Source organism: Schistocerca piceifrons, chromosome 5 (genome assembly GCF_021461385.2).
Source record: "Schistocerca piceifrons isolate TAMUIC-IGC-003096 chromosome 5, iqSchPice1.1, whole genome shotgun sequence".
Taxonomy (NCBI): Eukaryota; Metazoa; Arthropoda; class Insecta; order Orthoptera; family Acrididae; genus Schistocerca; species Schistocerca piceifrons.
This window is the reverse complement of record NC_060142.1, coordinates 347288239-347432417: the sequence shown is the minus strand read 5'-3', so window position 1 is coordinate 347432417 and position 144179 is coordinate 347288239.

The window sequence follows — 144179 nt, the reverse complement described above, 5'->3', positions numbered from 1 at the left end:
CGTCGAATACTGACAGATAAATTTCTTAAGGGAAAATCAAATACATACTTCCATGGTTTCACTTATTTCTAGTAATACATTATAATAAGAGAAAGATTTACGTCGTACAAATAATAATACTAAAAGGAAATATGATGTGGGACTAACTGTGTGTGGTATCAGAGGCCGATATTCCCAACTACGCCATCTGCTAGCCCAACTGGGCCAAACTGATACCAGTCTGACAAGCCAGTAGCCTACACATCACCGCTGCAGCGTTAGTGCCTTGACTATGAATTTAAAAAAAAAAGAACGTGCTGTTCCTCCGACGTCGTCGGCGTAGGCACGAACCACGAAGGACGTCCCGGCGATCGAAAGGCCTCTAAGTTTGTCATGAATAGAGCGGCTCGAGCGATAAAACAAATAACATCATGGAGAGAGGGCTCCCCTGCTGCAATCCTCTTTGGACATCGATGGGCTGAGTAAGCTGTCCATTTACGCTGACGTTGGTTGTAATTCCCGTGACGAAATGTTGCACCGACATTAATAACCCGTTGATCAAAACCACACCCTGCAGTAGCTGTAGGAGGTACTCGTGGCGGACGCGATCAAATACCTTGCAAAAGTCGATAAACAGCAATGCGAGATTCACGTTAGTGACTGACGCTATGGCGATTACATCTCTATATTCCGAAAGCGGCGTCATAATAATGCGACCAGGGAAGCATGATTGATGGTTGTGAATCACGTGCTTCATTAATGGAGACAATCTGCTGTTGAGTGCTCTGGCAAAGGTTTTGTAATCAAAATTGAGTAAAGTAATCGGTCGGAAGTTATCTAAGGTTTCTCGGTGTTTGCTTTTTGGTATCAATACAAATCGGCCTTCCTTCACTTCGACCGGCACGTAGTAAATAGTAGCGACCCTGTAACAATCCTTTGGGGCACTCTTGAAATTGCGTTTTGGCCACAAATCTGGCCCAACACTCGGTAAGCTTCTATTTTGCTCATTAACTGGCAAGGTACAGTTGTATCTAATCCCTTCCGGAAATCAAGGAATATTGCATCAGCCTGAGCGTCTTTGTCTACAACATTCTGGATCTCATGGACGACCAGAGCCAGGTGAGTTTCGCAAGATTTCTGTTTGCGGAATCCATGTTGATATTTATAGATGTTCCATAACAGAATAAAATTTTCTCGGTTTCCAAGCCGAGTCGTTCCGAATAAAACGCTCGAGCTTTCCATGGCTATCTTCATCATTCTCGTCAGAGCAAAAGACGATTAAATGCCGGGTCCGGCAATGTTTCCCGCTTCGCAGCACCTAGCACAAATCAGAGAGGGCCGTAATGAAGCCTGGGAAGAAGGCAAACTGCACAGCTCGCAGCAGCGCCACTCCGCCGCGGGAACAGTGACGTCAGATGGCTCGAGGCGAGGCTCACGAGAAAGACAGATCGTGACGCGTACGTCACAGCGCTTGACACTATAGGCCTTACGAGTGCCAGCAGCCGTTCCGGCGAGGAGTGGGTAACAAGACACATTAAAAAAAGTTTTGCATCATCCCAGTTCCCAGAACTCCTGGGGATAGACGTTGACTGTGGATATTGTATCACAGACACAGTCCCTTTGACTGTTCAGAGATGTCACTAAACCCGCCCAACTATGTAAACGACCATGTTTGAGCAGCGATTATTAGACAGAGGGAGTCCGACAACCCATCAGTTCCAGTCATTCAACCAGGAAGGAGGTACACGGCTCGTGTTGCTGTGGTTCAACCGTGCCTAGACGGTCAATACTGGGGTTATATCGCGTCCGCATTGTTACTTTGTGCCAGGAGGGCTCTCAATAAGGGAAGTGTCCAGGCGTCTCTGAGTGAATCAAAGCGATGTTGCTCGGACATGGAAAAGATACAGAGAGACAGGAACTGTTGATGACATGCCTCATTCAGGCCACTCAAGGGCTACTACTGCGGATTATGGCTCGGAGGAACCCTGACAGCAACAAAACCATGTTGAAAAATGCTTTTCCTGCACCCACAGGACGTCGTGTTACTACTCAAACTGTGCGCAATAGGCTGCATGATGCGCAACTTCACTCCCGACGTCCATGGCGAGGTCCACCTTTGCAACCACGACGCCATGCAACGCGATACAGATGGGCCCAACAGCATGACGAATGGACCTCTCAGAATTGGCATCACGTTCTCTTCACCGATGAGTATCGCGTCTGCCTTCAACCAGACAATCGCCTGAGACATGTTTGGAGGCAACCCCGACAGGCTCAACGTCTCAGTCACACTGTCCAGCGAGTGCGGCAAGGTGGAGGTTCCCTGATGTTTCCATCATGTGGGGACGACGTACGCCGCTGGTGGTCATGGAAGGTGCTGTAACGGCTGCACGATACGTGAATACCATCCTCCGACCGCTAGTGCAACCATATCAGCAGCACATTGGCGAGGCATTCGTCTTCATGGACGATAATTCGCGCCACCTTCGTGCACATTTTGTGAATGACTTCCTTCAGGATAACGACATCGTTCGACTAGAGGGGCCATCACGTTCTCCAGACATGAAACCTATCGAACATGCCTGGGATAGATTGAAAAGGGCTGTTTATGGACGACGTGACCCACTAATCACTCTAAGGGATCTATGCCGAATCGCCGTTGAAGAGTGGGGCAAACTGGACCAACAGTGCAGTGATGAACTCGTGGATAGTATGCCACGACGAATACAGACATGCATCAATGCAATTGGATGTGCTACTGGGTATTAGAGGTACCGGTGTGTACAGCAATCTGGGTCACCATATCTGAGGGTCTCTCCGTATGGTGGTACAGCATGCAATGTATGGTTTTCATGAGCAATAAAAAGGGCGGAAATGATGTTTATGTTGATCTCTACTCCAATTTTCTGTACAGGTTCCGGAACTCTCGGAACCGAGGTGATGGAAAACTTTTTTGGATGTGTATTTCAGACGAATTTCATGGTTCTTGGCTGCACGTTTAAATGCATTCAAGCTCTCAATAACACACGACAAAGTTAAGAGCTTTAATGCGTATCTTTTCAATTAAATATTGCTTTCTCGTGGGCCTTTCACGGAGCCGAGCGTTCGAGAAGTGTGGCGCAGAGCTCATAGGAAAGCAATATTTTATTGAAAAGGTACGCAATGTAGACCTTAATTTTGTGGTGTGCTATCGAGAACTTGCATGTATTTTAACACGAGGTTACGAATTATTAAACTTATTTGAAATAGTTACTTTCTCCCCGCCGGAGACAGCTGCTGGAACGCGTGAGACCTGCAGTGTCACGCGCTGCGACGTACGCGCCAAGGCCTGTCTTTCCCGTGGGCCTCGACGCGATGAGCTGGCGCCACATTTGAAACCACTCACTACAGGCGCCAAGCATCCGTCTTTGCATCCTTTCGATATACGCAGGCAGGCTTTGGATATCGAAAGAAAACGAAGACAGACGCTTGGCGCTTGTAGTGAGCTCACTGATACCACGGCCGACTCGAGCTTCTGTGGTCTGCGCAACTCACTTTCCGTGCATGCATCGTTTCTGCCCCTTCTAATCGGAGCCAGATACTGCAGTGCCTATATAAGCGGAAAACCTTGCTAGCCCCAGCAGTCAGTGATTTCCTACTACTAACGACGATGGCGAAGATAGCCATCGAAAGTTCGAGTCATTTTATTCAGTCATACCACCGCAAAAGACTCTGAGGACTGATGTTCCATAATTCTACAACAGACCTATGTCAGCGATATAGACCTATAATTATATAAAGGTGTGTATCTGTCTTTCTTGAAAAAGGAATGACCTGCGCTTTTCTTCAATTGCTAGATACCATTCGTTGCTGCAGTGATGTACGACAAGCTGCTACTAAAAGGTGAGCTAGTTCTTTCACATAATGTCTGTAGAGCCTCACAGGTATTTCGTGCAGTCTAGATGCCTCTCTACTGTTGAGCAGTTTCAATTGATTTTCTATATCACGAACGCTTATCTCTATAACTTTCATTTCGGTATTTGTGCACTGATTGAAAGGAGGAACAATATTACCGCCCTACGTGGTGGAAGCAGATTGGAAGACCGACTTCAGCATTTCGGCCTTATTTCTGTCATTTGTCATGGTACGTATTGATGCTATCTGTTACGCTAAAAACGCGATGTCATCAAGAGGTGTACTGTATTGGACCCTTTTCTCCCCACCGTCAGCTACGTCCCCGAGCCCACAAGATATTTTTATTTTCTCTATGTACCACATAGGACAAGAGAAAGTCATCTGATTCTAATGTATAAAGGTGCTGGTATGTCATAGACGCGATGAGCACCCTCCCATCAGGTGCTATTAATCAATTCTTAATACTTCGGTTGGCTGTATAAACATACACTACTGGCCACCATTTCTGCTACAACAAAAAGAAATGCACGTGATCAACGGGTATTCATTGGACAAATACAGGGTGTTACAAAAAGGTACACCGGCCGAAGTGGCCGCGCGGTTCTGGCGCTGCAGTCTGGAACCGCGAGACCGCTACGGTCGCAGGTTCGAATCCTGCCTCGGGCATGGATGTGTATGATGTCCTTAGGTTAGTTAGGTTTACTAGTTCTATGTTCTAGGGGACTAATGACCTCAGCAGTTGAGTCCCATAGTGCTCAGAGCCATTTGAACCACAAAAAGGTACGGCCAAACTTTCAGGAAACATTCCTCACACACAAAGAAAGAAAATATGTTATGTGGACATGTGTCCGGAAACGCTTACTTTCCATGTTAGAGCTCATTTTATTACCTCTCTTCAAATCACAATAATCATGGAATGGAAACACACAGCAACAGAACGTACCAGCGTGACTTCAAACACTTTGTTACAGGAAATGTTCAAAATGTCCTCCGTTAGCGAGGATACATGCATCCACCCTCCGTCGCATGGAATCCCTGATGCGCTGATGCAGCCCTGGAGAATGGCGTATTGTATCACAGCAGTCCACAATACGAGCACGAAGAGTCTCTACATTTGGTACCGGGGTCGCGTAGACAAGAGCTTTCAAACGCCACCATAAATGAAAGTCAAGAGGGTTGAGGTCAGGAGAGCGTGGAGGACATGGAATTGGTCCGCCTCTACCAATCCATCGGTCATCGAATCTGTTGTTGAGAAGCGTACGAACACTTTGACTGAAATATGCAGGAGCTCCATCGTGCATGAACCACATGTTGTGACGTACTTGTAAAGGCACATGTTCTAGCAGCACAGGTAGAGTATCCCGTATGAAATCATGATAACGTGCTCCATTGAGCGTAGGTGGAAGAAACTAAAATGAGCTCTAACAAGGAAATTAAGCGTTTCCGGACACATGTCCACATAACATATTTTCTTTATTTGTGTGTGGGGAATGTTTCCTGAAAGTTTGGCCGTACATTTTTGTAACACCCTGTGTATTATACTAGAACTGACATGTGATTACATTTTCACGCAGTTTGGGTGCATAGATCCTGAGAAATCAGTACCCAGAACAATCATCTCTGGGCGTAATAACGGCCTTCATACGCCTGGGCATTGAGTCAGACAGAGCTTGGATGGCGTGTTCAGGTACAGCTGCTCATGCAGCTTTAACACGATACCACAGTTCATCAACAGCAGTGACTGGAGTATTGTGACGAGCCAGTTGCTCGGCCACCATTGAGCAGACATTTTCAATTGGTGAGAGATCTGGAGAATGTGCTGGCCACGGCAGCAGTCGAACATTTTCTGTATCCAGAAAGGCCCATACAGGACCTGCAACATGCAGTCATACATTATCCTGCTGAAATGTTGGGTTTCGCAGGGATCGAATGAATTATACGGCTCTGAGCACTATGGGACTTAACATCTGTGGTCATAAGTCCCCTAGAACTTAGAACTACTTAAACCTAACTAACCTAAGGACATCACACACATCCATCCCCGAGGCAGGATTCGAACCTGGGACCGTAGCAGTCGCGCGGTTCCGGACTGAGCGCCTAGAACCGCTAGACCACCGCGGCCGGCCGAATGAAGGATAGAGCCACGGGTCGTAACACATCTGAAATGTAACGTCCACTGTTCAAAGTGCCGTCAATGCGAACGAGAGGTGACCGAGACGCGTAACCAGTGGCACCCCATACCATCACGCCGGGTGTTACGCCAGTATGGCGATTACGAATACACGCTTCCAAAGTGCGTTCACTGTGATGTCGCCAAACACGGATGCGACCATCATGATGCTGTAAGCAGAACCTGAATTCGTCCGAAAAAATGACGTTTTGCCATTCGTGCACCCAGGTTCGTCGTTGAATACACCATAGCAGGCGCTCCTCTCTTGTGATGCAGCGTCAAGGGTAACCGCAGCCATGGTCTCCGAGCTGATAGTCCATGCTGTTGCAAACGTCGTCGAACTGTTCGTGCAGATGGTTGTTGTCTTGCAAACGTCCCCATGTGTTGACTCAGGAACCGAGACGTCGCTGCACGATCCGTTACAGCCATACGGATAAGATGCCTGTCATCTCGACTGCTAGTGATACGAGGCCGTTAGGATCCAGCATGGCGTTCTGTATTACCCTCCTGAACCCACCGATTCCATATTCTGCTAACAGTCGTTGGATCTCGACCAGCGAGAGCAGCAATGTTGCGATACAGTGAACCGCAATCGCTATAGGCTACAATCCGACGTTTATCAAAGTCGAAAACGTGATGGTACGCATTTCTCCTCTTTACACGAGGCATCACAACAACGTTTCACCAGGAAACGCCGGTCAACTGCTGTTTCTGTATGAGCAATCGATTGGAAGCTTTCCTAGTGTCAGCACGTTGTAGGTGTCACCACCGGCGCGAACCTTGTGTGAATGCTCTGAAAAGCTAACCATTTGCATATCATAGCATCTTCTTCCTGTCGGTTAAATTTCGCATCTGTAGCACGTTATATTCGTGGTGTATCTATTTTAATGGCCGGTAGTGTACCATCAATAGTGGATTCGAAATTGTAAGGCTGTGGAAGTAATTTATATCCCTCATTCTTAATAACGAGACTATTATCAAGGAGAGTCTTTTTATAGAGCTTATTAATATTTCTTATGTTTTGTAAACGTACTAACTTGTTATGTTAGTCCGCCTCGGTAGCTATGCTGTCAGCGTGGGGGACTGCTTGTGGAACGAATTCGGTTTTGAGTTCCAAGCTGAGTCGGAGATTTTCTTCGACTGCGGACAGGATGTTGCGTTGACGCTACATTCGTATCGTCGTAACTGACATCCCACACTTGAGATGGCAGTAAGGGCAGGCCGCCAAAGCCAATAAATTAAAGAAAAATAAACTTCTTATGTTTTTACATGTTTTTAAGAAATGATATGGGATGTGCCAGTGGAGACAGCACATTGGTAGCCAATCTTCAGCTGCTTGGTACTGACCTGGCCTTTCAGGTGCCTTATCCGCATCCTGTATGTATCAAAACCGATTATTATGGATATTGTTTAGGTTTTGAATTTTGAAAATAAAACCTAAAAATTTACGAAACAGTTTTAATTGTTCATTTGATTTTAATTTCCTGGTTTCAGTAGTACGATCAAACTTTCACAATACATTTCTCTAAATTTACAGCTGATAAATTTCACCTTGCTTCAGACAAATACTACAAGTTTATCGAAGAGTGACAAACCAGAGTTCCTGCATAAAAACATTCTCCTCTTCAAACTGTAATCTTGTTTAACTGATGTAAACGTTTACTTCCGTGCTACAACATTCATTCACTCTGTTATTTTTAACGCCACAATGTATGCAGTGGACTCTCAGTCTCTGTTAACATAAAATGAAAGTGGAATCCGTATCCGATAATTCAGTAGCTGTCGCATTCTGAATCTGAATTTGCGAGAGCACGCGAACACATGTTTAACTGAAAAAAAAACACTCCAATAATAAATTAAATAGCATGTTGCTTGGGTGGTGGGAACGAGAAAACAATGAGATAGAAGCTAATTTAAATTTTACGGTATACCTTTACTGAAAAATGTGTGTAGCTTCGATACCTGTTAAGTGGTTGGAATTAATAGTAGTGTGGCAGTGTTACTTCAACATAATTTCTGAGCTCTGTATAGAGAATTCTGGGGACATATACCTCTGGATGTTATACAGTTGTTAACTTGCCTAAGATTTAGCCAAGATTTTACTCAGAACTCTAGAAGTAGCAAACGTAAACACAAGAAGATAATATTTTGTAAGCAGTATTCTTCCGTTACCAACAACAGTGCATTTCGAAAGTAACACTTTTAAAGTGAGATTATTCATCTGAGAACCTTGGAAGATTCTCTGCACATGTCAGGAGGTGCATAAATAACACAACCACATGAATTTTTTTGTAAAATGAAACCATTATTATGTGCAATATGTCGACATATTTTGCAGATTAATTGATATCACTAGTCTAAACAACAAACGATTTTGACTCAGTGACTAGCGTGCTTAAAATTAGGTAACTCAAATGTGGTCGCCAAGATCCACTATATTACTCCTGTACTACAAAACCAACGTTTAAAGACTTGGAATGAGTGGGGGACAGATGTCTATTTTGAATTGATATGTCATTTGGTATTCTTTGGCTTTAGTGAACGGTGTCAATGGCAGCGGAAGATGTTTAATTGTATGCTGTCAGATATTAACTGCAGGGCGACGTTTGTTGTTTTTACAACGGTAAATTAGTATTCTCGAAGGAATTTTTTTTATTTAAGTCACTTACTGCAGTAGTTGATGCGAATCACATTTCCTGAGATTTACTGCTTGAGATTGAATAATATTTAATGAAATTCAAACCTTTATTTTTAAGAAATGAAGCCACCACACTGGTGACCTGTTGTGCCAGAATAGAAGATGAATGAAACCAGAATCTCCTAATCTAAGAAAAGTGATTTTTAGTTGGAGACAGCTTAAGTCTTGGAGATGGCACTCCAAGTACAAGCTACATGAGAGGCGTAGGACTACCTCTCAACACTCACTGCATCTACTGCAGTTCTTGGCCATTTTTGTGAACTATACGATGGTTGCACAGGTGGAGGTCTGGTTATCGACACCATATGCCTTGAGATAGATAGATGCCTCACAGTCATTATGTGCGCAGAGTGCCTGTGAGCTTACTGGCGTGCTCGCAATGATGCGGCGACATTAGAGTTTTAGTGTTGTCACAATGCTCTTCAGTAACACCCAATCAAATTTCCCATCAGCTCCTACTAAATGGAAAACCCAACAAGAAATGTCAGAAAATAAAAATCAGCAGAATTCAGAGTCAAGAGTCAAGCATGTTCGAAATACCATTTACCATGAAAGGTCTTAATCATGAAATGAACTCAATGAAAAACGGGAAAGCAGCGGGAGTCGACGATATATGCGTGGAACAGATCAAACAGCTCGGACCTAGTGCCAAGCAATGGATCCTGCAGCTCTTTAATCATTGCTTAAAAACGTGTAAGATCCCGAAGATGTGGAGGAAATCATAGGTAGTGGCGCTACTAAAACCTGGGCAAGACGCAGGTCAACCGAAGAACTACCGCCCAATAACACTCCTGTGCCATCTGTACAAACTGTACGAACGAATAATCCTAAACCGCAAAGCAAATATCGCAGACCAAAAGCTCATTCCCCAACAGGCTGGATTCAGACCCGGGGAATCATGAACCAGTCAAATCCTAGCATTCACAGAACACATAGAGGAAGGGTTTGAAAACAAACAAGTAACAGGTAGCATTGGTGGACTTAAGTCTTCCATACGACACCGTTAACCACAGAAACCTCATGGAAAAACTGTACTGTACATTTAAGGATGATCAGTTCACAAAAATCATTGAATCTCTGCTGCAAAACAGACAGTTCTATGTAATGCTGGACGGAAAAAAAGCCGATGGCGCCGACAAAAGAACGGTCTCGCCCAGGGCAGTGTGCTGGCCCCCCTACTATTTAACCTATACACCAATGATCAACCAACACCGGAACGTACTACCCATTTCTTGTATGCCGATGATCTGGCCATTACAGCGCAAGGAAATAGCTACGAGGAAGTTGAAGGGAAATTAGAAAGCTCGCTATACGTAATGTCTGAATACTATAAAGAGAACTCCCTCAAACCAAATCCATCTCAGACACAGGTTAGCGCTTTCCACCTCCGCACAAAACAGGCAAACAGGAAGCTGAACGTCACCTGGAATGGCAACAAACTGGACCATACGGACAAACCAGCATACACTGGTGTCGTGCTGGATAGATCACTGACGTACAGATATCACTGTGAAAAAACCTGCCAAAAAGATGCTGCCAGGTACAATATTTTAAGAAAACTGACGAATAGTAAATGGGGAGCTAGTCCGACCGTATTACGAACAACTGCTCAAGCACTTTGCTTCTCCACGGCAGAATATGCATGCCCTGTATGGTCTCGATCCACACATACCAAAAAAGTCACTACAGTCCTTAATGAAACATGCAGGCTAACAACAGGATGCATGAAACCCACTCCACTTGGAAAAATATACAAAGCAGCTGGATTCTCATCTCCTGAATCCCGAAGAATTGCGCACGAACATACAGAAAAATTTAAACAGATTTTCAACGAGCGCCACCCGCTGCATGGTTCTTCATGTGGACGTAGCAGACTTAAATCCCGCAAGAGATTTCTCACTAGTGAATTGAACGAGCCTCCGAAGGACTACCCTGCCTCACGAGAAATACCCAGCGGCAGTATATCAAGCTGGAAGATTTGGAGAAAACTGAACCGCATCATAACAGGCGTAGCACCAGTTAAAGCAAACCTAGTCAAATTTGGCTTCAAGGACGAAGGAGACAACCAATGCGACTGTGGTGAAGTTCAGGATATGGAACACCGTCTACAGCGTTCCATCTGCCCCACAAGGTGTACCCTTGACGAACTATGGCTTGAGAAGAGAGAAACATTGGACTTGGCCCGACATTGGGCTGATTGGCTTTGAAACAAATCTCCGGACACGAAAAAGTAAAAGTAAAGTAAGTCACGAGGGCTACCACTGTCTGGTGGGCCTATAGCCGACCAGGAGACCTAGAAGTGGTGTTTTGTTGTCATCCCACTCAAGGAGGCGAGTCACTGACAACTCAGCGCAGACACCAGCGTAGTGGCCACTGGACTTCAGTCTCAGTCGCACACGAGATCGTCCACCATCTTGGTGGCTTCGCAGCCAAGGTTGAAGCTTCTTCCTCGCAATCTTGTGGGTCTTTATGGTGGCGTTTAAATTCTTCTCCATGGCTGATCTACGTGGTGGGTGCACCACAGCGGTGTGTCAGACTATCAGAAGTTACGTTGAGAGACATTTATTTGGTTGGTAACCAGTAAATAACGTGTTCAAAGGAGAAAAGTTTGGACGTGAATATCTCAGACTGCCTCGTTATTATTGTTATCAGTGTGAAAGGAAGGTAATAATTATGAATTTAGGGATGACCAAACATCAGTAGAAAATAAGGAGGTAGGCTATAGCAGAAGTGGTTTTAGTGTTACAGAGATGAGACAGCTCGACGTTGGTTGCGGAAAATCTTCAGCGAACTAACTAACCAACCAACTAACCAACAGCAGTTGATTATAAAGAGACCTGACTGCCCAACGTAAGTCTAAAAGCGAAGAGATTCGTCAGGTAAGAACTGAATTTCAAAGAACTAGGCTGAAGCTATTTGTTCGGTAAGGAAAGAAATATCTGAGTTAAGAGGCACTTGTGAGACAGTGTGTAAAAGTCAATGTACAGCTGTTGAGAACAAAACTAATAGTTTAAGCTAAGGAAAGTCAGAAATGAATGAGGAGGTATAAACGGTGGAAGATTGTTCAGGGATATGAGCTATTGAAGCGAGAACCTGTTTAGAGATTTACATGTGTAAGTCCAAACATTTTCAGTCTCTTTCTCTCAGGAGTGCTAGTTCTGCAAGGTTCGCAGGAGAGCTTCTGTAAAGTTTGGAAGGTAGGAGACGAGGTACTGGCAGAAGTAAAACTCTGAGGACGGGGCGTGAGTCGTGCTTGGGTAGCTCAGTTGGTAGAGCACTTGCCCGCGAAAGGCAAAGGTCCCGAGTTCGAGTCTCGGTCTGGCACACAGTTTTAATCTGCCAGGAAGTTTCATATCAGCGCACACTCCGCTGCAGAGTGAAAAATTCATTCTCGTTTTCAGTCTACACTGAACGCGAGAGTAAATGTAGTGGATAACAGTGTAGTAACTTCAGACAGTGTTATGTGCCAGACCAAGCAATGTGTAATCAAACAATTAAATGAAGTAAAGGAGCAAGGGTTTAATGGAACTTCTGTGGTTAAGTGAGTTATGACAGAAGACGATTTAAAATTATATAATTGTATTCCATATGATCCGGCTTGCTTACTTACATCCAATTAGGTTTTCGAAATAGTTTCACGGTGTTCAAACAAAAAGAAAATTTGATTTATTGTGGGATTTCTAAGAGGAGATAGTGAACAATAGGGATTAATGCACAACTTAATTGCGTGTATGATGAATATCTGTTAAGTTTTAAAAAGCAGTTCTGGTCAGAACGAGTTCCTAGGAATTCTGACACCTGGCAAATATACTGAACTGTATGGTGGTCTTGCCCATTATTTTGAAAAAATATTTGAATATTAATGTGCTCTTGGACAATCCTTTTAGTTCTGAACATCTTGCACCTAATTTAGAATGCTGACTGCTACTCTCAGTAAGCGAGAGGGTAATTGTCAGAGACCTAAGTGAGTGCAAGTTGGGTAAGTGTAATGGAGAAAAGTAGATTATTTGGTGAAAACTGTGGAAGGACTGTCAGTAAATGTTTCTGTTTCCCAGATTCTGGCACAGAAAGTAATATTTGTAAAAAGGATATAAAAACTCATTAAGTGTGCGATCTTCCTAATAGTATCAGTGATGAGGCTGGAAATGATATTTTTGTGTTTAAAATCCGTTTGATAGTATTTTATGTACGAATTCATTAAGTAAGGTGAACTGATTACACAGTTGTTTACTTTTAAATGAGAACAATGGTAAAACTGTATATTTCATGTATATTACACTTTAGTTAACGTTAGGAGAGTTCATTTGTTACATTAGAAATAGCAGCTTGAGCTAGTTCCAGTATTATGGACGGTTAAGCGCCACAGAGAAATATTAAAGATCTAAATCATTGTGTGTGGGTAACCATAAGACTAAACAAGTTTCTCGCAAACACTTTTAGTAAGAGTGTCTAAATTTTGAAAGACTAAAAATCCTGAAAAGGAGTTTTTTCCAGATATGCTGGCTAATTAATAAAACACAGAGCGGGAAGTGTTTATTTACACTAATGGCATTTATTCTTAACGAATCAAGGTTGTGACTGAGAAAGATGTAATTTAGTAATAAAATATATTATAATTTAATGCTGTAGGGACCCAATGGATTGCGATTATTATATAATTACCATCTACATACCTACAGAAGGCTTTCACTTTGTAACTGACTGTAAGGACGTGAACTGATCAGATCAATAATATTTCTCTTGTAAACTAATGGAACGTACTAAGATGTTTAGTACTGAAGACAGTGACACAGAAGGAGAGATAGAGTCATATCCGAGTACACGTGGCTGTTATAGGGTCTTGCACCCGTGTCGCTCTTTTTTTACCATCTTCGAATATCACTCAACAAATTTGGCTCAGTTTCCTTCTTCCAGGTGGGGATGGAGTCAATGGTCCAATTACATACGTTTTCTTTATTCCTCACTAAGATATTAATTTCAGATATAAATTTAGGAAAATGAATATCCAACTGTCGCTGACAGATGGGAGAAGGGTGACAAGTGGGAAAAATTCTTTTATTAATAATTTTGGAAAAAGGTTGTTTCACGTTCATTTCTAAAAAGTCAGAGCCGTCACCGAACTTCATGTTGCAACGAATCCAGTACCCGAGGATTCGATGGGAATGTGGTGGAGGCGCTTAACAATTGTGTAAGAGGCATGGCGTCCACAACCCGACTTCGGCACACAAAATGAGGAAGACATTTTTGAAACAGATATAGGCAGTCACTGCATTGTATTCGTTCTAGACTCGTATGTTTATAATTGCGCCAGGCTAGGCCTATTGAAATTATCATGAATATTTTAAAGACTGTTAGGAAAGACAACGACTGAAGCAATTATTTATTTTTACTGATGTAGTTTCGGCCTTATTATATATAAACTGGTATACAACAAAAGAGTTTCCTTCAGCACTTAACAAACTTGAAAAATCTTCTTACATGCACGTATGTCGTCATCATGCCTTAGCCGTTTAATAGTGTTACCAACTTTAACATAAATTCCAACAAACCACTGTTCTGTTTACTGCTTAAGTTCTCATGTGTTTTTGTGTTTTCGAGTCAGTGAAAAAAGGTTTAATTTTTACATAGTGAAGTGAAATGAAAGTATTCTCATTTTAATTTGAGTAATTGAGTGTAGCGTGCAGTTTTTGTAATTACTGCGTGACGCGGAGGGAAATGTTTGCCCTTTGAGTCGTCATATGGTTTTCTTTGGTTTTGTTAGCAGCGTTCTTAATGGAGGAAGATTATGGAATGCAGGCAGATGCGAGTTCTAGGGCCACAAAATGATAACTTGATTTTTTTTAGGCCGATACGAATCATAAGAATTTAAATACGTAGAAAATTGTGTAGAACCAAATAACGCTCGTTGACAATACATACATGAAGACTGTGGGATGGTATAGAAAGGTAACGGAAACACGAAAGAATTTTGACGATAAGTTTAGTAATGAAAGGACGACTGGCGAAAAATCAGAATCTGTCCAATTAAAAAAAAGTTGAGAACGTATGGCGAAATTAAGAATTTTTAAACTCGTATCTAAATTCGGATGACGTACCAATATAGACCACTAATTGGCAATATTTAATACATGAAGAGTGAATAAAAGTTATGGATAAAGAAAAAATAAATGTTTTTGTTAAGAATGATACAAGGTGTTAAGACAGGGTTGTGCTTTATCACCACTGTTGTTTACCTAGTACGTAGAAGAAGCAAATGAAGAAAACGGAAACAAAAATTACAGATGTGGATTACAGTGCAGTGCACAGTGCACAAAGCTGTTCTGGCCGAAGCAAGAAGTGTTGAAAAACCAGATGAATAAATGCCACCACTTTCACAAAACGTGGTATAAAGACAACAAAGTTAAGATAAAATTACGAAGAGTACTGAAATAGAGAAGGTTCCTAAAATGAAAAATTAGGAGGTACAGAATAATGGAAGAATGGAAAAAAAGTCCTATCTACGAAGTAAGATGGCAAAGTGTGGGCAAATCAAGGACGATATGGGTTTTCGTATTTGACACAATGGACAAAGGTTCTAATCAGGAAGAGAGCTCTGCCAGTATCAATTATTCACTATTTACAAGAGGATGTTGAAACTTAGAAATGAGAACATGAAGAATAAATGAAAGGGAACCAGAAAAAAATAAGCGAGAAAAAATGGTTCAAATGGCTCTGAGCACTATGGGACTTAACTGCTAAGGTCATCAGTCCCCTAGAACTTAAAACTACTTAAACCTAACTAACCCAAGGACATCACACACATCCATGCCCGAGGCAGGATTCGAACCTGCGACCGTAGCGGTCACGCGGTCCCAAACTGTAGCGCCTAGAACCGCACGACCACACCGGCTGGCTAAGCGAGAAAAGAAGGGACAGTTGTCTGCTACGACAACTAGAAGTAGTCGACTGAGGTCTTGAAGACTAAAAAGATGGAAAAAAAGTCAAAATTTAGAATATACTACATTATTTTGATAATGGATATTAGGTGTTTTGGATACATAGAGATGAGTACACAAGTAACGAAATAAAAGAAAGGAGCAACTGAGAGGGTGGAGCAATAGCAGTAGCACCAGCCTTCCCTCGTATTAGCTCCTCTGACAGTGAACCTCCGCACTGTGAACTCCACGGATGGCGGTCTCTCACAGCGAGCGAGCATTTATACTTTTTTTCAAAGAGTGGTTATGGCGGTCTGACTACAAATGGCACTACGGACGTTTCCATCGGAAATTCAAAAACAACGCTTCGGCGCACCTTTGACATCACACAAAACACGGTCCAACCGCCCGCTATCCGCATGCCGGACACCCCGTGAGTGTGCGTGTGCGTGTGCGTGTGGAAGCGCGAGTGACGGGGGTGATAGGTGCGTATGTGGTGGAGCCTGTATGCGCGTGGGACGGGAGGCTGGGCACAGCGACCGTGTGCCTGATCACGCTGTTGTTTTCGCGCCGTTACGCACAGGGAATGGCCGGAGGTGTTTTAGGGGAAATGTCGGCCTGCACCGCAGGGGCGCAGAGGACGCACCACGCCCCCGGCTCAGGGCGCTGACAGCTGAGGCCTCTGCAGACCGCCCACAGAGCCAAAGGGCGCAGCAGCAGGGTCAGGTACAGCTCTGTGACCTCGAGGGGCCCGGCTGTTTTAACCGTACACTGCCGGTTTCTTTTTATTTAAGATATGCAGGCTACGTGCTGATAGGTTGAGGGCCGAATGTATAAACGACACTTAATGGAGATAAATTTTCCGTCTGTAATGCCAGTCATGCCGACGGGACACTAAATCCTAATCTTCATTTCTTCCTTCAATCGAGATAAATTTTGACAGTAGCTCATAAAATGAACATGGTTTACAATTTTTCAAGGTTGTATAACACTAATCTGAGCCAAGTTCATCGTTGATCTAAATTAGGTTCAGAAACACATGGCAACATCAGTTATCAGTACGATTATGGGAGATACACAGTATTTACTACAGAAAGTTTCGTGGTGTAAAAAAGAGAAAAAATAATAACAAGAAATCTCTTGGATTTCTTCAAGAAACTTACCTACAGCCGAAAAACTTTCAAGTACTCGCACATCCGTGAAGTAAACGAAAGTATCTAGAATGAATATTTCACTCAACAGCGGAGTGTGCCCTGATATGAAACTTCCTGGCAGATTAAAACTGTGTGCCGCACCGAGACTCGAACTCGGGACCATTGCCTTTCGCGGGCTAGTGCTGTACCAACTGAGCTACGACTCACGCCATGTCCTCACAGCTTTAATTCCGCCAGTACCGCGTCTCCTACCTTCCAAACTTCACAGAAGCTCTCCTGCGAACCTTGCAGAACTAGCACTCCTGGAAGAAAGGATATTGAGGGGACATGGCTTAGCCACAGCCTGGGGGATGTTTCTGGAATGAAATTTTCACTCTAGAGCGGAGTGTGCGCTGTTATGAAACTTCCTGGAAGATTAAAGCTGTGTGCCGCACCGAGACTCGAACTCGGGACCATTGCCTTTCGCCGGCAAGTGCTCTACCATCTGAGCTACCCAAACACAATTCCCGCCATGTCCTCACAGCTTTAATTCCACCAGTACCTCGTCTCCTACCTTCCAAACTTCACAGAAGCTGTCCTGCGAACCTTGCAGAACTAGCACTCCTGGAGGAAAGGATATTGTGGAGACATGGCTTAGCCACAGCCTGGGGGATGTTTCTAGAATGAAATTTTCACTCTAGAGCGGAGTGTGCGCTGTTATGAAACTTCCTGGCAGATTAAAACTGTGTGCCGGACCGAGACTCGAACTCGGGAGCTTTGCCTTTCGCGGGCAAGTGCTCTACCAACGAAAGTAAACAATACACTAGGGTGTGATGGGAAGCAATACCTCCGATTTTTTTATGTGAAAACTCTTACAGCTTTTAACATTCTACATCTTTATTCTTCATGTCTACATATTTATTTCTCAACGTAGTCACTCTGGCAACGAACGCATTTCTGCTACCGGGAGACCAATTTCTTGAACCGTCGGTGTACAAAGTTTTTCATGGTGTCAGAACTCACATCTGCCTGCACCGCTTCATCATTAAGAAAGTGAAGTGATAGGAGTGTTCTTTAAGTCATGGAAACAGTTAAAAGTCGGATTGGTCAATACAGGACAATATGGAGGAAGATCGACCATGGTCAACCCAAGCAGTCGGATTGTTGTAGATGTCGCGGCGCTCGTGTGTGGTCTGGCAATGTCATTTTGAAGGAGACACCGTTCCATGTGGGGAAAAACTCTTGTATGGTTACAAATTCGATTACAGCACGCTGTTTCTCACGCGCCGACATAGTTATGTTACAGGCTACGGTTTGGAGCCCTCTAGTGACGGAGGGTTGCAAATACGCTGCTGGCCATTAAAATTGGTACACCACGAAGATGACCTGCTACAGATGCGAAATTTAACCGACAGGAAAAAGATGCTGTGATATGCAAATGATTAGCTTTTCAGAGCATTCACACAAGGTTGGCGCTGGTGGCGACGCCTACAACGTGTTGACATGAGGAAAGTTTCCAACCGATTACTCATACACAAACAGCAGTTGACCGGCGTTGCCTGGTGAAACGTTGTTGTGATGCCTCGTGTAAGGAGGAGAAACGCGTACCATCAAGTTTCCGACTTTGATTAAGGTCGGATTGTAGCCTATCGCGATTGCGGTTTATCGTATCGCGACATTGCTGCTCACGTTGGTCGAGATCCATTGACTGTTATCAGATTGTGGAATCGGTGGGTTCAGGAGGGTAATACGGAACTCCGTGCTGGATCCCAACGGCCTCGTGTCACTAGCAGTCGAGATGACAGGCATCTTATCAGCATGGCAGTAACGGATCGTGCAGCGACGTCTCGGTTCCTGAGTCAACAGATGGGGACGTTTGCAAGACAACAACCATCTGCACGAACAGTTCGACGACGTTTGCAGCAGCATGGACTATCAGCTCGGAGACCATGGCTACGGTTACACTTGACAGGACGGTTACACAGACAGGAGCGCCTGCGATGGTGTACTGAACGACGAACCTGGGTGCACCAATGGCAAAACGTCATTTTTTTCGGATGATTTCTGAAGAAGAAAAATTTGATAACATCGAGTATAGATTTAAATGTCCGGAGGTCGTTTCTGAAAGTATTTTTATGGAGTGTGGCCATGTATGGAAGTGAAACGTGGACGATAAATACTTTAGACAAGAGAAGAATAGAAGCTTTCGAAATGTGGTGCTACAGAAGAATGCTGAAGATTAGATGGGTAGATCACAAAACTAATGAGAGGTATTGAATAGAATTGGGGAGAAGAGGAGCTTGTGGCGCAATTTGACTAGAAGAAGGGATCAGTTGGTAGGATATGTTCTGAGACATTGAGGCCTCACCAGTTTAGTATTGGAGGGCAGCGTGGAGGGTAAAAATCGTAGAGGGAGACCAAGAGATGAATACACTAAGCAGATTCAGAAGGATGTAGGCTGCGGTAGGTACTTGGAGATGAAGAAGCTTGCATAGGATAGAGTAGGAAGGAGAGCTGCATCAAACCAGTCTCAGGACTGAAGACCACAACAACAACAACGTCTCGGTCATCTCTTGTTCGCATTGACGGCACTTTGAACAATGGTCGTTACATTTCAGATGTGTTCCGACCCGTGGCTCTACCTTTCATTCGATCCCTGAGAAACCCTACATTTCAGCAGGATAATGCATGACCGCATGTTGCAGGTCCTGTACGGGCCTTTCTGGATACAGTAAATGTTCGACTGCTGCCCTGACCAGCACATTCTCCAGATCTCTCACCAATAGAAAAAGGCTGGTTAATGGTGGCCAAGCAACTGGTTCGTCACAATACGCCAGTCACTACTCTTGATGAACTGTGGTATCGTGTTGAAGCTGTATGAGCAGCTGTATCTGTAGACGCCATCCAAGCTCTGTTTGACTCAATGCCCAGGCGTATCAAGGCCGTTATTACTGCCAGAGGTGATTGTTCTGGGTACTGATTTCTCTGGATCTATGCACCCAAATTGCGTGAAAATGTAATCACATGTCAGTTCTAATATAATATATTTGTCCAATGAATACCCATTTATCATCTGCATTTCTTCTTGGTGTAACAATTTTAATGGCCAGTAGTGTTTGTAGACATGATGTAAAAAAATGTAGAATATTCGTAACGTTTGCATTATTTTTAAAAAGTTAAATGTTTTCACATAAAAAAGGTCAGAATCATTACTTTTGAGCATGCTTTCGTAATTCTCAGCAATTAACGATCTAGAGCACAGAATGCAGCTTACGCAACGGGCCAGAGAGCTTGGGGAGAAACAAGTGGTGTACTTAGGCAGTTTGATATCAAAACTAAGACGTTACACAGGTTGGTCGTTATAATTTACGGCCATCTGGTTTTGGCTGTTAGGTGTCGCGGCGGATTCGGCTGCTAACATACAGACTACAGTGGCTTCATGGTTTCAAACGTTCCCTGAAAATTACGGAAAGATATATAATATCGATTACCATAGAAGTAGGTGGCTTTCTGCGTGATGATAGTTTCAATAAAGTGCAGACATTCTTAGGCAAGAAAATGTCGACAGTGAACGTGGCTATAATATACATACTCATCGTCTGTTTAAGTAGAGCTGTCATCAACCTGCAGATTGGTTTGACCGCTTACTGGAGTTGGCACTAATGGCTGCGATGTATCCTTGCCTCCCTCAGACCTTTGTACAGGCATGACCACATATATCAGGATCTATAAAGTTCACTCCGAGCTACGCTGTAACTCAGTATTTTACATTAACAAAAAAATGTTCAAATGTGTGTGAAATCTGATGGGATTTAACTGCTGATGTCATCAGTCCCTAAACTTACACACTACTTAACCTAAATTAACCTAAGGACAAACACACACACCCATGCCCGAGGGAGGACTCGAACCTCCGCCGGGACCAGCCGCTCAGTCCATGACTCCAGCGTCCTAGACCGATCGGCTAATCCCGTGCGGCTTACATTAACAGGAATTGTCAAAGACGAAAGAAATGATCAATGCAAAAAATGAAAACAAGGACCGGGGATTGGTGAGGAATCGAATTCCAGGCATTTGCTGCTGTTGCTCCGTTAGTTATCACTTTTTTTAACAAACACATTGTTTACAATACAGTTTACAAAATAATTCTGATATAACGATTTTCATTCTTTATAAAAATTATTCATTATAAAATGAAACCAAGAGATATTTAAATGTAATAAGTCAAGGAGAAGCACACACCAGATCGTATTATTATATTCTAAGTACTCAGGAATAAAACGTTATTCTCTCATGTACGTAATATCGTAAATGAATATCTGATGTAACATTTTCTGCCATTATTGCGTACATGCTGCTCGTAAAAATTTATTGTAATTCACATGGTCAGGATGAATAGGGTACTGAAATGAAATATTGCTCTTTTCAGGCTTAGTTTATTATAAATCCACAATGAGAATCCCCAGGAGTAGCACAGAGATAAAAAAATAAAATGAAACGAAATACACGGAGACAAATGATGTTAAGGGCTGGCGATATTATAAAAGGGGAGACGGGTCAAGCTAAAACGATGCCTCTCTTAAAGTGATATTGACAACGCTTTCTGACTGTATGTGAGGTACTGACCGAGAATTTGAACCGCTAGTTGAACGTCCATACGACACAGGTTCGTAGAATACAGGGTGCAGGTCAGATGGACTCGCTGCAGTGAAGAATACTAATGAGCCTGGGTTGCCGATATGATCACCACCGAACTGTCCAACTAGTGATATGGAGACTCGCCGAGATGTGCAGAAAATCAATGCTCGCGCGCCGAAAAAGCCAAGACTGTCCCCAGTGGCGACTCTCCACCAATTTGCCGAGCGTACAGCTTACCTCGGCTGAACTGCCCAGACCATCCTCTAAGGTGGACACTCACAGAAAGCCACAAAAATCTCTCCTCTCTTCCCTCCTTGACACCAAATCCATGGGGAGTCACCAAAAATTGTCCCCTCCAACGGCCAAGCTGCCCGCGAAAATTTAGACAATGGTGTACTTAATTCGCCACGCCAGAACTCCTTCTTGGACACGGCATAGCGGTATTCCTCAAATGAGAAAGTTTGGCGCCAAAACCTATGCTCTTCCCCGCTAAACTTGGCGCCAGAGAAACGCGTGTTGATTCCACGCCTGCTGCGGACAATGCTCTCTTCCCAGAGCAAATCATAAAGCTCAGCGCCCATCTATCGATTGCACTCTCAAGGTGAGCAATACGCCTCCGGAATTCAGGTCACTGGCCACTGTCCTACTGAAGATTGGGTTGTCCTCGTGGGCCAACTTTATGGCGAGATGCTATTGCCTGTGTTGACAAGCGAGGTGGTCACGCATTGGTAGAAGCCCAAATGCTTTTCTGGAAGAGTCTGCGGCTGCTTCTTTGACTTCTGCAGCCATGGCAACGCCTCCCTGCAGTCCTTGCTGACACAGAAAAATTTAGTGTCACAATTACTATTGATAGCGGCAAACAAACTCTGTCATTCTGTGTGATACCTGCAACTACTCGTTTGCATAGCTCACTACTTAACTGAGATGGCTGCAGTACCTCTGCAGCGATTATGTAAGTAACAGGGGGGGGGGGGGAGGGCGGGAGGTGTCGTGCCCAAAGGGTGCCGCCTTTCAACACCTCTCACAGAAATTTTTTCGCTTAGGAAGTGTCACACTTACGTTACAGTAATGGGACACGGAAAAAGGAAAAAAATAAATTGCATAAAACCATTCTTGTTCCTTTCAACTAAAAGGGGAAAAGGTGGTGAATTCTTTGCCAATCATCTGATTCTGCTAATGTCTAAAAATCACCCAACACAGATACAAACGCAAGGAGATCAATCCACTCGTTACTTTCACACTTATTCTCTGAACACTTGGGCTGAAGGCCACGTAGGATTCTGCAATTCACAGTAAGCACTTCTAGCAAATGTTTTTTACAGCTGTGAGTCGTGCTTGCGTAGTTTAGTGGTTGCCGGCACGGTAGCTCAGTGTGTTCGGCCAGGGGGTTAGTCGCCCTCTGTAACAAAAAACTGAGTAAATGAATCAACGATAAACAGGGGACGTCCGCCACGAACAAATGGAACGAACAATAACGAACAAAAAATAAATAAATAAAAAGAAGCCAGCGCGGTAGCTCAGCGTGTTCGGTCAGAGGGTTGGCAGCAATCTGTAATAAAAAAACTAAGTTAATGGATCGACAACGAACTTTAACAAGCGTCATGGGACGTACGCACTGAACAAATGCAACGAAAAAACCGAGACTCAAAAAAAAAAAAAAAAAAAAAAAAAGAGCACTTTCGCGCGAAAAGCAAAGGTTCCGGGTCGAATCTCGGTACGGCACACAGTTTTAATCTGCCAGGAAGTTTCGTATCAGCGCACTCTCCGCTGCAGGGTGAAAATCTCATTCTAGATTATTTTTTTTTTTGTTCACAAACAAAGTTAACAAGGGCACACAAACGTGTCTAGCAAGATAACACTAACTCACTTGTTGAGGTCACTGTTATAGTTATTCCAGTACAATAGGACAACGTACGTTTACAAAAGCACTGAACCCCTTTGACAACGATTACCTGAAAAATCCAAATCAGTACAAAGTTTATCCATGAATGAAGGTTCTTTCATAGCAAATACTTTACACGAAGGCACCATTGAACTCCATTCACCCCAGATTGACACACATACAAATATAATCCAATAGAATAACGAAGATTAGGTTACCAAACAATGCAAAGAATAGTGAATATTACATGTGAACCTCATCTGTCACTGTGTCGCATGTGAGAAAGAAAGCGTAGACGTGACAGGTAGGAACAAGATTTGCATAAAAGATAGCATGGTTAGATAGTAATTAATACAGACTATTCGAAAAATTGACACTCGTCGATCGCTGTGCTCTAGGCATGGAGATAATTGCTTCTGACACACGAGGTTTACGCCACTCGCGTCACACCCAACAATTTTTTTGTGTCTCACTCCCAGCTGTCGAAGAAAATTACCCCTGGATGCGTTATCGAAGAGTGGGTGCTGATCTCACAGACCGAGGCAGGTTCAAAATGGCTCTGAGCACTATGGGACTTAACGTCTATGGTCATCAGTCCCCTAGAACTTAGAACTACTTAAACCTAACTAACCTAAGGACAGTACACAACACCCAGTCATCACGAGGCAGAGAAAATCCCTGACCCCGCCGGGAATCGGACCCGGGAACCCGGGCGTGGGAAGCGAGAACGCTACCGCACGACCATGAGCTGCGGACCGACCGAGGCAGGGTTATCTGCGTTTGTACCACAGAACGTGATACATTCGTAAACGGTGCCGGACATCCTTCCTTCAGATGTGGAAGAAGGCGGGCCGCACATGACGTCAGCAAGCAGCGATGCTGACGATTTGCGAGGCAACACGGAAAGCTCAGCTTAGGGGCTCTTTCCAGCGGTACGACTGAGGGCTTGTTATTTGATGATGTCATTGGTCTTATCTGAAAGATTGGCGTTACTTTCAACTGTCAGATGACAATGAGAAGGAATATCTTTTGTACGAGCAGATAGGCAGTGGATAGCTGAACTAGTTCTTGAGGTACAAGGATACTGCCATACCTTTTGATAGGTAAGTTGAAAGTGGTGATCAAAAAGAATATCATTATGGACGATAGTAACAAGCCGCTCTCCCAAGAAGAAAATTAGGTACAGTCGCAGACAGGCCGAATGAATACTTGCATACAGTCTCGGTGTAAGGATGTAGTGCAGTTCCTCTTCACGTTAGTCTAGCTAATATTCCTGCAGTGGGCCTTTAGTGGAGAAACTGGACTACATTAGGGTCCTGCCTGGTCACTGCTCCCCTCTCGTTCTCGTGGTGAAAGGGGATGAGGCCTTTCCCGCCATCCTGGCACGCGCTAGTGTCTTAGCCGCAGGTTAGGATTTGCCGGTGAGCCGTTTTCGCACGTGGCTATGGATGTCCCTTAATAGGCTGGCCACACAGCCCTGTAACCACGCTCTCTAGGAGAGCCGCTTGTTGCAGAGGCCTTTGCGTATCGTCGCGCCCGCACCCTGTGAGATGTCTGCCTAACTCCAGTCTCCAGAAAACCGGTCACGCATTGACTTCTCATGACGACAATCTACTGGGCGCCACCTAGACAAATCTTTTGCATGTCGCATAAGCGATCGGTTTCTTAAAACCCCGTAGACATAACGTAGATTATCGCACGTCGAATACTGACAGATAAATTTCTTAAGGGAAAATCAGATACATACTTCCATGGTTTCACTTATTTCTAGTAATACATTATAATAAGAGAAAGATTTACGTCGTACAAATAATAATACTAAAAGGAAATATGATGTGGGACTAACTGTGTGTGGTATCAGAGGCCGATAGTACCAACTACGCCATCTGCTAGCTCAACTGGGCCAAACTGATACCAGTCTGACAAGCCAGTAGCCTACACATCACCGCTGCAGCGTTAGTGCCTTCACTATGAATTAAAAAAAAAAAAAGAACGTGCTGTTCCTCTGACCATTAAGCATGGCAACTTAGCCTAACATGCGTAAAATCAACTAAACGTAATACTAGCTGGGATCTCAATTACGCACGTTTCCCCTCTGTTCACCGACTCATCGTTGTCTTTCTCCCTTGGGCAAGCCCATATGCTTGCCTTGGACCCACTGCAAACAAGATAGGGCACAAAAAAAGAATCAAATCTGTGGTGTCACCGCCAGACACCACACTTGCTAGGTGGTAGCTTAAATCGGCCGCGGTCCATTTAGTACATGTCGGACCCGCGTGTCGCCACTGTGAGATCGCAGACCTAGCGCCACCACAAGGCAGGTCTCGATATACGAACGAGAACTCGCCCCAGTTGTACGGACGACATTGCTAGCGACAATACGGACGAAGCTTTCCTCTCATTTGCCGAGAGACAGTTAGAATAGCCTTCTGCTAATTCCATGGCTACGACCTAGCAAGGCGCCAATTGTAACAGTGCATGTATCTTACGAGTCGCATTTGTATAGTCAAGAGAGATGTATCACAAGGATCATTAAAGTTAAGTATAAAGCAGCTACGTACTTTTCTTGCTACCATTCAATAGTTATCCTGTTCCAGACTTGACGCCAGTCGGCGTGTGTGTACGCGTGCCTTTCTTTCGGCTACCTCAAGTGGCGTAACAGTCTTGTTGCGTCACTACAAAATCTACACGTCATAACTCGCCTCGAAGGGTCTGGTCTAGATTCTATTCTTTCAGTGCTAGTTATCGACTTAGGTGGATGTATCATGTGACTTGGCTTGACTATCACGTGGCAACGTCACTGAAGTGCCCATTTGTATGTACCATGGCTTCACCCCATTTTTTTTGTTTCTGAAACTCACAAAGTTTCGTTAACCAAATGCTTCACATTTCTAATTCAGTAAGCTAAAATACAGCGATCAGACATTACATGCATAAATGTGTTCAATTGCGCAGTACGAGTACAGTGAATGCTGCTCCTTCCATGGGAAACTAACAATCTTGGTCGACATGATTTTCGTCCTCATTTCATGGAGTCAGAACTAATGGACCCTGCACTCTGTGTGCGACGAAAGACGTCTATAACGAGAGAAAGAGCGACAGTGCGATCACTCAGTACACATAGTGAGACCTGGGGCGTTCACAGATCTCTCCCACATCAGCAAAAACGGGCTCGAAACACTACCTTTGCGGAGACCAATATCTTTAGACTCACCTTGGGTAATACGCGCTCCCACGGAGCGGATACATCACACCCACGAGAAAAGAAACAGAAGAACAGCGCCTCAGTGGGGTGGCCAAAAACATAGCGACAAAACGGAATACCAACCATACGAAGTCTAGCCCTTTGGGCTCATCTCTAATAACACATCCCTGGCGCAAACACAACCAAAGACACCAACGAAAATCTATAGCACAACGCCTCAGTGGCGTGACCAAACGCAACCACACAAAAGGAACACAACACTTTCTCTGCGGAAGGATGACCAAGTCACGGAACTTAAGTAGTTTGGAACACGGAACGTGGATCAGTGCAACAAACTGCCTAATGTAACACTTATGTGAGTAGATTGTAGTGTCCCAGCTCACTTTCCCGAATCATCTCCCCAGAAAAAGTAACCGCAATGACATCTGATTCCGATTTCTGCAGCCTGTTTCTTTGCTCTGCATTCAATGGACATCCTCGTTAGCCAAAATTCATAAATATCGTGCAGAGTTTAGTGCACTGGACAAATACACAATTTATTAATGACTCAGTTACTCAGTGTCATTTATCATGCTCTAAGGAGAAACTTAAAAAAAATTGACTCCATACAAGCTTGTTGAACAATAATTTACGCTACAACACACCTTAAAACTGTTGAATCTACCATACTCACAAATAATCCCATCTTTCATCGTCGCTCTTATTGTAAGAAACGTTTTATATGGCTGCCATGGTGGAAGGCGATCAACTTCCTATATTTTAATGTTTCACGTTCAACGGCATTGTTGCGTTCTGGTCCACTGTAGAGAATTTGTAAAACAGCTGCTTCTGTTTCTTGGAGAGGTGAAACGCTTTAAGCAAAACTTTTTGTCCAATGAAAAGTTCTCGCTTTTGGGATTTCCTGTCAGAGCGTTCTTTCCTTCTTCTTCCTGCAATCTGTATCTTGTGCAGTGTAACCTCTACTATCTTCTTCCGTTATTCTCAGGATCTCGGGGGGGAAGTAAACGATTTCTCACACCAGGTCCTCACGCTGACGGTTCTTAAGTACTGTAACAGGGGACATCATTGTTATTCCATTGGGTACCTCGTTCATAACATCTTGAAAATCTTTTAGGAAGATATCCCACACAGTGTGCTGTTTTGCGCTCTGGGTTGAGTTCGGATGATGTGGTGATATATAGATCAGTTCGATATGATGTCTCTTAAGCATCACCTGCAACGTCTTGGATTGATATTGCTGCTTGTTGTCGGAAATTATGCTCTCCACATGGCATATCTGAGTCATGAATTTTTTTTCAAAGTCCTTGCGCCGTTAGTTCTGTTGACCTTTTTAGCCGGCCGCGGTGGATTCGCGGTTAATTCGCTCAGTCCGGAACCGCGCGACTGCTACGGTCGCAGGTTCGAATCCTGCCTCGGGCATGGATGTGTGTGATGTCCTTAGGTTAGTTAGGTTTAAGTAGTTCTAAGTTCTAGGGGACTGATGACCACAGACGCTAAGTCCCATAGTGCTCAGAGCCATTTGACCTTTTTAGAGCAGTCAGTATGACATTCTTTGATGCCAGCTTGACGACTACCATGAGGTAGCAGAATCCCTGTCAGGTCTTATGGAGGAATTACATCAAGTCCGTCGTGGCTAACTGTTTCAATTTTTTGGCGTTATCGGATACAATGGGGACTGCAACCTCACTGTGGTGTGCTTTACCTTCTGGAAAGACTTACATATCGACAATGACTTTCTCATCATTCTTCAAAAAATGGCTCAAATGGGTCGCGGTGGGCAGCGGCCATAATGTTTTGGTTGTTCAGTGTATAAGGAAGTCTGGATGGTTCAAATGGCTCTGAGCACTATGGGACTTACCATCTGAGGTCATCAGTTCCCTAGAACTTAGAACTACTTAAACCTAACTAACCTAAGGACATCACACACATCCATGCCCGAGGCAGGATTCGAACCTGCGACCGTAGCGGTCGCGCGGTTCCAGACTGTAGCGCCTAGAACCGCTCGGCCCATCCTTCTTCCAACATTGTTAAAATAAGATAGAGTCCGCAGCTTTAGGTAGCACTTTCTTGATCTGAAATGGCAATAAATGAGCTGCGTACGCCAAATAACTTTGTTTATCGGTTTCTTTGATATGCATAGTTGCCAAACCGACTCTTCAACATTGCTCCTCTGAGACAAAACTCCCTTACTCAAAAGCAAAAACTGCCGGATGCGGCTTGAGTCTTGTCCTTCCACTTCCGCTTCAATGCGAACAACGTAGGGTCTATGCCATGCTCCTTCTTAATATCCTTCATGCTGTTGATAACCCACAGTTCTCAAATGCACCTTTCTACAAATAGTATAATCTAAAATGGTTTACTTTTGCGTCATTACTGTGTTTTTCAACAAAGCCAACAGTCGAACGAGACAGTGCATCTGCAATTAAACGTCTTATGCCCTGTACATGTGTGATACTAAAGTCGAATTCTTGGAAGACGTGAATCCATATAGCCAACCTTACATGGGTTAGTTTCACAGTGAGAAGAAACTCCAAGCCCTTGTGGACGGTATACAGTTTTGTTTTTCTCCGGAATAAAAAGAGTTGGATTTTCTGAAATACTCACATGATTGCCAGTGCTTCCAGTTCGGTTACTGAGTAGTTCTTCTCTGCTTCTGAATGCGCGATCTTTTTCTGTGTGATGGTCCCTTCTTTTTATTATTGGAACAATATAATTCCAGGTTCTAAATAGGCGTTATCCAAGGCCATACAAGATTCTCAGGAAATGTTGGGGTGGGCAAGAATCGCTGCATTAACTAGTGCAGTGTTGTGAGACAGAAACTCTTGGTCTACGTCGTTATCCCAGATCCAAGAGGCTTTCTTCCCTGTGATGAACTGCTGAGGTGTCAAATTTTTCATAGATATTTATGATTCCAAAAAAAAAAACCGCTTAGCTGCTTTTTGGTAGAAGGATGTGCAAACTGAGCAATGGCCTCAATTTTTTTCTGATTTGGTGCTACACCTTCAGCAGAAATGATGTACCTGAAGAACTTTACCTTCCTGGATCCAGAACTTGATTTCTCTGTTTTAGCTGCCACTCCACGATCTTGGAATGTTAGCAAAACATCCCTCAAGATTCTGTAGTGTTCCTCCCAATTCCTTACAGTTATCATATGGTCATCCATGTAATAGGTGATTATTTATTTCATTGCTTCACTTAGAATACTGTCTAAATAATGAATGAATGAAGACGAATTTAACGCAAACAGCAAAACATTTAAACTTGTAACAACGTCTGAATGCTAGAAAGGTGGTGTATTGTCAGCACTCAGGCTGAAGTTCGATCTGCCAGAAACTGTGGTGTAAGTCTATCGATGAGAAAACTGACACCCCATGGAAAATTTTCTGTAATGCCTCTAATTTCTTGGGCTTATCTCTTTCTGGGTCAATAATTCTATTGAGTTGATGGGAGTCCAGCATCAGTCAAATGGAACCATCTTCCTTTTCCACCACATATAGAGGGCTGCTGTGCATCTACATTGCAGGCTCTGTAACCTTATCTTATATTCTCTGAATTTCTAAGAATACCAGATGTCTTTATGCAAGTGGGACACTGTACAGAGGCAAGAAAAATCGATGGCGTTCTCTCACTCGAAATCGATACTGAAAGTTCTTTATTGTGCTAGGCTCTGGTAAGAATACGTCGGCGTTGTCTAATAAAATATCACGCAATTCTTCTCATCCATGTTCTGAGTAGACTAATTATCTGCTCTACTGCAATGTAACTTCTCATCTCAACAATTCTGTGCCTGCTAGATGGACATCCAGATCATGTCGCGTCTGTCTCGCTTACCCTTCTTCTGTTCTGTCAGAAAACTAAGTTTCAAACAATTCTCTGGAATTTGTGCCTTGATTGCTTGCTCCTCAAACCGAATTCGAATTAAGGGTCTTTTCTGTAGAATGACCTCACCTCTACCAACGTCTATGGCCTTCTGCTCATTCAATCACCAAATGTGGCACCACCAAGATATTGTCTTCTAATGTATGTCCTTGACATATAAATTCGAATCGCGATTGTAGTGTGACTTCAGTGCGTTAACCAATTAAAGCTCCGTTAATCCTCGTTTTCTTGAGAGCATCTTCCAAATTCTGATTTCGATATGGTGGTAACGTATCTACCACTGTCCACAATGCCTTTCAGCAGTAAGCCTCCTACTGTAGTTTCAATCAGGGGGTGTAAATCCTTCAGTATGATTTCCTCTTTTTTTCTAACAACAGTCTTCCTATATCTCCATACTCTAACTAGTTAACCTGGCTCACTCCGACGTTTTCTGTGGGTAAATTTCGATCCAAACCTGCTCCATTATTTAGTCAGCTGTGTCGTGGGTGGTCGTTATGATCCTTGTTCCTTGGATTTTGGGGCCTAATCTCAACTGTCTCTGCTGGTGGGTCGCTCCCGTTCACTTCTCGCCAATTTCTATCATCACGTCAGTTACTGTTTTTATGCCCACCGTTAAAATCGTTTCGGTTTTCTTGTCTTTCTGGTGGTGGTCCGAAGTAACACTGTTGAACTGATGGCCCATTCCGACAGACTCTCCTAGACAGCCGACCATTATTATTTGCCATGCTGCACCTTTTCTCATTTGAATTTTGGTATTCGTAGGCGTACTCCAGCTCCTCTCTATGCCGTTTCCGCATCTGCCTGCTAGAACTTGCTGGTACCGTATGGGGAGCTTCATATAACAAAAACGTATAGTTCCACTTGAGCTCCATGGTGAATCTAGAAGTCTTCTTTATCACTGACTCAAAAAATTTTCACTGGACTCCAGGTCGTTGCACATCGTTATATCCTACTTGATCTTATCCAGCATCTGTTTCGAACAGCATATCCAAGGAAAGCCCCTTTGAATTCCTCATCCGACTGACTGATGATCACAATACTCTCACAGTAACTGCCACCAAACCCTCCATGTGTCCACAAATTGTTTCAAGCGTTTAGCGTAATGGTTCAAATGGCTCTGAGCACTATGGGACCTAACTTCTAGGGTCATCAGTCACCTAGAACTTAGAACTACTTAAACCTAACTAACCTAAGGACATCACACACATCCATGCCCGAGGCAGGATTCGAACCAGTGACCATAGCGGTCGCGCGGTTCCAGACTGTAGCGCCTAGAACCGCTCGGCCACCACGTCCGGTGTTCAGCGCAATGGCCAAGCAGGAGACACAGATTTTTCATATTGAGTTATCCAGGGTTTGAGATGTAGAGTGTTTCCACTATCCTCATGGTTTTGAAAATTTTGCACTGATTTAAAATGTTTGTGGTCGAAACCCAGGTCTTCAGTTGCGTGTGCACTCATCCTCTCTCTGTGACTCACAGGTGTACAATATTCCTCGTAACATCGTCCCTTCGACTAGTATGGACATGCACTCCACTGCACTCACCATAGATTTGCACATCAAAACTTCTAATCAGCACGCAATTATGCGACTGCTCCCCTGCTGTGGTGTGGTCCACTCACTGTGGGCAAACATAAGTAAATCTCTGCTCTGAGATTTACCAGTTCAGTAATATCAGAGTGAGTGGCAGTCCTACAAGTATCCGGTTCGGTTTGTCTCTGATGTTCCGCGTCCCCTTCTGTCTATTAGCGCTCTGTATTTCCAACTGTTTTATATGGCCGCATGTGACTGTCGTATCCTTCATGATCTCAACTTGTCGCTCTCCGATGCTCATGGTCTTGCTCCAGTTGTGACAGTTTTGCCTGCTGGTCTTCCAGTGTCTTAATTTTCTTAGAGTGCTGTGAAATCTGTTCCTGAGTTTCCCAAATTATCTCGAGTCCCTATTGTTGCATTGCGGTAAGAACTTCCCATGTTAGATGGGAAACATTTTGGCTGGCCTAGCATACTTCTTGGCCACCAGAGTGGCCTTCCATGCACCAGTTTCCTCCATTCCTTATTGCTTCCGTTGCGACCTCTTTAGCTTCACTTGCTTGCCCCATGCTCGTAGCTACTTCTCCTAACACAGCCCTGATACTTTGTGTTAACCTACCTTCGAATTCTGCAACCGCTCTTTTTGTTTCTTCTGCTACTTTGCGCGTTTCTTCCGCTCCTCTTCTCAAAAAGTCGAGGATGCTGTCTGTCGCAAAGTTACTTTTGGTATTTGCTCTTAGAGATGGGACCACCCTTCCATCGTCCGCCACTGATGGGATCCTACTGTGATCTACTACAGCGTCATGACATGCGTCTTCCGTATCTTCACCCTCGCTTATTTCACTGTCGACTTCAGAATCCTCTAAACGTGACACTGAATCAAGTCTATTAGCTGCCTCTGAATTTGATTGTCCCGTGAAAAAAAAAAAAAAAAAAAAAGCTGCCTCGCCTCTTGATTCATCCTGATCTACACTCTGATAGTTCTCCATGGTAAGAGAGACAGGTACTTCGCTTTGCATTAACGACTCTCGCCTTGCTCCTGGTTATCATTCTGACGTCAAACAAGCATCTCAAAACACGAACCTACAGTGCATACAAGTTATCTAAATACCTTTGCTATTCAAACGCCCAAACACACCAGGAAAATAACCCTGCGAAGATTCACAATGCCGATATCAAATGCAATAATGAAAGAATGCACGTGGTGCAGAAATCACAAAACAAGAAGTGCAAAACATACAATAAATTAAACATCTGAAAAGAGGATACATATCTTGGAACATATCGCACCAGCAAGTTAACATTATCACAAATCCAGTTTGCTCAAAATCTCTTTCCGACATGAAGTATTAAAAAGCATGAACGATCAAAAAGCATATCACTAGATTCTAAAGGTAGGATTCTAACAGGCGTCACCAGTTTGTAAAGGTTTCCTGCCATTATTACGTAATTCAAATGATGAGGATGAATGTAGTACTGAAATGAAATATTGCTCTTTCAGAGTCAGTTGATTACAAATCCAACATGTGCCTTCTCAGAATTAGCACACATATCAAATTAAAAAGAAAAAAAGACAAACGGGAAACAAAATAAATAGTGACAGATGATGTTGATGGCTGGAAAAGTTATTAAAGGGGAATGTGGTCAAGCCAAAACGATGCCCCCCTCAAGGTAATAGTAACAACGGTTTCTGATTGTATGTGAGATACTGAGCGTGATTGTGAACCACTAGCTGAACATCAACACGATTTAGGTTCTTTGAAATACGGGGCTGCAGGTCCGATGGACTCAGTGGAGTGTAGAGTAAGTTCTCGGACAAAAATTGCTAACAGTCCACGGCAGCCGATATGCTAACCACTGAAATGTGGAGACTGGTTGTAGGTGGGCAACTGTAAAAATTGCGGCCGGTGTACCCTCGCGCCGAGAGCAGGATGGTGCGCCGAAAAAACCAAGACTGTCCTCTATATCGACTCTGCACCACTTTACCAAGCGTACAGCATATCGCAGTCGAACTTCACAGACTGTGTACCGAAAGCCACGAAAGTCTCTCTTCTCTTCCCTCCTTGACACCAAATCCAAGTGGAATCACCAAAATTTCCCCCTCCAATGGCCAAGCTGCCCGCGAAAATTGAGCCAATGTCGTACTTATAACACAATGCCTTACTCCTGCCTAGTCACGGCATAGCGGTATTCCTCCAACGAGATAGTTTACCATCTAAATCTACGCTGTTCCCCACTAAACTTGGTGCCAGAGATACGCGTGTGCATTCCACGCCTGCTGTGGACAATGCGCTCTTCCCAGTGCTCCTAGTGCTCATCGGCTATCTGTAGATCGCACGCTCAAGGTGGACAATATGCCTCTTGAATGCAGGCTGCTGGCCATTGTCGTGCTGAAGATTTTGCTGCCCTCGTGGGCCGACTTTATGGCGAGATGCCACTGCCTGTGTTCAGCAAAGTGATCACGCATTGGTAGAAGCTTTCCTGGAAAAGCCTGCGGCTTTTTCTTTGACTTCTGCCGCCATGGCCACGCCTCCTGCCGTCCTTGCTGTCACAGAAAAAAAATTAGTGCCACAATTATTACTAATGGCAAACAAACTCTGGCATTCTCTGTGATTCCTACAATTACTCGTCCGGATGGCTCACTGCATAACTAAGATGGTTGCAATGCCTCTGCAGGGGCTACGTGATAATGAAGTGGTGAAAGATGGCGTGCCTGGAGGGTCGCCATCTTTCATGACCATCCACTGCAGAGGGATAGTTTCAGTTAGCAATAGGCCAAGAGAAGACGACTTTGCTTATTTACTTACATGTGCTTAGTACTTTTATTCATCAATTTAAGAACACATTAGATATTTAAAAACTTAATACAAATTGTGTAATTATTCCTATTTAGCCTAGACAATATTTTTGTAATAGGTATTCAGTCATTATTGGCTGCTGTCGAACTCCATATATGTAACTGTCAACCACAAGTAGTTTGAAGTTCTGTTTCTTACTCTGTTATGACAGTCACACCTTCGTTTAGACTTTTTAAAATAGGAGTCATCTCCAATAATTCTTTTGGGAACAATTATTATCTGCTTTCATTACTTACATCGCTGATACTATCCTTAACAAAACGTTACAGACCAAACAAATTATTTTGAACTTACGCAATATGGGAGCATTAACAACAATTTTATCATTTAATTCTTGTCAACTTGTACTAGCACAAGACAAACTCCATTATTTTATAGTGTTACTAGGTTGTGAACTTACAAATGAATTTGAACTTGACTTGAGCCACGAAGTTTTACTACTCAGAGTTGATCCTAGTTGACTGCAAATTAACCTGAGATTATTACTTAAGCAACACAGATTTTCGAGTTCAGCTTAATCTGAATTCATATTTTGTACTAGTCTAAGATCAACAGCTAGTCTGCCAAAAATTATGTGTATGCAGACTAAATTGACAAATGAAAATTTGTACCAAGGCCGGGATTCATCCTGGGTCTCCTCCTCGCTAGGCAGGTGCTCTAACCACTACAGAACACTGGCACAGTGGCTTTGCACAACTGCACGAACTACCCTAGCATGCTTCCCTTCTCAATCCAAAATCCCATTTATGTCTCAGGCCACTCGCTATTCCCATTAAACCCAAACAGCATGGCAGATGCTCTCCATCTGTACTGGAATAGCACCTCAGCGTCGAGGAAATGGGGGATCCTACCCGAAAACTAGGCATAGGTGCTGTAATCAAATGAAACTATATAGTTAAGCAGGAGACCCAGGCTCGAATTCTGGCCTTGAAACAAATATTCATTCGTCACTTCAGACTCTATATTTTCGGAACTACGAAGGTACTAGTGGGGCGAGGTTCAAGAGTGAGGCTCGACATACATTCAGCCAATCACATGCGTCCTGTAGGTGCAGCAACCACCACTGATTAAAGAAAGACGAAGAGGCGAATTCAGTTGACTGTTTGATGGACGCAGTTAATGTATTTGCATAGCAAAATTATCATTTCATAAGTTTTGGCAGGGCAACGGCCTTGCCGCAGTGGATACATCGGTTCCCGTGAGATCACCGAAGTTAAGCACTGTCGGGCGTTGTCGGCACTTGGATGGGTGATCATCCAGGCCGCCATGCGCTGTTGCCATTTTTCGGGGTGCATTCAGCCTCGTGATGCCAATTGAGGAGCTACTTGACCGAATAGTAGCGGCTTCGATCAAGAATACCATCATAACGACCGGGAGAGCGGTGTGCTGACCCCACGCCCCTCCTATCCGCATCCTCCACAGAGGATGACACGGCGGTCGGATAGTCCCGGTGGGCCACTCGCGGCCTGAAGATGGAGTGCTTTACAAGTTTTGGCAATTAATAAAAGGGAGACGGACACTGTGGAAAAGAGGGACATTTAAACTGCAACTGGTGAACAAGACTTTCCGCCGGACAGTGTCGACAGAACCAAAATGTTTGACTGATTGCAAGAGCGATAGTGCCAGGTCGAAAGCCCCTAGAAAAACCTGAGCTAAGCACACGCTTTACCGTTAGAAAGAAGCGGGTTTGTTGTTGTGTAGTTGCTTTCTTAACAAAACAGGAATGCAGACAAACACTTGAAACAATTCGCTGGGAAGATTGCAACCAGTAATAGGTGCTACCACGACGTGGACCATATGATAACGAGATGGAAATCTTCAGTCATTGGAAGATCGGAAATCCTGCCCGAAGACTGGATCGTGTGGTTACAATTCGTCGGTCACTCATTGGGCTGAATTGCAAATTCAGCCCACCAATGACGGAGACGCAGTGACGGGAAGTTCAGTGAACTGGAGGACTGAGGGAGGGAGACGGGTAGTAAAAAAAGCAGCTGATAGGTCATTCAGGTCTTCCATTATGAAGAACATAGAGGAATTAAGAACAAATTTTAAACTGATAGTGGAAAGCGTTCTGGAAACGTTTGTGACAAGCAAGTGCATCAAATATAATTGTATTTGGGAAATACTGAGGAAACAGAGACTGATGTACTCTCGTTTCAAAAAAGAACGCACAAATGTCGACAGGCAAAAGTTAGTAGAAATTCGTGCAACCGTAAGATCAATGCGAGAAGCATACAGCTTCACCCACCACATTTTAGCGAAAGATCTTGCTAAGAACCTGAGAAAATTCTGGTCATACGTAAAATCATTAAGCTGGTCCAAGGCTTCTATCCAGTCACTCATCGACCAGTCTGAGGTGGCAGTCCAGGACAGGAAAAGGAAAGCTGAAGTTTTAAGTTTGACGTTTAAGAAATCATTCACGCAAGAGAATCGTACAAACATACCGCCGTTTTATTGCTGCACAGACTCCCCCAAGGAGGGCATGGAAGTAGGCATCTCCGGCGTAGAAAAGGAATTGAAAGAGTTGAAAACAAGTAAGTCGCCAGGTCGAAATGGACCCCAATTCCTTTTTACAGATGGTGTGCTCTGCATCATTGGCCACTTACTTAGCTTGCATTTATCGCAAATCTCGCGCCCAGAACAAGGTCCCAAGCAACTGTAAAAGAGAGCAGGTGATACCTGTATCAAAGAAAGGCAAAAGAACGGACCCGTATAATCACACACCAATGTCCTTAATATCGTTTCGCTGCAGAACTCTTGAACACGTTCTGAGTCGAATATAACAAATTTACTCGAGACAGAAAAAAGCGTCTTTTCGTGAATCAAAACAAATTTAGAGCGCATCGCTCGTGTGAATCCTAGTTTTCCTGTTTGTCATAAGATATGCTGCAAACCATGGTGGGAGGTAAACAGGCAGATTCCATATTCCTAGACTTCCGGAAAGCGTTTGACGCGGTGCCCCACTGCAGACTATTGTCGAATGTTTGAGCATATGGATTAGCTTCCCAGACATGTGAGTGGATTGAAGACCTCTTAAATAATAGAACTCAATATGTTGTTCTCGATGGCGAGTGTTCATCACGGACAAGGGTATCGACAGGCCCTCCCAAGGGAAGTGTAATAGGACCCTTCTCATTCTCCACATGCGTAAATGATCTGACAAGAAAGTGAACAGCAATTTGCGACTGTTTGCTGCACACGCTGTGGTGTATGGGAAGCATTCGTAGTTGAATGACTGCATAAGGCTACAAGTTGGCGCAGAGAGAAGTTGGTGTAATGATTGGCAGTTCGGTCTAAATATAGAAAAATGTAAATTAATGCAGATGATTAGAAAAAACAATCCTGTAACGTTAGAATATACCTGTAGCATTAGTAGTTTGCTTCTTGACATAGTTACGTCGATTAAATATCTAGGCGTAACGTTGCAAAGCGAGATGAAACGGAATGAGGACTTCAGATTGGTAATATGGATAACAAACCCTCTCCTGGGTTGTATTATGAGAATTTTGGGGATGTGCAGCTCATCAGTACAGGAGGCGGGGGTGGCGTATAGAACACTATTGTGATCTATTCTTGAGTACTGGGATTCCCACTAGGTCGGATTAAAGGAAGACATCGAAGCAATTCAGAGACCTGCTGCTACATTTGTTACCAGTAGATTCGATCAGCGGACAAAGTTATGGAGATGCCTCGTGAACTTAAATGAGAATCCCTGGAGCGAAGACGACGCTCTTCTTGCGAGGCACTATCGCGTAAATTTAAAGAGCCCGCACTTGGGGCCTACTGTAGATGGATTCTACAGCCGCCAACGAACATTTCGCTTAAGGAGCACAAAGATGAGAGTAGTTAGGGTTCGCACGGAGGCTTATAGAGAGTTGTCTGTCCCTCGCTCTATTTGCGAGTGGAACAGGAAAGGAAATGACTAGTAGTTGCACATGGTACCCTCCGCCATGCACCGTATGGTGGCTTCATCAGTTTATATGTAGATGTGGAAGAGAGAGTGAGCAGACAGCGAGCACTCGCAGAGTAAACAGTGCAGTCAGAAGACACAGAAGAGACAATTAGCATGCCTTCTGGAGGTATCGTAGCCAATTGTCGATTCAGTCTTCGGATTCTGAGTCAGATCCCTCCTTTCGTTCCAGTGTTTACCGTCACTTACTGACATATTCAGTTTCACTCCATCGTCAATAGTCGAACCCTTGTGGTCCGGTGTTTCAGTCTCTGAGACTCCAACTGCGCTATCCTTGTCTGACCTCAGCCTCCAAACATTACACTACCACCCCTTCTACAAGGCAGTTACTGTGGGTAATAGTTTCTAAGAACGTAAGCACCGCGCCGGATGGCAGCCATGCATACCTCATGGGTGAACGCCGGCAGTTAGCCAGCGTGACAGAAGAAACGAGTTAGCCCGAAAAGCCACACGGAACGCGAAAGCTGCCCGTTGTCAACACCAACCGACGCGACGCGCCAACATAAAAGATCTGCTGTACACACCTCCATGCAGCACTGACTCTGTCGACTGATGAGATGGGGCAGTGAACCCTCTCCCTACATTCCGAAATACTGAGGTGTGTCTGTGCCCAGTCAGATCAGCCCTAAGATTTATATTTGAATTAATGCTATGAAAAGAAACGTCTTATTTCCATGTTTTAATATTTCAATTAATTTGTTTGATCTACATAGTAATTTGCATATCAATTTCTCGAATTTATTACATTTTGGCACACAGTGTGGGGCGACCTTATTTGAAATTTGCATTTCATCAATTTAATCCTTGAATTTATTACGGCTTATCAGCAACTAAGTCCGAATGAAGTTGATCTCAAAAAGTCTGTCTTAATCCCAAAAAAGAAATCCCTCTCACTATTTGAACTGTAATTGCAGTAACACTGAGGCAGTGTAATTTTTATTACCCATTTTCTCTCTTTGAAACCGATAAGTTTCTTTACCTCAATTAGAAAGCATCGTGCATCACATCCAGTTCAGATATCGTTTAAGAGATCTCCGACAGAGATGTGATCTGGAGCTGATGAAAACATCATGTAATCTTATGATTTAGTTTGCGTAATATATTCTGAAATGAGGGTATGGTGTAAAATGACAAGAACGAGCTCGACGGAAAGAAAAACCAACCTGAAACTCGTAAAGCAGGTCAATGCAGAGAGATAATTATTAAAGGAAAAGGAAAATAAAAAATAAAATGCATTGCAGATTTCATCAGATACAACACTTTCATTACTAACATTTTTGAAAGGAAAATGCTGCGAAACAAGGGAACAGGACGGCGTAAAATGAAGTATTTGGAAGACATCAAGAGGACGATAGTTTACGACATTTACATGAAACTAAAACGAATAGACAATGACAGCAGAGAATAGTTGCTTCGACAATATATTTGTACGTAATGTATTCATCTAAATACAAAAACAAAATGTTTCTCATATGTTGAAAATTCGATAACGTCGTCAAGAAATCCATTTCGTGTACTTGCATCATATCTTAGAAATTTACTGTCACAAAAAAACTAAAATGAAAATGTAGTGTATCTCTTCCAGAACACGCTGAACTCTTTCTTCTCTGCGTACATGAAATAATTTGCGCGTTTCAGGGAACTGAAAGCAGTGTGAAATTACGTGTGTTTCTTTTCAGGACCTGGCAACCATGGCCCGAGCCTCCACATGTTCCTGCCGAAGGATCAATCCTAAAGTACGAGGGCGTGCCGAGAAGTAATGCCTCAAAATTTTTTATGTGAAATTTCTTATGGTTTTTTTAAATGAAACAAACTTCATTAACGTTCTACATCTTTATTCTTCGTGTTTACATTTTTATTTCTCAACATTGTCATGTTGGCCATGAACACATATCTCTCCACGAGAGACCAGTTTGTTGCTACAGTCACTGAAGAATGTTTGACATTATCGACGGAGACATAACGTTACCTCTGGTTGCATCGTTTATCAGAGGGAAGTTATCGAAGGCATTCTTTAAGTTTTGGTTGGTTGATTTGGGGAGGGGAAAACAGCGAAGTCATAAGTCCTACCGGATTAGGAAAGGATGAAGAAGGAAGTTGGCAGTGCCCTTTCAAAGGAACGATCCGGGCATTTGCCTGAAGCGATTTAGGGAAATCAAGCAAAACCTAAGTTTTGGAAACATATGAAAATCGGATGGGGCCAAGTCGGGACTTAGTGGACGACGATCGATGACAACGTGTCGGAATTTCCCAAATGTCGCAGCGCGCTTGTGTTCTGGCTTTGTCATGATGAGGAGAGGGTACCCCACGTTTGGATAAACTCTTCGAAATAGAAACTCGATTACAACACCTACCCACATTGTTACCTTACACACCGCCATGTTACACGCTGTAAATCGGAGCTGAGAGCTGCAACTCGCGCCAGCGAAGCGGGGAAGTCGACCAACAATACCTCAACTGATATTGAGAACAGAAAAAAAATTAAGAGGCATTTCTTTTCACTACGCCCTCGTAAATTTGAACAGACAGCCTTGCGCGGGCAAGCTTCTATAGAATTTGCACGAGCGAGAGACATACTTTTGTGACATTATCTGACCACCAGAGGATTTATGACTATGAATTATAGGTGCTTACATGGGATTTCTGTGGTTAAACGGCCAAGTCTTGTCTTTCTCTGACTTTTGAAATTACTTACTCATCCAGTTATAGTTGGCCAGGTGTTCTTGGAAGTACAACGTAACTAGGCACATTTTCACATTAACAAATCATAGCCACAGAAGAATGAAGCGGTAAGTGACAGAAAAGGACCAGCTGGGGATAAAACCCCACTATCACCCTGGCCGCACGTTTATTTTTCATGCTCGCAATAATCAAAAATATTTTTGAAATTTAACGAATGGAAAGTTGTTAACATAAAAGTACGTTTCAGCATACTTGCAACGTGAGATAACATCTGTAGTGTCCCCCCCCCCCCCCCTCCACCACCCCCTCCTTTATTTTGAGCCGGACGTTGTGGCCGAGCGGTTCTAGGCGCTTCAGTGCGGAACCACGCTGCTGCTACGGTCGCAGGTTCGAATCCTGCCTCGGTCATGGATGTGTCCGATGTCCTTAGGTTAGTTAGGTTTAAGTAGTTCTAAGTGTAGGGGTCTGATGACCTCAGATGTTACATCCCATAGTGCTTAGCGCCATTTGAACCTTATTTTGAAGGTGAAAAAAGAGCGCTGAAGATAGAAATAGGTATATTTTGAGAGACAGGCTTCGACGTTAAATCAGCCTTGCACCGAAGCGAGCATTTCCATCTACATTGTCTTAGGTACCCTGAAGTCATCTCGCAGTGCCTCTTTAGATCTGACGAGCATTCTTGGCTTTTCATATAGAGTGAGGGCAGCATTAACTTCACCGTTTCAGAGCCAGCAGCAACCCGAATAATTTCAGAAAATTCTGTAAAGTTATCATGGTTAAATGTTGTCACAGTATGCTAAGCAAAGTACTAACACCTTAGATACCATTTTCGTATAGGTTCCCCGTGCTCCAATTGTGTCCTTGAAGACTGCTTCACTTTCTGCTGATAAATATGCCCATATTTCTCTTTGTACCTTTTTACGTGCTGATTTGCGCTAACAACGGCAACAAGCAATCATGTGCAATAAATGTTTAGTTTTGAGGCATACGATTCCTGGCAGCATGTTAAAGTTAATATTTGCACTATATAAAAAGACGGATAGTGAGTTAGTGCTGTGTAGGTGATACGTGCTCTATGGGTATATAGCAAATAAGTAAAGTAATGATCTAAAGGTCATAGGTTCCAGGTTCGTGTCCAACCACTGCCTAAATATTCAATAAATAACAACAGCAACACCGGACTCCTGGTATAAGAAGTCACCCTCGTTCTGCCAACGGCCTTGTCAAAGACGATGGAGGAGCAGACAGAGTTTCAGGGTACCCTCTTGCGCTTGAGGTGGGAAACTGCCCCTAAAAGCAATCATTAGCGGCAAGTGGATGCAGAAGGTAACGGAAACCACTGCGCACTACTCGTCGGAGAATAGCATACCGGAAGTTTGAGAATGGTGAGCTAGAAAATCTGAAAAGGGAAGTACACAGACACAGTCTAAATATAGCGGTTGTCACTGAAATGAAATGGAAGAAAATATAAAGATTTCTGATCTGACTTTCATAGGTAATATAATCACCAGCAGAATATGGCAGTAGGATTCGTAGGGCAGAGAGTGAATCACTGTCAATAGTTCAATGAGAGGATCGTTCTAATCATAATCGATAGCAAACCAACGCCATCAACTTTAGTTTAGGTACACACACTGACGTCACAAGCAGAAGATGAAGAGGTAGAGAAAATATATGAGAATACTCAATAGGTAATTCAGTATGTAAAAGGAGATAATAGTCTAATGGAGGACTGGAACACGCTAGGAGGGAAAGGAATAGAAGAGAGGATTGCGTGAGAATTAGGGCTTTGAAGTAGGGATGAGACTGAGGAAAGACTAATAGAGTTCTGTGATAAACTTGAGGAACATACGATGGTGCAAAAACACAAGAGAAGGCGGAATACTTGGAAAAGACCTGAAGATATGTGATGATTCCAAATGGATTATGATCGGATAGAGATTCCGAAATCAGACATTCGATTGTAATGTGTACCTAGTAGCAGTTATAGAGTTGGATCAGAATTTAGTAAATATGACTGAAGTTTAAGAGACTCTTCTCTCTTCCAGCAGATACAATGTAAAAAGAAGTGGGGTACTGAAGTACTGAGGAATTATGAGATGTGTTTGAAGTTCTCTGAGGTTATATATGAAGAAGAATAAACACGTCTAAAGAGCTTGTCTAAAGAGCACCATAATCTGAGACGTTTCTTCGGTACTACGGCACGCAGCATGTGATACCCGTGGCACCCAATCAACAACAAACTTCCCACAGCCCATGTAAATGCTGGCCACCCGACCAGGCTAAGCTTCAAATCGATGAGTCATCGAGTCAGCATCTATTGTAGTGTGGGTTTCCGCTATGAGGCCAGGATCGTGGAACCACTATCTTGATAGGGCCACCTGCCTAGCGGTCAGCAGCATCAATGGGCCGAGGATCTAACTGAGGCCTTCCTAGCCTACAAACCACTGGGCATCCGCGGATGCCACATGCCACTAGCCAGACATCATGGCGGAGGTTTTCATTGGTGTCTACGTTTACATACTGTAATTCGCTGAAGTTGAGGCCGGGTATCAACACGCCCCACTGTTGGCATAGCCATGTCAGTCTGCCATGTCAGTTCTTGACACAGTTGTGTTAAGCTGTGTGTCCAAGAATGCTAGCATCGCCACCCCGTCAAGCCAAAGTGGGTGCAGCCACTGTTGGCTGCATCTCTTCTACACATTGTGCCTCAAGGGCTGTAAGCTCGACGCCCACCATCCTGTGCTAGCCTGATATGGGCATGAATTTGTTGTTATCGTTTGTCGAGAAATAAATAAGAGTTTCAAGTGAGGTCGAGTTGCCTGTGTCCGCCAGGGGAACGTCTACACTTCTTTAGATGGTTTCTGAAATACTGGTGGAGGCTACAATGGTGGTCCGACATCTGCATCGACAAATGGTAGCAATGGCAGTAGCGGTTCAGTAGTGGTGTTCATTAGAGAGGTACAAGTATACGCAGACTTTAAACTTTTGTGTATGGTCCTGTTCCCTTCCTTTTTCTATATTTGGCGATATTTCTATTTTGTGCATGCGGTAACGACAGATGGTAAGCAAAATTACAGTGGGTGAAAACATTCAATACTTGCTGGAGCATACTGCTCAAATGCAAACTAATAATGAAGAATTACCTAAAGAACTGGAAAAATTGCAGGAGGGGAGAAGGGAACAGTCTTCACCTGTTCAAGACTCCTGCACTGCCTCGATAGTAACTCTGTTTTCAGGCAAATCAGAGGAGACTTTTGTAGGAAATTTACTTTCAGCTCCAAAATTTGGCGGATGGAATGACGAGCAGTTGCTAAGTGTTGTTCGGTTAAAATTGTCAGGGAATGCTATGGAATATGTTAGGCGTTACGAGAAGTTACGAAATGCTCTATCGTTTCAGGAATTGTAGGAAGGACTGTTGGAACGTTGAAGGTCGAAAAATACCTCTAGGGACTGCCACGAGCTACTCTATAGTTCAACAGAGAGGCAAGGGGAGTCTGGAAAGTTTTGCTGACCGAATTAGGAAACTGAATATTAATAGTTACGAAATGATGATGGATAACAAAAAGGCCAACAAGATCATTCATCAAAAGGAAGAGAAGAAGTAATTAGTCTCATTCTTGCATCGTTTCCTGTAAATTGCAGGTAGAATGTCTTAAGTCTTCCAATGAAGCGGTCGTACTCGCGAAAGATGTAGCAGAAATAGATGCAGTGACCAGAACTAGGGAAAATGGAGTAGTTTTTAATGGAGAAATCGTGTGCTATTGATATTACCAGCCCGGTCAGATCCGGTGAAATTTTAGGAAACCTTAGTGTGGGAGTTGTAAACAACTTCAGCACTCAGAATTCGAATGTCAGAGCAGGTTTCCACAGACACTGGGAAGGTAGTCATGGGTTAGAGTCAACGTCCTAGTATTAAAGAAGAAAAGTAATGGTGCAGCCACTGTGTGGTGTTATCAGCAATTGTGAGCATAGGAATCACTGGCGATTAATTGTTTGACTGTCTGCGTGGGAAGGATGGGGTGTATGAATTTTTGCTGAATATGGGATATCAGGTATCAATAGCAAGTTAGAGTGTTCTTGGGATAAGGAGTATGAAGGTACCTCATCATAGACTCAGTGGTGTAGGTGGAGGCAGCGCTCATTTAGTCCATTTCGTATTGATGAACAGCCAAATGGGAAGAAAAGACTTAAAAGATTGCGGGAAAGTACTTCCTTGAGTTGGCTAGAGCTACAATGTTATATATGGACAGGATTTTTTGAGTAAGGTCGGTCTGAAATGGTGGATAGTACAGGTGGATGGAATGGCAGAAAAATTGAAATGCTGAAAAACCCAAGTGCCAAAAGACACACTCAAGACGTCAAGGAAACCATGCCAACTGTGTACACAGTCCCTTAGAATCGACCTGCGGGATAAAATACTGAAACACACAGGGATATTCATTGGGGTAGATGTAGGAGCATTTTTGCCAACTAATATTCTGTGCATAATCTTCCTCCTGAAAGTAAGAGGCTGTTTCGCCAGTACGCGAGCTTTACCAAAAACAACCTGTCTGCCGCACTCATCCTGATGTTCCGTACACGGCTGACTTGTCTTAGCCGGATGTATGTCTTGTGTTCAGAGACCGTAGCGGCCGCAGGTAGATATAGTAATGGCGCACCTCGGCTGTCGCCAGAAAGCAGGAAAACGACGCCACGTCACAGCTGCCACCTGGTTTTCCATTCGCCGATTTCACCAGTTACACGTAGTAATGCAAACACCAATCAAGACGTCGCGTTTTCACCAATGAAAAGAAATAATAAAAACACGAATAAATATTTCTAATATCTCTTCATCCCTAACAGCCTATCACAATCAGATAACAGACAGTCTACAGGTATACAAGAAACAAAGTTTTCTCATTCAGTAGTAAACAAAAACACCCTGAAGGAGGTCACTTGCAACAGGACAGTCTACAGGTATACAAGAAACAAAGTTTTCTCATTCAGTAGTAAACAAAAACACCCTGAAGGAGGTCACTTGCAACAGGGACCGAAACGTCGATAGTTTTATATATTGACAATGCCGTCACAAACCCAGAAAAATTTTATTGAGCTGGGTGCCTGTTTGCACATCATCCTGGCAATAAAATGGCCCAAACAGCAAAATTCCTTCAATAAAAAATGACATTTTTCCAAAGTTATGTCACTCATAATTGTCTACAGACGTCCCATGAATGTACCACTTGCTCTTTGATATCCTTAGAAAACGCTACAATGTTATCTAAGTGTATCGTAAACAGACTCAGTTTCAGGCCTCATAGTAATCCATCTAATGTTGGAATGTCACTGACATATTCTTCAATCAAAGTGGCATCGACAGAACTCTTAGTAAGTGGATGGAATCATAAATGTGGTTTTGGGTCCATACTCCAGTGCTACCTCCAATTGTTATTACCTTCACTAATCCATAATAAAATAATGATGTTGCCTCAAGTTATCCAAATTTTCTGTGATGATTAGCACATCCATAAATGTAAATTTATTTAAATACCGATAGTCATAACAGATTCCATATGCCTGAAGTTTTCTTTTCCTTGGTAGAACTACTATTGGCTCCCCCCCACGGGCTGGTACTCCTACTGTCCCATCAAGGAATTGTTGATTTATGAATTCCCAATATAGTCTCTTATACACCAGCGGTTCACTTCCAGTGTGAATTCTATGTCGCTTTTGCAATGTAGCTGGAAGGGTTCCATGAGGTTTAAATGCTTCTGCATATTCCACTAAAAATTTTCTTGTCAGCACGCCCTACCTCCTCCACCCCTACCAGTTCCTTGCACATCTGATACTTTTCCCACAGTGCAGCTAAATCAGCATTACGCCCCAGCTTAGAGCATTATATATGGAAATCCCTATCGGACTTGTCTTCCAACAACGCTCCTATGCTTGCTATCAGAGCATCTCATGACAGTTCCACTTCAGCTGAATCAAAATTATCTGGTGGGCACTACAGCGCTGCACAGTTTTCGTTAATATCTGACACATATAATAAACAACACTATACAAAACACAATGCCTTGTTCATTTCCTCATTTTCTATATACTTATATGGATATGGTGTCTGTTCTTTCGGACATATTCGGAAGAACAGACACCATATCCATAAAAGTAAATAGTTCTGGCAATACCGGCCACGACCTTCTTCTTCTGTGCGGATGCACACATATTCCCCGAACTCGTACGGGACATGGTAAGAATGTCTTCCACGAGTAATGAGTGTGCTGGGGTGGTACACATGAATGTAGTGTGTGGACATACAAGGTGGGACTGTGGGTCTCGTGGGAGGCGTGCGCGAGATAGTCCTTGCAGTCCCACTATCCTCTGTGCCCTCAGTGACTCAGATGGATAGAGCGTCTGCCAAGTAAGCAGGACATCCCGGGTTCGAGTCCCGGTCGGGGGACACATTTTCACCTGTCCCCTTAGATATATATCAACGCCCGTCAGCAGCTGAAGGTATTAATTCTGATTTCAATATAAGTAAAGTCTTGTCTTTCTCCTAGGCGAAATACGTCGCGATTTGCTAAGTTGAACCCTTTCATTCTGCTACAGTAAATGCCCGTTTCATTTAAGGTGACACACGCCACGTCTCTGAACTTTGGAACATTCGTGTACGATAGTCTTTGATGGACTTGAAGGTCAATGGTCCACAGCTACTGTAGTTTAGTACTGTTTCCAATGGCTTGCGTAATTAATGACTCGATAAAGAGAATTTTTTTGTTGTTTAATAAAGATTGTTTATACTATGTTGTTGCTACGCACGGGCCAGTACCTTACACCGTTACCAAGTAAGTGCTCAACAAACAATTGGTTAGCTACACAGAACAAGAAACAAGATTAATTATCTGCAGATAGCTTCAGTGTGCCATCAATTTCCCCGCCTCCGAAGGATAATTTGGTATGCGGTGCTAAGTGGCCATGGGAGGACGGATGGCACAGACATGTGACTGCTAGAACGCCACCGTGGTCGATCATAACTAATCCAAGGACTGTGGACATTGTAACATAGTCCAGCCATCGAGCCGACTTGGATTTAGCGACTGATGGCTGCATCTGCTTTACATATCATGCACCAGGACAAGGTGTCCCTGACATAGAGAAGCAGCTGAAAGAGCTGAAAAGAAACGGGTCGCCAGTTGGAATATCAATTCAGTTTACACAGAGTACTCTACAGTACTGGCCACTTACTTCGCTTGCATTTATCGCGAATCTCTCGCCCAGCGCAAAGTTACAAGCGAGTAGAAAAAAGGTCAACTGGCTGCTGTATATAAAGAACGGGCTCGCATAATTACCGAACAATATCCTTAAAATCGGTTTGCTGCAGAATTCTTGAACACATTCTGACTTCGAAAATAATATATTTACTTGAGACGGAATAGCCTCTGTCCACAAAACAGCACGGATTTAGAAAACATCGCTCGTACGAAACTCAGTTTGCTCTTTTCCTGCACGATGGTCCTACAAACCATGGATGGAGGGCAACAGGCAGAGTCCATGTTCCTAGACATCCCGAAAGCGTTTGACGAGGTGCCCCACTGCCAACTGTTGACGAAGCTCCGAGCACACCAGCTAGGTTTCCAGACATGTGAGTGACTCGAATAATTGTTAAGTAATAAAACCAGCACATTATTCTCTACCGCAGAGATAACGATATCGTCAGGACAGCCGGAGGGAAATATGTTAGGACCGCTGTCATTTTCTACATATATAAATGATATGAGTCGGATTAAAGGAAGACATCGAAACAATTCAGAGGCAGAGTGCAGATATGTTGGCGATCAGCACGCAGGTACTATAGAGATGCCTCGTGTACTCAACTGGGAATCCGTACGGAGAAGGAGAAGTTCTTTACGGTGGACGCTATTGAGAAAATTTAGAGAACTTTCACTTGAAGCAGACTGAAGTACGATTCTACTGACGCCAACGTACATTCCGCGTGAGGGCCATGAAGATAATGCAAATTAGGGCTAGTATGGAGGCATTATGTATTGTGTATTAAACCAGGGACCTAGAAACAATGGATAGGTTTCGTCTCGCAGTAGCCCTTAGTGGTTCAAAACCCCACAACAGGCCACAGCAGTCCACCCACCCCACCGCCGCCGAGTGTAGCACCAGATGTTTGTGTGGTAGAATAATTATGGTGTACGCGAACGTGGAGACAGTGTTTGCGCAGCAATCGCCGACATAGTGTAACTCAGGTGGAATAAGGGGAACCAGCGCGCATTCGCCGTGGTAGATAGGAAACCGCCTTAAAACCATCCACACGCTGGCCGGTTCACAGGACACTAATCCCCCGTGAGTATGGAGGCATACAGACAGTCGTTTTCCCGTCGATCTGTTTCCGAGTGGAACAGGACAGGAAATGACTAGTAGTGGTACAAGGTGCTCTCCGACATGTGTATGTACCGGGTGATCAAAAAGTAGGTATAAATTTGAAAACTGAATAAATCACGGAATAATATAGATAGAGAGGTACAAATTGACACACATGCTTGGAATGGCATGGTGTTTTATTAGAACCAAAAAAATACGTTCAAAAAATGTCCGACAGATGGCGCTTCATCTGATCAGAATAGCAATAATTAGCATAACAAAGTAAGACAAAGCAAAGATGATGTTCTTTACAGGAAATGCTCAATATGTCCACCATCATTCCTCATCAATAGCTGTAGTCGAGGAATAATTTTGTGAACAGCACTGTAAAGCATGTCCGGAGTTACGGTGAGGCATTGTCTTTCAGCATCCCTAGAAATGTCGGTCGATCACGATACACTTGCAACGTCAGGTAACTCCAAAGCCAATAATCGCACGGACCGAGGTCTGGGGACCTGAGAGACCAATCATGACGGAAGTGGCGGCTGAGCACACGATCACCACCAAACGACGCGCGCAAGAGATTTTTCACGCGTCTAGTAATATGGGATGGAGCGTCATCCTGCATAAACATCGTACGTTCCAGCAGGTGTTTATCACCCAGGCTGGGGATGATGCGATTCTGTAACATATTGGGGTACCTCTCACCCGTCACGGTAGCAGTTACAAAACCTCGAAGAAAAAAGGCCCGATAACGGTAGATGTGGTAAATTCAACCCATACCGTGACTTTCTCGTCGTGCAGTGGAGTTTCCACGACAGTTCTAGGATTTTCGGTAGCCCAATTTCTGCAGTTGTGGGCGTTGACAGACCCTCGGAGCGTGAAATGAGCTTCGTCGGTCCACAACACGTTACACAACGAATCGTCATCTCCCGCCATCTTTTGAAACGTCCACACCGCAAATGCCCTCCGCTTTACTAAATCGCCAGGTAACAGTTCATGATTCCGATGGATTTTGTACGGATAGCATCGGAGGGTACGCCTCAGTGCCAACCAAACAGTAGTGTATGGAATGCCGGTGCGACGTGCGACTGCACGAGCGCTGACTTCCCCGTGCATAGACGAACCCGCTACAGTCTCCATTTCTTCCTGAACTGTCGCAGCAGCATTACGCCTTGTGCTCGGCCGTCCACTATGGGGTCTATCGTCTAAACAACCCGTGGCTTCGAACTTCGAAATCATTCTCGCCACAGCTGCATTTGTCACCGGACTTTTACCCGTTCGAATCCCCTTCTTATGGCGATAGGATCGTAACGCTGAACTAGCACATTCCCCATTCTGATAATACAGTTTCACTAAAAGCGCCTTTTCAGGTAACGTCAACATGCTGCGACTGCTGGCGCATCTGATTCTCTCTCTCATTACAGCTCCTTTTATACACGATTGTCATGCGCAGTCACTGACGTTTTGCTGTCCAGCGCCATCTGTGTGACATTTTGTGAAATTTGTTTTTTTTGTTCTAATAAAACTCTATGTCATTCCAAACATGTGTGTCAATTTTTACCTCTCTATCTACATTATTCGGTGGTTTATTAAGTTTTCAAATTTATACTGACTTTTTTTGATCACCCGGTACATGTAGGGATCTTATACGTTCGATGTGCACCGCCGTGGACCTGCCTGTCTTGGGCACGAGCCTACTATTATAAACAGATGAAAAATAAATAAAGGTTTCAACTGTCTTCGAGTTGCCTGTGGCGTATCCTGCACACCTACCTACACCAGAAAAATCCTGCACCCCTACGACAGCAGTTTAAATTGAAACGATAGTCTCAGTAAAATAAATACAAGACGTATATACTAGAACTGTATGGAATTACTATATATTCTGATGCTTGGTAAAACAACACAATCTTTCCAGTTAAATAATCTTTACAGTTAAAAGTAATTCTTTGCACTTAGTCACTTAAACATGTTAGCTATGTTTTATTTATAACTGCAACAAATTCAACTTTACGAGTAATTCGATTTCTTCTTGTTCATATTGTTCGTCCCCCTGCGTCCTCACTTCTCCAACATCCACACAATCCTATCACACACACACACACACACACACACACACACACACACACACACACACACAGAGAGAGAGAGAGAGAGAGAGAGAGAGAGAGAGAGAGAGACAGTTTCTTCTGGCTGTACTCTTAACATTTTCTGGCACGTTCTATCTATATTAAATTATTATTTGGTTAATACATTTTCAACAATGTTACTGTCACAAATGAACTGATAAAAATGACACGCAATTTGTTTGTAAACCACATTTCTTTCACAGCTGGTCATCAGCGTTATATCCTTTGATGACGACAGTTTTTTATTATCAGCATATGGCCTTTTAAGACAAATATTGACTGCCGAAATAAATTAGGACTGTACAATGTCCACACCTTGCGTTTTTAACTGACAGAGATTCTAATCAGTCGTAGATGATGCTTGCTCCAGCTGATGGCTACAATATTATTCTAATGTTATGTATTTATAGCATTGCGATAACTGGAATTGTTGCAAAAAGAAAAAAAAATGCGCACTCACCATGAAGGAGTTCCACGATTTGGTCACAAATTGATATTCATACAGATATCGACAGAAAAGAAATAATTGTAAACTGTTGCGACCGATGGATGAATGCGTAACGCTGCAGCGCAGTTTCACCGACCATCTGGAAAAGATAATAAACAGGCAATACGTCGATACCAGGTCATAAAGTCTTTGCAAATTTCGTTCCGTGTACTCAGCTGGACTAATTAAGCCTCGCAGACAGTCGCGTGAACAATATACGCAGATGTCAGCATTTGAAAGAGGACGTGTAATTGGGCTCAGAGAAGCTGGTTGGAGCAATCGACGAGTCGCTCAATATTTCAATAGAAGCGATGTCACTTTTCGATGATTGTAGGCAGGAATGGGCGTACCGTGGCCGAACAGAGGTCAAGAAGGTAGCAGTCCACCTAGAGAGACAACAGAGCGTGAATACAGAGCAATCGCCAGAAAGGCACTCAGATCCCCAGATTCAACATTATCATCGATCCGTCGTTCAATCTGTGCTTCAGTGACCGCAAGGACCATTACTGGGCTGGTCACAGAATGGGGCCTGCCCTCACGGCGCCCCTTGCACCGCCGCGCTGGGTAGCCGTGCGGTCTCAGGAGCCTTGCCACGGTTCGCGGGGCTCCCCCCGTCAGAGGTTCGTGTCCTCCCTTGGGCCTGGGTGTTTGTGTTGTCGTTAGCGTAAGTTAGTTTAAGTTAGATTAAGTAGTGTGAGTAGTGTGTAAGTCTAGGGACCGATGACCTTAGCAGTTTGGTCCCATTGAACTTACCACAAATTTCCACTCCCGCCGATTACAATTGACCTCTGTACACCAACAAGCGCATTTGCCATTGTGTCGGGCGCATTCGGCCTGGTATCTCATTGACTAGGGTAGAATAGTCTTCGTTGACGAATGTCGCCTCGAACTGAGCTCCGACGACTAGCGAACACGTGTCTGGAGACGCCCAAGACAGCGGTGGGATAACAGCCTGTCACCCGCCGTAGGCCCGGTAACTAGGAATGATGGTCTGGGGTGCCATTTTCATTCCATTGCAGGACTGCTTTGGTTGTCATACGCTGCGCCTTTACAGCGCTGTGGCAGGTCGACGATATTCTACGACCCATTTCCTGCCTTTCATGGCAGGTCATTCTGGGATTACCCCACAAGGGAACGTCCGCCCTCACACCGTGAGGGTTTCTAGTGCTTGTCTTCGTGCTTGTCTTCTTGGACAGAAAGGTCGCAATATCTCTCCTCAATTGAGAACGTTTGGAGCATTGTGGGCAGGGTCTCCCAAGCAGCTCGGGATTTTGAAGATCTAACTCACCAGTCGAACAGAATCCTGCACGATTAGATCCAAAAACGCTACCATCAATGCTAAGCCGAATAACTGCTCGCTTATGGGCTAAAGTTGGACCAACACGTTATTGACTTCCTCAATTTCAGAAGCTCTTTCTCTTGACTAAACCATCCACATTTTCTGAAATGGTAATGATTTGTTTGTCTATCGAATTCTGGCCCATTCTGGTAATTGCTTCGTGTTTTTTTAAGGGTATATTATTTAATAGAGCAGAAGAAACCGGAAGAACAAATTTTTTGACTGGAATTCCCGTATTGCATAAAATATTTTGTCGTATTCTGTGTCATAAACTGAAATTAGTCTCACCAAATACAATAATGGAGTAACATTATAACAAAATAAAAGACTGAACTAGATCTAATTTTTGCTCTAAAGACCGCAAACAACTCTACAAGTAATAGAACCATATATAGGTCTACCGCAAAACAGGAACCTAAATATTATTTAATCAGAAAAATAAGTCGAAGAAATTCACCATGAATCACAGTTGGTGTCTGTAAGAGGGTCCACGACAGGCTTTTGTGAGTGGACGAGATATTCTTTCCAATTTGCCGAAAGATGAAATGGTCTGTGGTGTGGCAGATTTTGCGTGGTTACAGTTTACGTTGTCGTTGATGATGAAGCATCGATCACAGTAGTCGGAGCGTGTATTACCGAAATGACTTTGCTGTGTGCGGCAGATACTGAAACAAGCACACCTTCACACGAGCTCTTCACAGAAACCAGAAATTTTATTACCATTTACTCTCGTTTCTCTTTGCACCGATTTCCAATATTGAAATTTTGTGGCCGACTGGCTGCTCATATATTCGATAGCGACCACACACACACACACACAGAGAGAGAGAGAGAGAGAGAGAGAGAGAGAGAGAGAGAAAGAGAGAGAGAGAGAGAGAGACGCGTGCGCAACACGAGAGGTGCTGCGTTTTCATTTGCAGTTAACCAGTGGTCTCCTGAGCTTTTCCAGTATTCATAGCCTGCTCGTCTACCGGCGATGTTCGGTGTCATGTTGCGTTACAGAGGTCGCGTTGCCACTGGAGTGGGCTTGATGGTATGGGAGTACTGCGTAACAGAGTTTGCTTTTTGTTCGTCAACGTTACTCTGTCGCAGAGCAAACTGAGGCAGCAGACGGTACATACAACGTCTCGACTTCTGCCTCTCAAGACCCGTTAATTAAATTCCACACCAAGTTGTCAATTTAGTTGATGGCCCTCGGAAACGAGAGCTTCCTGGGAGATTGTTTTTTATTTGGAGGGTTATACTGATTTACTGTTCAGACGACAAGTAAAATAATTTGCTGTGTAGCTTGGGAAGTGACCATACAGCTTCTTGATATCTTGATTTAAGTTGCTTATGACATGAAAAGGCTAGGCAAAGGACGATTATAAGAAATTGGTTTTGGTGCCACTGCGTATTTCAAATACCAGAGCATAATTTTGTATTTACTTCCACCACCTCAGCTATCTAGACTCTACATCAAGCAGTTCAGGTGTAAATGATGTGGATGAGCATATCTAGTAGTGCATTGATTTAAAGATCAAAAATTATCGCTTTGAATGCTTCGGACAGTTGAAAAACTGATATGATGCAGCTCTCCACGCAGTTGTATTCTGCGCAAATCTCTAGAACTCTGCGTAGCTACTGCAGCCCATAATCAGTTGAAGCGGCTTACTACATTCAGGCCCCTACAATTATTACCCTGCCAGCTGCCGTGGCCGAGCGGTTCTAGCCGATTCATTCCGGAACCGTGCTGCTGCTACGGTCGCAGGTTCGAATCCTGCCTCGGGCATGGATGTGTATGCTGTCCTTAGGTTAGTTAGGTTTAAGTAGTTCTAAGTCTAGGGGACTGATTACCTCACATGTGAAGTCCCATGGTGCTTAGAGACAATTATTACCCCGAATCACCAAACTGACTATTGATTGGTGCCTTAGGATGTATCTTGTGAATCTATCCCTTTTCTAAGCTAACGTCGGCAAAAAAATTATTTTTTTATCGATTACATTCACTACCTCTTTCTCAATTATCCGGTCTATCTATCAGTTCTACAGCTCATCGCTGTAGTTTCGCATTTATTAAGCTCCTATTCTTTTCTTGTCTTTACTGCTTATCGTCCATGTTTCACTTCAGTACATCGGCCTTCTCTGAACAAAACACTTCATCAGAATTAAATTTATATTAGACGTTGACATAATTCCATTTTTACCACCTTAAAGGTATGGAATATTAGTTCCTCCATTGGAAGGTGTCCTATGGATCGAGAGACGCTGATTTAGTATTAGCTGATCGGTTTAGGTATTGGAAAACAGAGAAAGGAAGCAGACGCATAGTGAATCTGACAGCAAACAGCCAAGACATACCTAGAGCGACGCGTGCCTTTTGTACGGAGTACAAGGTGCTGGAAATCCTAGGTTGCTTTTAATTGGTGCCAAACAGACGTATTCAAGAATAAACCTACAATGCTGTAATTGTATGCTGGCCTCAGTGGCCGAGCGGTTCTAGGCGCTTCAGTATGGAACCGCGCAACCGCTACAGTCGCAGGTTCGAATCCTGCCTCGGACACGGATGTGTGTGGTGATGTCCTTAGGTTAGTTAGGTTTAAGTAGTTCTCAGTTCTAGGGGACTGATGACCTCAGATGTTAAGTCCCATAGTGCTCAGAGCCATTTGAACCATTTGAGTAATTGTATAAGTATTGACGGAATGAAACCAATACAAAAGCGCTGGAGAAACTTTACAAAGATGCTTATATGATGGTTCCTTCTAATAAACCTCTCTCTCTCTCTCTCTCTCTCTGTGTGTGTGTGTGTGTGTGTGTGTGTGTGTGTGTGTGTGTGTAGTATCTGGAACTTTCTGTGTTGCCCTAGTTTCCGTTGTTGTTATAGCAGCGGCCGCTACTGCCACAATTCGATGCTCAATTGGTCCACACATTAAGATTTGAGTTAATCGCCACCACTTTCATATCGAAGCCTGACACAAACAAGGCAGGCACTGCCGCGAGCCATGTGCCATGTGGATACCTAGGTCTAAGCTAAGTTGATGGCCGAAAACGTAGTAGTTAGCAAACGTTGCGACGGAAAATGGTGTGAACTCAAATGAGAAGCAATGAAAAAAGCCAAATTCATCACACACAACAAATGCGCTTGGAGTTCCAATTCAAAGTAGAGATCCATAAAATGAGGCTTTTGAGAATGTGTGTAGAATAACATCGAGAAGATACGAACTGCCGATCCAGCAACCGAGTCAGTTACACTGGCAGAAAAGATAACACTATGAAAGCCTAGGCCGAACGCCAACAAATTAAATAGCGGTATTTCCCATTGGGTATGCTGATTAAAATTTCCCTTTTTCCTGGGATTACTTTCAATACAGACAAAATTCTCACAGATGAAGGACGGTTTGACTACCTAATGACTATTGGATGTGTCTAACGCTACTGGAAATCTTCAGGTGGAAATCACAACACAGTCTGTCTAGAGGGCCTGCACGTGCAGCGTGTCAACATATTGCAGACCTTGAGGAAGGACGAATCTTAATTATGAAGGAACAGTAAAGAGACAGATAGCAGTAGTGCAGTAACTGTGACGAGATGCACTCAGGGCAACAACATGGCAAGAAGTGTAGACATGAATCCTTCCAAAAGGATTGCACCACGAGATTATCGTACGATTGTTCGACTTGCTTTTACGAGTAGATGAAAGATAACAGCTGAAATCTGGAGAACGGTTACAGGAAGAGTCTACCACCAAATATTGGAAACAGGTAACTGGAAGTTGTGGTAAGAACCATTGACAGCACATCACAGACAAGTCAGAACTGTGTGTTGTGTAGTCAGACTCATCTGGGACGTTGAGTGGCATTCGGTGACGCTCAGCGATGAGGATCGCTTCTGTTTTTAGTGGTCGGAACGAAGCCATCGTGTCCGTAGACGACGTAGTGAAAGGTAAGAGGAAGCAGCGATTTTCGAGAGCCATACTTTTCCAACCTCTGGATTCATGATACGGGGATCTATTGGATATCACAACAGGACTGATTTCGTAATTGTTGATTGGTTCAGTACGTGTCAATAATGGTAAACTCTGACCAGGGTACCAAATGGCATATTCCGGCAGGATAATGCAATATCTCACATTTAAGTTCACGCCGCCAATACAGTGTGGAATGTACGGATGTTGACTGGCCTGTTTGGTCCCTGATGCCATCCGTAGAGCATGTCTAGGATGCGACGGGAAAAGATATAATCTCATACCAGACTCCAGCCAATGGCCTTCATGAAATGACGCGGCTTGAAGGGGAAAGATCCGTTAGTCAACTTGATGATGAGGATGATGATAATGATGATGATGATTGAGATCAGTTCAGAATTGAATGGAGGTTTAATCATTTAGTACCTGTCTTATGACGCGTATCTCCACAATGGTCGGTAAATATCGAAATGGTGCTTCATGGTGTACTCATTCCATTTCCCTCAGTATACGTATTTCTTCCCTTTATTGGAGCAATAGTCATCCCCAAGTAATGTGTTTCTCGCGACACCTGGATCCTGGCTGCCTAAAGTGGAACGATATGCTCCACAGATGTCATTGTCACCACTTCATAAATCTGTTTCCATATTGCCGGAAAGGTGTGATATTAGGGTTATCGCCGAACATAAATGTAAATCCCTTTTCTCAAAGTATTTGTTTGAAGTATAGCCTTATATGGAAGACGAAAAAGTGTACAGACGAGAGGGGAACACAAGCTTTTGAAATGGATTATCAGGTAGCAATAAAAATTAAAAGTTACAAAATGATATCACGGGAGGCACTATTGGTACAGGCTACCGTGAGAGAGAAATAGTGGCAGTCTATCCTGTCGGCCGTAGGATCTCGCCCAGTTCTGCAGTCAGCGGTCGGTCTTCCGATCATGCGAATTGCCATGCGAATCGTATAGATAATTTATGTTTCGCGAATGATAAAGGTCATTCTCATTTCTGAAAGGATCTCTCTACTCCGCGTATCAGTGCGTGAGACCTTAGAGCCAAACTTTGCCAACGTGGCGTCTGCTGTTAGCTCTTCTGTGATAGATACTGACTATGCTGGAGCTACTTGTTGGCTGCCGCAGGACACTAACGAAAGTGGAGCCGAGTGACCCTGGTGGGGCCTACTTACCAACTCGGTAAAGAAAACACTGTTAGGGTAAGGGCCATTTTCTATTGCCAGTCCAAACGGCCGTAGGACATTACAGCTGATAGCCTATATGGACAGTCTACATCGTTGCCAAATTTATTCAAAATGTCGGACCCTCCTCCACCTCCTCGCACTGATGATGTCACATGATGACGAAAAAATGGTTCAAATGGCTCTGAGCACTATGGGACTTAACTTCTGAGGTCATCAGTCCCATAGAACTCAGAACTACTTAAACCTAACTACCCTAAGGACATCACACAAATCCATGCCCGAGGCAGGATTCGAACCTGCGACCGTAGCGGTCACGCGGTTCCAGACTGTAGCACCTAGAACCACTCGGCCACCCCGGCCGGCTCATCTGATGACATCACTTGCTGAATTCACACCCTCCTCCACTTTCTCCTTTGCCTTCCTTCCCCACTCCCGCTTGGAAAATGGTAGGAAAAAAACTCAGTCTGTGATGAACTGCTGCTGACGAAGCTAGTCACTTAATTTTCACAGGGAGCTCTATTTTATTTTTGTTGTGTATGGAGACACTTATCCAATTACACATCAACACACGCTGCCATGGAAATTTTCGCTGCTCTAATTATCCAATGAAATTTAAAAAGACTTCGAAATAATCGCGAAACTAAAGAGAATTCAACATGAAATTAAAACTTTTGGCAGGAAACACTCGACTAATTACAGACCAATAAACTGCTGCTATGGAAATTAACACTGCTCTAATTACGCAATGAAAATCATCATGAAACTAAAGTAGAAAGTGAGGTGAAATTAAGTTGCCCTGCATGGAAATCGGTGTGAAAGTACCTTCTCCCAACCTCTTGCGTGAGTGTGTTCCCACGTCGAAATAGGACTCAAAACTAAACTAGTGTCGCTTTACATGTATACAAATCGATGTGAAATACAGTCACATATCTCACACACACACACAAAATATACATATTGCGATTAAAAAAAAAGAACAAAAGCATCATGAGCATTGAACGCTCTGGATCCCCACGTGGGGCGCTACATATGGAAAGTACCACTTAAAATTGAACTTTCACGAAACGGTTAAAAAAAGACATATCCGATACAAATCGCAAGCACCAAGCATGTAGTGTGTTTGACCTGGTGCACTCTGCCTGTCCTCCTCTCTGTGTGGTCCACAAGCTACTGCTGCCAGCACATGCTCTCCTCATGTTACACTAGTGCTATCCACAGGTGTGGATCAGGTCATCGTTGTGTCAGCATATGTGTGACGTTTTCAGCACACATGATGTGTGGATTCTGGGTCATGCGCTCACGATGCTAGATAATGGGTTCATGCTTTCTCTCACAACTCAGCTACACAAGAGAGCAACGCCAAACATCTATGAGTAGAGCAGCAACAACACATGGCGCGAGTTCAGTTTGTGTAACATCACACCCTATTTCTGACTTCACATGTGACTGAACCCGCTTTCTCCACCATCAAAGCGATAGTATCTCACATGTTCTCCCGAGAGCACTTGTAATGGGTTCCCTTTTCTCCACCGAAAAGTGGAAACACTGTGCCTCATTGAATAAAAGAACACACACTCCTCATCTCCAAACTAGTCCACAATGCTACAATTCAGTTAATAACAGCGTCGCCGGCCGAAGTGGCCGAGCAGTTCTAGGCGCTACAGTCTGGAACCGTGCGACGCATCCTGCCTCGGGCATGGATGTGTGTGATGTCCTTAGGTTAGTTAGGTTTAAGTAGTTCTAAGTTCTAGGGGACTGATGACCTCAAAAGTTAAGTCCCATAGTACTCAGAGCCATTTGAAAAAATAACAGTGTCAGGAAGTAGAAGATGCGACGTCTTCAGCAGCTCGACGCCGAGTGGCTAGTTCACGAAATAGCAGCATTCCTATTGGTCCCCCACGCAAAAATTAACTTTTATGAAAGCATTTCTATTGCACCCCTGCATGGAAATTAGAGGTGGGGCTTAAATTATATAAACCCCAACCGTCACACCACCATTGTCACTCTGCTCGAGTTCGTCAATGGATTCAGAATTTTTATCATCCAATCTTCGACTGCGCGTGTTCATCTTTCCTCATGAAGTGACCCACAGCAGTCACCATCAACAAGGCAGCGAAACATTCAACGCACGACTTGAATAAAGCACCCTGTAAGTAGATATTTTTCTCAATGTAAAGAATTTGTAGGGATGTATTCTCGTTTTCCTTTTTTAAACGGATTTTACAGCAAGTATATGTTTAGGGTTTCTTTCTAGCATACGATATTCGTAGTATATTTCTGTTCGTACCACATGTGTTCCGATTTTAGTACATCAACTGTGTTCGTAGTAAACTTTTCACTGCATTTCAAACCACGTGCTCAAATTTAGTAACATATTTCTCGTTAAAACGAATTTGACAGCAAGTGTCATAGTATATTTTCCGCTGCGTTCCAAACCACAAGTTCGAATTTCGCTACATAAAGTTTCTTTGTCGTTGCATCGTTCATGCCGCAGACACTAGTTGCCTTAGATCGGAAGCTGGAAGAAGAAAACTGGCAACAGCAGCTGTTCTTCCACGTGTGGAAGAACACCCTCCACAGCCAACTGCACCAGCAGCAGCATTACAGCAACCATGTAAGTAAACATTTTCAGCGTACAGTATTCGTAGTGGTATTTTCATATTAAACTGAATTTAATAGTAGCAAGTGTGTTCGAATTCTGTTACAGTGCAAACCGCTTGTTCAAATTTAGTAGTAGCTTCCTATTCCTAGCATTTGTTTCTATGTTTGATACGTATTTACGCTGCATTTCAAACCATGTAGTCGAATTTCCGTAGTATATTTCTCAATAAAATGAAATTAGTATATTTCAGATTATGTTGAATTTCAATCATGTGGTCGAATTCTGTAGCATATTTCTCGATAACGTGAATTTAGTGATATATTTTCCGCTGCATTTCAAACTGCTTGGTCGAATTCCTGTACTAGTACATTCCTCAATAAAGTGAATTTAGTATTAGCAGTATATTTCGAATAAAAAAAGAGTGCCTCATGAAAACCATGTCTTCTTCCTGTTATAGTGGGCATGTTGACTCCCTGATCGGCTAGTGAAGGCTGAATTACAGCACCAGGCTAATGAGTCTACACGCTCCTTGGATCAGTCGTGTAAGTGTATATAATGTAATAGTGTAATTTTTTCTCAGCATGTTGCTTGTGTGAGAAAAATGTCGTAAGTAAATGTTACAGTTCGTCTTTTCTGTTGTTGGAGCTTTTGCAGAGGAGATGGAGTATCGGCTGCGCAGAGGGGGACGACTTCGATAATTATTTCACGTGTTGCGTCCCAAGCGTGGGTTTTGCAAGGGATTGAGCGACACGGTTCGTGAAAGGGATTTAGCCGGTTGACCTTAGTGAGAGGGAGACTTTTATTTGGCTAAGATGTTGAAACCCTGGTGTGAACGTACAAGGCTAGGAAGTGGGTGGAATTAAACTCTTGCGAACGTTACATAAGTTCTAGTTTATTCAGAAAGAAATACAGATCACCGTAACTGCGTAGTGATTGTACCTACAGAATGGGCAAGTCTAATGCACAGACGGTGACTAACTTCACAATTCCGACTGCCTGATAGCAGCTGTGCAGTATTCTGTGTCCACACTAGCATCCTATGTCAAAGTCCCACGGCCATGCCCTAAGAGCTCATCAGGGACTACCTCCGGCTGCCTGCGTACTGCCCGCTCCTCAGGCCAAGTCGGCTGCTGCTATCCACGCTGACTACTGTCGCTACTGGGAGCCTAACCTCGAGAGAGTGTCCGGAGCGGCGTGCTCCCGAGTTTTGTTAGTTTTCTCCCTACGACCCCGCCAGCGATTGGCATGACGTAGCGTAGAATGCAACTTGTCAAAATGTTCAAATGTGTGTGAAATCTTATGGGACTTAACTGCTAAGGTCATCAGTCCCTAAGCTTACACCCTACTTAACCTAAATTATGCTAAGGACAAACACACACACCCATGCCCGAGGGAGGACTCGAACCTCCGCCGTTACCAGCTGCAACTTGTCCTTATTTGGTGTTGTTCAAATATTAGTTTCATTATTTTTCTTCAGAAGCTGGGTGGAGGGATAGATGTGCCACTCCCTATACGGTCACGCACTGTGTCCTGAGCCCTTCATTGGCTCCTCATGACGTAGTGCTGTCCCCACCAAGGGCCCTCTTTCCTTCTCTCTCCACTCCCAGACTTCTCTCACTAACCAGAAGTGCTCTCTGTTGATACTCCTAACTGTCAGCTTATCACAGGTCCCCTACACAGAGCTTCTTTTGTCTATTTATAAATTGGAGTCTGTGTACTTTCTTATCACGGGCAGGTGCCCGGCAGTTTGGACTTCCACCTCGGCTATCCAGCTGCGTCGTGCTTCTTCATGACCCCTCTGCCACGCTCAGCATCCAGCTTTACATTTTAACTCACTTAATGTTTACGTACTATTTCCGTCGTACTGCCTGAGAACGTTTGTAATTAGACTTGGCTTTTTCCTGCGGTTACAACAGTGTCCATAAAATCAGTGTTCTCTCTAGCAGGTGTGTGCGCTTATTCTCTTTCTATCACAGTACGCTGTGGCATGACTACCTGGGCAGGTGAGAGTGAGACGCGTACCTGTGAGGCATGCATCACCTGCCCAGATGCCACCAGCTGCCGCGCGAACCGCAACTTCAGCTGCCGCCACACCTACCGCCGCCTCCGTCACCCCCGCCCCCGCCGCCGCCCCCTCTACCACCTCCGCCATCCTCGCCACCGATGCTACCTCCGACACTGTCAGCGTACCCACCATCACTGCGGCCACAGCGCCTTTCTGGCGGCCGTCGATATCACCTACCCCAGCACAACAGGTCGCCAGCACCCAATAGTCTCCGTGGCGGCCCGCGCGCGCAACTTGTGGTCAAGTGGGTGGTGTTGCTGCCTCTGGATCACGGGTTCCCGGGTTCGATTGCCGGCTGGGTTGGGGATTTTGTTCTGCCCGGGGACTGGGTGTTTGTGTTGTCCACATCATTTCGTCATCATCATCATTAATGATAGTGGCTAGATTGGACTGTGTAAAAAAATTGGACTGTGTAAAAATTGCGACGTATGGGCGCTGATCGCCGCGCAGTTGAGCGCCCCACAAACCAAACATCATCTTCATCATGACGGCCCACTTCGCCCCGCCCGCCTCCGCAGCGGCAGCACGCCGGCCTCTCTGGGACCGTCTCACGGCTGCGCCTCAGTGCTGGGCGCCTCCACGGCGTGGTTGCTGACACTGGTACCACGCGAACCCTCGTCTATGATGCACAGCGCCGACGAGCACTACTCATAGTGTATCAACGTTTGGCAGCAGTTCCCTAACAATAATGTCGTGTGACGAGGGCCTCCCGTCGGGTAGACCGTTCGCCGTGTGCAAGTCTTTCGATTTGACGCCACTTCGGACACTTGAGCGTCGATGGGGATGAAATGACGATGATTATGTCAGAAGGTGGCTCCAGAGGGCTTCTGTCAATACAGCGGAAGTATTGACATTCTTTAGGTTTTATAATTTTGACGTTATCGACTTCCCCGTTAAAGCCCAGGACACAGCTAAATTCGAGGCACAGAAAGATATTAGTTCATGTTTATACCATAGATAAGTGTAAGTCAGATGATGGTGGATTTCGTTGGACCCATCCATTTCTCAGAATTTTCAGGTCAGCGTAAGACACATTTGAACACGACGTCATTCTCAGATGTAGAAAATAAGAAAAAAGACAATTACCATTACTGTTGGATGAGGGAAATGCTCCGCCTCCTCTCCCCAAGGTGTCTGAATGCCTTTTCCACAAGTGACTTTTTAGTAAAACATCATGTTTGGTGTTCTGCCAGAAAACTGATACATGTTCTAATGCCTACCGAGAAAAACAAATTCTCCTTGTTTAAGAACGCCCACCATCAGGGGCGATGCCACTTTGTAGCTTATGCTGATTTTGAGTACCTCCTCACTCCTGTGATACACTGTGAAGGCGATCCTATAGCCTCACATACAAAACTTCACGGAAAAGCACGTACTATATGCTGCAGCGTACCAGCTCGTATATACGTATGATTCAAATCTTAACTATCACAAATCGTTCTTCGGGGATAATCCTGCGATTTGGGTGCTCGATGAACTCGAGAAACTTTCATGGGAGGCTGATAAGCTTTACAGTACCATCATTCCCATGACCGAGACTCAAAGGAGAATGATTATTTGTACGAGAAGGCGGTTAACTGTCATCTCTGTGGGCAGCCGTTAGACTGGAAAGCGGAAATTTTTCGTAAGGGTAATTGTCACCTAACTGTGCTGCCCATAACGTTTGCAACCTGTAGTATCAACTACCACGACACATTCTTGTCTTTTTCGCAATCTAAGCATGTATGATGCTACTTTATCACTGAGGATTTGGCTAATTTCGATGTGAAGAATGATCAGGTCAGCGTTCTGCCCGACAGTGTCGAGAAATTTGTCTCAGTCGCTAAACGAATAACGCCAAGATTTACGATCCGTTTCCTGGACTCGCTACGTTTTATGCAGGCACCACTCCAGAAACTTATTGAAATTCTGCCTCAGGTGAATATACGTATTGCGATGACACAAGGGAGGGGGGTATTCCCATATGAGGATCTGAACTCAAAAATGGTTCAAATGGCTCTGAGCACTATAGGACTTAACTTCTGTGGTTATCAGTCCCTTAGAACTTAGAACTACTTAAACCTAACTAACCTACGGACATCACACAAATCCATGCCCGAGGCAGGATTCGAACCTGCGACCATAGCGGTCGCGCGGTTCCAGACTGTAGTGCCTAGAACCACTCGGCCACACCCGCCGGCGAGGATCTGGATTGTATGGTGAAACAATGAAACCAGATTAACCGACACAGCTGCGTTCTCCAGTAACTTCACATGCAATGCCATATCGGATGCAGGATATAACCATACTGTGAATGTGTGGCAGGAGTTAAACATCCCTAATTTCGGTGAGTATGCAAGACTTTATACGGACTCGGATGTCCGTTTGCTGGCGGATGTTTTCGAGAAATTCTGGAGTGTATACATGGCCACTTGTGCTCTGGATCTGGCCTTTTGTTAGTAGCACCAGGGTTGTCTTGGGATGCCATACTCAAGAAAACGAAAGGCATCCTCGAACTTTTAACTGACGCTGACATGCTTCCTTCCTTTGAGCGAGGGATCCGTAGCGAAATTTGCCAATGTGTGCATAGACATGCAAGTAGAATAACCCACGTATAAGTGAGAGGTTCAACGCATCCGTTGATTCGAGCTAAGTCATGTATTTAGATGTAAATAATCTATACGGGCATGCAATGTAATACCCGCTACCAATTGTTAAGTTTCGATGGGTGCCTGAAAACGATTGTAAGGGATTAGGTGGAAAAATCAAGGATTTGGCGGCTGATTCTAGTATACGGAATTGTGTAGGGTATGAAAGCAGAGATACGTTATGCACTACAGACATCTCCAGCAATGCCTCGATTTAGAGATCGAGTTAACTGCAACTAGGCGCGGTGTCTCCATCAAGCAGTCATCCTGTTTGAAGGAGAATTTTGATTTGAATACGAAACACAGGGCATAGGGAAAAATGACTTCAAAAAACACTTTTGTAAACTGATGAACAACGGAGTTTTCGGCAAGACAATGGAAAATTCGAGAAAACATCGCGAAATTCTTTTTAGGTCGTGCTGGGATGAACGTAGAGGCGTAAGGGAGTGTATCGCTAGCCAAATTTAAAATGAGTCACTATCTTCAACAAGGAATTACTGGCTGCGGAGATCTCGAAAACTGCAGTAGAGTTCATGAAACCCGTCTATGTGGGGATGTGCGTACTAGACTTACCAATATTCGACACGTACCGGTTCCATTATCCGTTTGGGAAACCTCATTTCGCTGATCTTAAGTTACTTTATATGGATACAGTTAACTTCATTTATTGGGTGACGAACTGGGATCCATAAGAAGTTATGAGGTCCATGGTAAAGAATTCGATGTGTATTGATACACAGTCGATAATCCTTATGGTACTGTTCCACAGAACAAGAAGATTATCGGTCTGATGAAAAACGAGGAGAATGGGTCATCCAGCTGTGGATTTATGGGTCTAAGATACAATATGTATGCATATCGCACATTGAAAGATGCGACCAAAGACGGGCAAAGGGCGTGCATTGTGTGGCATCAAAACCCTCGAGATTGAAGACTATTTGCAGCGTCTGTACAGAGGTGTTCAAGGTGTTCCACTTCAGCCCTCGCACGTGTTGCAGCAAACTAGTATTCGGTATCAAGAGCATGAAGTGCAGTTTGTCGGCTCATGACGATAAGCGAGCCATTTGTGTTGATGGTGGGATTGAAACTCCCCTGTGCTCACGCTATTCACTTTATGCGAGTAAAATTGTAAATATTCTCAACTAGTGCTACCGAAAATTGTAGTGTTCTCAACTGATGCTACTGAACACTAAAAATACTCTCGAGAAATGCTAATGTTGGGTGGACTGTGGAAGGTTTCTTTTTCTAGTCATAGTTATTAGTAACAGTAAAATTATCTCTGTAAAGAAAACGGACGGCCGGTGTGGCCGAGCGATTCTAGGCGCTTCAGTCTGGAACCGCGCGACCGCTACGGTCGCAGGTTCGAATCCTGCCTCGGGCATGGATGTGTGTAATGTTCTTAGGTCTAGGGGACTGATGACCTCAGATGTTAAGTCCCATACTGCTCAGAGATATTTTTTTTTGGAGTCGTAGTTATTAGTAAATAAGAAAGTACCTCTGCATTGAACTAAATCGTATCTAGTGAACTAAATTGTATTTGAAGAACTAAATTTTACCTCAAGAACCAAACTGTATCTGAACAGCTAAAGTCTCTCTCAAGAACAAAATTGTATCTCAAGAACTAAACAGTATCTCAAGAACCGAATTGTTTCTCATCTTGTGAAAGAAGAAGCTAATTCTATCTAAAGAATCAAAGTGTATCTATGGTAATTGGATAAACAAAAGTTACCATACGTCTTGTTGTTGTTGTTTACAGAAAACCTTCCCCAAATGTATGTGTGTTTGACAGAAATTACATTAGTTTTGAACGTGACTGGAATTAAGAATATAAGGTTTAAGCTATCGAATAACAGAATATATGTACTGTTTGCATGAGAATATGCCAATCAAGCAGCACGTATTTCGCTGTGCGAGCAGGAGGCACGCGACTGTGTCTGCTCCCAGAGACATACAGCAAACATGTCTAATATTATATCTCCATTTCTTGAGGAGAACCTCAGACGTGGTATTTGGATAAAGTTACATCATGAGGAGAAAAAATTACACAGAATGTGAGGTAAAGAACTTCATTTGCTTCTCATCCAACTTAAAAGTAATTTTACATTTTCATAAGCAGACACAGCACTATTTTGACACACACATTCTTTCTCTTCTTTCGATGGAGAGCAAGGCACCCATGGAATTCCAGGTCTTTAAGAGCTGCGTATTTAAAGATTCGACGCATCCAAGTGAGCTTCTTCTCGCCTTTGACGTAGACGGTAGTATCTATGCGGTCGAATAATCAAAGCGATGTCACCATATCTTTATAGGGTTTCCCCGGATCATCCCAGTGAATTCTGTGGTGTAAATGTGTTAAGCACCTTGCACTTCCCCCTGCGTTAGCACACTTCACATCCTGGAAAGGTCTCGGTGAGGCAACGCTCACTGAGAATGTCGCTATTAGACGAGCATTTTCTGTATATCATATGAATGTAATATCTTTAAATATGAACTGTCTTCGCTCACTGTTATAGGAACCCAGAACGTCTGCAACGATGTTCGCACCTTGAAATGCCGTTGCGAAATACTCAGCATTTTTAATTTATACATCTCGCTGCGCAACACCAGTGAGTGGGTAATTGTTAATCACACGGTCATGTAGAGCTAAAGCATGCACCACATTGTGTTCTGGGAAACTTCGCGGAATGGGCGTAAGAAAACTACAACTATTGTAAGAGCACTGCTTTTGGCCAATAGCTGGTCAAAGTAACTTACTTTCGCTTGAGTCCTGGTCTGCGTATAAAAATCATACTTCCATAGAGCATAGTATCCCTCCTGAAAAGTATGTGACTTTACAATTCACACCACTTGACAAATTCAAGCTCTGGATGTTTGATTTTTCCGTGCTTACAAAACATATTATCGCACTATCTGCAACTACACCTTAAAGGATACCAAGTTTCTCGATGGCTCTACGACAAACTGTTTTGCAATCGGTAGTAGGCCATCACATTCCACCAAATTTCATCACCTCGTTACACCAATATGGTCCTACATGTATTCCTTAAGAGTGGGAACTTGCCTGAAGTGCTGCACAGTTTGTAACACTGAAGATGTTCGCCTTCGATCTTGATGGTGCGAACTTTTGTGGTCAGTGCGGCGTACCATTTCCATTCGATATTCATGGTGCAAGCTAATGGTTTGTTTTGAACATTTCTTGAATGTCGACGAAGTCGATTTTGTGAAGTGTAATGTACACATCCCATTGAAGGTTGATCTCTGAACCTCCCGGACAATTATTTTCTGTCGCCCTCCTGATGACTCACTAGCAGCTAAAATTTTCTGTCGTAATTGTTAACATAACATTTTCAAATAAGCCTTGCTATACATTGAACTTTAGATATCGCAGTGAAGGGGTTTCTTGTTAGACAGTGCACAGAGAATCACTAATATCTTCGCTACTTTTTTCTTCCTAATAATGGAAAGAACTGTGCTTGCAGCTGGTAACTGTATCGTCTATTTAGGGAGAGCTGGCAAAATGCCAAATACCGCAGAGCGACTGCTCGGTCACTTAGGTATACATTTATTCTCATTATCAGAGCTGCACAAAACCTGGTGCTGTTCGCCGCTGGCCGGGAGCGGGTATCTGTCAGACTACCTGTTTAATGGTCTCTCTTGCGACAGGCAGTAATACACTGCTATTGTGGACGCGGGTATGGCTAGAAATACTGGAGGCAGGGCAGTGAAATTTACGGTACCGACTGTTCATGGGGCGTGACGGAATTTATTACCGCTTCAGAGTCACACTGTGCTACAGAGCGGAAGTGAGTCTGAGACAACGAGTGGACGAGACACTCTGGTTGTGGAAAGAGGGTAAGGTAGGAGTGCATCGCGTAGAATACAGTAGAGAGGAAGACTGCTTCAGGAGTCAATACGGCAAAGAGCAGTGAGAAGAAAAAGAATAAGGATAGTTATCAGTACAAGGCAGAAACACCAATTCAGAGCTCGGAATTAGCCTAATTCAGTCCCTATTAAGATGTGTTCAGTACTTAACCGATTCATTTGTTGTGTGTATCGATTATTAACTAAATACTCGAAGATACACTTCAAGGGCTAGATGAAACGATCCGAGACCTCTGACCTGTGCAATCTATAGATTAAATAAACGGAATGTCCCTGCTTCGAAGCCCTCAATAACGGACTTTTCAAGTATGCATTTGATAAATGTTTCTCCTTTCACTTCTACCACCACGCGTTGATTATAACGGTATTCCAAATGTACTTACAAAGAAGAGATTTATAGTGTAAGCTCTGTTCTTTTGTGGCTATAACACATCAAGCAGCAGAAGAGTAAATTGTTTACAAGGAAAAGTAGATAACATGACCATCCTTCAGGTGCAGGTGTAATGTGAACAAGAACAAAGCAGAGAATACACAAAGGCAAGCAAACAAACCAGTGATTGACACGTTTGTTAAAATAGGGCATAATAATAGAACGGTTGTGTGGCTTTTATAGATGGTGAAAACAGCTGTCAGAATTTGTTAACTATTTTATTTATCTGGAATAGCGCCGTTTCGGTTCGAATCGACTGTTTCCGTCATATGTCAACTGAATATACGTAGGTCATTTATGTTGTGGTCGTCAGATCATGGCGTCAGGTTACAGTTGTAGTGAACTTTTGGGATGATTGTGCCCTACAGCAAGAACAGATATCAGGAAAACGATAATTTTATATTTTATGTTTGCATATCTAAAAATGACGTATAGAAACGAAACAATATCTGTAGGTGTGAAAATAATCGTCTGCTGTTGGAAGGTTTCATATTTGATGTAAAAATCTGCAAGAAAAGACGGTTATTCAACGACTGTTAAAACTCACTTAGTGAAGAGTGCTTGGACCACATGAGCTCAAACGCACGAAGATGATGACTGAAAGAGAAAGAACAGTGCCACAACAGAGGTGTGTTACAGATGCTGTGACATCGACATGCGTCTCACAACAAAAAGTTCTTGAGTTGTAAAGACCCAGTGTTTGCTTCAGGTAACAATTTCTATGCATTCCATGTAAGGGAAATGATGTCTTTATTCTTTATTAGAACTATAGAAAAATCTTTATGACTGTTCTATTACTACTGTACTTCAATTCAAACGTTTGAATGACAGCATGCAGCTTTACCAGACATGTTCCTGTTAGAGATGTTTGCCGTTGCATTCTTCCAGCCCGAGACTAAGCTCACACAACCAACTGTAGTTTATCATGGAAACAGAGAAACGGCGACTATAGGTTTTACTCACTTACTTAACGTACTGTTGAAAGTGAAAATGACGTTAGATGAACACCAAAATGAAGATAATAATAGTAACATGAACATACCCCATGAGAACTGTTTTCAATTTACAATATTTACACTGAAATGAGAAGGTGTCGATTGTGGCGCATTAGTAACAGTAGAACAATTGAATTTAACTGGAATACACTGTTAAAGGAAAAAAAACAGGTAAGGGAGGCTGGATGATTGCAGAAGCCTGAATCCTCTTTAGAAAAGCAATTTTTACCGTTTAGAGTTCAGTATAGTGAATAATAGTTACAATAACAAAATAAAGTGGACAAGAACTGAACATACATGATAAGCACAATGAAATATTTCATTAATATCGTTGGATTACAATTTCGTAACACAAGTAAGTAGACATAAAATATTCGTACCGGCAAGAGAAGAAATTTTCCAGGAGAAAGGACGTAAATTTCGATTTGAAAATGTGCTGTTTGTCACTAGGAGATTTTTGCTCTTGTGGATACCTATTGATTACATGTATTTCAGAGTGTTGTTAGCTTAGACGTTGGAAGAAAGATTATATTCTTATTCCGTTGGAGAAGTTTAAAAATCCAGTACTTGAATGAGATTAAAATAAGTGACAAATAATGTTTCATGAATCTGAATTAATGAATCTGTAGTGAATCACCAGAAAGAGGTTACACTACAATGCGTCTTTCTTCAGCATTCCTTCTGTTAATATTTTTCGAAGATTCGCTCGACATTCACCAAACCACTTATCTAAAAATACTTTTACGAGTATGAGACTCATTGTCTTACTTATTATTTGCTCTGTGACTGCCATGCACGACAATTTTAGCTGTGGTGGTGCATCGATCGCGGAGTAGATGGTTTAGAAGTTGATTTTTAAGCGCATTCTTTTTCACTCCTATGTTCAATATCAGAGTCCGTCGCGAAAGACTTCGTAGTCATATCAGCCTGCAATGTTTTTGTTTGATCCTCAAATCTTTCGTCGTCGAATGCTGGTATAATTAAATTAAAATACTTGACACTGCACGAGGAAGAATAGGGCCGTGCAGTTTCCATTTCTTTCGCCACGAAGTAAAACGGATATTGAAATTATTGAGAGGAACGCATAGTGTGAGACGGTATGGCTGCTACTCTATAATATTTTCGACTCGGCTACCTTAATTGTAAATGTGAGGAGGTAGAGTGAGTTGAAAAATGTCTATATCTGTTTGCTGATGTTCCTTAATGTTTTCCCATGTCAACAGATGCCGACTTTAATATCCAGATGAATACGTATGAACTACTTCTAACGATATTAAGCTAGTTTTCCTTTGATCCTGGCAGTTTAATATTCTCAAAGTTTCAGTCTAAAGAGATTTCATCCTCTGATATATTTGTAAGCAACCAAGACAAAGGATGCCGAAAGCCGGCAAAATACAGATTATCTTCAATTTTCTTCAGTGTCGTGCTCACCAGAAAACAGAATATCTTTATGTTATTCGAACAAACAAGAAACTTTCTTTATTAACTCAAAGATAGAGGGTGATAGAGCGTGTTACGTTTCGCAACGTTTCGAGGCTATTTCCTCTGGGCTGAGACTCGTGTCTGCTTAAAGCTAGACCACTCGAGGGACGCATGCTTGTTTGCGGCAGTGAACATTTTACTGCCTGCGAAATTGCGTCTGAATAGTGTATCACTCCTCGGGAGCGTATCCAGAGGCTTTCAAGAAGGGCTGCGCTCTGCTCTAGATGCATCGGAATTTCCATCCTTGCAGTGTATATTCTCAAAGGACGAGGCGCCGTATAAAGGAATGGAGAGGAGGGGGGCGGTCGCAGATATGGACGCAGATTCAGGTTGCGCGTAATTGGATGTTTCTGCTGAGCGGAACCTCCCTTTGAGGTCCTCCTTGGCGGCTGAATGAGGTGCACCAACAGAAAAGAATAACGCCGCCTCTTCAGCGGCTGCGGAAGCAGACGACCGCAAGCCGAACGTAATGACCGCGCTACTTCCAGCAGCGGAAACTTACCCGCCAGTAAAATGTCCGCTAGTCTAATATACAGTCGTCCGCTCCTGTAAGACAATGTTGTGCGTTTCCGCTGTGCTTTCTACAAGTGTAAAATTCTCTGTTTTTTCTGGGTCGCACAACAACAAGTGCAACGATAGGTGCCTATCTGCCGTCCACTCAGCTTAACAGCAGCACTCTGGGTCGGATGCAGTACCATTGTAATAAGTACTTAGACCTTTATTGTGTAAGCATAGAGGGTTGCGATTACTAGCAAAGGAACAAATATAAGCGCACTATACCGATTGACTGTATACAGACTCAATCATCAGTGTATTTAACCTCAACTATGACCATAGATTTTGATAACATGGAATTGAGGTTATCAAAAAGATTCTGAGGGATGGGAAAGAACAACTGTGGTATAATAGGCATGTTATAACGTTGATACGAATACAAATAGATTTCTTCCCAGGTTTAAGCGAAGTCAGAGTCTAACTGAGAAACTGAAACTGAACTAACATTGGTAGGCTAACAAATGTGAGAAGCGTTCAATAAATTGTAAAATAAAATCTGGGCAACTGGTATCACAAAACTTTCTACACACATGAAAAAAAGGTTTGCATCACCTCGGTTACAAGAGTTCCGGAACCTGTACAGCAAATTCGACTAGAGATCAACATAAACATTATTTACGCCCTTTTTGTTGGTCATTAAACAACACACTGCATGTTGTACCAAAATACAACTAGACCTTCAGAGGTGGTGGTCCAGATTGCTGTACACACCGGTACCTCTAATACAGAGTAGTACGTCCTCTTGCATTGATGCATGCCTGTATTCGTCGTGGCATCCTATCCACAAGTTCATCAGTGCACTGTTGGTCCAGGTTGTCCCACTCCTCAACGGCGATTCGGCGTAAATCTCTCAGAGTGGTTGGTGGGTCACTTCGTCCATAAACAGCCCTTATCTATTCCAGGCATGTTCGATAGGGTTCATGTCTGGAGAACATGCTGGCCCCTCTAGTCGAGCGAAGTCGTTATCGTGAAGGAAGTCATTCACAAGATGTCTACGATGGGGGCACAAATTGTCGTCCATGAAGACGATTGCCTCGTCAATATGCTGCCGATTGGTTGCACTATTAGTTGGAGGATGACATTCACGTACAGCCGTTACGTCGCCTTCCATGACCACCAGCCGCATACTTCGGCCCCACATAATGCCACCGCAAAACAACGGGAAACCTCCACCTTGCTGCACTCGCTGGACAGTGTATCTAAGGCGTTCAGCCTGACGGGGTTGCCTCCAAACACGTGTCCGACGTTTGTCTGGTTGAAGGCATATGCGACACTCATCGGTGAAGAGAACGTGATGCCAATCTTGAACGGTCCATGCGGCATGTTGTTGGGCCCATCTGTGCCGCGCTGCACGGTGTCGTGGCTGAAAAGATGGACCTCGCCATGGACAACGTGAGTGAAGCTGCACATCATGAAGCCTATTGTCCACAGTTGGAGGAATAACACGACGTCCTGTGTCTGCACGAAAGCATTATTCAAATGATGGTGTTGCTGTCAGGGTTCCTCCGAGCCATAAACCGTAGGTAGCGGTCATCAACTGCAGTAGTAGCCCTTGGGCGGCCTCAGCGAGGCATGTCATCGACAGTTAATGTCTCTCTGTATCCCCTCCATGTCCGAACATCATTCACCCCGAGACGCCTGGACACCTCCCTTGCTGAGTGCCTTCCTGGCACAATACCGCGATCGTACCGCGGTATTGACCCTCTAGGCAGGGTTGAACTACAGGCAACACGAACCATCGGAATGACCTGTTCGGCTGTCGGACCCCCTCCGTCTAATAGGCGTTGCTCATGCATCGTTGTTTACATCATTGGGCGGGTTTAGTTACATCTCTGAACAGTCAAAGGGACTGTATCTGTGATATAGCACCCACAGTCAATGTCTATCGAATTATGGGGATTGGGGTGATGTAAAACTTTTTTAGATGTGTGTAAAACTTTTTGGTAGTACGTAAAGTCAGTAAGAGATCGAAATAATTTATTCAGTTATTCACTGACCATATTGGTGCCAAAACGGAAGATGACAAGGAAAAGGCGGAAATACTGATTTCGGTCTTCTCAGGTTGTTTCACTGGAGAAGATCATAATAGAGTTCCACCATTTAATAATCGCTCGAACGCCGAAATGACAGATACCGAGATAAGTTGTTGCGGAATAGAGCTTCAATTAAAATCGGTCAGTCGTGAATAAGATACCTGTGAGATAGTACAGAATTGTGTTGTTTATAAAGCAACTTTTTCCGTTGCTACGAAACGTGCGTTTTTCAGTATATTACATCGTTTTTGCGTGATGATTTCGATGCACGTGTGCCGCATTATTCTGTTGCCATTACTGTAATAAACAAACAGACGCAATTTTGTAATGAAAGATAGATCTTGGTATACAGCCAAGGAGGCATTTTAAAAATAAAAACTTTTACTTACCTTATTCTATTTATAAAAATCCATCATTAATTACTAGACGGGTCGTGTTTATACATCACAATAAAAGAAACAGAGCAATGTAACACATCATACATAGGAAATGTGGCATACAAATGTCATAATACGCGGAAAAGGCACTTTAAAATGGAAATCAGTTCCCAAAACGTGGCGTGAAAGACAAAAATAAAAGACAATCTTTACTGTAAACGGGAAAAAGTTATTTTACTAACTAACCTATTGTTGTTATAGTTCTAGGCTTCCCCCAGTCATTTCTAGTGGATAAATTAAAGATTCTACAGAGATTATGTGAAATTGCTTGCTCCTTTTCTAGCAGCAGTGTAGCGTAGACTGTTACAGCAGCGGAAGTTCCAAAGCGACTAGAAAAGAAGTTTATCATTATTAGAGAAGAAGCACAATCTGGTAAAGGAAATCAGCCGTGACTTTTCTCACTAATCACCTAGGCTTTCACCTCTGTGAATCCATGTATGACCTAAATCCGTGTGGTTGGACGGCTATTTGAACCACTATCCTTCGGAATCCGAGTTCATTGTCTTGCTGAGGCGTCATCTCACTAGGGAGAAGTCATACTTTTTACAGAAATAAGTAATGTTTTGCTGTACAATCAGTGCTCGAAACAACAGTATAGCAATTATGGCATAATGAGAAATTTTTAATATTATTCAACAACTCTTATGGTAGCTTACTGGTTTGACACTTCTTAATGTCTGCTTTGAAACTTTTCACAAGAAAGTGCGAAAATTGCAGAACGTGTTTTTACTAGACGGGTGTTGAACAGGACTGTTCCCATTAGAGTGTTTCGCAGGGTTTATTATCATAACAACTGTTGTGAATGAATTGTGCTTAAAGCGGCTGCACTCTCTTGTAAATGATTGTAATATAAAATAGATGACATGTTACTAAAGAAACGTTTCTATTGACTCATGCTACTCATCGTTGAAATCATTGTGAATTGCCATCTTGCCTCTTTGCTCATTGGTACCATTAGAACATATCATGTACGCAAAACATAGGTTTAGCAACCACAGAATAATGCAAATCATTGACACTGTACAGGTCCGTATGCAGTTATACATAAATGTGTCGCTGCAGGATCTCTGCAGACTATCGACCGTTAAGTTCGCAACAGTTCTGTTGATCGACGTGGACAGGGCGTGATGCGTATTAGCAAACTCTGCAAAAGTTAACCTACCCATACTTCGTCACTGTCGACATTCAGCTAATACTACCGAAATAAAAATCTTCGGCAAGAGTGATCAGTTCACAACTACAGTCTGAAGGAAGAGGAAAGAGGGCATTCATCCAACGGCGAAAACATTTTACTCGAAAATATGATGACACACCTTCCTATTTCAATACAATACAGCTACAAATGGAAGTGGAGTAATAAATTTATTTTGTATTCTATATCTACATCTACATTTACGTGACTACTCTGCTATTCACAATAAAGTGCATGGCAGAGGATTCAATGAACCATCTTCAAGCTGTCGCTCTACGGTTCCGCTCTCGAACGGGGCGCGGGAAAAACGCGCACTTGCACTTTTCTGTGCGAGCCCTGACTTCTCTTATTTTATCGTGATGATCATTTCTCACTATGTAGGTGGGTGATAACAGAATGTTTTCGCAATCGGAGGAGAAAACTGGTGATTGAAATTTCATGAGATCCCGTCGCAACGAAATACGTCTTTGTTTAAATGATTGCCACTCCAATACACGTATCATATCTGTCACACTATCTCCCTATTTCGCGATAATACAAAACGAGCTGCCCTTCTTTGTACTTTTCCGATGTCATCCGTCAGTTCCACCTGATGTGGATCCCACACCGCACACCGCTACTCTCGAATAGGGCGGAAAAGCGTGATGTAAGCAGTCTCTTTAAGTAGACCTGTTGCACCTTCTAAGTGCTCTGCCAATAAATCGCAGTCTTTGGTTTGCTCTACCCACAACACTATCTATGTGATCGTTCCAATTTAGACTATTTTCATTGTAATCCCTAAGTATTTAGTTGAATTTACAGCCTTCAAATTTGTGTAACTTATCGCGTAATCGAAATTTAGAGGATTTCTTTTAATACTAATGTAAATATCTTCACACTTTTCTTTATTCAGGGTCAATTGCCACTTTCCGCACCATACAGATATCTTATCTAAATCATTTTTCAGTTCGTTTTGGTCATTTGATGACTTTACAAGACGGTAAATGACAGCATCAACTGCAAACAATCGAAGACGGCTACTCAGATTGTCTCCTATGTCGTTATATAGTCAGGAACAATAGAGGACCTATAACACTTCCTTGGGGAACGCCGGGCATTACCTCTGTTTTGCTCGATGACTTTGTGTCTATTACTACGAACTGTGACCTTTCTGACAGGAAATAACGAATCCAGTTGCACAACTGAGGCGGTATTCCATAGGTACGAAGTTTGGTAAGAAGACGGTTGTGAGGAACGGTGTCGAAAGCGTTCTGGAAATCTAAAACAGCACATCAAGGATCTTTCAGACAAAAACACTCAGCGTCAGCTCGCGAAATATTGTCTTCATTTTTGAGGCCTTCACACTTGATGGCTTGAAGCAAAAGGGGACCAGAAGTGTTGTTGTTGTTGTTGTCTTCAGTCCTGAGACTGGTTTGATACAGCTCTCCATGCTACTCTATCCAATGCAAGCTTCTTCATCTCCCAGTACTTACTGAAACCTACATCCTTCTGAATCTGCTTAGTGTATTCATCTCTTGGTCTCCCTCTACGATTTTTACCCTCCACGCTTCCCTCCAATGCTAAATTTGTGATCTCTTGATGCCTCAGAACATGTCCTACCAACCGGTCCCTTCTTCTTGTCAAGTTGTGCCACAAGCTCCTTTTCTCCCCAATTCTATTCAATACCTCCTCATTAGTTATGTGATCTACCCATCTAATCTTCAGCATTCTTCTGTAGCACCACATTTCGAAAGCTTCTATTCTCTTCTTGTCCAAACTATTTATCGTCCATGTTTCACTTCCATACATGGCTACACTCCATACAAATACTTTCAGAAACGACTTCCTGACACTTAAAACTATACTCGATGTTAACAAATTTCTCTTCTTCAAAAATGGTTCAAATGGTTCTGAGTACTATGGGACTTAACTGCTGTGTTCATCAGTCCCCTAGAACTTAGAACTACTTAAACCTAACTAACCTAAGGACATCACACACATCCATGCCCGAGGCAGGATTCGAACCGGCGACCGTAGCGGTCACGCGGTTCCAGACTGTAGCGCCTAGAACCGCTCGGTCGGTCCGGCCTGGTTCTCTTCTCCAGCAACGCTTTCCTTGCCATTGCTAGTCTACATTTTATATCCTCTCTACTTCGACCATCATCAGTTAGTTTGCTCCCCAAATAGCAAAACTCCTTTACTACTTTAAGTGTCTCATTTCCTAAACTAATTCCCTCAGTATAACCCTACCTAATTCGACTACATTCCATTATCCTCGTTTTGCTTTTGTTTATGTTCATCTTATATCCTCCTTTCAAGACACTGTCCATTCCGTTCAACTGATCTTCCAAGTCCTTTGCAGTCTCTGACAGAATTACAATGTCATCGGCGAACCTCAACGTTTTTATTTTTTCTCCATGGACTTTAATACCTACTCCGAATTTTTCTTTTGTTTCCTTTACTGCTTGCTCAATATACAGATTGAATAACATCGGGGACAGGCTACAACCCTGTCTCACTCCCTTCCCAACCGTTGCTTCCCTTTCATGCCCCTCGACTCTTATAACTGCCATCTGGTTTCTGAACAAATTGTAAATAGCCTTTCGCTCCCTGTATTTTACCCCTACCACCTTTAGAATTTGAAAGAGTGTATTCCAGTCAACATTGTCAAAAGCTTTCTCTAAGTCCACAAATGCTACAAATGTAGGTTTGCCTTTCCTTAATCTATTATCCAAGATAAGTCGTAGGGTCAGTATTGCCTCACGTGTTCCAACATTTCTGCGGAATCCAAACTGATCTTCACCGAGGTCGGCTCCTACCAGTTTTTCCATTCGTCCGTAAATAATTCGCGTTAGTATTTTGCAGCTGTGACTTATTAAACTGGTAGTTCGGTAATTTTCACATCTGTCAACACCTGATTTCTTTGGGATTGGAATTATTATATTCTTCTTGAAGTATGAGGGTATTTCGCCTGTCTCATACATCTTGCTCACTAGATGATATAGTTTTGTCAGCACTGGCTCTCCCAAAGCTGTCAGTAGTTCCAATGGAATGTTGTCTACTCCCGGGGCCTTGTTTCGACTCAGGTCTTTCAGTGCTCTGTCAAACTCTTCACGCAGTATCGTATCTCCCATTTCATCTTTATCTACATGTTCTTCCATTTCCATAATATTGTCCTCAAGTACATCGCCCTTGTATAGATCCTCTATATACTCCTTCCACCTTTCTGCTTTCCCTTCTTTGCTTAGAACTAGGTTTCCATCTGAGCTCTTGATATTCATACAAGTGGCTCTCTATTCTCCGAAGGTCTCTTTTATTTTCCTGTCGGCAGTATCTATCTAGGCAGTATTTGAGATAAGCCTCTACATCCTTACATTTGTCCTCTAGCCATCCCTGATTACCCATTTTGCACTTCCTGTCGATGTAATTTTTGAGACGTTTGTATTCCCTTTTGCCTCCTTCATTTACTGCGTTTTTATATTTTCTCCTTTCATCAATTAAATTCAATACTTCTTCTGTTACCCAAGGATTTCTACTAGCCCTCGTCTTTTTACCTACTTGATCCTCTGCTGCCTTCACTACTTCATCCCTTAGAGCTAACCATTCTTCTTCTACTGTATTTCCTTCCCCCATTCCAGTCAATTGTTCCCTCATGATCTCCCTGAAACTCTGCACAACCTCTGGTTTAGTCAGTTTATCCAGGTCCCATCTCCTTAAAGTCCCACCTTTTTGCAGTTTCTTCAGTTTTAATCTGCAGTTCATAACCAATAGATTGTGGTCAGAGTCCACATCTGCCCCTGGAAATGTCTTACAATTTAAAACCTGGTTCCTAAATCTCTGTCTTACCATTATATAATCTATCTGATACCTTCTAGTATCTCCAGGATTCTTCCATGTATACAACCTTCTTTTATGATTCTTGAACCAAGTGTTAGCTATGATTAAGGTATGCTCTGTGAAAAATTATACCAGGCGGCTTCCTCTTTCATTTGTCTCCCCCAATCCATATTCACCCACTGTTTCCTTCTCTCCCTTTTCCTACTCTCGAATTCCAGTCACCCATGACTATTAAATTTTCGACTCCCCTCACTACCTGAATAATTTCTTTTATGTCATCATACATTTCATCAATTTCTTCATCATCTGCAGAGCTAGTTGGCATATCAACTTGTACTACTGTAGCAGGCATGGGCTTCGTGTCTATCTTGGCAACAATAATGCGTTGACTATGCTGTTGGTAGTAGCTTACCCGCTCTCCTATTTTTTATTCATTATTAAACCTACTTCTGCATTACCCCTATTTGATTTTGTATTTATAACCCTGTATTCACCTGATTTTGTATTTATAACCCTGTATTCACCTGACCAAAAGTCTTGTTCCTCCTGCCACCGAACTTCACTAATTCCCACTATATATAACTTTAAACTATCCATTTCCCTTTATAAATGTTCTAACCTACCTCCCCAATTAAGGGATCTGACATTCCACGCTCCGATCCGTAAAACGCCAGTTTTCTTTCTCCTGATAACGACGTCCTCTTGAGTAGTCCCCGCCCGGAGATCCGAATGGGGGACTGTTTTACCTCCGGAATATTTTACCCAAGAGGACGCCATCATCATTTAACCATATAGTAAAGGTGCATGCCATCAGGAAAAATTACGGCTGTAGTTTCCCCTTGCTTCAGCCGTTCGCAGTACCAGCACAGCAAGGCCGTTTTGGTTAGTGTTGCAAGGCCAGATCAGTCAATCATCCAGACTGTTGCCCCTGCAACTACTGAAAAGGCTGCTGCCCCTCTTCAGGAACCACACGTTTGTCTGGCCTCTCAACAGATACCCCTCCGTTGTGGTTGCACCTACGGTACGGCCATCTGTATCGCTGAGGCACGCTAGCCTCCTCACCAACGGCAAGGTCCGAGGACGGAGAGAAATACTTAGACTCGCAATAATATGGATCCATAAACTCACCTCGGGTTTCGAGCTATGTAATGTGGTTCAATTGTCATTAGATTTCGGTCACGAGGTTATCAAGTCCTAACTGATAAGGCCTCCGAAGCTATCACGGCAGTACCCATGCACAAAACTCTCTCGGAGATCAAGTCGCGTCAGGTCTAACTGACCGACTACCAAGATTAAATGTTTAGTGGCTGACTGTTCTGCCGTTCTTATATGTCCGTGCTGTGACGTCACTGGTTCTCAGCCCATTCTTGAACACGGCAACATTTACGTCCTGTGTGTCCTACACCAGATTAAAACGTGTGGTGGCAACTCCCTACGTTATACTGAACTACGGGCACCCATATTTATGGTCCTTTCTGATATTTCAATTTCGACTGATTCTGTATTATGCTACTCGAGAACCATCTGATCTCATAATCACATTCCATCAGAAGCAAGCTGGTATTATTTTCTAAGACCTTCTCTGCTACGGCCGATTTTCGTGCTTTAGATTAAACACCTGTCACGTTGAAAACGTTCTCTGTGCGCCTATCTTTCCAGAGAAGGTTGCGGGACTCGGCTGTTCCTTACAGTATGTCAAATCAAACATCTTTCAGTCGTATTATTTCCAAACTTGTTTTATTTGGCTACCATTTTCAGGGATTTAGTACGCTATTGCAAGCAGAAATCAACAGACACCAGTATTTGAATGCTGGCCCCTATTTTTACCCGAACCAAGGTGGAATCTTACTACACAAGGGTCAGGGGCCTGAAGATGGCGTAGTAAATAGCCGAAACTGATAGCCAGATAAAGTAAGTTTGGTAATTAGACGGCTGAAAGGTGTTTCATTTGACGTCAAGTAAATGTTCTGGCTGTACAGCCAGCTCATGTTGTAAAATAATTATTTTCACTTCCTCTGAGTCTACTGATGTACTCTGTCTCTCGAAGGTGCTTTTGAATTTAGTCTGACACCTCCACTAGCATTTATGTAGTGCTACAAATACACAAAACAAATTGTGCGTGAGATCAATATTGAACGATAAAATTATTGAACCTGGTAGACAAGATACATGAGACAGGCGAAGTGTCCTCATACTTTAAAAATAACGTAAAATTCAAATTCGTAAAAAGGTACTGAAGGATGACTTCGAAAAAGAACAAAGAATGGCAGCTCGTTTTGTATTATCGCGAAGTAGGGGAGATAGTGCCACAGACATGATACATGAATTGGAGTGGCAATCATTAAAAAAAAGGGCATTTTTAGTTGCGTCTGGATCTTCTCATGAAATTTCAATCACCAGTTTTCACCTCCGATTGCGAAAACATTCTGTTGGCACCCACCTACAAAGTGAGATATGATCATCGCGATAAAATAGGAGAAATACGCACTCGCACAGAAAAATGTAAGTGCACATTTTTCCCGCCCGCTGTTCGAGAATGCAACAGCAGAGAGACAGCTTGAAGGTGGTTCATTGAACCCTCTGCCAAGCACTTTATTGTGAATAGGAGAGTAATCACGTAGATGTAGCTGTAGATATTTGCTCCATTCTTCATCCCAGCTTTCTCTTCAAAATTCTTGCATATTGACTTTAGAATACTGCACTTTCATGCTGCATTGTGGCGGAAAGACTCAGAGCATACAGATACTGATCTATATGGGTGGATTTCTCATTACACACTGGGACTGACACAACAAATCGATTTTGAGGGAAGAGGACTTCAGTGAATGGCAAAGTACTGTTATGTCTACTTCCATCCTCAGGTTCACGTGGTCTGGAATGTTACTCAGTTGTTCCAACAACTCTCCCAGATCTCTGTCGGTCCATCGTGGCCAGGGAAAATCGGCAGGTTAAGTAATTGTCAATATCAATAAAATTCACCAACAGCCGTGTACTTTAAGATATTATTTTATTTTATTGTGAAGGTAACCAGTTTCGGCATTTCATTATTCCATCTTCAGGCCCCACACGTTTCCATCGTATATAACCATAAATCACTGGATATCGTGAATTCAATTGTTATGCAATTGCTTAATTCGAAGACGTGACGTGATTTATGGCACTATACGACAAGTTCGTTTCTTTGGATAGAAGCATTTGGGACCTCAAGATGGCAGAATGAAATGCCGAAACTGGTTGCCTTCAGAATCAAATAAAATAATATCTTAAAGTACACGGCTGTTATTGAATTTTATTGACATTGATAATCACTTTCCCAGATTGTCACGTCTAAGGGGTCAGATAACATATGTGTCGTATACGTTGCGATAAAATTATTCAGGCTCTTCTGGAACTATTTTCAAATAGATATTTCAAGTGAACAGGTATGAAAGTTCTTAGCTGGCCACGAACAATTGAATCTCTCTCAGCCCTAGGTTGGGAATCAGCGGATGCAGCCACTGCAGAGATACTGCTGCTGTCGCAGATGAAGACCATAGAAAAGTAGAGAGAGAAATTCAACCAGGTTTTACAAGAACAAGGTGGTGCAGAACGTGATTCGATAGTACGCACTTTCGTCACTATGACAGAGAGAGAGGGAGAGAGAGAGAGAGAGAGAGAGAGAGAGAGAGAGAGAGAGAGATAAACGTTGCTGAGATCACAGCTGTAAGAAGTAACTCAACCTCGCTATGGGATAGACCCATCTGTATAATTATAAGTGTATTATCTAGGGCTGCAGGCTTGCATAGTCCTTATCAGGGAAGGGAAAAATCTTCTATGTTGTGAAGCTGTGTCAGGTCATTCTTTAATTTCTTTTTCACAATCGACGTTTCGACCCTTCTGCTGGGATCTTCTTCGGGATCTTCTGGTGATACCGGTTCTTCTTCCTGACGAAGGTCACAGCAAAGAGGTCGAAACGTCGATTGTGAAGAAGAAATTGAAGAGGAAGTAACTCACCTTAACAACATAGAGGATCTTTACCTTCAATAAATATATTAATCAAGTAGCGCGTGAGACCAAATGAACTTTGTCATAAAACAGGCACAACATTTATTCTTGCCAGAGTCTTCCACGTCTGTCTCCGTAACTGAGTGGTCAGAGTTGTTGACTGCCCAGCAGGGGATCTGGGTTTGGTTCTTGGTACTGCCAGCGATCTTACCTTGTTGGAAGGACTGTCACGGGGTGCATTCAGAAGCTGCTCGAGCGATTAGTAAAGGTTCCAAGGTCAAGAAATGCGAGAATGGCTGGAAGAGCTGTGTGCTGAACACATGCCGCTTCATACCGCATCCGATGACGCCACTGGCAAATGATGAACGGTGGAGAGTCGAAAGACGTGAAAGGGAACCAGCAGTTGAAAAGGGAGTGCGACAGTGTTGCAACCGATCCACATTGTTACTCATTCTGTGCGCTGAGGAAGCAGTGAAGGAAACCAAGGAGAAATCTGGAAAGGGAGTTAATGTGAAGGGAGAAGAAATAAAAACTTTGAGGTTTGCAGATAACAATGTAGCTCTGCCAGATGCATAATTGTGTACTTCACTGAATTCTAATTTATATAAGGTTATGTTAAAACAATATACTAAGATCTGATGTAAACAAATTATTATTGTGCTGAAAAATTATTGTTATTTTTATCGAAGTATTTGTGACACGTCAGAAGTGGTGATGACGACACTTTATATTTAAGGGCGGGGAGAGGTAGGGGGCCATAAAACCAGTAGCAAACCATGCCATTTCCCCCCCCCCCCCCAAAAAAAAAAAAAACCTGCCGCCAAATCCCCCACACTCGAACCCTGACTGTGTCTAGTCCAATGTGTGTTCTGTCTCTAATGAACTCTAAATCATAACTTTCCTTTGTTTGGCCTGTACACAGCATTATATCATAAGACCTATCTTCACAGTGCCATATATTCCTGGGTGTCGTGAATTCATCTCAAGTTGCTATGAAGTCTTCGAATGAAGCACTTGTTAAACGGTTTGAATTCACTATATCCAGGAATATATGGCACTGTATAACATACAATTTATTTTGAGAGATGCGTATGAGGCCTTAAGATTACACAGTGTAACGCCGAAACTAGTAAAATAAATTAAAATAACATTTCAGTTACACGGCTGTTGGCGAATTTCATTGATATTGACAATATCATCCCAGGCTCTTTATTCTCTGATCGATTAAACGAATAAACCAGAAATGAATAAAGGCAGAAAATGTAGCGACGGGGAGAAAGAACCTGTCGTTTTCAAACCTATCGACTCGTTGCGCTAGCGGAAATGACGATGAGAGGGGGCTTCGGCCAAAAAGGCCGAATTCCCGTAGACATATCTTGCCGTAGAAAGGGCCCGGCACGTCTGGCCGATCCCGGCGAGAGGTCGGCCGCATTCTAATGACGGCGTCAAAGGGCAGCAGCTGCGCAGCCACTAACGAGCCAGCAGGCGCTCCTGGACCTTTGACCTGCGCAAGGGTCGCCGTCGGCCGGCGCTCAAGTGGCCAGCGGCGGCCAGTGATCACTGAGCGGCCCAGGCCGCCTGGCGGGGTGCCAGTTCCTGCCTGCGCCGCCCGTCCGCTGCTGTACTGTGAGCGGCTATTCGCGCACAGCTCCACTGGGAGCTCGCACACGAACTGCTGGTCCTTGTCCACAGTACCCGTGCTAATCTCTGTGACTGTTAACATATGACGTGCGCAGGTAAACATGTGGGACAGAGGCTTTTGTACAAGACTAAAAGGGGGTGATATTCGGATGCGTACAGATTGTACAGCAAAAGGTTTATTGTTTGCCAAACTGTGTTGCGAGCAATTTCAGTGTTACTTAAGCAAACAGGGTGACTGAAGTGTGTCATGAACAGGTCGTCAGCGTGCAAGTGTTTTGTTTGCTATTTGGAAATTTTTGCACTAAACTGTTGGTAGGGCTGTCATCATTAGTCACTTTCTCCTCGTGCTATGCTGTGCTGTTGCTGCCAGTTCATACTCCTGGTATGAAGTTAGAAATGGATTATAATGTTCCCGTGGAGCATATGACGAGTATGAGAGGCCGTAAGCTGATAGTTGTTGGAGAAAATAAATTTAGGAAAGATAGAGAAACACGACTAGAAGTCACGTGGCTGCGCACAGCAAAAATATGTAAGCCACGTACTTACTTCAACTACTCATGAAGCCAGCTACTATCCTGAAGCCGTTGATAACTTAAACAGGCAAATAACTTCCAGTAGGAAGGCTACAACGAATAATGTGGGAGACTTTAAAACTAATTCACAAAAAAAAAAATAGCAGCCAGTGGATCGATAGTTCTATCCAAGATGTCACTAACTCCTAAAAAATGTATTTTTAGGACCAGAAGATCTGTTTTGCCACCGTTACCCAAAGCGTTAAATGAAGTTCACAGTGTTCTGCTCTATTGTGGGCATCACCATTTTATCAATCATGTTAATCATACCTATAAGTGGTCCACTTTAGCAGCTGTCCGCAGCTCGTGGTCGTGCGGTAGCGTTCTCGCTTCCCACGCCCGGGTTCCCGGGTACGATTCCCGGCGGGGTCAGGGATTTTCTCTGCCTCGTGATGACTGGGTGTTGTGTGCTGTCCTTAGGTTAGTTAGGCTTAAGTAGTTCTAAGTTCTAGGGGACTGATGACCATAGATGTTAAGTCCCATAGTGCTCAGAGCCATTTGAACCTTAGCAGCTATGGAGAGTCCTAGATCCCTGAAAAAAGGGAGGAAAACGCTGCGGTGTCAACTTAACTAGTGTTTTCCTCTGCGCAGTTGACTCATCAATTGACCACCCCACCCAGTTCACCCATTTCGTAAAGTTAACCACTCCAAGAGCAGGTAAAACTTAGCGTTTGCACTCAGTAGGAATCACCCATGGTATTCAGTTTTATGGCAGCCTACCAGCTGTTACCGTCCAGCATTGAACTGATGAGTAATTTGCTGTCCTGTAGTCTGGTTTCTTGTAGAATCCATGAAAGGTGACAGCGACCACATTAGCAGCATGTTGCTGTCCTTGGTAGTTGATACAGGCAGAAATGTTTTCCCCTGAATCCACGTACATCAGTGTTGCAGTGGCAAGTGGAAAGCCCAGAGTCTGCACGAACTCAGAAATGCAGGCAGTATACAACGCATCCCTCCATCTGTCTGAAAGAAGGGAGGAAGAAATATGTTTAATGTCCCTTCGACAGCGCGGTCATTAGGGAAGAAACACAAGCTAGGACTACGAAAGGACAGAGAAGTAAACCTTCCCATCCTTTTAGAAGAACTGTATGGAATTCCTCTGGAGCAATTTAGGGAATTCGTGGGAGACATAATCTGGAAGGCTGGAAGGGGTTTTGAACTGTCGTCGTCTGGAATGCAAATCCAGTGTGCTTACCACTGCGCCACCTCGCACGGTAATCTGACACCAAATGATCTATAGTAAACAGAAGTACTAAAACGTAATGGGATGGCGACACACAGGCGCCAAACAAAGTAATTGAAATGGATTGGAATGGCCCCATGTTGGACGCCAAAAACGCAGTAACTAAAATCAGTAATCTTATTTATGGATTCTTCCGTCAATTCTTGGTCGATTCTCAGCTGAAACGCATAGAAATTTTTACAGTCTCCCTGACGGCATGTTTACATGCATGCATAATAACGATAGCGTATTTGACTATATTCTGCAGATTGTCGTAAATGCCGCATTATATCATCTTATTCTCATTCACACTGACATCGAGTACTGGATTTTACGTTTCGGAATATGAGTTAGTAATAGTGTGTAGTACCACACTGCACTAATACATATATAAAAACACCCGAAATTTGATTCTGAGAGTTTCAAAGAATAAGAAGATAAACAGAATGTGGCTATAACTCGCTCCTAGAGATCCAAATGATTAAGTAGCCCACTTCCCTACATGATACTTCAACGATTTGGATCTTAAAAGCAAAATTGAAAAACCGCATTTTCCGGAGCTCCTGCAGTTCGTCCAAGTTTATAACATGCATCTCATGAATGAAAATATTTCGTATATGGTGCTACAGTCTAAAAATATTACGGCGGACATCTTTCATCTCTGTCTACTACTTGTGACAAGCCAGATTACGAAGATGACTGCTGCTAGTTACATTCCCAGTAATTTAACTTGTGCTCTTGAATTCCTGTCTAATCGCATACCCGGAAATCGCTACACATTCGGAAAAAATGGTGAATTATTTCTGATAAGAAAAAATATAAAGGTCATTGTCGGTTGTTTCACTCACAGAAATTTCATCTCCAGCTATTTCATATTTCGTTTTTTAAACACACAGAAATCACGAAATCATTACTGAGAAAGTGTGCTCTTACATGTAAGCGATAACGAATATTGCAGAAAAATCTTAACTTACACGAACAACAATGTCTCAGAACGTGTTGCATATATGAAGAGGAGTGGACGATGGGATTTGCCAATGCAGAAAAAGCCGACATCGTCATGGTGTATGGAGTATGTAGGAAGAATGCATTTTGTTCTTGTACGGTGTATACCGCAAAATATCCCAATAAACGTAAACCATCTCGGCAATGGAAGAATCCTGGAGATACTAAAAGGTATCAGATAGATTATATAATGGTAAGACAGAGATTTAGGAACCAGGTTTTAAATTGTAGGACATTTCCAGGGGCAGATGTTGACTCTGACCACAATATATTGGTTATGAACTGTAGATTGAAGCTGAAGAAATTGCAAAAAGGTGGGAATTTAAGGAGATGGGACCTGGATAAACCAGAGGTTGTACAGAGTTTCAGGGAGAGCATAAGAGAACAATTGACAGGAATGGGGGAAGGAAGTACAGTAAAAGAAGAATGGGTAGCTCTGAGGAATGAAGTAATGAAGGCAGCAGAGGATCAAGTGTAAAAAGACGAGGGCTAGTAGAAATCGTTGGGTAACAGAAGAAATATTGAATTTAATTGATGAAAGGAGAAAATATAAAAATGCAGTAAATGAAGCAGGCAAAAATGAATACAAACGTCTCAAAAATGAGATCGACAGGAAGTGCAAAATGGCTAAGCAGGCATGGCTAGAGGACAAATGTAAGGATGTAGAGGCTTCTCTCACTAGGGGTAAGACAGAGACTGCTTACAGGAAAATTAAAGAGACCTTTGGAGAAAAGAGAGCCACTTGTATGAATATCAAGAGCTCAGATGGAAACCCAGTTCTAAGCAAAGAGGGGAAAGCAGAAAAGTGGAAGGAGTATATAGAGGGTCTATACAAGGGCGATGTACTTAAGGACAATATTATAGAAGTGGAAGAGAATGTAGATGAAGATGAAATGGGAGATAGGATTCTGCGTGAAGAGTTTGACAGAGCACTGAAAGCCCTGAGTCCAAACAAGGCCCCGGGAGAAGACAACATTCCATTAGAACTACTGACGGCCTTGGGAGAACCAGTCCTGACAAAACTCTACCATCTGGTGAGCAAGATGTACGAGACAGGCGAAATACCCTCAGTCTTCAAGAAGAATATAATAATTCCAATCCCAAAGAAAGCAGGTGTTGACAGATGTGAAAATTACCGAACTATCAGTTTAATAAGTCACAGCTGCAAAATACTAACGCGAATTATTTACAGACGAATGGAAAAACTGGTAGAAGCCGACCTCGGGGAAGATCAGTTTGGATTCCGTAGAAATGTTGGAACGCGTGAGGCAATACTCACCTTACGACTTATCTTAGAAGGAAGATTAAGGAAAGACAAACCTACGTTTCTAGCATTTGTAGACTTAGAGAAAGCTTTTGACAATGTTGACTGGAATACTCTCTTTCAAATTCTAAAGGTGGCAGGGATAAAATACAGGGAGCGAAGGGCTATTTACAATTTGTACAGAAACCAGATGGCAGTTATAAGAGTCGAGGGGCATGAAAGGGAAGCAGTGGTTGGGAAGGGAGTGAGACAAGGTTGTAGCCTCTCCCCAATGTTATTCAATCTCTATATTGAGCAAGCAGTAAAGGAAACAAAAGAAAAATTCGGAGTAGGTATTAAATTCGATGGAAAAAAAATAAAAACTTTAAGTTTCACCGATGACATTGTAATTCTGTCAGAGACCGCAAAGGACTTGGAAGTGCAGTTGAACGGAATGGACAGTGTCTTGAAAGGAGGATATAAGATGAACATCAACAAAAGCAAAACAAGGATAATGGAATGTAGTCGAATAAAGTCGGGTGATGCTGAGGGAATTAGATTAGGAAATGAGACACTTAAAGTAGTAAAGGAGTTTTGCTATTTGGGGAGCAAAATAACTGATGATGGTCGAAGTAGAGAGGACATAAAATGTAGACTGGCAATGGCAAGGAAAGCGTTTCTGAAGAAGAGAAATTTGTTAACATCGAGTATAGATTTAAGTGTCAGGAAGTCATTTCTGAAAGTATTTGTATGGAGTGTAGCCATGTATGGAAGTGAAACATGGACAATAAATAGTTTGGACAAGAAGAGAATAGAAGCTTTCGAAATGTGGTGCTAGAGACGAATGTTGAAGATTAGGTGGGTAGATCACATAACTAATGAGGAGGTATTGAATAGGATTGGGGAGAAGAGAATTTTGTGGCACAACTTGACTAGAAGAAAGGATCGGTTGGTAGGACATGTCCTGAGGTATCAAGGGATCACAAATTTAGCATTGGAGGGCAGTGTGGAGGGTAAAAATCGTAGAGGGAGGCCAAGAGATGAATGCACTAAGCAGATTCAGAAGGATGCAGGTTGCAGTAGGTACTGGGAGATGAAGGAGCTTGCAATGGATAGAGTAGCATGGAGAGCTGCATCAAACCAGTCTCAGGACTGGAGACCACAACAACAACATCTCGGGAATGATTTATGAACCTCTTTAACCAGTTACATGAAAGTGGTAGTGAAGCACCTAGATAACTTAACAGAAGGAAACAAGTGATTACAGAAGAAGAGGAAATTAATGTTCTTGTTGCTGTTGCAGTTGATCCGCGCGTTGGCTCCCGCTCAGTCTCACGAGGAAGTGTCATGAGTCAGGCAAGCGTCAAACGCATTCTCCGTCGACAAAGTTTCCATCCTTATCACCTCTCTTCATCAAGAGCTGCATGGGAAAGATTATGAGGATCGCATTAACTTCTCTGCATGGACATTAAGACAGGATACTCGAGATGTATCGCGTATCTTGTTTAGTGATGAAGAAGCCACATTTACCAATGATGGTGAGGTAAACCGCCGAAACATGCATTGTTGGTATGTTGACAATCCCCGTTGGCTTCGTGAGGTGAAACGTCAGTGTCCGTGAAGTGTAGACATCTGGTGTTTGGTAGTGAACCATCAGCTCATAAGCGTGTTTTTCATAGACGGAACACTGAGCGCGCACAAGTATCGCAGTCTCCTAACAGAGCATCTTCTACGGATGCTGGAAGACGTTCCTCTGTAAACTAGGAGAAACCTGTGGTACCAACATGATGGCTTTTCAGTCCATTGTGCACGAAATACTACAGCATGTCTTCGCGAATTCTATTGCAGCCTGCTTAGGTGTCTCCACTGAAATAACTAGTGTGTGCACTTGTGTCGTTCTTTAGTGTGTGCTACCACATCTATTGTAGAAGTATCGATGTGGAAACTTATCAGAATACGATATCTCGTAAAAAACTCGCGCTAGGCTCCTGCAACAAACACCATCAAGATTCTAATTTACCCCACTTTTAGTTTGTTTACGTCAATAGGTATTGTTCCACTTAAAAAAGTGTATTTTGCACAAAGAATATACTTTATAAGTAATCTTGTAATCTGTTGATTGGCTAAAAGTACGAGATCCTGATGCCAATCCTTTCTATGAAAACCCACATCAATAGCACTTTCTATTTCCGAAATATTTGCGGTGCAAACTTTAAGTGATTCACCCTGTATATGCTTTGTTAGCACATACTGTATTTTAATTTTAAGTATTTTGCGTAACAGCTTTATTTTATTCTGTGTTGAAGATTGTGTTTATGTGTGTGTGTGTGTGTGTGTGTGTGTGTGTGTGTGTGTTTATGGATTTGGGTCGTCTGACAGTTCTTTGAGGGCAAAGCCTAGAGTTCCGTTGTAGAGAGCTGTGTACACCTTTATTTAATAAAGGAATACTCACCTTTCTGCAACATAAACATAAACACATACACGCACAGACACACTAACAGATACACCTCTCAGTGCCTTAGGCCAGTACAAGATTCAATACTCAGACCCAGAACACATTCAGCTGTCCGCCATATTGTTTTACAGTCTCTTAAGCAGAGACACACAGAAAATTTAAAAGTGCGGTTTTCCGCAGTGAAAATAATGGGCAAATCAGAAAACACACACACAAACTTTCCACATGGAACAACTATCCGAATCGCAAATTTTTCATGCAAGTAACATTCTAAACTAAGGTCTATGTGATTTCAGATGATAAACTGTGAAAAAACACCAGCTGTAATACAAAATGTAGAAATGGATAAAAAGCACAGCATGTGGGTAGCCAGGTGTATATAAAATTTTTGCCTGTTTTGAAATTTGCGAATATATTTTCCTAAAAACTGAAACGTCTGTATGTACAAACATTAAAGAGCAATTTTACAGTTATTCAACATAAATAAAATAAAAACTCCACTTCTTATGCTGTAACTTCAGCGGAATACGTTTGTATTAAAAAAAGAAAAAAACTGTGTTTTCTCAAGGCGGAACCAATCCAGCCGGCCATTGTGGCCGTGCGGTTCTAGGTGCTTCAGTCCGCAACCGCGCTGCCGCTACGGTCGCAGGTTCGAATCCAGCCTCGGGCATGGATGTGTGTGATGTCCTTAGGTTAGTTAGGTTTGAGTAGTTCTAGGGGAGTGATGACCTCAGATTTTAAGTCCCATAGTGCGATTTGAACCAATTTTTTGAACCTATCCAAATCAAATTTCTCTCTAGGCATACACCGTCACAAGAGTAACTTTCAGCCTCAAGATGCATATGTAGAATTTATAAATATATACAAAATTGCTTTGGTATTTTGAAGTCACATGTGCAGGACGTGGCCATGTACCACTAGGACTGTGTGCACAAGCTGTCTACAAGTTATGTGACCTATGTATCTGCGTGCTCGAAGACGTTTACATAGTATGACAATGCATCTTCTGTACTTCACATGTGCCATAAGATGATTCACTGGGCTAGACCAGTTTGATGTTAACTTTAAAGTGTGCTTCGTCAAGTAGATGAGATGCGATTACAGTTAATAAAATGTTCAGAGCAATTATCCCGTGATCGAATGGATTTCACATTTAAACCCAACATTTCGCCTCCATCTGCGGCGGACATTTTCAAGGAAGATCTTACCTTCTTTGAGTGTCAGTAGCGAGCTAGAGTGTGAATCAATCAGAGAAACTACGATCCCCTTGAAAATATCCTCTGCATATGATGACGAAACTTTCGATTTAAACACGAAATCCGTTCGAGCACAGCATAATAGCCTGGAGCATGTTATGAATTGTGACATTTCTGGCGGTGAAGGTTTACATTTTACAAAGAGATATGATTTTTTAAATTTCATGTTTCCGACTGGTTTTTGTGTTTTGCTTTGTAGTTTCTGAAGTTCCAGGCACAAGAAAAAATTTGTGATGGTATCAGACACAAATAAAATAAATTATGATTACTTACAATTGTAAAAATGTGAACATTACAGTTCTTGTTTGAGCATTTGCACTCATTTTTTTTTTCAATACACCTCTTAAAGATTCCTCGGCTCTTCTACCTGCCGCGCAAATTGTGGAGTTCGGACACAGAGATTAGCTGACCTTAACTGTACATTTTCTGGACGCAAATTTTACTACGTGCAGTTTAACAGGACACCATGCAGCACTATTGTCCTTGTCGCAGCAGCTATTCGTTGCTTTCCGATGAACTTGCGGCATCTTTTATCTGTCGTAATTAAACTGCAAAGGTAGTGTCCAGCTTGTATTTGGAGGTGGATCTCATGTAGCAGGAGCACAGTCGAATTCCGTAGATCCGAACTTTGAACTGAGAGGAAGAAGGAAGGAAGGGATGAAAGACGATATGAGTCCTGTCGACAACGAGATCATTAGAGATGGAGCACAGGCTCGGAATGCTTCATGGATGGCGAAGGAAATCGTTCGTTTCAAAGGAACCATCAAGGCATTTGCTTGGAACGATTTAGGGAAATGACCGACAACCTAAATCAGGATGGTCGGGCTCGGATTTGAACCGTCGTACTCCCGAATTCGAGCCCTGTGTGCTAATGATAGAGCCACTGCGCTCGGTTGAAAGGAAGATCATCTGACGTGGAAGGGAAATTGAGGACGTCACAGAATGACAGTAGGCGTAGAGGTAAACACAGGAACTAGACTCATAGCCTGAAAACCTGAGTAGAAAACTGACTTGTTTCCTGAGTGCAAACTCAGAATGTTCTAAGCAAACACCACAAGTTGGGATTCACTTGGACAACGAGCCCCTTGTCCAGGCCATGGAGGCCCAAGGGATGTCTACTGGTCGCTGTGTCATCCTCTACCTTGGGACGTCATGCGGATGCTGTATGGAGACGCATGTGGTCAGCACACCGCTTCCCTGGCAGCTATGTCGACCTTCCTCACCGTGGAGCAGCTACTACTCGGTCACGTAGCTTTTAATTACCATCATGAGGCTAATTGCACTCCATACCACCCCTCCCACAAAGGAAAAAAAATCGTTGACAGTACCAGGAATCGAATCCGGGTCCTCCGCGTGGCAGCCATCCATACTGACCACTCAGCTACGGAGGCAGAATCACTTAGCATGACGTCTAATGCAAATTTTCTAAACGAGTCTTGAGAAGGACACTCAGAATCTCACTCTAGAATCCCCAGAATGAAACTGCAAACTTCCAGGCTCTTTCAATTGCAACCAAGACTTTAATAAAATGGCAAAGGTAATGTAAATCAGAACCCTGAGAGGAGTTGTGGTCTAAATAACAACTGTCTGAGAATCGCTATCAATAATATGCGGTCTATGGTCAACAAAGTGATCAGCTGGGGATCAACACACTACACTAACCAGAACTAATCGCTTTATCTGACGTCATAAGCTGATCTGGAATGTAGACACTTCCCTATGACCCTCTGAAACCCCAGTGGATTCCAGCATGTAGGTGGACCCGTATGCTGGTCTGCCAAACCAATATGACTCCGTGACATGACTAAGCATGACAGAATATGTCAAACGTTTAGACGCCCGATTAAAAACAAATAATTTCTTGATGCAATAATTTACGAACAGCCGTATGTATTGTAGTAATTTATTTTATGAACTTCTTACGTGCTACCAGTTTTGGCATTACATTGATGCCATCTTCAGGCCCCACACGTCATAGTCGTAAAATCGCTATACACAGTCTGTGTCGCCTGGCCACCAAGAGCTGTTGCATAGCGATTCCAGTTATATGGCTTCTTCCGTGTATAGAAATTTTACGACTATGACGTGTGGGGCCTGAAGATGGCATCAATGTAATGCCGTAACTGGTAGCACGTAAGAAGTTCATAAAATAAATTACTACAATACACACGGATGTTGGTAAATTATTGCATCAAGAAATACATGCCAGCCATTGCCCAACAGTCCATAATGGATCAACAAAGAAGAACAAGTACGTACATCCACACATAACTCGTTGTGTACATGATGCAAGAAGCAGTATCTCTGACAGTTCAGACGACACGGGCTCTAAGTGGCACACTAGCGAAGGGCACAAGTATCACTGTCTAGGTAAAGACCTGCCATTCTTATTAGCGAATCGCCAGTACAAGAGTGCTGCTCTCTTTCTCCACACCTTCCCTCCACTGCTCGGTAGCATAGCAGATTTGCACGGTTCGACTACACCGCCTATAGCAGAAGCAAACCACAAGCTGTAGCTCGGGTTTCGAAGCTGGGAGACTGCCCCCTGCTCTGCATACACAGATTTGACCAACCAGCGACTTTCAAATGTAATTTGGAGAAAATGAGAAAAGATTCATATTTGCTCCCTCTTTCCCACATGTTTACCCCTAGTCTTTGCTAAAAGCATGACTTGGATGGAACCACAGCCCTCCATAAGAAGATCGTTATCTCCCCTGTTGTGTCCATTTCGAATTCTAAAGAATAGCCATAAACTCGCTAAAAGCCTCGTGCCTTCACACATATTTTTTTTGTAGCAGAGTCTGGACATCTGGGTGCCACTGCCCTGCCCCAAGGAATTTGCAACAACTCTCAGCCGTCTCATCTGATTACTACCTACCAAGGGCCCATACTCTGCTTTATTGCCGGCCATCAGTTCGTACAATGCGCCAGTCATAGCAGCAGCGACTCCTCGGATCTAGTCACTTTACCTGGATGCGGTTGCCGACCGACTGGCGCCACCAGTGTGTCTGCACAATGAGACCGCGAGACTTGGCCGTCAGCAAACGTTTTCACCAGGTTCCACAGAAAAAAGCTCCCCTCGGCTCTCAGCAGCCATTCGCTTTTACTGCTGTCAATTAACTCAGCACCCTCTTCCTTCGAACGCAGGTAAAACCTACCAATATGCCTTCACTAGAGCACACAAGCAAGAGCGTTAACTGCTACCAACCGTTTCATCGTATGTATGAAGTCAGATTGTATCAAATGTAGTAAGCAAGTAATAAAGAACCCAACATTAAGCAGCATGACACCGGATCAAAAGTGAGACTGCCCTGCAATCTCTCAAAACATCTGAATACAGTACATCTTCACAAACCGTCTCTGAATGACCTCCCTGTGTTTTTTTTCTTTTTCGTTCGGGTCGCTAAACGTCGTGTCATTTCACTTTGCTACCGGTGGATTCAATGCACACTGCACCCAAAGAACAATCTGTGCTGGGTAACTCCAACGTGCCAATGTTAGTTACAAGATACCAACTTCCTCGATCTCACTCCGAAAAACCGTGGACGGCGGTCAGTGCGGGGCGTTTGATCTCAAGCTATGTTCCCATGGCTGTTTTAGAGTCGCAGCAGTAGCCTGTGAGAAGTTCCATAGTGGGTTAGACATTGGATTTTCTTGAGAAGCTACTGTGAATACATACAGCCTTTCTCTACATTCCTGAGTCTCCAAGAGGGTTACAACTTAAGTTTATTTGCTTGTAATCCTTAAGCCCCTCACTCAACTGTCTCGGATGTTCGGAAAGTTGGCAGCATTCCAGGGCTGTCCGTCAATCAGTCAATCAACCAGACATCGTAAAACACAACACTTTTAAATCGTACCTGTCCGTTTTCTGTGGCTTTGGGGAAGTCTCACAATAACAAGGTGCAGCTAAACGGGAATCTTGTTATATGTGATCAGAGGCTTTTCCGGCGAATTTTCTGTATCCAAGGTTCTTTTGGCGAATAACCGTTCAGCTGATCAGCACCACCTGATGATGGCGGAACGGTTATTCGCCGAAATATCGTGGAACTTCGACGATCGGATCCGGCTGGACACCCGAGAACCTTGGATACGGGAATCTTGTTATTTGGAGCGTCAGGCTGCGTAATATTACAGAACTGAAATCATACATACTGCCTATCCTGAGCTCGACGGCCATCCCGATGGCCAGCAGGAGCTCTGTTGACATTCCAGTCATGCGACACAGCAAATTATTCTATTCGCCTTGGCAGCAGGAGTTCACTCTCTCCAGCACGGTAGGTATCTCTAATTTATTCGATCACGAGTGTACGTAAGAGGGGTATTCGCAAAGTTTTAACTATCGCCTCGGCAATTTGTTTTCTGCATTTGGATGGGAACAATGTTGTAACAGTCCATGTTGTATTTCTGGAAGTGTACGCGTACAGCAACAGTGCACTGTCATTTCACACAGCATTGGAGGCACTTACACTTTAGTGAAATGAGTCTTAATAAAGGTCTTTTATTTTTTTATCAGATTTTTCGATTATGACATTACACTACTGTCCCGAGCAATAGCTTACAGTGCTATCAGAGAGTAGCAAGAGGCTGTACCCAAGACTGGTGGTAGTTTTAGGAGTACATATGTCACGATGTATGGTACATGTAGCAGGTAGGTGGTTCGAGTGGAAGATATGTTACAAGCTAACATACAGACAGTGGACGACCCAGAGTTTAATAATAAACATTAATTACAATAAACGATAGGAGGACCATTCAAAAAATAACGCTCCAATTTTTTAGAGTCCTTAACACATATAAGAAAACATTCTTTAAGGTGTTTAATTTGTATGTTACTTCAACACATGTGCAAATTTTCGAACAAATCTGACAGATGGCAAAGCTGTAGAGAACCATGAAAATGGTGTCTATCCAACACATTTGTTACAAGCAAAGTGCTGTAATTGAATTCTTCGTTACAAAAAAAGAAATTGTGGAGAACATCAATACACATGCAGTGTATGGTAATGATGAAGTTGACAGGAGTCAGTGGTGGATGTAGGATGGACTTCAGGGGGAGGGGGAGGAGGTGAGAGTGTAGCCAGTGCAAAAATTTTTCAGTGATCTGAAACAGTTTATATTGCTACTTTTTGTTTATGGTGATTTTCGTTACAAACAATAGTATTTAGGACATTTAGAACCGTTGGAAAAATTGAAAAAATACAGCAGTTTTAGTCTGAGGTACAAAGTCCCAGGCGTTTTAGGTACTGGTCCCACTGCTACAGGAGGCTTCTTGGTGAGGGGGGGGGGGGGGGGGGCGATGACGCTTCACCGCCCCGCCCTTGGATCCGCCTATGATAGTGCCGTCAGGCGATGGGTCAAGAGAGTTAAGCCGTCAGGAAGTGCAGGAACTGAGCCCTATATTTGGCCTCGTTCCGGACGTCCTGTCACAGCCGCTGCTCCCAGCTTGGTGCATCATATAATCAGAGCATCGCAACTCGAAAAGTGGCTCTGCTGCTATCGTTGAGCATTGAAATGCGTTTGCTATGACAGAGACTGCTGGAAATTCAAAGGTGTGTTCAAGGTGGATTCCGCGAACAGGCCTGCCTGCACTGTATTGGGACTTATGTAATATCATTTAGTAATTTTGGCTGATTAGTAAATATATGAGAAGTTTGTGAACTTTGAAGAAATCTGTGATTTGGTTCTGTAGATGGTGGTTTAGAGCCATGAACATTGACTACACTGACTTGTGTCCTCTCGCCGTTGTCTAATACACTGTGTTGCAATGCTGGCGATCACCATGATGCCGAGTTTAGCAGAAGCTTCTATCTTTGGTGGATTTTGTGTTAGGATTTAGCTATTTGACGTCTTTTGACATCTCCTGCTGTTAGTGCATGTATTATTCTGTTAGGCTGAACCATATCACTGTTCATTTGATAAGCATTTCTTCTTCATTGAGACATTTAACTCTGTGCAGTAACGATGAGGACTTTTCGTCTCCAATGGTCTAGGCCACACATATTTGATGAAAATTATTTTATGAAAATAGATAGTGCTCAAGTTATTTCCCAGTTTTGTGAGAGTTTAAAAAACGCTTTACGTGCACCACATGACTCTTGTTTTAGCGAGTAACAGGAATGACTGTGGGGTGATCCGAGAGATTTGAAAGACACAAGCGATACATGAATCACGTGAGATTTGCTTTAGGAAATTAGAGAAATGATTATGGGATAATATGGGAGGTGCAGTCATTACAGTGGTGATTTTGTGACAAATTAATGAAGCTTATTAAATGAATCACATGTGACTTGTCTTGAGAAATCAAAGAAGCGGTTATAAATTAATTCAAGAGATCCAGAAGGGCAACAGAAGGGTTGTGTTTGCGAAGTAAGGTGAAAGACTCACAACTTCAGTTCACAGTTGCCTCAGATGAGGCAAGAGTTGGGGCTGAATATGACCCATAGTTGAGTACAGTAAGTGAATAATGTGATGTAACGTAATTGCACAAGAGCAGAATTGGTTAAAGGAGGAAGTTGTAGGAGATCTATCACCATCAGAAGATTTAAATACATGAACAGACTGTCAGGGAAATGATGAAGAATTTTTAAATAAATAGAAAAGTTATGGTTGTTGAAAAGTCAGTTCAGTTTCCAGAACAAGAGGTAATCCTTGGGTCAGCTAATCAAAAGTCGGAACAAGGAGTGCAATGTGTCAAAGACGCTGTTGAAAGTAAATCCGTAAGAAGCAAAAGAGAAGGGGAATAAAAATTGAGAGAAAACAGATGAGATTATTACTAATGTAACTCAGTTACCTATAAATAGAGAAGTTTTTTTCTGGTCACATAATAACAATAAGGGTTAGAGATTCAAAAGAGCTCAAATCCTTCGCGAAGCATAGAGAGTATGTGCTTCTAGTTACAGAAGGGTGAAAAATCAGAACTAATCTCACTTCCTATGGTAATAATATGGACAATGGAGTTGGTGAGCTACAAATGAATGTTGTCCAACATGACCTACTCTATGGTTGCAGAATGTGACAATCCACATTACTGCAGCAAATACAATTTGTAAGTTGCAGTACAGTGATTATCGACATTTGCTTTTTCCTGGTATATTTATTGTGCGCCAAGATGTAAGTGCAGAACCCAATTGGAAGAAGATAAGGAACAAGTAATCATGCACTGTACACCCACTGTGGATAGAGCAAACTTCAGTGTGAGAAAATTTGGTAGCACCAGATTTGCAGAGCATTCAATGATTTTGCTTTGTCTTTTAGTTAATTTCTTTTTATGTTTTTAATTAGGCAGCTCCAATGTGTTTTTTGTGTAATTCTCCTGTATTTTTATTTTTCTCTCTTGGTGAGTCAATTTTCATATGTTTTTATGTAATTCTTCTGTGCTGCAACATTATATATGAAATGAGGAATGTATATAGTGGTTCCCATATGATAATGTTACAGATTCGTTTTTCATAATTATGTTTCTATTCGATAATGAGTTTCCTTGAAGGACACTGTTTTATATGTGCCTTATGTAACTTAGTGATTTGATGTTGGACATTAATTTTAATTTTTATCTCAGGAACATTGACGAATGATCGCATAAGTAGGTGTTTTGTGTACATTGTTGATTCGTATTATATGAAGCCGAGTGATGATACATTTTTCATAATCTTGTTTTTTTGTGTTGATGATATTAGTTATTGTTGAGAGACAATCTCTTCAGACGTAGATCAGTATTTATTGACACTGTAATTGGGCAGAATCCGTGCTTTCTGTGTAAAATTACAATCTTTCTTGAATATCCTGATCTGGCTGGATGTTTATTCAATTACTAGCTGAGGATATATTTTTTTGCCTTTAGCTCCATTGAATTGTCAGGTGAGAATACCATTTAATCCTCAGTGCATATGATGATTTTGTATATCATGTCAGTAGCGAACGTAAGGACTCTAAGCTGCAGTAGTACTATTTTACTTCCAGTATTCTTTACCGTTTCCTACTTTACTTATATTCTATCTATGGCTCAATGTAGATAGTGTCAGTATATCTTGGTGTTTAAGAATTTAGAAAACTAAATTTATGTGATAAAATTTGGGATGCCAGTCATAAGCTAAAATGAAGGAAAAAATTGCTTATGGTTCAAATGGTTCAAATGGCTCTGAGCACTATGGGACTCAACTGCTGAGGTCGTTAGTCCCCTAGAACTTAGAACTAGTTAAACCTAACTAACCTAAGGACATCACAAACATCCATGCCCGAGGCAGGATTCGAACCTGCGACCGTAGCGGTCTTGCGGTTCCAGACTGCAGCGCCTTTAACCGCACGGCCACTTCGGCCGGCCAAAATTGCTTATGATTTATACTGAGTAATCTGTGGCCGAGTAAGAATGTTATGTGAACAAGATGGTCTGGTGAGTTTATTCCAGTGCAAGGGATAATTCCCTGCAGTTGCGCTGTTCATCTGTGTCCTCGGCGGCTCAGATAGCCGGCACGGTAGCTCAGCGTGTTCGGTCAGAGGGCTGCGTGCTCTCTGTAATAAAAAACTGAGTCAAGCAACCAACGATCAATTTGAACGGATGTCTTGTGACATCCGCCCCAACCAAACGCAACGAACCATATCGATCAAAATGAGTAAAAAAAGAAAAAAGAAAAAAGAAAAAAGATGGATAGAGCGTCTGCCATGTAAGCAGGAGATCCCGGGTTCGAGTCCCAGTCGGGCCACACATTTTCAGCTGTCCACATTGAGGTATATCAACAACACCTGTCGGCAGGTGAGGTTTTCAGTTAGTCATCACACGTTTTATAGGTGGATCATTCTGAATTCTGGACGTGTTTCACCGTAAATTATTAATTCTGAGTTAATTTATCCTGATGCAGGTGCTTCTCTATTTTTTGTTTTCCTGAATGCCTATTTTAATTCTGTCAAATCTGCTACATTTGTCCCTTCCTCTGCTTTCTCTTTCCTCGGCTCCTCTACCTCTTCGTTCCAAATATTAGTTCCCCTGTTTATGCTCGTTTTGGGTTTTGCACCTAGAACTTCTTTAGCGAGCTGTATTATAGTATTTTTAATGTTTGTTCATTCTTCAAACAAATCTTCGCTTGAACACATTTGTTGAGATCTCTCATTGGAGAAGGTTCTGTGTTTTCCTCTTGATCTGTTTCTTCCATCCTTCCCGCAGCTGGATCTTTGATTTAACAAGATAGTTGTCTGTATTCACCTTTCCTCTCTCCCTCCACCCCCCCCCCCCCCCACCCGCCCTATATACTTGAGTCTCTATCACCCTTGTACTTAGATTTTGCTTACTATTATGTAATCCATTAGAGCGCTGTTACTTCATGCAGACCATGTATATTTACATACTACGTCTTTTTCTTAAAAAATGTGTTGGTTACTTTCAGTTCATTAAAGGCGAGACACGCTCTGAATCTTATTCAATCCTCTGCATTGTTACCGATCAACTAGGGGATCTTTGCCTATTCTTGCATTTAGATCTCCCGCTAAGATTAAATTGTGCTGTTTATTTTATTGAGGTGTCGCCGTAAGTCTTCGTAGTACAAATCTGTGTCTTCTTTCTTTCCTTACTCTGGCGCGAAAGTCCTAAAACTAAACGCAAGAATCGGCAAAATCCACCATCTTATCGCCAACCATTAATAACAATGGAATAAAATTCAGAGAGTTTGTCACCTTTAATGAACTGAAAGTAACCGATTCATTTTAAAGCAGACGTAGTACATAAATACACGTGGTCTGCACGAGGCCACAGACATAATAGTAACAATTTCAGTCTCGCTGTGATAATCCTTCTGTTTACTAGTGTATATTGCAATATGTTATCTTCCAGTTCTCTGTCTGTCAGTACTACCACTCCATTACATTCTCTTTGCTCAGATGCTACTCCACCGTATAAAATAAGGTAATCTTCTAGATATTTCGTACCTTTCACCTTTTTTATTTCTGTTATGACTGCTGTAGCGATTTTATAAGTATTTCGTTACTCTCGGTCTCCTGTGTCCCCAGATAATAAAGATTCCATGCGGCAACATTGAGTATATATTTTATTCCGTAATTTTTATGTTCGTCATCAGTCATTTCAAGTTTTTTTACGAGGTTTATTTTGAAGTTTACCACCATGAAAAATTTGAACATGGTTAGGTTACTAGCCTTATCGCACAACCACCGATTTCGGGAACCAGACTTGTTCATAAGGATTTGCTCAACTAGGAAGGATGGCTTGACCACGTCTTAGGAGGCCTCCCTCCCGACAACCTAACACCGCCAGGGCCGAAAAAAAAGGAAAAGAAACAGGTGTTGGCCAATATAGGTCGACATAAATGAAAGCAGAAGAAGTCTGACAGAAAAAGGTGGAAGTAAAGTCAGACTTAGCTAACTGCCCATGTGGTTTGCGCCCACATACTCCCAAGAAGGGAACCCTCCCAGGGAGCTGCTCTTTGTCTGGCTCTCACCTACCGACCAGTCTCGCGTGAATGGTCCTACCAGGAGCACAGACCCCGCCAGCCTAGTTCAGTGGCTCGCTGAGACACCAAACCTTCCCTCCAAAGTTGAGATGGCATTCCATAGCGAGGTTCACTATTATGTGTAAATATCTTAAAGTTCATGTTTTCTGAACACAGCAAATGTAAAATACATACTAAACACTTAAACAGTACTGAGCGCCATATCAGTAAGAAATCATGGGCTGCAGAGTAATTATAAAATTTGTGCCGTCCCCAGTGAAAATATAGAAAAAAAAGAAAATTAAAAAAATTGAATATGGACGAGAGCTTTTATCTCGATGCAAAATATTATTTTTAATGCTATACTAGCCGCACAGGCGAAATAAAATTTTTTCACGTGCATTATTATTATGTAAAATGTTAGTTACAATATTTGAGTGCAAAGATTACTAATTATGCACAATGTAATCTACGTAAGTGTAATGTGAAGAAGAACAGCGTTCAGTTGTTCTTCTACTATTTCTTCTTCTCTTGTCTGATGTGGTAGAGGTCGGACGTGTTTGTTAATTGCTGACGAATGTAAGCTCATTTGTGATATTAATTCAATAATATGATAGTTTAAAGTTATTTTTCACCAGTATTTGTAGCAGGTGAGCCGTGTGTCACGTCCATTTCCTTTAAAATCGGCATCCTGAGTAATTTACAGCTCAACAGTTGCAGCCGTCGCTGCAGCAACAGAGGCCATTACGTGGCACTTTTAACTCACGAATTTAGCTCAAACCATAACAAATATTTTTTCCACAGCCGTCTGACGCAGCCGAAGAAATCATAGTTTTTAAGATTTTTATTTTCAGTTACTCGCTGGGATCCAGAGCCACGACTCGGACTTCACTTATTTGTTAACGGCGGCAAGAACAGTTTTCTCGCATGTGTGGACAGTTACATATTATAAGAAAGAACTCATGCTTGTCAAAAATATTAGCCGAGGAAAATAAAAAAATATTTTTTCAGTTTTCATTTTAAATGAAACATGTTTTTAGACTGGCTCATATTAAAGTCACTTTAACATGAACAAAATTTTTGCATCTTAATCTTTATTAATCAGCCAGTCATTAAAAGCATAAAATTAATGCTATAACTAAAATCTCAAAAATTAATTTCAATTTAATTCAAAATCAAATCCAAGTCACAATCATTAAAAAGTCTCGCGCCCACTCATTTTATTTTACCACGAGACTTGCGCCGCAACTCGGGGCCCGAATTATGACTGACGTAATTATGTATTTACATAACCATTGTAATGTATTAATGTTTGTGTAAATTTTCTTATATGTACACCAAACCATACTCTGAGCCTAGCCGGAAAGGAGAAAGACTGTAAAAACAAAACGAAATTGAATGAAGGAGAAAGAAAAAGGTACAAGAATCCTAAAGAATTGTGTGCGAAATATTCAGGCCATATGCATATGAGGTGCCTTTGGTTCAGAACAGTAAGTAGTGAAAAGTGAAGTGAGTGTATTTGTGTATGTGTTTGTATGGTTATTTTTGAAGGGAATATGTACTTTTGTGTTAGAGTTTGAACTTGTAATTGTGTCGAATTGAATCCACTATGGGTAAAGTAGGGCAGACTAAAGCACCTGCACCGGACGACCGCCGAAATGTGCTCGACATGGGAAATTAAAATCATACTAAGAATGTAAACGAATCCCATGCTAACGCCTCGGAAAACATACCTTCCGAAGCGGTGGCGAGGGTCTGTTGACGTCCAATGATGCTCCACAGCAGAATGACAATGAAATATTTATGACTCCTCTGCATGTGCAGGGGGCCAAACAAGTGTCAGACTAGTTGGGGCACCTGTGTGCTCGCCTATCGCAGATCCTTTCGCAGAATTTTTGCGAAGGCTTGAGAAAAGAGATAGAGAAAAGGAAAGACTTTTAGAACGGAAAGAAAGGGAGAAAGAAAGAATTTTAGAACAAAAGAGCGAGAAAAGGAGCAAAAATTAGCTCAGATGCTCAGTGAGCGAGAGCAAAAATTAGCTCAAATGCTCAGCGAGCGAGAGCAACGTATAGAATCAGAACTAAGTGGTATACAAAATGAACTTGTCGAGATGCGGGATGTGTGTAAGAAGATACCCGATCTTGTACAAAGTTTGTCCAGTGAGATGCAGAAATTGCAACTATCTCATACTAGTCTCAAAGACAATGTTCAGAACCTAACAAATCGTGTAGATAATGTGGAGCTTGAGGCTGCGTCAAAACATTGATGAGTATTCAGAAGCCCAAGCACACAATTTTGAAAAGGAACTTGACGAATGGCTAGAACTTAAAAATCGCGAAATCTCATCAAAGATAGAGAGCGGTGTAAAGTGAGCTGTTGAACTACCGTCAGTGGCTATGAGCGTAAACACTGATGCTAGCGCTGCCGCAATACAAGTCAAACTAGAGCAGGTAAAGTCACGTGTGCAGGCAGAGTTACCAATTTGGCAACGAGATGTCGCACGAAGGCTATCTGAGCTAGAGAACCAGGTAAACAGTGGGGAACTGACATTCGAATCCGCGTACAGATCGTTACGACAACATAAACAGTGTGCAAAGCGCTTACGCGCAGACAGAGCCAGCTGTCAGTAACAGACATGAACAATATGCAATACCATGTACTTCACAACATGAATTAAGGAACGAAACGGACAGTAGAAGTTTACTGTACCAGAAGGAGGATAATGTGATCAAACATCGAACATTTCAGCCTTTTAATAGTGAGAAGCGTTATGTCCACCCACTTGCTTTTTTCAAGAGCTTTCGTAATATTTTTCCCAGCGGTTGGACTGAAAGGCAACGCATACAGTTCTTAGTCTCTTTTACCCAAGGTGACACGGCACTGTGAGCAACAGATGTCTCTCAAAATCGTCACACTATGCATCAATTCGAGTGTGCATTTTTTCAGAAATTTTGGTCAGACAGTCTACAAGAAAGACTGCGTAAAGAACTACACAGCCCTGGCATGTACAATCCGAAATTAGGAACTTTGCGCAAGTACTTTGAAAAATACATAAATAAGACTAGGTATTGGGACGAACCCATGTCTGATCGTGATGTAATTAGACTGATAAAGATGAAATTACCAAACGATATTAAAAAATATTTCGTCAACGTACCCGAGTACGATACTGAACAATTCATGGACATGGTTGACTCTGTGGATTTGTTAATCGAGATATGAAAAATGAAAATAAGTGGAATCATGCAGGTTGTAACCAGCAGAAAGCTGATTACAACTGCCGTAATAATAACCAAATACCAAACGTTAATGGGAACAGACAAGAATATAGACAATCGAATCGGGGGCCAAACAATAGTAACGGTTACACTAATCAAATCAGAAAAAGGCATCATGACGGGCGCATGAGTAATGGTTACAATGGTAAGGGAAATACACAGTGGCGGAATAACCTGAACCACTGGCGCGGATATAACGAACACCAGCACAGTGGCAACAAAATGCAGCGCCACAGTGGAATTCAAATTCAGGTCCACAACAAAACATGGTTGGAGGCTATAACCACCCGCCACATAATCAGAACAATGTGACATATCAAATTGCACCATCTGGGAGGTAGAACAGCCAACCCAACCATAGAAGCAACAACCAAAATCATAGTGTGGGGATAGTGGAGGTGACATATAACTGTCAACCCAATGTCTGCCACCTGCCAAACTAAAGACAGCCGCAATCCGCTCTCCGTTATTCGCAGTGATATGTCGTAGTGAGGGCACATTCTATAGAGCCAATAACAATATCTGTATGCTGAGGTATATTGGCGGGGTGAAAATAGAGGAGGAATTAGTAAATGTATCTCAAAAATGTAAACAAACAGATAAAGATGTTGTGCAAGCGGTATTACAAGCCGAAATATACGGTGCACCGATTCAAATAATAGTAGACACAGGTGCGTTAACTAACGTCCTGAGTTTAGAACTTCACAAGTACATAAGCCAAAACAATCAAATACCTGTAGTGCCCGTAAAAAATTGTCGAGTGACAGGTGCAATTGGTGCACAATCCCAAATCATAAAGCACCAGGTGCAAGTCGAAGTTGTTACAGGAAATTAAGCAACAAGAAGCTTGTTTCTTGTTGTTAAAGGTTTGATGGTCGGTTGCATTCTGGGAATAGAATTTTTACTCCAGAGGGACGCAAAAATCGACCTCTTGTGCGGTGAATTGAGCATTATGAACAAGGGTAAACGTGTGACATTGCCAATGTTATGAACAAGAGAAAATATTGCCGTAGCTTTCAGGTTAGATTTGAGAGCGTACAGGTTATGAACTTATAATCAGACTTATGTGGAAGAAAAGAATATTGTAATGAATCTGTTACCGAAGACAGTTAAGAGAAAAGAAATCTGATAAACGTGAAGGTCATAGAATCAGAATATTGTTCAGTGGCAAAACATAATGAATTAACTCAGCTACCCGCAAGTTATTGGAATGCGTCCTCAGAGAAACCAGGTACTATAAAAGGCTACACTTATAACATTGAGGTGGTGCCTCATGATACATTTTGCCATGCCAACTACATTGTCTCATGGTCGAAAAAGGAGGCAGTAACGAAAGAGACACGAAAAATGATGCATGAGGTGGTGCCCCATTATACATTTTTCCATGCCAACTACATTGTCTCATGGTCCAAAAAGGAGGCAGTAACAAAAGAGATACGAAAAATGATGCAAATTGGGGATAACTGAACCATCCTTATCTCCGTATAGCAGCCCGATTGTTGCAGTAGCAAAGGCAGTTGGTAGTATACGTCTCGCGCTTGATGCGCGAGACATCAATAAAATAATTGTACCTTTGAGATCACGGCCAGAGCACCTGGATGAACAAATAGAGAAATTTTTTGGGGTCAAATATTTGGCCTCTGTTGATTTGCGATCGTCCTACTGACAAATCCCACTTACTGAGCCGTCAAGAAAATATACTGCATTTGTATTTTCTGGGAGAAGCTACCAGTTTAAAGTTTTGCCGTTCTGGTTAAATGTCAGCGCAGGTGCTTTTATTACAGCGCTTGGCACAGTGTTGGGACCAGATAAACTGGACCGTGTAACATTATATGTAGACGACCTGTTAATAGCTACTCCAGACTGAGAAAGCCACAATGGTACGCTAACAAGCGTACTCAAACAATTTTCGGAAGTAGGTGAAACTGCAAACCTGGCGAAGTCCAAGTTTGGCAGAGAGAGAATTAAATTTCTTCGACACATAATATCACCCACAGGTATTGTACCCGATAAAAAGAAAATGAAAGCGACTGAGAACCTTCCTTATCCAAGAACTAAGAAAATATTGAAGGCATGTTTAGGACTAGTGTTCTTTTTTACGACGGTTTATAGCCGACCAGCTATTGAATAAGAATGCACTTTTAAACTTGCTGAGGAAAAATGTACCATGGATATGGAATGACCAGCGTCAGCGGGCGTTCGAGCAAATACGACAAGCCCTTTTGAATGGTAAATTATTATCGCATCCCGATATGTCGAAGGAGTTTTGTCTTGCTACAGGCTCTTCCGCTGTCTCAGTAGGAGCTTGTTTGTTCCAAATTGAGGAGAAGGAAGGAAGAAAGGAAATGAAAGTAACTGGTTTCGCCAGTCGAGTGTTATCGTGTTGTGAACGTCCCTACACTGTTACTGAACTCGAAGCACTGGCAGTTGTGTGGGCCATAAAAAGTACCGATACTATGTGCATGGGAAGAATTTGAAAATCTTTTGCGATCATCAGGCCCTGAGTTTCTTGTCGACGTGTAAGCTGATGCATGATAGATTGACTAGGTGGGTACTTGCTCTCCAGGAATACCAATTTCAAATAAAGTATATTAAGGGTAGTGACAATGTAATCCCCGATGCTCTATCACGTTTACCACAATGTCTGCCAGAACTGGCAGTAATACTGAAACAGGTGTCAGAGTACAGAATCTTGATCATGATAGAGCATACTTATAGAAAAAAGTTCCTGCAGGTATGCAGGCAACTACCTAGATTACAGGATGAAGGTCCTGTTTTAGGAAGAATCAAACAAGAACTCCAGACTTCTGAAGGAAATGAAGTAGGAAGCAATTATTCTATATAAAATGACATATTATATTACAGAAAGGATATTAAAAAGGATATGTGGTGCATCTGTGTACCCGAAATATGGATTACTGATTTGATAGGGCACGTGCACTTCTCGTGGGGACCCGTAGGAATTGAGAAGTGTAGAGCCCTTCTGGCAAGACATTGACACTTCAGTGATATGAAAAGACTAATTCAGAACCTAGTGAGATCATTTGTGATAGTAATTCAATAATATAATAGTTTAAAGTTATTTTTCACCATTATTTGTAGAAGGCGAGCCCTGTGTCATGTCCGTTTCCTTTTAAAATCACTATTGAGTAATTTACAGCTCAACAGTCGCAGCCGCCACTGCAGCAACAGACTCCATTACGTGGCATTTTAAATTCACGAATTGAGCGGAAGCGAAGAGATCGCCCGCCCGAAACATAACAAATATTTTTTCCACAGCCACTTGACAAGGGGAAGAAAATATAATTTTTTAAGATTTTTATTTTCAGCTACTCGCCGAGATCCACAGCCACGACTAGGACTTCAATTGTTTTTTAACGGCGTTAAGAACAATTCTCTTGCGTGTGTGTGGGCAGTTGCAAATTATAACAAAGAACTCATGTTCGTTAAAAATATTAACTGAGGAAAATACAAAAATATTGTTACAGTTTTCAATGTAAATGAAATGAGTTTCTAGACTGGCTCATATTAAAGTAACTTTAAAGTGAGCAAAAAGTTTGCTCATTTTAATCTTTATTAATCAGCCAGTTATTAAATGCATAAACTTAAAGGAGTAAATAAAATCTCAAAAATAATTTCAATTCAATTCAAAATCAAATCCAAATCACAATCATTAAAATGTCTCGCGCCTACACAATTATTTTATCACGAGAAATTAATTATTTCCACAGCATTCACACGCTACCCATGATTCAGTTGATTCTAAAAACAGTGAATAATAAATTATTAAAGGAAGATGGTGCCATCAACTTTTTGTTTAACACAAGCGTTGTTCGCTTTTCCTATTTCTATCCAAGAGTGGAAGCGTTGATATTGCTATGTCTTTCGGGCATGTCCGAAAGAAGAGACACCACACATTCAAATAATATGATATATGTTTTCGACCAGGAGTAGCAAGTTTGGACAAGTGCACTGGCCAGGAAAATTGAGGCTGATAAGGGTGACAGTCTGACGTGGGATTTTCGAGCATTTGTTTGGTAGTTAGGTCGGCCTGGCGGTTGTTTGGACATCCACGTTTGAAAATATTGAACAGGTTTCGCATCTCAGCACCATAAATTGTGTCCTATGTACACACGAAAGATGAGATGTACATGTGCTGACAAGCAAATAATCGCTGTTTCAGGAAAACTGGACGATTTATTCAAGAGAAAGAACTTCACATATTGAGCAAGTCAACAACGCTTTTGTCCACCACTGGCCCTTATGCAAGCATTTATTCGGCTTGGCATCGATTGATAGAGATGTTGGATGTCATCTTGAGGGATATGGTGCCAAATTCCGTCAAACTGACGCGTTAAATCGTTAAAATCCTGAGCTGTTTGGAGGGCCCTGTCCAGAATGATCCAAACGTTCACAGCTGGGGAGAGATCCTGTGACCTTGCTGGCCGACGTAGGGTTTGGCAATCACGAAGACAAGCACAACAAAACTCTCGCCATGTACGGGCGGGCATCATTTTACTGAAATGTAAGCCCAGGATGGCTTGCCATGAAGGGCCATAAAACAGAGCGTAGTATTAAGAATTTATAACTTCGTGGAGCCCTGTCAGCAGTTGTGATAATTGAACATTTAACACGTCAGCCTCAGTTGCAAATAGAAAACAATTTTTAGCCAGGTTTCAGCCAAAATAATTTGGCCCTCTTCAGAAACTAGTGACACGAAACTATTGGCCATGTCAAGCATAAAACTTTAGCACCGTAGTAACCAGAGCTGCGCCGGAACTTTCGCGGCCTACCGACCTCGTGTGCGCAGTGGGGCCTGTTGTTTCTCTTCAACACAGGTAATGTGGATTTATGACTGGTTACTACGGTCCTAAAGCCTTGTGCTTGACATGGCCAAACCTTGGCATGCAATAGTTTAGTGTCACTGGCTTCTGAAGAAGCCAAATTATTTTGGCTGAAACAGGGGTGAAGATTGTTTTCCATTTGCGACTGAGGCTGACGTGTTACATGTTGGAGCTTAGAATATCGTCGACGTACCACTGTGCCGCAAGAGTGCTACAGATGACATCCAAAGCGTTCATGCTATGAAAAGAAATGGCGCCCCAGACCATCACTCCTGGGCGTCGGGCCATATGGTGGCGACACTCATGTTGATAACACACCGCTGTTCAGCTCTTCTTCAGACACTTCTTTACTGGCCATCGGGGCTCAATTCCAGACGGCACTCATCACCGAAGACAATTCTACTCCACGTAGAAGTTTTCTGGGTATGGTACCGCGTCATAATGTAAAAACTACTGTTGCTGGAGGGGAAAAAAAACAACGTTTCGGCCACGATTGCAGTGGCCTTCTTCTGGGTCTAATGGTGCGTTCTAGCTATGCAGTGTCCTTAGTATTTTGTTGTTAGTGTTCACTGCACATGCCATCACGTCATAATTTAAAAAAGGTAGTTAGTTTCATTGGTCACTTAAGGAAGAAGGATAGGGAACTTTATTTTAATAGGTTATTGCGACGGAGGGAGAATGCGACCTGTGTTGTCCATTGGCCCTTGTGTTATGTTCCATGATTGGTGGTCACCGTCGAATGAGAAGTTTGCTGCTGTTTACCAACTGCTGGAAGTCGGCCGCGCGGCGGCAGTTACTCGCCGGTAGTGCTCGTGCCTCGTGTTGACTGTGCGGTCTGTTGGGCTTTGATTGCTGGCAGCCAGGATGGGGAAAGCCTGAGTCCATCCTTCCTGTTCGTGTTGGTTGGTTGGTTTGTGGGATTAAAGGGACCAGACTGCTACGGTCATCGGTACCTTATTCCGAAACCTTCAAACACCCACACAGAATAAAAACGAACAATGGAAAAGACGACAGACGACACAGGACAAGAAAGTCTTAGACAGAGACCAGACAAAAGGAATTAAAATCACACAGAGGGTGACAGTGGTTGGCCGACCATAGAGACAAAAAAGGAAAAGCCAACCACCGAGAAACACACTAAAAACTCAGACTAAAATCGTAGGCCAAAGGCCAGAATCAATACAAAAAGGACAAACACTTAGATTAAGTGATAAAAGCCCCCTGCCCGAATAAAACGCAAAACTAAGCATGCCATAGCAGTGTCATCTTTTAAAAGGGCAGGGAGCGTATCAGGCAGCGCAAACGTCTGCCCGAGCACAGTTAAAAGGGGACAGGCCAACAAAATGTGGACCACTGTCAAAGCCGACCCGCAGTGACATACAGGCGCGTCCTCATGGCGCAGTGAATGGCTGTGTGTCAAGCGGGTGTGGCCAATGCGGAGCCGACAAAAGAATACTGAGTCCCTGCAAGAGGCTCGCATGGATGACCGCCACACATTCGTCGTCTCCTTGATAGGATGGAGTTTGTTTGGCGTGGTCAAGTTGCGCCATGCAATGTCCCATAGTTCGAAAACTTTGCGGCGTAAAATCGCTCGCAAATCAGTCTCCGGGAGGCCAACGTCCAGAGATGGTTTACTGGTGACCTGTTTGTCCAGGTGGTCTACATGTTCATTGCCTGGTATCCCAACATGGCCTGGGGTCCACACAAAGACCACAAAGCGGCCGCAACGGGCAAGAGTATGGAGGGACTCCTGGACAGCTAGCACCAGACGAGAGCGAGGGAAACACCGATAGCTCGTAAACCGCTCAGGGAGTCGCTACAGATAACGAAGGACTCACCTGAGAAGGAGCGGATGTACTCTAGGGCACGAAAGATGGCGACCAGCTCAGCAGTGAAAACGCTGCAGCCAGCTGGCAATGAATGTTGTTCGTAATGGTCCCCTAAGTGACAGCATAACCGACACGACCAGCAACCATCGAACCGTCAATGTAAACAACGCCAGAGCCCTCATACGTGCCAAAGATGGAAAGGAAGCGGCAGCGTAAGGCCTCCGGAGGAACTAAGTCCTTTGGGCCCTGTGCCAATTCGAGCCGAAGGCAAGGGCGGGGCACACACCACGGGGGTGTACAGAGAGGGGTCCGGAAAGGAGGTGGAAAATCCCAAGCCCGGAGAGAAGCTGTTTTACGCGGACTGCGATCGTACAACCTGACCGGGGTCGACGTTCTGGGAGATGGACGACCGACTGAGGGAACAGGAGACTCTAATTAGGATGCCCAGGCAAGCTACAAACATGCGTAGCATAAGCGGCCAGTAAACATTGGCGCCGTAACAGCAGTGGAGGGACACCTGCTTCCACAAGTATGCTGTCCACAGGGCTTGTGTGGAAAGCACCAGTGGTAAGCCGGATCCCGCTGTGAAGGATTGGGTCCAGCACCCACAATGCATATGGGGATGCTGAACCATAAAACAGGCTCCCATAATCCAGACGGGACCGGATTAACACCTGGTAGAGCCGTAAGAGGGTAGATAAGTCGGCGCCCCGGCTGGTGTGGCTCAAGCACCACAGCACATTAAGATCCCGCCAACACATCTGTTTAAGCTGCTGAATATGTGGGAGCCAAGTCAACCGGGCGTCAAAAGCCACACCCAAAAACCAATGTGTCGCCACCACAGCAAGAAGTTCGCCGGCAAGATAAAGCCGCGGCTCAGGGTGAACTGTTCGTCGCCGGCAGAAATGAATAACGCAGGTCTTGGCAGCCTAAAACTGGAAGCCATGCGCTACAGCCCAAGACTGCGCCTTGCAGATAGCGCCCTGCTGCTGACGTTCAGCAGTGGCAATGCCAATGGAGCTATAGTAGAGGCAGAAGTCGGCAGCATACAAGGAAGCTGAGACAGACGTTCCCACCGCCGCAGCGAGCCCGTTAATTGCAATTAAAAACAGGCAGACACTTAGGACAGATCCCTGTGGTACCCCGTTCTCCTGAACTCGGGAGGAACTATGGGAGGCCGCGACTTGCACGCGGAAGGTACGATGCGACAGAAAATTTCGTAGGAAAAGCGGCAGTGGACTCCGAAGACCACAACCATGAAGCGTAGAGTGGACGTGATGGCGCCACATCGTATCGTACGCCTTCCACATGTCAAAAAAGACAGCAACGAGGTGCTGACGGCGGGCAAAGGCCGTACCGATGGCTGACTCCAGGCCCACCAGATTGTCGGCGGCAGAGCGGCCTTTACGGAACCCACCCTGAGATGGAGCCAGAAGGCCCCGAGACTCGAGTACCCAAATCAACCGCCGGCTCACTTGCAAAGAACATTGGAGAGGCTAACGGGGCGGTAGCTGTCCACCTCCAAAGGGTTCTTGCCACGTTTCAAAGCGGGGATAAAAATGCTTTCCCGCCATTGCGACGGAAACTCACCCTCGTCCCAGATACGGTTGTAAAGGTCGAGGAGGCGTCGCTGGCAGTCCACTGAGAGGTGCTTCAGCATCTGACAGTGGATGCAATCTGGCCCAGGAGCTGTATCAGGGCAAGCGGCTAGGGCACTGTGGAATTCCCACTCACTGAATGGAACATTGTGGGATTCAGGACGGCGGGTGTGAAATGAAAGACTCCGACGTTCCAACTGCTCTTTAATGGAGTGGGTAATTCACAGAAGCGGAACTGAGAGCAAAATGGTCTGCTAAGCGGTTTGCAATGATGTCGGAGTCAGTACAAACTACTCCATTCAGTGAGAGGGCAGGGACGCTGACAGGGGTCCGATAGCCATAGAGGCGCCTAATCTTGGCCCAAACCTGCGATGGAGAGATATGGAGGCCAATGGTGGAGACATACCGTTCCCAGAACTCCTGCTTGTGTTGGTGAATGATGCAGTGGGCCCACACACGGAGCCGTTTAAAGGCAATGAGGTTTTCTAAGGAGGGATGCCGCTTGTGACGCTGGAGCACCCGCCTGCGATCTTGAATTGCCTCGGCGATCGCAGGCGACCACCAAGGCACAGTTTCCGCTGAGGGGACCCAGAAGAACCGCTAATGGCAGATTCGGCAGCAGTAACGATGCCGGTGGTGACTGAGTGAACCACCGCATCAATGGCTTCATTAGAAAGAGACACAATGGCGGCAGTGGAGGAGAACAAGTCCCAGTCAGCCTTATTCAGAGCCCATCTGCAAGGGCGCCCAAAAGAGTGACGCTGTGGCAGTGACAGAAAGATTGGAAAGTGGTCACTACCACATAGGTCGTCATGCACACGCCATTGGACAGATGGTAAGAGGCTAGGGCTGCAGATCTAAAGGTCGATGGCGGAGTACATACGATGCGCCACACTGAAATATGTGAAGGCACCATCATTTAAAATGGAAAGTTCGAGCTGTGTCAATACATGCTCCTCGACCTGTTGCCACTGACCCACCCCACAGAGGGTTATGGGTGTTGAAGTCACCCAGTAACAGGAAAGGTGGCGGCAATTGGGCTATCAGCGCAGCCAGGACATGCTGTGGGACATCACCATCTGGTGGAAGATTGCAGATAGTAACAGCCTGTGGCGTCCACACACGAACAGCGACAGCCTCTAAAGGTGTTAGTAGAGGGACAGACTCGCTGTGAAAGGAGTGAAGGACATAAATGCAGACGCCACCAGATGCCCTTTCATAAGTTGCCCGGTTCCTATAATAACCCCGATAGCCACGGAGGCCTGTGGTTCGCATTGCCGGAAACCAAGTTACTTGTAGAGCAGTATAGAGGAAAGGGTGAAGGCTGAGAAGTAGTCGGAGCTCAGCTAGATGGTGGAAGAAACCGCTGCAGTTCCACTGCAGGATGGTGTTGCCCATGGCTGAGAAAGGCGTGAAGGGACTGGGGAGGGAGTTTACGCCACTGGGTTACTTGCTGCCACTGATTCAGTACCCGTGCGAGGGAGGGACCGGCGAGATCCAGGTCTTCAGCAGACGCCAGAATCTCGACCTCATCCTCAGATGCTGAGCTTGTAGGAAGCGGTGGGACGGGTGCCACCGCAATGTCTAGATTCTTGTGAATCTTTTTCTTCTTTTGCTTCTCGCGCTTTTCCTTCGGTGGTTCTGGCTGGGAGGGCTTCCCTGGGTCAGTCTCAGGGATGGACGACGACCATGAGGCCCTACGACCAGCGACCGGTGGTTGTTTCAGCCACTTGCGGGTATCCGCTTTTCCACTGGTCTGAACTTGTGAAGGGAGGTCCCCAAGGGACCCCTTCCTGGGGAGAGGAGCCGAAGAAATCTTACGCTTCTCTGGCTGGGAAGGGGGAATGATGTCCCCAGTGGTTGAGGTTCGTGTTGCTTCTGAAGTAGATGGAGCAGGAGCAACAGGGAATGAAGTGCCCCCCACAATCAAGAGGGCAGGTGGATCCCGACGGATCATACATCCAACTGTACGTGAAGACACGGAAGATGGGAGAACCATTGTTACAGCCGCAGCATAGGTTGACGTCATTGGCACAAGATGCAGCCTCTCATATTTCCGCTTAGCCTCAGTGTATGTCAGGCGGTCCAGGGTCTTATATTCCATGATCTTCCGTTGTTTCTGGAATATCGTACAGTCCGGCGAGCAGGGGGAATGGTGTTCTCCGCAGGGAGGCGGGGCACATGGAGTATTGGGATGTGAAGGACGTCCACAATCTCGACACGCGATGCCAGAAGTACATCGGGATGACATATGCCCAAACTTCCAGCATTTAAAACACCACATCGGAGGAGGGATGTAGGGCTTCACATCACACCGGTAAACCATCACCTTGACCTTTTCGGGTAAGACGTCACCCTCGAAGGCGAAGATGAAGGCACCAGTGGCTACCTGATTATCCCTTGGACCCTGATGGACCCGCCAGACGAAGTGAACACCTCGTCATTCTAGGTTGGCGCGTAGTTCATCATCCGACTGCAGAAGAAGATCCTTGTGGAATATAATACCCTGGACAATGTTTAAACTCTTTTGGGGAGTGATGGTAACTGAAACATCCCCTAACTTATCGCAAGTGAGCAACCTCTGTGACTGGGCAGAGGATGCTGTTTTGATTAGAACTGACCCAGCGCGCATTTTGGACAAGCCCTCCACCTCATCGAACTTGTCCTCTAAATGCTCCACAAAAAACTGAGGCTTGGTTGACGTAAATTATTCACCATCAACTCGTGTACAGACGAGGTACCGGGGTGAATAATCTCCACTGCCTTCTTTAGCCATACGTTCCTCCCATGGAGTGGCCAGGGAGGGAAATGATGTCGGATCGTATTTCTTGCCATTGAGGGTAGATCTCGATCGCTTAGAGACTGCTGGTGGAGGCCCACCAGCGAGAGATGATGTACCACGCTTCATTGCGGGTCATCCGCCCTGATGCCACCCACTTCGACCAGGGGCTCTCCCCACGGGCGCCACCTAGCCACAGCAAAGGCCACCTGGCAGGATGGCCTTTGCCGGGAGTCCTGATGCCCCGGAGAGATAGGCATCGACTCCTTGGCATACGTGGGGAGGTAGCAGTGCGATCCCTGTGTAGTCAGGGGGCTACCACCAAGAGGGTACATGACGACCCCACCACAACGGACTGGCTACCGTGCTGGATGTCGGGTGTCGAATATCCATGTATATCACGAGGGCAAAGATGGAAGTGCACAATGGAGGGAATGTATGCTACCCAGAACACACTACAGCTGATGTGGCCGGTAGCTCGATGTAAGTCCAACTCCATGAAAATATCGGGTGTTGCAGATCTTAGGGCAAGATGGATTTAAGATGTACCACGTAAGGCGTCCTTGCCCAAATGGTACGCACTAACGGAAAGTTTGGAAAGGTAGTAGTCAAACCCCTTAGGGGACCATCACATTAAAGGCCGAAACAGTTGAGACTCCTTTTAGTCGCCTCTTACGACAGGCAGGAATACTGCGGGCCTATTCTTACCCCCGAACCCGCAGGGGGACCTGTTCATGTTGTTAGGGTGTTTAAGTATTTCGATAGCCTCTCTGATTTTGCGTTTCGTCATAATTGGCTGCTTGGCCAACGCACAGGCTCCGCTGAATTTTATTTGTTTTTCCGCAGTCTCGCTGGTGTTCTGCCACTGCGGATTTGTTGTGTTGCCCTAGATGAATATAACGTTCGTGTTCCCGAATGTGCGTTGCTTTTGGCCAACCAGTTTCGGCGATGTATGCCTCTCCATATTCGCATTCCATCTTGTAAACGCCTGCAGTGTGTAATGCATCCACCTTGTCCTTTGTGGAGCCTAGCATGTCCTGGATCCTGCGACTACTATAGAAGACAGGCTGCACCCCAACGCGGCGAAGGTGTTTGCGTATTCGGTCAGTAACGTCCTTCACATAAGGTAAGCGCAATGTTGGCTGCAGTTTGTCGATTTCTTGCTTATATTTCATGCTTGTGTTCGTTGACAAGGCTGTGTGCTATGTTTATCGACTTATGGATGTAGCCATTGGCTAGAAACGTTGTGCGTAACCTTTTAAGCTCAGGTGTGATATTTTGAGCATCACTTAGGCGCTGCGCACGGATTGCCAAAGAACGGATGACAGAGTTCTTTTGCGCTGGATGGTGGTAGGATTGGACGTGCAGATACCTGTCTGTATGTGTAGGCTTGCGATATACTCTGTGCCCCAGTGTGCCCTCCGTCCTCCCGTACACTTCGACGTCTAGAAATGGGATAGCACCATTATTTTCTACTTCCAGCGTGAACTGTATCTTCCCGTGCATATTGTTCAAATATTCGTGAAACTTGTGTAGCTCCGTTTCACCATGAGGCCATGTAGCGAACGTATCGTCCACGTATCTGAACCAGCAACATGGGCGTAAAGGAGCCGAACCGAGAGCTGTTGTTTCAAAGGCTTCCATGAATATGTCGGGTGCCAGCGGAGATAGGGGAGACGCCATTGCTACGCCGTCTGTCTGCTTGTAGTATTTTCCTTGCCCTTTGAAGTACGTTGAAGTCAGGCACAACACAACCAGGTCGCATATGTCTGGCGGGACATGCTCCTGAAGGATGCGGATAGTTTCATCTACTGGCACGTTCGTAAATAGCGCTTTCACGTCAAAGCTGACCATGATGTCCGTAGGTCCCTTTAGGCGTTTTATAAAGTGCGTCGAGTTCTTCACATAAGAGTCCGTCTTGCCAACTAGACGTCTTAATTTGCAGGCTAGGTACTGTACTTCGCCAAATTGTAAGTAGGCGAATTGGTCCCATTCACTATTGGCCTCAAAGGACAACTTTCCTTATGTATCTTTGGAACACCGTAAATTCTAGGAGAGACTGGTACTCTGGGATGGACTCAGGCTTGCCCCATCTTGGCTGCCAGCAATCAGAGCCCAACAGACTTCACTGTTAAGACGAGGCAGGAGCACTACCGGCGAGTAACTGCCGCCGCGCGGCCGACGTCCAGCAGTTGGTAAACAGCAGCAAACTTCTTATTCGACGGTCACCACCAATCATGGTACATAACACAAGGGCCAATAGACAACATGTGACGCTACAACGCAGTCCTTGCTACGAATTTTTTCGCTTACTTAACACATGAAACTGTTTGTATACGATGTATTGTCTAGTATAAATATGTATTGTAAATACTATGTTAAAATTATGTAATATTTAACACTGGCAAGTCAGGGCATATTTAATTAACGTTGAAGTCAGAGAGATTGTTTTGTCGTGCCTCTGGGCGCGGGAGTGCGCCAGCGGGCAGTAGTAGCAGTGACGCCGTGCTCGGAGTAAGAAGTACAGAGAAGTGCTGCTAGTCCTAGCTGTGTTACATCTAACGGCTAGTGTGTGGATCTAAGTACGACGGTAAAGTAATGGTCGGCATATCTGGAAGCATGACCGGGCAAGTTATTATGAATTAATGGGCATAGTGCTGAAGAAACGAGGACTTAAATATGAAGCGCACTGTGGGTCCAAGTCGCTACAGTAAAAGCCCGATGCTACATTGTGTCGCTGCCGTGGACTTCCGTCGATCCACCGACAACGAGGGAAGTAAGTTCTACGTAATTTTCGTAGGATAAAATTGTAGAAGGCTTGCCACTGACTGTGCTTTTCTTTGAAGTTGAACAATTAATAACAAGCACTTTATAATCGAAGTGTTACAGCTACATTCCACCCGACAATAACACCAAGTAGGTTCCTTCCAATCCTTACCTTATTAAACCGAGTGTGTCACGCCATTATCAAGAGAAAATATGTTAATTATCAAATTATTCGCATAGACGGTGAAGAGTAAATTTCAGACTGGTTATCGTAGTTAATTGTTGGACTTAATAAGCTTACGCCAACTGTAGTAACTTAATAATAGACTGAAGCAATAAATTTGATTATTAAGATTTATTTCAATGCACATTCAGCTGAAGTTAATTCAAGGATATTTCGTGAAACTATAAAGCTTATTCCACCTGACAATCCCCCAATTAATGAATTATTATCATTCAAAACATAGTTAATCAATTATTGGCAATATATTTCATTATCAGTAGTTTGAACTGTGCTAAGTACCTAATTTTAAAGACAGAATGACAGTCCATTATTAGAAATTTCGATAGATAATTATCTGTGTTGTCAGCATTGCACTTAGCTGACAAATTATGAGCAAAATAAGTGTTCAAAATGGTTCAAATGGCTCTGAGCACTATGGGACTTAACATCTGAGGTCATCAGTCCCCTAGAACTTAGAACTACTAACTAACCTAAGGACATCACACACATCCATGCCTAAGGCAGGATTAGAACCTGCGACCGTAGCTGTCGCACGGTTCCAGACTGAAGCGCCTAGAACCGCTCGGCCACACTGGCCGGCAAAAAAAGTTATGACATTGTTTTGTATGACTACTGAGCTTGTCCCAACACTTACGTAAAAGTTCCCGTTCCACCTGCTGCGCTACAAACACGTAAACTTGATTTTTGACACAATTATTCACGTACTTAACAGTACTGTCGCTCATCAGTTGAGCTGGCGACCGATTTTTTAATTGCTTTTACAACTTAATCATTTCTTTCGGAAAAATTTCCACTGGCAAAATTTATTTCCAAATTATTTCCATTATTTCATTTACCGATCGTTATTGAATGAAATTACTCATTCAATAATGATAAAGTTATAACGTCTCCTGTTTCCCGCGGAATAATCATTATTTACTTCGGATTCGGATGCCTTATCCCGACGCGGGTCAAAATTCGTAATTCACGGTAATTGTCAACTTGTAATTTCGCAAATCCCGGGAAGCAGGGGGGTGTTATAAACAGAGGTCACATTCTCCCTCCACCGCAATAACCTATTGAAATAAAGTTACCTCTCCTTCTTCCTTAAGTGACCGATGAAACTAACTAGCTTTTTTAAATTCTGACCTAATGGCAGGTGCAGTGAACAGTAAGAACAAAATATAACGGACACTGCATAGCTAGAACGCACCATTAGACCCAGAAGGCCGCTGCAGTCGTGGCCGAAAGGTTTTTTTTTTCTCCAGCAACAGTAGTTTTTACATTATGACGCGGTACCGTACCCAGAAAACTTTTATGTCGACTGACTCTGGCAGCGGAAGCCTACGCAATTATAATTCTACTCCAGTCAGTGAGGTTACAGGCGGAAGACATGTCTGGGGATTCCCAGACAGCGACAACCAGGAGTGATGACTGGGATGCCATTTTTGTTGATTTTTTTTCATAGCAACACCCCTTTGGTTGTTATCCGCAGCTCCCGTACAACACAGCGGTAAGTCGTCGATATTCTGCGCCCCATTTTCTTTAGCCCTTCATGGCAAGCCATCCTGGCTTCAAATTTTAGCAAGATAATGTCAGCTCACACATCACGAGAGCTTCCCTCAGGAGGACACCCAACGACTGTATCAGTCATTGACAAGCCGAATAACTATTTGCATAATGGCCAGAGGTAGATCAACGCGTTATCACCTTACGCAATTTGTGAAGATCTTTCTCTTGAATAAATGATAAAATTTTTATGCAACTGTAATAATTTGTTTGTCTACATCTAGCGATTACTGTCCCATTCGTATAATTCCTTCGTGATGCTTGTTTTTTTGTGTTAGAGTGTATTTTTAAGTGTTTTATTTGAATGTAGTGAAGCTAAATATTTTTAGTCACAATGACGCAGTACCTATCGATTAGATGGACTGCTGCCTCGACCCTCAACCTCTTCCTGGCTATCTATAGTAATACCACAGTGTGAAAAATGAAATGCTGAAACTGCATAATGAAGTTACTGTTTCCTTAGACCGATTTAATAAACCATCTTTACCTGTTCCATGTAATGCTTACAGTAGATAGCAGTACAAGCTCCTTGACGCTTTTCTGGGGTGATGCTATAGTCTGTACAAGGGCTAAACCGAAAAACAAATGTGTTACACCCGCGAACCATCTTACGATGTGTGGCTGAGAGTACTTCCATCATGTAATCCCATTCCTGCACCATTTGGGTGGAGGGAATGATCATTGGTAAAGTTCTGTGTTAGCTATAAGTTATAGGATTTTATCGTTGCACTAATTTTCACAACAGGTATGTGTGAGTAATATGTCATGCAACTTTTCCAGGAATGTACACTCTGATTTTTTTCAACAGTAAACGTTTCCATGATGCACAACTCCTCTGTTGTAGCTTCTGACATTAGAATTTGTTTAGCATCTCTGTATTGCTCGTGTACATGCCGCTGTGTGTTGGTTACCTGCTCTAATAATGTTACGTGGTAAGCATCCGACACTGATGATCAATACCATAAAAAGTGGGTCGAACAAATGTTATGTGAGCCACTTCTCAAGTGGATAAATTACATTCCCTTATGATTCATTCAATGAAGCTGAGTGTGGCATCTGCTTGGTTGTTATTATTTTCAGCGATTTTCCATGTGCACGTATGGTTACAGATGTCTCATAACGGATAAAAAAAAATTCAGTCTTTAGTCGAAATGAAAATTGTCTGTATTATTATTTATCGAAATAAATAAAATGGTTCAAATGGCTCTAAGCACTATATGCCTTAACATCTGAGGTCATCAGTTCCCTAGACTTAGAACTACTTAAACCTAACTAACCTAAGGACATCACACACATCCATGGCCGGGGGAGGACTCGAACCTGCACCCGTAGCAGCAAAATAAACAAAATTTCCGGTGTATAATACATGTGACTAATTTTTATATAGCGATGGAAAGCACATAAGGATCATATGTTGGAACAACTGATAAAATCACGTTAGGTGATTTACTGGTAGTGGCTGACTGATAAAGCAGCAAATACCAACATAAATGATCCAATGAATAAAGCCGGAAACTTCATGAGACTGGTCACAGATGATGTGGTTGTCAGTAAGAAGGAGACAGCAACACCAGGAGACTGTAGAAGATTTCAGAAATTTCTCGAATGGTTTGATGATTTGTACAAGGATTGGAGTTGGACAAAGACGCAAGTAAATGCAACGTACTACTTATAAACACAGAAAGAGACCCAATACAAATCTGTTACACTATTGACAACAAATCACTGGGATCAGTAATAAACAAGCAGATGCCAGGCTCAGATTCGTTGGAGGAATCTTAAGAAAATGTCGCTCATCCACTATAGTTGTGGCTTACAAACCGCTTGTCCTATCGATACTTTTTTTTAGTGTTGCTAACCAGCCTCTGGCCATTACCGAATACATTAATGAAAGAAATAGAAAAGAATCAGGGCATAATGGAATGCACGTGAGCATTACAGAGATGCTAAAGAGGTCCGAGTGGTAGACGCTACAAGAGAGGCGTTGAGCGTCATGGAGAACTTTGCTGTTTAAATGGTCCGAGAGAACAGATTCCGGGAAGAGTTGGGCAGCTTATTACTGCCATATACGTCTCGCGAAAATGATTACAACGAGAAAATCCGAGGAACTGGAGATAATAAGGAGGTTTACCAGCAGTTATTCTTCCCACGCGAATGGAGTAGGGATGGGTGTTAAATGATGGGCGTACTCTCGACCACACGTCGTAAGGTGGTAAGCAGCTGTTACACACATGATTTTCGGTGCAGTCCTCGTACGGACAACGGTATCGTCTTGGCAAAGCTTTATAGAACATACAAAGCATTTGAAACAGCAGAGGTATCATAAAAAAGGATTATGTATGGGTGGGGAGTAAATCAGTTATGTCTATTTCTACGAAATCGATAAATTTTCCATATAGTTTTAGGCATTTTATTTTTCTCGGCGTGATATCGGTCTACATAGTCACTGATAGGTTGAGGCTCGAGGCAGCATTCCATATAATGTATTGGTACTGCTGCAGTGTGATTGGATTCACTGAAAATTACCAGGAACATTAAGCTACACTGTCTGGAAACAAAACACGGAGAAATGCATAGGATATCATTTATAACACTCAGATGAGAAACCTGTCTGGCATTTCCGCATGCCGATATCCAAACTACTCTCAGGCTGACATGTGTTGCAGACAAATGGTCGCTTATCATACGTGCATGTGTCGTTCTTGCCAGTCACAACATTCTTGGCCAGTGCGCTTATCCAAATTTGCTACTCCTAGCCGAAAATATTATATCATATTCAGCCGTATCACCTCTTTCACTCCTGGATAGCAAGTGGCAACAGTGAACAATGCTTGCGTTAAACCAAAAATAGGTAGATGTCTCCACCTTTCTTCACAAATGTTGTCAGCACTGCTTTCATACGCAACGGTATTAGTGGCAGGGTGTGAAAGCTCCATAATTAATAAAGCGTTAGAATTGCTCTGCAAATAATGATTGCTTAGCTATGTGGTGCTCTGTAATGTAGACTATTTATCTATAATATATAATGAGAGTGTCCGCACGTTCCAACACTGCAGGAGTCACAGCTGTGTGCGGCCGGACAGCATACGGGACATCGGTCAGTTTTGCGCGACCTTGTTGCGATGATGACAAAAGGCTCGCCAACGACTCACCTTGCTTTTGTTCACTGCCAGGTCTCCTTACAGATTCTGCGATCGCCTATAAATATCTGCGATGCCCTGATTTTAGCCAAAAGAAAATCAACGACAGTTCTGTGATTGGAACGCGCCTCCGTTATTGACGCCATTTTGAATGCTACGTATAGCGCCTCACCCATTCGGAACTTCATGAAGCTGTAGGGGCTGAAGCAGAATATTTCAGGATTTCCCACGACAAATTCCGCATTTAGTCAATCGAAACTGGCCGAGAAAAAAAAGTTTTGCATTACTTACTGAGCGGCCCTCGTAGTTGTACGAATAATTGAGGACGGTGGGTGGATGTGCTATTCTGAGATGAAGATAATGGGACAGAAAAAGTGTTCATGTAGAGCAGCACGAACACTAATTGAGCCTTGTGTGGCTCTTGTTCGTACCATATCTCATTTGACTCCTGTTTTTACTGTACTATCACCTTGTTATGTTAATTTCAATTACTGGTGGCACTGAGTTGCCGCCTTGCCTGCCGTGAGCGGCAGCAGCGGCACTTATCGTTATAAGCCCTGGCGTATTATCTTTTCTGACTGCTATTACTTCCCGGTTGTCGTGTATTCGGAGTTAGTTCGGATCTGCCAATGAGTTGGGGGGCGCTAACAGTGCAGTTCGGACGTGGAAGTGTTTGACTTAGGACGCGGCAGGAGTTCAGTCGGGGCGCAGCTGTAGTGAGGTCCGGACAGCCGTGGCTCGCCCGACGGCTGCCGATACATGTCACTTGAGTGTGGACCACCTTGGTTGGTCGTCGGTCGGTCGTCTTGTCGGACGACGTGTATGTTGGCCAGCGATCGCTTATGGTTTGCCTGCGTGTGCTGACTCGTGATTCGTCCTTGTTATTGCACAGTCGCTGCCATTAGTATTGTCTAGTCCCTCGTGCAAGTGTTCGTGAAACTGTGTGTAGGTTGTGATGTCGATTGCTCAGTTATTTTAGTGCTGTCTCCGTGCTGATGTGTGGGAGTCGGTCAGTTGGAGTGGAGCAGCGATGAAATCTCTGTGGGGCATAGTTTGGTCGGGTCCGCTGGCGGTCTCTACGCAGTGTCGGAGTGTGTGGGGCTGTTCCCATTGCTGAAGCAGGTGTGTGAGTGACGCTCCAGCGAGTTGCCGCGCTTTCGGGGTTTGGCAGCATGTAATTGCGCTCGACTTGCTATGATAGTTTCTGGCACGGTGTCGCGGACGGGAAACATTAGCTGGCACACATCAAGAGCCCGTTTCGCCTGGTGACCGTGTCGAGAAGAAGACGCGCCAACATCCAGCTTCTGCAACAGCGACAGCCGACAATAAGTGATTGTCGCCACCTCCTCGATCGACGACTTCAAACCTCCAATCAACCAACAAGGATGACTGAAAGCACGTCAAGTTTTAGAACTGTATGGCAGCTTTTCACATTGTTCCATTTGCATCACTAAAATACAGCAACTTAGCATGAACCTTTGTTGCACATTGTCCCAATTACATTACCAAGCAGGGTCCCTTCCTTTTCTGGAATGAATCCGAGTGTCGTTGAAATTCATACGCCAGCATTAAAATAATATCATTCCATTTCACTGCTTTAATTTCAAAGTTCAGTTAAAGTATTCATAGCTGGCTACAATATTTAGATTACACAAGCAGAAATTAAGAGGGCGAGTTTTGTTACCATATTTTAGCTTACCTGTGACTGCAGCTCAGCTTGGTACGTACTAAATTTTACTATTGTTAATTGTTCAGAATCATTTAATTCAAGTTCAATGTTAAATCTCTTATTTCTAAATTGCGTTGATTAAGCAGCTTTTGAAATGAGTGTTGAGGTAGCCCAAGACTAACCTTATTTTATTTAATTTCGTAATGCTTCAGAAACAAAGTTCACTATTAATTTCAGTCACTAAATTAACTTTCAATTTTCCGGTTTTACTAATTCTTTTGCTAAATTAAGTCAGAGTGTAGAGAAGTTTATTACTTCTGGCAAACGTTCAGTTTTCACACAACGTGTGTCATACCTTTTTCATAATTAATTTCTACCAATTTCATTTGCATTTTTCCTTTCATTTAGATGAAACCCTTCCTCCCTCTTTACTGACAGATTAACTTCGGTGACGATTCATTTTACCAAATTTCCATTAGGTACACGCGGTTTAATTTTTCGCTGTCATTAACGTCGATAAAGGAGGAGGAGGTTACAGACTACGCCGTTATATTCGACCCTTTCCACACATTAACACCATTTTCTGACTGTACATAATGATAGACACTGCCCACGACACGTGGCGTTCTTATAACTAATAACTTTACTTTGTATCTTGCTTAACTCTGAAATATGCACTCACCTGTTCTTTTAGAGCCGCCCCGGTTACTCGACAGTGCGTTTTGCGTGGCTCCTCGAGACTAACTCTCCCTGTCTTCCCGAAGGACAAGAGATACCACCCCACCTTTCTCCCTCAGCCAATAAGGGTACTTCTCTCGTTTCCTACATATATATATATGTATCCAAACCTTCAACCAATGGGACTTGAGATCGCTGTTGCTAGGCGGATCTGACGTCACGTTTGCAGACATTGTGACGGAAGTTTGTCTCGGAACACTGTCTCAGATTGTAAGATCCTACTCCCGAATAGTCGGATCCTGTCCCTACAACATTGCCTCCTATGATTTCATCACTAATGCTCTTGCTGACGCTTAATTGTTAAATGTACATGTAGCCTCATTCTGCCAACGGCCTTGTAAAAGAGGGCGGAGGAGCGGATAGAGGTTCAGGGCACTCTCTTGTCCTAGGGGTGGGAAATTGCCCCTAAAGGCAGAAGAATCAGCAATGATCAACGACATGAGGATGCAGAAGGCAATGGAAACCACTGCATTAAAGACACGTAACGTGTATCCACAGGACATGTGGCCTGTAATTGAAGAAGTGTCATGATGATCTCTCCATTGGCAAAAGATTCCGGAATAGTCCCCCATTCGGATCTCCGGGAGGGGACTGCCAAGGGGGAGGTTACCATGAGAAAAAGATTGAATAATCTACGAAAGGATAACGTTCTACGAGTCGGGGCGTGGAATGTCAGAAGCTAGAACGTGGTAGGGAAACTAGAAAATCTGAAAAGGGAAATGCAAAGGCTCAATCTAGATATAGTAGGGGTCAGTGAAGTGAAGTGGAAGGAAGACAAGGATTTCTGGTCAGATGAGTATCGGGTAATATCAACAGCAGCAGAAAATGGTATAACAGGTGTAGGATTCGTTATGAATAGGAAGGTAGGGCAGAGGGTGTGTTAGTGTGAACAGTTCAGTGACCGGGTTGTTCTAATCAGAATCGACAGCAGACAACACCGACAACGATAGTTCAGGTATACATGCCGACGTCGCAAGCTGAAGATGAACAGATAGAGAAAGTGTATGAGGATATTCAAAGGGTAATGCAGTATGTAAAGGGGGACGAAAATCTAATAGTCATGGGCGACTGGAATGCAGTTGTAGGGGAAGGAGTTGAAGAAAAGGTTACAGGAGAATATGGGCTTGGGACAAGGAATGAAAGAGGAGAAAGACTAACTGAGTTCTGTAACAAGTTTCAGCTAGTAATAGCGAATACCCTGTTCAAGAATCACAAGAGGAGGCGGTATACTTGGAAAAGGCCGGGAGATACGGGAAGATTTCAATTAGACTACATCATGGTCAAACAGAGACTCCGAAATCAGATACTGGATTGTAAGGCGTTCCCAGGAGCTGATATAGACTCAGATCACAATATAGTAGTGATGAAGAGTAGGCTGAAGTTCAAGACATTAGTCAGGAAGAATCAATACGCAAGGAAGTGGGATACGGAAGTACTAAGGAATGACGAGATACGTTTGAAGTTCTCTAACGCTATAGATACAGCAATAAGGAATAGCGCAGTAGGCAGTAGAGTTGAAGAGGAATGGAACATCTCTAAAAAGGGCCATCACAGAAGTTGGGAAGGAAAACATAGGTACAAAGAGGGTAGCTGCGAAGAAACCATGGGTAACAGAAGAAATACTTCAGTTGATTGATGAAAGGAGGAAGTACAAACATGTTCCGGGAAAATCAGGAATACAGAAATACAAGTCGCTGAGGAATGAAATAAATAGGAAGTGCAGGGAAGCTAAGACGAAATGGCTGCAGAAAAAATGTGAAGACATCGAAAAAGATATGATTGTCGGAAGGACAGACTCAGCATACAGGAAAGTCAAAACAACCTTTGGTGACATTAAAAGCAACGGTGGTAACATTAAGAGTGCAACGGGAATTCCACTGTTAAATGCAGAGGAGAGAGCAGATAGGTGGAAAGAATACATTGAAAGCCTCTATGAGGGTGAAGATTTGGCGGATGTGATAGAAGAAGAAACAGGAGTCGATTTAGAAGAGATAGGGGATCCAGTATTAGAATCGGAATTTAAAAGAGCTTTGGAGGACTTACGGTCAAATAAGGCAGAAAGCATAGATAACATTCCATCAGAATTTCTAAAATCATTGGGGGAAGTGGCAACAAAACGACTATTCACGTCGGTGTGTAGAATATATGAGTCTGGCGATATACCATCTGACTTTCGTTAAAGCATCATCCACACAATTCCGAAGACGGCAAGAGCTGACAAGTGCGAGAATTATCGCACAATCAGCTTAACAGCTCATGCATCGAAGCTGCTTACAAGAATAATATACAGAAGAATGGAAAAGAAAATTGAGAATGCGCTAGGTGACGATCAGTTTGGCTTTAGGAAAAGTAAAGGGACGAGAGAGGCAATTCTGACGTTACGGCTAATAATGGAAGCAAGGCTAAAGAAAAATCAAGACACTTTCATAGGATTTGTCGACCTGGAAAAAGCGTTCGACAGTATAAAATGGTGCAAGCTGTTCGAGATTCTGAAAAAAAGTAAGGGTAAGCTATAGGGAGAGACGGGTCATATACAATATGTACAACAACCAAGAGGGAATAATAAGAGTGGACGATCAAGAACGAAGTGCTCGTATTAAGAAAGGTGTAAGACAAGGCTGTAGACTTTCGCCCCTTCTCTTCAATCTGTACATCGAGGAAGCAATGATGGAAATAAAAGAAAGGTTCAGGAGTGGAATTAAAATACAAGGTGAAAGGATAGCAATGATACGATTCGATGATGACATTGCTATCCTGAGTGAAAGTGAAGAAGAATTAAATGATACGCTGAATGGAATGAACAGTCTAATGAGTACACAGTATGGTTTGAGAGTAAATCGGAGAAAGACGAAGGTAATGAGAAGTAGTAGAAATGAGAACAGCGAGAAACTTAACATCAGGATTGATGGTCACGAAGTCAATGAAGTTAAGGAATTCTGCTACCTAGGCAGTAAAATAACCAAGGACGGACGGAGAAAGGAGGACATCAAAAGCAGACTCGCTATGGCAAAAAAGGCATTTCTGGCCAAGAGAAGTCTACTAATATCAAATACCGGCCTTAATTTGAGGAAGAAATTTCTGAGGATGTACGTCTGGAGTACAGCATTGTATGGTAGTGAAACATGGACTGTGGGAAAACCGGAACAGAAGAGAATCGAAGCATTTGAGATGTGGTGCTATAGACGAATGTTGAAAATTAGGTGGACTGATAAGGTAAGGAATGAGGAGGTTCTACGCAGAATCGGAGAGGAAAGGAATATATGGAAAACACTGATAAGGAGAAGGGACAGGATGATAGGACATCTGCTACGACATGAGGGAATGACTTCCATGGTACTAGAGGGAGCTGTAGAGGGCAAAAACTGTAGAGAAAGACAGAGATTGGAATACGTCAAGCAAATAATTGAGGACGTAGGTTGCAAGTGCTACTTTGAGATGAAGAGGTTAGCACAGGAAAGGAATTCGTGGCGGGCCGCATCAAACCAGTCAGTAGACTGATGACCAAAAAAAAAAAAAAAAAAAAAGCCTGGCTGCTACTGAGCATTCCTGATCGCATAAATGTGCGTAATACTTGGCTTAAACACGCGAAGGGAATGCATATATGCATTACATTCTGCCTACTAAAAATTATTTTAGTTGTTTTTTGAGTCATTTGTGTTCAGCCATTTTAAAATTAAAAATTCTTTGTTTGTCAAGTGTTAGATTGTTAGGGCCTTCAGCCTGATTAATAAATTGTTTAAAGATAAAGCCTTGGGCCTTCTGCCTAATAAAAATTATTATAGTTGTGTTTTAAGTCATTGGCCTTCAGCTGTTTTAAAATTAAAGTTCCTTGCTTGTGAAGTGTTAGATTGTTCGGGACCTTCAACCTAATTTAAGATAAGGCTTTGTTGTTTAAATTTATTTTACCTTGATTTTTAAGTCATGGGGCCTTCAGCCGTTTTTAAATTAAGGATCTTTGTCCTTCGAGCATCAGACTGTTTGCGGCCTTCAGCCTGATTGAAGATAAGGCCTTCTACCTTATGTTCCTTTATTTAATTTTACCTTGAGTCCGCCCCTCGTGGTCTCGCGGTAGCGTCCTCGCTTCCCGAGCACGGGGTCCCGGGTTCGACTCCCGGCGGGGTCAGGAATTTTTCCTGCCTCGAGATGACTGGGTGTTATTGTGTCGCTTCATCATTATTATTCATCCCCATTACGGTCGGAGGAAGGCAATGGCAAACCACCTCCACTAGGACCTTGCCTAGTAAGGCGGCGCGGTTCTCCCGAGTCGCTCCCCTACGCTCTGTAAATGAAGTATCGGACTCATCATCATCATCATTGAGTCTTAAATCATGGTTGTTGCTTTTCAAGTGTCAGATTTTTGGGCCTTCCGCCAAATTATAGAACTTACTTAACGTGAGGCCCTCTGCCTTCTAAATATTCTTTTTGGCGTCTGAATTTTGAGTTAATCGCTTTTAGCCGCGTTTTAAATTAAAGTGGTTGTGCCCTTAAGGCATAAGATAGTGTGGCATATTCAGCTGATAACTAAGTTCAAGAATTTGTACTGTAATGCTTGGTCAAATAAATAAAGTTGTATGTGTTGGAGTGTAACTGACAGCCGCTCATATTGGCCCCTTTCCACAATTCCAACCACCTGTCCTGTCCTGCGGGTTTAGCTGGGCGTTTCACTAATAGCTAAAAACAAACAATCAAAATCAACTTACTTCCAAGCTCGACAATATGGCCACACTCTTTTGGATGTCACACTATTTTGGATTCATGTCACATGGTGAACTGTAAAGCCCGGTCGACACGCAACGATCTGTCTGCGCAGACATCGGCGCAGATGTCTGTACATGCAAAAGATCGCTTCAAATGTGGTGTGTTCACACGACACAAACCCCAATCTAGTACTCGCTCGCCATCTGTCGGTGTAGAAAAGAAATCAGTGGCATGCGTCTACGCTCCCCGTAAACGTCAAAAAATTAATTCAGTTATTCTGAAATATAGAAATGGAGGAAGTTCTGTTGCGGTCTGTGTTCGCAACTTGTGTTGCAAAAAACATTCAGACCAACCGCAGGAAACAGAGAAAGCGGTCAAAATGGTGTAGACAGTGGCTGCTAAAGCAAAAGCAGTTTTCTCACGTAAATTTACTGCGAGATTTGCAGGGCGAACCTTAAGAAAGCCAAGCAGATCAAAATACTATAACGTTGGCTGGTATACTTGATCTACTCCTACACCAGATCTTCTAGATTTCTGAACTTTGGATAACTCTGCTCGGTAAACAGTTCGCAACGAATTTTTTTTTTATTACTGTTTCTCTGTTTGCCGAGGCGTCAACTGCCGGCAATTTTTCAATTTGAGCATTGTATGGTGCTGTCTTTTTGTCTCGGTCAGTATATTCTTTACTTTAATCTTCCACAAACATGGGTGGTTTCTACATATTTCAATGAATTCACTAACAAACTCTCGAGAACACTGACGAGTTATCAGCCATTTTAATGCCCTGTGCGCACAAATTCAAACACTAGATTGAGAAAACAGCAGTTTCGCGCCAGATTTGCGGCGATCTCCTGTCCACACGCTCCAACTCGTCTGCGCAGATGTGGTTTGAACCCACAGATTTGAGAGGTTTCGCTCAAATCTCCAACTCCAACTTCCAGGTTTGCACACGCCTCAGGTTCGTGCAAATCTTCTGTCCACACGCAACGATCTGCCTGCGCAGATGTGACGTGCACAGACATTTGCGCAGACAGATCGTTGCGTGTGGACGGGCCTTAATACTGCTCTCGACCAGTATTCTTGACAACCCGGTGTCACGTTGGAATGCCGATAGAAGTAAACGGTGCGCGTTGCCCAGTGAGAGAGACAGCAAGCGAGGGCCGTAAGCTGCCGGCAGGCGGCACGGCTATCAGCGGCACCGCAGAACAGCGGAGCGCGACCACTCGGCGCGGGCGGCGGCTGACCGCGGTGATTGCCGCCGCTAATTGCTGCGCTGCGTGGGCAGGGGAGATGGGGGTGGGGAGGGAAGGAGGCGCACATCAAACGCGCCGCCCCGAGTAATTACCCGGAAGACGGTCAACACCGCGACGGCAGTCGCGCCTCGCTTTGCCAGCACGTTTCGGCGATATACTGGAGTGTGTACCTGCGCTGTCTAAACCGACCGCTCCACTTACAGTTAAGTATGTGTAAAGTTGCAACACCCTGGAAACATGAGCTGAATGAAGCGAAATTCGGAACGAGAGGAGGACGGTGCACCACCAACACGCGAGTAAAATGTCAGCGAGTTGATGTAAATGTAAGGCAAACACAGTTCCCTTTTATGTGACCGGTAATGTTTTCGTTACACCAGGCCCTTGCAGCCAATCAAAATAGAAAAGTGACAACAAGTATCAGTATGCGTCTTTGACGCTTAAGGGCTCAGTATCATGGAATCAGTGAAGTAATGACTGCTGTCGACAGCGTATCCAAGTTTATTCCATATAAGGTGTTGACAGATGTGAAAATTACCGAACTATCAGTTTAATAAGTCACAGCTGCAAAATACTAACGCGAATTCTTTACAGACGAATGGAAAAACTGGTAAAAGCCGACATCGGGGAAGATCAGTTTGGATTCCGTAGAAATGTTGGAACACGTGAGGCAATACTGACCCTACGACTTATCTTAGAAGAAAGATTAAGGAAAGGCAAACCTACGTTTCTAGCATTTGTAGACTTAGAGAAAGCTTTTGACAATGTTGACTGGAGTACCCTCTTTCAAATTCTAAAGGTGGCAGGGGTAAAATACAGGCAGCGAAAGGCTATTTACAATTTGTACAGAAACCAGATGGCAGTTATAAGAGACGAGGGGTATGAAAGGGAAGCAGTGGTTGGGAAGGGAGTGAGACAGGGTTGTAGCCTCTCCCCAATGTTATTCAATCTGTATATTGAGCAAGCAGTAAAGGAAACAAAAGAAAAGTTCGGAGTAGGTATTAAAATCCATGGAGAAGAAACAAAAACTTTGAGGTTCGCCGATGACACTGTAATTCTGTCAGAGACAGGAAAGGACCTGGAAGAGCAGCTGAACGGAATGCACAGTGTCTTGAAAGGGGGATATGAGATGAACATCATCAAAAGCAAAACGAGGATAATGGAATGTAATCGAATTAAGTCGGTTGATGCTGAGGGAATTAGATTAGGAAATGAGAGACTTAAAGTAGTAAAGGAGTTTTGCTATTTGGGGAGCAAAATAACTGATGATGGTCGAAGTAGAGAGGATATAAAATGTAGACTGGCAATGGCAAGGAAAGCGTTCCGAAGAAGAGAAATTTGTTAACATCGAGTATAGATTTAAGTGTCAGGAAGTCGTTTCTGAAAGTATTTGTATGGAGTGTAGCCATGTATGGAAGTGAAGCGTGGACGATAAATAGTTTGGACAAGAAGAGAATAGAAGCTTTCGAAATGTGGTGCTACAGAAGAATGCTGAAGATTACATAGGTAGATCACATAACTAATGAGGAGGTATTGATTAGAATTGGAGAGAAGAGGAGTTTTTGGCACTACTTGCCTAGAAGAAGGGATCGGTTGGTAGGAGATATTCTGAGGCAGCAAGGGATCACCATTTTAGTACTGGAGGCCAGCGTTGAGGGTAAAAAAAGTAGAGGGAGACCAAGAGATGAATACACTAAGCAGATTCAGAAGTATGTAGGCTGCAGTAGGTACTGGGAGATGAAGAAGCTTGCACAGAATAGAGTAGCATTGAGAGCTGCATCAAACCAGTCTCAGGACTGAAGACCACAACAACAACAACATTTCCCGAAGTCTTTTAGCACCGGTCTCAGTGTGAACAGACTTCTTAAATTTTTGCATATGATGCGGTCATTTACGGTCTGTTAAAGTCTTCAACTGACTAGCAACCCAGTGAATGACACTGGGACCAACCTTATTACCAAAAAACAAAATCGTACCTACTTTGGGACCACTGGGTTACCTGTAGAGAATAATGAGTACTCAAGCAAGAATTAAAAAATAGTCCGCTTGGTGGTAAGAGGAACGACTGAGTGGGACTATTTGCTGTAGATGATTGCGGAGGAATTCGTCACAAAGAAAGAATTTTGTAACGTTATTGTAGTAGATTGTAAGTGATGATTCAATGACATTATGTTCCTGCGAAGAGGCAAGAAAAGATCAGTAGATTAGTTGCCCAAAGTACCGTTTAGATTAAGTAACAGCCAATAAACACTGAGCTGTAAGTTGAACTAGTGTAAAGAAGAAACTGAATGTATGGTACATAATTCTCAGCGTGTACGATATGGTCCGACACTTTGCACTATTGCTAGAACTGGTCCGGTGGCTTAGATGTTCTGAAGAACGAAAGTGTGTTGCACCGCAACGAATCTACTTTTCAGCCGGCCGCTGCGGCCGAGCGGTTCTAGGCGCTTCAGTCCGGAACCACGCTTCTGCTGCGGTCGCAGGTTCGAATCCTGCCTCGGGTATTGATGTGTGTGATGTCCTTAGGTTAGTTAGGTTTAAGTAGTTCTAATTCTAGGAGACTGATGACCTCAGACGTTAATTCCCAAAGTGCTTAGAGCCATTTGAACCATGTTACTACTTTGCATGGCTGAATAAAATAATGACGCCGGCATGGTTAAGCTAAAAGCCTCATGGAAACGAGTCGGACCGGGACTAGTCAGGCTCTAACATCGGGAACGACCGGCTGAAACAAGTGTTGTCACCATGGCGTCGAGTAATTAATACACAGCCCGGCCCACCAGATGGACAAGAGTCATCACTCCATCTACGCAGCGGAAAGACAAAACCTTGCTGCAAATCTGATTGCTTCAAGTCTGAGCCTTGGCTCTGTTGTGGTTTACGTGACAGGAATCGAAGCCTTGGCAAAATAATGACAGGCCAAACCCGTACAAATGCTACACATTTCTAGAGAGAAGTATACAGTCCAACAGCCACCATCTTCGAGGGGAAATCCAGAGCACTCTTCAAGTCGACGTGAGTCTTCAAGCTGCCATCACCGGAATCTGGTGCTGCCAGCTGTGACCCTGATGTTAGCGCTGGGTCTTAATGCTGTTGACGTAGCGCCTCTAAATCTACATCTACATACGAATTCCGCAAGTCACCGTATGATACGAATGGTACGAATAATTGGCTTTACTCATAGCAGCAAGAAATTCAATTAGACTGTCAGAGGAATAAGGGTACATAATTGAAACAAGACCTCTGTCTTATTGGTGAGAGTTCCAGCTTTTTTGGTCAAGAGTATTTTGTATTTCCGACACAAGACCAACACTTCGCATATATTCTTTCGTGTCTCTCCACATAATGTTTCTTGTCAGTACTTTGCTCAACCATCTACGAACACTTTCGCCTAAGCATCTAAAATTGACTAAGTTCCTTTGAGATTTGGCCCTTTTCTTATTTATTTTCCTATTTATGAGGTTCTTCTGGATCATTCAAGCCAAGGCTACGGGTCACTGCATTGTTTTCAGATAGCTGATTAGAAAATTTATAAACGAAAGAATAAATGAAACACGATAAAATTATGAGATAATATACAAATAAATAACACATTACAGAGAAAAGTTCTCAACTATTGTGTAGGATTCCTGTACAGAACAGGAGTGTGCCATAAGGACACTTTTCAGCTTGGATGAGAATAGTTGCGGTTTATCACTCACTATTTTCAGTTCAACTGTCCGCCTGCTTAGCTGGGTGATTACGTGCAAGCGGGTCCGTGTTCGATTCCCAGCCGGGTTGGAGATTTTCTCCGCTCGGGGACTGAGTGTTGTGTTGTCCTCATTATCATTTCATCCTCATCACCGGTGCGCACGTCGCCCATGTGGCGTCGACTGCAATAAGACTTGCACTTGGCGGCCGAACTTCTCCGGATGGGGCCTGCCAACGATGCCATTCGCTCATTTCATTTCATTTCAGTTCTTCTGGAAGCCTACCGAAAATGAAAGCTACTGAACAGCGCACACATTTCTATACAATGTTTAAGGAAGTGTTGTCGAAGTGCACATAAAAAAATGGTTCAAATGGCTCTGAGCACTATGGGACTTAACTTCTGAGGTCATCAGTCGTCTAGAACTGAGAACTACTTAAACCTAACTAACCTAAGGGCATCACACACATCCATGCCTGAGGCAGGATTCGAACCTGCGACCGTAGCGGTCCAGACTGTAGCGCCTAGAACCGCTCGGCCACTCCGGCCGGCCAAGTGCACATCGTTTTTCCGTCTAGTGCTCGCCGAATGAATGTTGCAGTGTCATCAGAATCTCGTATTTCAAATTTTCTCTTAGCTTGCGTACCGTGCAGTGGGCCCGGGTTCGATACCCGACCGGGTTGGAGATTTTCTTCGCTCGTGGACTGGCTGTTTCGCTGTCCACATCATCATTTCATCTTCACTGACACGCAAGTCGCTCAGTATGGCGTCACCTGAAATAAGACCTGCACCCGGCGGCTGACCTTCTCCGGATGGGGCCTTCCAGCCAACAATGCCACACGGTTTTTCAGCCTAGCAAATGGAAGTTCTGATACATAGGCATGAGTATCAAATATGGTCGCTGTGGTCTTGATCTTAGCTAATACTGTATGTAATGTTACATTGTGAAATAATTTGTAATGTAGTGTGAGTAGTTCGAACAGTCAAGCAGTTGAACAACTTATATCGGACCTACAGTCTTACGCAGCGGCATAAAGAATGCAATTCAACATATGAAGAACTATAAATCCCCCACTCTAGACCGTATATATGGGGACCTGATCAAAGCAATGGGCAGGAAGGTGTTGTGCTGAATTCATTGTGTACAAGAATATGGAATACTGGGGAGCGGGGAGGGGGGGGGGGGAGATAAATTTCTGAGGTCGCTGATACCTGTGGACTGTAATGGTCACTGGTCTTTGAGGTCACTGACGCTTGCCGTCTGTCGCAAGTGCATCTGCTTCCGCCAGTGGCAGCCAGGTGGCTGTTGTTGCTTCCTCCTAAGATTTGGCTCCACATGTTGTGGGACATGACGGTGTGTTTGCACACCAAGAGCAACCGTCTGACTTGACGTATAAATAAAGGTGGAATTCAATGGCAAACTTCGGATTTCGACTGCTAGTTTGCTGTTGTGATTAGTGTCCATATTTATTTTTATTCTGCCAGAATCGTGATTAACTGTTGTTGCTCTTGTACTTAGAAAAATAGATCGTACAAATCACATTTGTTGATGATCGGTTTCAGTCCAATGGTGGATCTTCTTCAGACGTACACCCAAGTTGATGTGTAGAGAACTGAGCAGCTGACAGCATTTCGAGAGCTTCTACAGTTCCTGATCCGTGTTTCCTGCTCCACATAACAACTTCGGAGTTCAGTCTGAAGGCAGTCTGCCTATGGACTGAAACACGTAATCAGTACAGACTGTTTTCCTAATTAAAACTGTGAAAATCAGTCGCTGTTTTTCCCAAAATATTTTCGAAAATACGTTGTTGCTATATTTTCACATACTTTCTAAAATAATTTCAGAAAGTAATTAGTCAACTTTCTTGGTGACGACTTTGCGGAGAATCTCCTCATTACTTACCTTATCAGTCTACCGTGTTTTCAACATTCTTCTGTAGCACCACATGTCAAACGCTTCGCTTCTCTTTTGCTCGGGTTTTCCCACAGTCCATGTTTCAATACCATACAATGTTATGCTCAAAAATTCATTCACCGAAATTTTTTCCCCAAATTAAAGCCTGTCTTTGATACTAGTGGATTTATGCCTGTCAGGAATGACCTTTCTGCCAGTGCTTGGTCCTTTAGGTTACCCACAATGCTGTACCATTGTTCCGCAGTCGATCCTCATTTTGTATTCCAAGAGTCTTCGATGCGACGCCAGCTGTATTGGTGACAGGAATACGAGTATACACCATCGAGGCGAACCATTGTGACACCTGCTTACTATCGTGTGTCTACCCTTGGGACGCAGTAATGAAGTGCCGTGCTAGACCTGAATTCGGTAAGTCCTTGGCGGTTTCCGAAGGTATCTGGCACCAGATGGTTACGCACTGGTCACGCAATACCCGAAAATTCGGGCCGGTGGTTTGTGGCCGCGCAGTTGTTGCTCGATAGCGTCCCAGATGTCTTCCTTCGTGTTAGGTTCAGCGAATTTGGTTGCCAAGATATCACATGAGTGCACTATTAAGGTCTTAAAGCCACTACAAATGATTCTGCCGTTATGAGACGGGCAGTTATCCTACTGGAAGATGCCATCACCGTCTGGGATGATATCAACCAACAAGGGGTGCAGAAGGTCCTCAATAGTGTTCACGCACTCCACAGATCACTTGGTGCCATAGATTACCACCATAGGTCCCACGGAAGTCCAGCTGAATGTCACCCGTGGCATGCGTCCTTGCCGCGGTATGTGTTTCGAGGAACCGCTCAAACACTTTTCCATAAACGTTCAGCCCAGTAGGACGCGAACAACCGACCAGCTTCGCCATTTCCGAGAGGCTACTTCCCAGGCGCCGGACCACAAAGATCTGCCCTTTGTCAAAGCAGCTGCATAGTCGACAGAATGATTCCCCAATCTTCTCGGCTTCGTTTATATACTTTCATACGGCCTCATGTACCAGCGCCACTAGGCAGCTTTTATTAATGCTGTGGGTTGTGGCCATAGTGTTTTGGCGCGTCTGTGTAGGAAGGCACAAAGTCTCGATGGAATGTTTTATACAGTTTAAAATATTGTACGTATCTACACTTACATCAATACTTCGCAAGCCGCCTGACGACGTGTGGCGGAGGGTATCTCTGATCCCCCATTTCCTGTTCCACTCGTGAATGGCGCGTGGGAAGGATGATTGTCGGTAAGCCTCTGTATTGGCTCTAACTTCTCGAATTTTCTCATCGTGGTCATTTCTCGTGATGTATGTGGGAGGAAGTAAAATGTTGTCTAAATCTTCCCACAAAGTACTCTCTCGAAGTTTCAATAGTAAACCTCTCCCTTATAAACCACGCCTCTCTTGTAGCATCTGCCACTGGGCTTTGTTGAGCATCTCTGTAACGTTCTCGTACCGACTAAACGGACCCGCCGCTCTTCGTTGGATCTTCTCCATCTCGTCTATCAGTCCCACCTAGTGAGGGTCTCCGATTGATGAACAATTCTCGTATCCATCTCGTTAAGGACGAACAACTAGCACACTGTGAGAGTGGTGGTGAAGGTAATGGTCGTTGGCGATTTAAAGGAACCAACAAAGTTAATTTGAAACTAGGTACAACGTAAAACATCATGGCAGAATGGAGATTAGATGCATTGCTATTAGCAAATTTGTGGTTAGTAGTTACAGAATTTCGATCAGTTCTGCACAATAAACCTGTAGATCTCTATGGATCAGCCTTTTTTCTACCGCAACAGGGATAAAAGTCTTGTGCGTTACAAGTCTTTCGCGGTGGCATTTCTAATAAAATCTTCTCGGTTTTCGAGCCGCGTTTATTCGAATAAAAATTTCGAGCTTTCAATGGCCATCCCCGCCATTGTCGTTAGGAGTAAAACAACTGACTACCGTATGGCTGTTGATATACTTTCCGGGATGTGAGGTCGTGGTCCAAGAACTTTTCTTCTGCTACTTACGTTTCTTCCAGAACTGCGCTGGACTTCCTCAGAGGCGCTGCTCCGCTGAGTCTTGCCGACTTGACTACCGTATCTGGCACGGTTTTCCATTTATATAGCCACGAATGCGGCGTCTGACACCAACCAGAGAGGGTCGAAACGACGCATGCGCGGAACGTGGTTGAACCGCGGGACCGGGGCCAACGAGATATCTGTCTCTGCAACGTACTTGTGACGTCACACTAGTCGGCTTGGCCGCCGTACTTCGCGAACGCTCGCCTTTGTACAGGGCCGACGGGAATTCAATATTTAATTGAAAAGTTACTAATAAAGGTCTTAATTTTGTCGTGTGCTATCAAGAACTTGTAAGCATTTAAAAGCGCAGTCAACAAGTATTAAACTCGTCTGAAACGGTTATTCGTCCTCGTCGGGGACGGCTGCTGGCACTCGTGAGACCTGCAGTGTCACGTGCTGTGACGTACGCTCCACGGCCTGTCTTTCTTGTGGGCCTCGCGCGGGGCCGAGTGATGTCAGGTGACACTGCTGCTCCCGCCTCCCTACTAACGTCAAGTACTCGTCATTGCTTCTTTCCGACATCCGAAATCCGCCCCCACGCTCTACTGGTCTCTGTTAAAATGTTTGCTGTTCATTCTGATATCAGCCGTCTCTTTAATAACGGAATCCCAGTATGTTGACACTTAAGCCAAGAATTTCGTATTCTCAAAGAGTATTTTGGGCCTGTTTCCTAAGCAATGCCCCTACTAAGGCCGACTTGTCAAGCGCCCTTTGTTCAATATGTCGCTTGTGGTCAGTAAAGCGCTCTGCAACCGCATGAACTGTCTGACCCAAAATAAATGCTACTGCACTCTCAAGGGACACCATATACACCGGGCACACGACGAGCTATGTTGTCATTAACAGGGCGCAGCGCATTTCGTATCTGGCCAACACTGGCCTCAGTCCATGTCTCTGTAGCACCTGACTTCCTGTCGTTGCCCCACAATACGACAGGAAAGCAGCCGGCTTGGCCTCTTCTGCCGATTCACAAAGCACCTGAAAGCGTTTGCAGTGTCTCTCTTGCTATAACCATACTCTCTAAACACGTGTCTAAAGTGCTGTAATTGAGACAGTATGTGGTCATCTTCAGAAATAACTTTTGCTCTGTGTATTAATGTGTTCAGGACCGCTTTCTTGTGTACAAGGTGGTGCAAACTATCAGCGTTCAATTATCGATCAGTGTGCGTTGGTTTCCTGCCTCCCACTCAACTAAAACATTCAAAAACTGTAGCTTGCCATTCTTCTCCAACTCGATGGGAAATTTAATGTTGGGGGGACACCGTTGTTGTGATCGACGACTTGTTGCAGTCTATTTTCATCGTGAGGCC